This window comes from Miniopterus natalensis, chromosome 7, assembly GCF_054644295.1.
Source record: "Miniopterus natalensis isolate mMinNat1 chromosome 7, mMinNat1.hap1, whole genome shotgun sequence".
Classification (NCBI taxonomy): domain Eukaryota; kingdom Metazoa; phylum Chordata; class Mammalia; order Chiroptera; family Miniopteridae; genus Miniopterus; species Miniopterus natalensis.
This window is the reverse complement of record NC_142087.1, coordinates 82,534,754-82,670,502: the sequence shown is the minus strand read 5'-3', so window position 1 is coordinate 82,670,502 and position 135,749 is coordinate 82,534,754. Positions and strand designations below refer to the sequence as shown.

Genomic DNA, 135,749 nt, shown 5'->3' with positions numbered 1-135,749 from the left:
GTGTGCCGTACCAGCCAGTATCTGGTATATTCGCTCACTGATGGGGAAACTAAGGCTAAGAGGAGAAGGGTCCTGGGGGCTGCAACCCAGACCCCCTGACCCCAAGGAGCAGGCCAACCCCTCCTCCGGCTCTGTTCATTCTCCCTGTGCCAAACTGGGTGCCGAACTGGGTGCCAAAGACACACTGGTCATCGGGACAAGAAGGTGTCCCCACCCTTTGTGGGCTTACCTCCCAGCAGAAAATCCCTGACTTGGGTATGCAGACAAGGCTGCTCTTGAAGCATTGAGACGTTCATCCTCATGACAGCCAGAGGGTAAGCTCGGAACTCAGAGACACTGAGCAGCGTCCCTGGGCACACAGCCTGCTCTCGGCAAGCCCTGGACACAGACCAGGACCGCCCACCTCAGGGTCCCATGTGTCCCACCTCGTGCTGAGCCCCCTGCCCTGTCCTTGGTCTCCTGGCCCAAGCCCCTGGAAGATGAATTCGGGAACTGTCCTCATGCTGTGATAAAGGTTAAGTCAAACAGCTTGGCAAGGCAGTTTGGCTTTGGCCGGCTCTGTGGGCAGGCTGAGTATGGGCACTTGGCCTCTGTTTGCTGGGCTGGGGGACACAGAGTATTTAAGATGCTTAATAAGATAGAGGACCTTGCATGACTCATCTCCCCAAGGCTACAGGCTACAGAGGGTGGACAGTCTGGTCACCTGTGTCCAGGCCCACGCAGACCTGAGCATGGAACACGCCCAGTAAGTGTTTACTGAGTAGGGCAGGGGACTTCCCTGTCTCTCCCCAAGCAGAATCTTAGGGGTTCACTCTGACTTGCTTTGGGGTTCCCACCTGGCATTCAGGGAGGGCGGCCCCAATGCTTGCCCTGCAGCCAGCCCTGGCAGGACCAGGCTGGCGTGGAAGCCCCAAGACTCATAGAGGGTCCTGAGACCAGAGCTTGGGCCACATGGCTCTGGCCATGGTGGGGCTGGGCTGGTGGTCTCAGACTTGTTCCTACTCCAATGCCTCACTGTTCCTGTGTGTGGCCAGACCTGGAAGGGCCTCCTCAGGAAGAACTTGTCCTAACCTTCTTTTAAATTATTATAAACGCCCTAGAATGTTGTCACCGAGAATACAGGAATGTGACAATAACAAGCAGGTCCCCCTCCCTGCAGGCTCATATCTGTGTTGCCCTTTGCTTCCCATGTGCCTCCTTAGTCATTTGCAGGCTGGGGGTACACCTTTGACCTGAGGTCTTCGTCAGTGCAGACACACAGGGCGGATGGTTGTGGTGGTTCCCCATCCCTGTGGGCCACCCCATCCCCGTGGGCCTCCCCATCTGCCTGCTTCTAGGGCCAGGTGCTCTGCAGCCCCAACCCCCCCCCCCCAACATTGGAGCCGGCAGCCAAGGTCAGGGACTGTAGGCTCATTGGCCATAGGTGGCCAGCTCTGGGAAGTGGCCAGTGGGCGCCCAGCATCCTTCGCTAAGGAAATCAAACCCTGACTGGGGTTCTGACTGCTCACCAGACGGGTGTTCCTTCCAGCACAGCCCTGCCTCATAGACTCTCGTCCCCAGAAGTTTGCCCTGAACAACAGACACTCGCTTTATCATGTTAAATGTGCCCACGTATTTCTCTCCTTCCAAGATGTCTGGGGACCTGTTTGAAATCGAAGCCATTTTTCATGGCTGTGGCACTTGTGACCTACAGGCTTCCCTCCTTCCCAGTGTCCCCCCCTCGGAGCCCTTCCCTGTCCCTGCTCTGTCACCACCATGGGTGCCTCTCCTCTGTGCTGCCCCCTCCCTGGTTTACTTGGATGTCCCAGAGCTCAAATGGCTCTGCTGCAGCCATAGCCTTTGAAGTTTCACTTCATTTTCAAACCAAAACAGAAAATCAGCTGCATTGAAGAGGCCTGGCGGAGAGGTACCTGAAAGTGGCCACCTAGCGGCTGGGCCCGCTGTGAGGCAGGCACATGGAGGCCTGGGACGTGTCCCCGCAGCATGTCCTGCCCAAGGAGGCAGCCCCTCAAAGCCTCTGAGCCTCAGTTTCCCCTTTGTGAAACGAGTCTGGTGAAGGGAGAGGGCAAGATCAATGAGCAACCACTTTGGATTGTTTTCCCCCATTTTCTTAATTTTAATTTAATCTCCAGTTTCTTAACTTGGATTTGTGCTCACTATATAAGATTCAGATGCGGCTTCCAGGTGTCCCCTTGTACCCTTGGGATAGAGGGGCCTGGGTCTGCATGCTTTGGGGGGCTGTTTTCCACGTGTACGGATTCTGCACTCGGGGCACCCTCTGTGGGCACAGCTCCCAGCACTGAAGGGCAGATAGAAGGGAGGGGCAGGGCAGGGCGAGACCCTCGTGTCCAGTAAACCAACTGCTGTCTAGGCACGGTCAGGCTGTGGCCACAGACTTCCTGTGGAGAGTCACTTTCAGGGCCTGAGTCTTCTTGGGAACGGCTGGTGCCTGGTGCGGAGGCTTCAGACAGGTCCCAACTCCCCGTCCCAGGCCACTCACAGGGGGCAGGCCTGTGCCCTTGACTTCTGACCACAGCTTCGGAGAAGTGGGTGGTCAGCAGGCTGGCTACCCTCAGTCATTGCAAAAGGAAGGAACCTCGAGACTGCTGACAGATGGGGAAACTGAGGCTGGCCCCTGTCTGCTGACCCCTAACCCAGGTCTGGTTCCCTTCGTGGCTTGGTTTGGCAGCCTCTTAATTGCCCTTGGCCTGGGTCCTGGGCTGGACAACACCAAGGAGGGGACATACCTCCTTGGGACAATTTTGAGTGTGGGGGCCTCATGGGCTTCTGTAACTGATGTGGCCTAGGCTCACCCTGGCTGACTTGGGGAGGACAGGTTCGGCACCCTGCGTCACTGTGGTCCAGGCGAGGGGCCCGGGAACCTGGACCAGGCAGAGGCAGTGCAAACGAAGGAAAGGACAGGACTAGTTCAGAGGTTTCCGAAGGCAGGGGTTGAGATGAGGAGAGAGCAGCACCCCAAGGACAAAGTCTGGGGACAGGTAGCTGGGGAGGGGTGGTGCCACCAGCAGGCGATGTTTCTGAGATGCAGGGAAGGGCTTTGGGTCTGAGATACCTTGGGGAACCCTGGGCCTGGCACAGGGCATCTGCAGCTCCCAGGATGTGGGTGACAAGACTCCTTCCAAACACCAAAATGTGAGTCAGGCAGAATCCATGCTGAGAGAGGAGAGACTGGGCTCTGGGAGCCAGGAGATCCTGAGCTGATGGGAGGGCCCTTCAGATCTCTCTGTCCCCATTAGGTCCCCGCTCCTGAGATTCAAACAGCCTGCTCTCTCAGGATCCTGGAGTTAGTGTTGTCTGGGCCTCGCCAGGCACCCAAGTACAGGGAGAGTTGGGGTCTCCCGTCGGATGTGGACCTGCAGGATTAGGGGTCAGCTCTGCCAAGAGGCGTGAAAGGGGGGCAGGCCTCTGGAAGGTTCCAATGGGCTCCATCTTGCTCTGACCTGAGGTGCAGTGGAACCAGTGCCTTCGGCCCACTGTCCAGTAGAGAGCTATTGAGTTGCGCCCGTGCTGAGTCCCGGGTCCTGGGAGGCAGGTCCCCAACTGTCCAGCTTGGGGCCTGACCTCCAGAGGTGCCACCCCCATCATAGAAATACAGGGTCTTCATGAGATTCTAGCCCCACAACAGGCCTGTGGTGGGTCTGGTATCACCCCCATTTCACCGATGGGGAAACTGAAGCCCTAAGCTGAAGTGACCTGTGCCTGGCTCACGGGGCATGGAGTCAGGACAGCCTCACACCACCTTCGCAACCCACGTGGGCCCGGACCTGGCTGCCAGTCAGTCTGAGTCCATTTCCATGCCCCTCCTCCGGCTGTGCCCAGTCCGGCAGCCCCGAGCCTTGGGGCCCCAGCACCAGGTCACACTGGCCTCCCCACCCACAGTCCTCCACCCGCCGCGCCGGCCTCTGCTGCACCAACTGCCGCACGACCACCACCACGCTGTGGCGGCGCAATGCAGACGGCGAGCCCGTGTGCAACGCCTGTGGGCTCTACACAAAGCTGCATGGGGTGAGTGGGGTCACTTGACCAACCCTCCTGCCACTGAGGGACCAGGGGGTGAGGGAGGAACAAGGCAGGGGTGGGCTGGGGCTGACGTGTTACACGGGTGGGCCCACACGGTTGCTTTCAGGCCCATTGTGCGGGTGGGCTCACTGAGGCTCATCATGTCACTGTGGCTTGCTCACAGCCTTTCACCCGGGGGACAGAAGCTGGACACTAGCAGTGCCTCTGCACCCCCGTGGCCCCCCTGGCCCCGATAGCTCCGGAGGCTGGGGTGGGAGAGCTCCTCCATCTGGCCTGGAAGAAAGTCCCAACACGGGCAGCAGCTCACCCAGCAGGGCTGAGGACATGCCGGCCCCAGGAGTGACTGGCTGTGCAGGACTTAGATCAGGGCAGAGGGCCATACCGGGGGCCCCAGAGGTGAGCAGGGAGAGGGACCCACCACCCACCCTGCATGTCTCTGCCAGGTGCCCCGGCCCCTGGCAATGAAGAAGGAAAGCATCCAGACTCGGAAACGGAAGCCTAAGAATGTCACCAAGACCAAGGGCTCCTCAGGTGCAGGGCCAGGGCCCACCAGGATGCCGGGAGGGAGCCTGGACCCCCAGCCACTAGAATCGCCCCCAGCCCCTCCAGTGGGGCTCATGGTCTTCCTGTGGAGTCCCACTGAGCGTCTCACATTCCACCATTAGAGATTTACATGTTTGGTGGAAGCATTGTCCCCCTGAAGTATAAATCCCCACACCCATTCTGGGACGGCTCTGGTTGGGGGAAAGGCTAGGTGGCCTGAGCTCACCCAGCCGGGAGGCAGGAGGGACTGAAGAAGATACACCCCGTGTGACAGCTTCTATAAAAGTCCCACCTTTCCTCCCAGGGTGCACAGGGAATACCACAGCCTCCCAGCCATCCTCTGTCCCCAAACCTGAGAGCTCAGCTGCCACTCTGAAACCCAAGCCCAGCCTGGCATCCCCTACTTGCGCTGGGCCCAGTGTCACCTCCCAGGTAAGGCAAGCAGCTCCCAGGCACCTCCTCAGGCACCTGACTCCCTGGCTAGGTCGGAGCCCCTGCAGGCCTTTCCGGGAGCTCAGGGCCGGGCACACAGTTGGTCATCGGTGCCGAGAGCCGACCTGAGGCAGATGTGGGCTGAGAGCTCTGCATGTGTTATCACGTTGACATTCACAAGGGGCCCCCTCCCCATTCCAGGAGTGAATCCCTTAGGATGAAGTCTCCCAACCCCATGACCTTATGTGAGGTGGCCTGCGTTCCCCCATTTTCACGGAACCCTTGTCCTCCCTGCAGGCCTCCAGCCAGGCTGATGACTCCCTGGCCTCCAGCCACTTGGAGTTCAAATTTGAGCCCGAGGACTTCGCCCTCCCCTCCATGGCCCTGGGCTCCCAGGCTGGCCTCGGAGGGGCCTTGCGCCAGGAGGCCTGGTGTGCCCTGGCCTTGGCCTAGTCACCCACCCAACCCAACGCATTGCTCCAGCACGGGGGACAGCCTGCCGGGCCCACCCACCAGGAGAGACAGGAGCCAGCAGGATCCTGAAGCTCTGGGTGTCCCTCGACACACAGCTGGGAGACCTGGACAGATGGCGGTCAGGCCCCAGCGCAGGAGGAAGGCTATGGGGATGGGCTCGAGCCCCCCCAACACACAGAGCTGCATAAGGCTCTGTACCACACTGACCAGGGAGCCACCGCCGGCCTGAGTGCTGTCATGTTTATAGGTTGCAGTAATGGAAAAACTCAACCTTTTGTTGTAAAACCAGGATCACAAGTGGAATGGACAAGGCCAGGCCAAAACGGGAGACAAAGAGCCCCCAGGCTGCAGGCTATGTCCTTCATTTTTCCTAGTTGAGTGATGGCACCACAGCACAGGGGACTTTGCTCATCTGAGCGCAGCACCGCCAGGGACAGGTGTGGAGGTCATGCACAGTGCCGGACGTCACCCCAAGGGGAAGCCCCTCACCTCGCTGTCATCATGGACAGTAAAGGACCTTGTTCTGGCTGAGTCTGTGTGTGTGAGTGTCTCTGATGGGCAGAGTGAAGTACCTGTGCACCGTTCTGACTCACGGGCTGCACGTGTCCAGGCTTGTCGGTTGTCCCAGCAGGATTACCAATCATACTCCCTTTCTCCTGCAGAAGCCCCTCACGGGGTGGGTGGTAAAGTGGTTGGTCCTGCTGGCTAGACACAGCTCTGCCCAAGGGAGCTGGTGGGTAGCTACTAAGAGCTTGATGTCGGGAGGCAACAGGGAATGGAGGGGAGTGGGGCACACCGGCCAGAGGGCCACTGTCACCTGTATTTGGGTGCTACTTTCACCAACAAGACCTCCTGATTTTTCCAAGGAAGCCAGAAACTGGACTTTTTTTTTTTTTTAATGTAAAGTGTTCCAATTGAAAGCTGCTTTCCCCCAACTCCCAATTTGATTCAAAAATCTTTTAAACTTTTTAAAAAATATATATCTTTATTGATTTCAGAGAGAGGAAAAGAGAGGGAGAGGGAGAGAGAGAAACATCAATGATGAGAGTCACTGATCGAGCCCGCAACCTGGGCATGTGCCCTGACCAGGAATCGAACCCCGATCGCCTGGATCCTAGGTCGACGCTCAACTGCTGAGCCATGCCCGGCCGGGCTCAAAAATCTTTTAAATATGGTGAGCTGACTAGGAGCTCGAGCAGCCTCGGGGCCACCCTGTCTGTCCTCCCTGGAGTCAGTGTCCAGAATGTCAACTCACTTGCAGCGGTCCCTCGAGGTTCAACCAGCCCAGCTTTCACATGATGTCTTACAAAAAAACAGACACATGAGGCTATAAGAAGATATGTAAAATAAAGACCTTGATTTTGCCTTTCTGTCCCCATCACCTGTGGGACTTCCTGGACTAGTTCCAACAAATCCAACATTCAGACCATCCCTTTCAGCAATTCGTCCCAGGGGCCAGTCTGCTGTACCTCACTGGCCACTCTGAGTCCCGCCGGGGCCCTCAAGGGCTTCTGTAGGATGGATGACTCTCGTAAGCAGAACGCCTCCGAGGTTGCCCACCGCCTCGCTCCAGCTTCATGAAGTGGGGATCCCCAGCCTCCCAGAGCTGCCACAGGACCCTCCCCCAAGGAGCCAGTTAAATGCAGCACTTCAGTGAATGGGGCAAGATCAATGATGCCTGGGACCTGGGAATCTGCATGCTCACCAGCTCCCAGGGGATCCTGCAGTGGCCGCATAGGGAAGGACCCACACAGCCAGTGCCAGGCTGCAGAGGAAATTCCTCAGGGGCAGGTCTGTCCAGTGGCTTACAACCAGCACTTTCCACAGGCAGACGGGACAGGAGAGATGGGAGCAGGGCTGCGGGGCTATGGGAGTGCCTGCGGGGTGGTGCACCTGCCTGGTGACCAGGTGCGAGGCGGCTGGTGGAGAGAGCTCATGGCCATCTCGTATCCATGCCCACAGGCTTCCTGGGAGACTGTTCACAATGAGGAAACTGAGGCACAAGGAGGTTAGGGGTCACATTTCCTCATCCAACCTCCCCTCACCCACCTCAGGAGGAAGCTCTGCCCTATCCACCCCCATCGTTTGCCCTTCCCTCTCCAAGCGGGTGGACCATCTGATGAGAGAAACTGAGTCGCCAGGTGATATGAGGCACCAGGCCACAACAAGGCCCACATGAGGGCCCAGACACGGATGGGACAGCATAGCACCCTTACAGCACAGTGCTGCCACCAGGGAGCCCAGTGGCTTCTGTTGGAATCTCAGTTTCTCCATCTGTAACCCACACACACTGCAGTGGGCCCCGGCCCTGGGAGTCCCCCGTATTGGAGGCAGCACTTGGCACTGACCAACCCAAGGAGGCTTCCTGAAGGTGACCACAGCAGGGTGGGCCAATAGGGCAGGGTCCCCACAGATGGAGTGGGTGAATTTGACAAAGAGGAAAGGAAGAAGTGGTTTCTCCGGTCTCTTTTTGTAATTTTTAAGGGCGTGCCCAGGATGAGGGAGACTGAGCCCCCACCTCTGGGCATGGGCGTTACTGCTAAATTTAAGCCCCCACACACACCACCACCACCGACTGCCTCTCAGGGCCGGAAGCTGTCAGGACCTTAATATAGCCACAGGGCACCCCCTTCCTGCAGTTCTTCCTCCGGCTATGGCCCCAAGGCTCTGCCAACTGGTCATAAACCACCAATCCCTGGGAGGATAGCAAGCGTGTAGCTGGGGCTGCTTATCATAGCAACAGGGTGGAAAGAAAGGCCACCTCATGGGCCTGCCTGACTTCACCTCTTTGTCTCCCAGCCTTTCTTGAGCCAAAGCAGCCGCCTCTCAGGGAGCCGGAGGAGGGGTGCTCCGCCCTGCAAATCTCCCAGCCCATCCCAGAGTGTCCACCGAGCCCCTGCCCGACACCTGGGGAGGGAAGAAGACCCTGCTGGTGTAGCCGAAAAATGAAGCACACAGGGCATAGAAAAGGGGGAGACACCCAGGGGCCCTCAATTGGGGTTTCTTAAATCAGAATCATTTATAGGGCACCCTTCCCTTGCCCTTCCAGCCCTTAATTCATTGCTTCACTCCAGCCACAGAGCAGCTGCCGAAAGTGTCTCAGGTACAATGCTGCAGGCTCGCTCCTTGAAACAGAAGCAGCCCCCCACCACATGCACACACACATGCACACACACACGCGCACTTACACATGCACATGTGCATACACACACGCATGCACACACAGGTCCTTGACAATGGGGTCAGGGCCCGTGACGCCAGAGGCTCCCGCTCACCCTGCCTCCTGCCCACCTTGCTGCAGTTGTTCTCAGCATGTTTAACCTTACACATGGTGCTCATTTGTCCCCTGGGCCCTCAGGTGAGCACCACTCTGCACCCTGCTGTCCCAGCTTTGCCGGACCCCAGAGCCTCTGTGGGGCTGGGGCTAAGGGCTGGTTTCCCCTTTGCTTTGGCCAAAGACCACTTGTTGCAGAACGGGCTCATATCCTCCCAGGCTCCCATCGGAGCCACACACAGTGCTTATCAAGGAGAGCGGTCCTCTGGGAAGCCACGCAGCACCAGCTTTTATGTGACCAGATCAGAAGAAGAACAGTTGCCCCTGTCACCATCATTCTGTCACCAAACACAGGAGACCACAGTCTCAGGGAAGGGATAAGGTCCCCACACTCCTCACTGCTCTTCCCTTTGCCACAAGCCCAGGGACAGCTTGTGGTGACTCAGGGGCTACCTGGTGGATGGGGGCTCAGAAAGAGGCTGACGAGGCTCCCCCAGGTCCCTGCCCCCATGTAGACCCTTTTTGGCAGATGAGAGGCCAGAGGGATAGGGCTCCCTGAGGTTGGGAGGCTGGGGTGCCCTGTCTGTCACCCACATGAGTCCCAGCAGGAGCTGAACCGGCCTGGAGGAAGAGGGGGCTGGCTGAGCCTGGCAGGCCCATCGGAGCCAGGGTGGGAGTGGCTGGCCATCGACGGCCATGTGGAGGCCCTCATGGGCAGCCCCCCTGCAATGCCCTGCTAGGCCCGCCAAGATGTTGACATGGACGGCTCCAGCCGACTTATTTATTATCTGATAAAGGGCTCTCGGCACCGCTGGTGGACAGCGTCTGGCTGCACTGGGGCCTGAGGGAGGGAGGGGGGTGGGCGGGAGACAGGAGGCCAAAGCAGGCCTCCGCACTGGACTCCAGGGCAGGACACAGAGGAACCTGAACCCTTCTCCCCCAGCCAACACCCTTTCTTCTCCACTGCCCATGGAGCCAGCGGGCCCAGGAGACACCCAGCTCCTGCAGGATATGTCCTCGAGGCCTCCCTGCCTGGGTATCATCCCTGAAACCTGTTCCTCTCCCTGATCCCTGGAAAACCCCCGGCTGGGGCCCTCCTCCCTGTCCACCCCTCCCACAGAATTGCTGCCACAGCCCATCTCCCACCCCTCCACTTGCCGGAGCTCAGACTTTCCATGATGCAAATCTGGGTCTGTTTCTCCTTTGCTTCCAAATGCTCCAGCCCAGGTGCCGCCCCAGCTACTGCTCAGCTGGCCCCAGCATGGCTGCCCCGTGGCTCAGGCCTCCCCTTTCACAGCGCCTGCAGCCACTCTTCAGTACAAGGGACACCTGCCAATCTCCAAACACATCATGGCTCTGGACCTTGGTATGTGCTGTTCCCTCTGACTACAACACCCTTCCTCGTCTGTGCCTAACGGATGACGTGGTACTCGGAGGCCAAGACCCCCTGATGCCACCTCTTCCAGTCTTTCTCGGGCAGCGCTGAGGTGGTAACCCAGTCGCCTACAGACAGAGCCATCCCCTCCTTTCTGGGCTGCCCTTGCACAGTGGAAACAGCCTAGATGCCCAACAAGACCAGGGGAATGTGTCTGTGAGCCTTTAAAGACCAGCACTGCAAGAGTATTGAACAATTTCAGCTTATTCTAAAATGTTTTTCCCTAAACCTTCTCTGAATTGGCTTTTATAACCATGAAGGCGGCCTCCACGGGGTCTCCACGGCCAGCCCTGCCTACCAGCCTCACTGCCTCCTCCTGCGTGGGAAGGGTAGGTGGGGGGCTCCAGGACAGGTAGGGGCCACTGGGGCCACTAGGTGACCTGGCCACAATCTGAATAGGCCTCTTCCCACGGCAGGTTCAGCAGAGGCAGATGATGGCCACTGTCCCTCCTGCTTGGCCTTAGAGCCTGTGGGGGCAGGGCAGCCCCAGCCGGGACTGCGTGCTCAGGCGGCCTATGCCTCCCCGCCTAGGGCAGACTCCGCTCCTCCCCCTGGCCATTTCCAGCCTGTGCAGCCTTAGCTGAAAGGCCACCTCTTCAGACGGGCCCCCGCGGCCTTTGGCCCTTGTCCACTGTGACCACGGGCTTGAATGCTCCCATCCGCCTTGGTCTCGTCCACCAGAAAACTGCTTCCCTGAGGGCAGGGCCTCATCCCATGTCCCTGTGGGGAGCCCAGCACCTGCCGACACTCAGGGTGGGGAGTACAAGCGTGAACGAACCTCGTCTGATCGGCCCCTCCTGGTGCCACCCCTCCCCTGAAGCCTGTCCATTTGCCATGGGGGCAGTGGGGACAAAGTGGGTCAGGTGAGGTTCCCAGAGGAGGATTCGGGTAGGGGTGATTCATGATAACTGTGCTCCCAGAAATGGGGTTGAAAGGGCGAGGGGACCCTGCCTGGGCCATTTCCAGCAGCATCCCCACCCAGTCGGTCCTGAAGGAGTGGACCGTGCAGTGGCTCTGAGTTGTCTTGGCCTTAGGCGTGTCCGGCAGCTCTCACCCTCCACACCAGCGTGGCCCTGTGCACACAGGCAGGAAGGGGCTCCCTTGGGTGAGCCCCAGGAAGAGGAGGATCAGCTGTTACCTCCCTCACCCCAGGCCGCCTGCCGCCCCCTCGGAGCAGGGCCCAGGCCTCGGAGGCTCCATCGCTGAGGCCAGTTCAGACTGTGGAGCCCCAGGCTGCCCTGGGTCAGGGGACTAGGTGGGGCTGGACGCTTGCACAGGTGGACAGTGGTGTGCAGGGCCTGGGAAAGGAAGGGGGCCACTGGAGGGGCCTTCAGAGCCGGGCTCACTCAGGGTGGCCTCACAGCAGGCAGCAAGAGGTGGTACAGGCCTAACCCAGAAGCCCATGGACGTTGGCCAGGCTGAGTCCACTGGATTCTGGCTCCCAGAGATTTGGAAATGACTCCTGGGGGAGGGACAGGAGACCTAGCATGGTCTGAGGGCTTCGTGTCTGACCTCTGAACTCATTATTTCTGAGCCAGTCTCGTGTGTAGAACGGCCAAGTTGTTCAACATAAACATTTTAGAGATTGCCCAATGGCCACACCCTGTCCTGGCTGGTCTTTGTTTTCTAATGAGCAGAGAACCTCAGAACACGGCCATGGGCAGAGCCCCTGCTCCTGACCTCCCAGAGGCTCTGGTAGCCAGGAATGGGGCAGGATACGGTGGCCCCACAGTAGGCATGTGCCTGGGCAGGAAGGGAGGAATGAGGCCGGGAGGGCCAGGCCGGGAATGGAGAGACCTAGATGGGTGGAGGCAGAGACAGAGAGATACAGAGAGACACAGAGAGGCAGAGAGAGGCAGAGAGGCATAGAGAGACACAGAGAGACACAGAGAGACACAGAGAGACAGAGAGAGGCACAGAGAGACAGAGAGAGGCACAGAGAGACACAGAGACACAGAGAGAGGCAGAGAGGCATAGAGAGACACAGAGAGACAGAGAGACACAGAGAGAGGCAGAGAGGCATAGAGAGACACAGAGAGACAGAGAGAGACACAGAGACACAGAGAGAGGCAGAGAGGCATAGAGAGACACAGAGAGACACAGAGACACAGAGAGAGGCACAGAGAGACAGAGTCACAGAGAGACACAGAGACACAGAGAGACACAGAGACACAGAGAGACACAGAGACACAGAGAGAGGCACAGAGAGACAGAGTCACAGAGAGACACAGAGACACAGAGAGACACAGAGACACAGAGAGAGGCATAGAGAGACACAGAGAGACACAGAGACACAGAGAGAGGCAGAGAGACACAGAGAGACAGAGAGAGGCACAGAGAGACAGAGTCACAGAGAGACACAGAGACATAGAGAGACACAGAGAGAGGCCCAGAGGACAAAACGAGGCTTTGAACCCCTGACCCCACACCGCCTTAGGTTTGATAACCACAGACCCCCATTTCCTGGTGTCCTGTCCTGGGGCATGTGTCCCTTCCCGCTCTGTGATGCCTGCTGGACAAGGCTCCCAGGTGGGAAGGGGGTGATGTTGGGGCCAGCAAGGGCCGAGGAAAACTCAGCCAGGCAGGTGGACATGTGCCAGTGCTTCCCCACGGAAGATGAGGCAGGTGGCAGGGGGACAGGCAGGGTGGGCAGTGGCAGACAGCCCCAGGTGGCAGGGACACCAAGCGAGGAGTTTTTCTAAAGGCTTTGAAGAAAATTCTGAAAACACTTCGTGCCCGGACCTGCTGTGTTCTTTTCTCAGGAGCCTCCTTCGAGCAATTTCAAATAGGGGAGGGGGGTGGGAGGAGTCAGAGAGGGGCTAACACACTACCTAGCCAGCCTGGAGCCCCCCAGCATCCCCACTGAAAGAGCTCAGAGGTCACCCAAGGGCACCGGCTTGAGGCCACCAAAATGGTCTGCCCCTGAGATTAAGCATGGCCTTGACCCGCCTATAAACTGTGGGGCCTAGGCTTGGGTTGGAGGGTGGTGTCCCCGAGGAGAACAAGCCATGGTCCCCACTGGCTCATCTGCCACCCTTGTGGTCAAAGGCTGGAGCAAGGGGGACAGACAGGGTCTGGAAGCAACGGGTGGTGTGATTTCCTCAGCTGAGCAGGAAACCATGATGAATGGCTTTGGGGGCCCTTCCCTCAGGTACCACCCGCCTCAGTTCAGAGGGATCCAGCGGTGGACAATCGCCCCCACCATGAGCCCCTCTGAGTCCCACAGTGCAGAGCCTGGAGCCTCAAAGTTGCCACCAGGCACCCGGGAAGGTGTAATGAGTTGTCCTGAAGCTCAAACCAAACAGAAAACACTTAACACGGAGAGGATGTCCCATCCCCCTCCCGAGCCGACCGGCGCCTGCTCCTCCATCGGCATCCTTCCAATCTCTGCCGGGTTTTCTGGTGAAAGATTAGGACGCTGCAGCCCAGCCCCGTTAACCCTCCAAACTAAAATTCTAGGTCCATTCGCTTCCTGCCTGCACCACTGGAACTTGCACCTCCTTGGTCAAGTTCGGGGCGCTTCCTGCACTGTGGCCCGGGCTCTGCGCAGCGCCTGCAGGAGTTCACAGCCACCACATAGAAATCTCTCGTGTTTATTTTATGAATGAGAGGGGGCATTAAATACTCAAATAAAGTCCATCTAGCTCACTCTCAGGCCAAGAGACACTTAGAGCAAGCCAGCCCCTCTGTGGGGCCTTAGGGAATTCATACCCAGGCCCAGGGGGATGGCAGCCAGAGGTTCTCTGGGCAGCGGACAGAGTCCCCAAACCCACGCCTCAGGGCCACACGTGGTCTGCAGCTCTTAGGGAGAGAACATGGGCATCCAGGACAAGCGAACTCTACTGACCGGCATCAGTGGGCACTTAGGGCTCTGTGACCTGATTGGGTCCAGGCCCAAGCCCCAGCTGCCTCTGGCGATGGCCAGCGGGGTAAGCACTCAGCCATGCTGTGCCCGTATTCTATCTGCAAAGAGCCCAAGTGTCAGCTGTGAAGGCCGCTGGTGCCACCCACCTGGCCATGGGACAGCCTCGGCCACCTGTCCTCTACGCTGCCTGTGTCCTCGAAGTTTCACAAGGACCACACAGCACTTCAGCCACCAGAGAAAACACAGGCCCAACCCCACAGCCCCATCTTCGCTGCTCATCAACCAAGTGACCTACCTTGGTCAGCAGGCTAGGACATTTCAGTCCCAGCCTGGCTCTGGGACAGAGAAGGAGCCCTTTCCTGGGCCCTCCCTGCAGGGAGGAGGGAGGCTGCTCACAGATCCTGAGACCCCCTTGGCCAGTCCCATCATCCCCAGGGCTCCCACACTGCACTGACCATGGTGCCCACCACTCTCCGGGGGAACGGCTCCGCCCCCAGCCCTCACACACACACACACACACACATGCCTGCTTCCCTAATAAGATGGGGGCTCCCGACATCTCCCCCACTCCCTTACCCCACTCCCATACCCCACTCCCCGCCAGCTCCTAGCTCAGGAATTCAGTAGAGACCAGTCCTGGGTCGAACCACTGAGGGACTTTGAGGGTCTAAGCACCACCTCCGCAGAGCCCAGCCCCCTCCAGTCCCGCAGAGAGAGACTGTGCCCCCCGGGTTCCCTGGCTCCCAACTCCCTGGAGATCCAGATGGGCTCACGTTCCCTCCTCAGAGAGACATCCAGAAAAATCTCGACAGGACAGACAATGGGCACTAAAAATACCCAAGAGCAGGCAGGATTTCCCAGGAACATCTGTAAGTTCTGTCCACGGAAGTTATAAATACTAAATAATGTTAATTCAGAGCCATCAGTCATCTGGGGACAGCCACGTCCTTTGTGGGGACAAGAAATGTTTTTCCAGATTTGTAATTTATTGCTTTTTACAGTTAAATCCAGCTACAAGCAAAAAAGGAAAAATGAACAAAGTGGGGTCTCTCCTGGAGCCACAGAGAGCCACCCAGGGAAGGTCAGGAGTCCAGCCCTGCCACTACCCCCAACCTGCCCCTGGCAGCAGCCCAACTCAGGCAGCAGGACCCATGTGTGAGATCTCAGGTTCATCCCTGATGTCCCCAAACAATTCTGGTCAGTCCTGGGTCTCTCTCCCAAGCAGGGTCCCAATTCCTGCACCTGGAGCCCCCTCCAGCCACAGGTGACGGCGAAGCCTCCTCCCACCTTCCGGATCCACACTGCTGACTGCCCCCTCCCTCCCCCTAAGGGCTCTGGGGCTCCCTAGATCCACACTCTCTGCCCTCTAGGCTGCCTTACTAGGCATTGGCTGCTTGCAGACTGGTCCCCACCATACCCACTAACAACTCACTCTCACATAGAGTTATCTACAGTGTCCCCAAGTGGCTTTGGCCTTTTGAGACCCAGGCCCTGGCCCTTGCAGGCCAAGCCTCAGGGTGGGACAGTTAAGAGCAGCTGGGTGGTCAGGGAGGGATGGCACTGTCCCAGCACCCTGGGTGAGGCAGCCAGGGGTTAATGGCCTTGGAGACTTCTGCTCCATGCCAAGTGCATGGGGATCCCAGTGCAAAGGTCCCAGAAAAATGAAAAACAGCCATAAACCAAAGGGCAGTGTTTCCCTGAAAGGAGGGTTGGGGCCGCAGGTGGTACCCAGTGGTGGGAGATGTCAGGTGCAGGGAGCTTCCCACTGGGCCCAGAGCGCAGGTGCTAGGAGGGTCTTCAGGAGGTGACTGGCCCCCAGGGCTGGGGCCACCCATTTCCCAGCCATTCTGAGTGGTGGCTTCCTCAGCTCACAGCGGGCCCCCACTCCAGAGAACAGACAGAGCCCACGGGAGCCAGGACCCACCGGCCTCCCGGGGAGCCTGGAAACAGGACACCCCTTGGCAGTGGGTGGGGCTGGGCTCCTGAGAGACTAGGCTCCCTGCCCCATCCCTCGTCTGCCTCCGGGGAGCCAGGCCTAAAGGCCAGTGAGTTGGACAGAAGCCTGTGAGGACCCGGGACATACAGACCACCAGGCCTAGCAGTCCCCAGCAGAAACATCATTCTTCTTTCTCTGCTAACCCTCATCAGGGGGTTTTCTCCACTGATCTCGAGAAAGGGTGGAAGAGAGGGGGGAAGGGAGAGAAAGGTAGGGAGAAAGAAACATCAACGTGAGAGAGAAACATCAATCAGCTGCTGCCCAAACATGTCCGACTGGGTATTGAACCCAAAACCTGGGCATGTGCCCTGGCGAGGAATTAACCCTAAAAGCTTCTGGTGTGTGGAATGATGCTCCAACCAACAGTCACCTGCCCAGGGCTGCCCTGGGTCCTTTCAAGCCAAGTGCGCGATCCTCAGAACCGTGGCTCTCCTGAGCGGCACGGAGCCTGAGGGGGTGGCCAGACAGTGTCCCCATCCCCACCCCATAGGTGAGGAAACAGGAGACTGGGAGGCAAAGGTCCCACCCCCTGCCACTCTGGTCGAGTAGGTCAGTGCAGGCAGGCAGGACTCTCAGGACAGAAACAAGAGCAGCATCCCTGACCCCCACGTTGGGCGCATTACACTGCTTACCTCTGTCACGGCCATTACTGCCCCTGAAACACCCTCATCAGGTGTCTCCTTGGTGAATATCTGCCTGCCGTCCAATGGAAATAAAACACAGGCCACAGGAGTGGTTTCAATGCGGTGGTGGCCATGTTAAGAAAAAAATAAGAAACAGGTGCGATTCATTTTACTAATATATGTTAACCCCGTGTATCCAAAATGGTAGCATCCTAACATGTTGTCACCACAGAAAGTGCTCCTGTGATTCTGTCTCATATTTAAGCTGGGTCTTCAAAATGCATGTGTATTGCACACTGACCAGGGCTCGGCTAGACCGGCCAACGCTCGGCAGCCACGTGTGACTCGGGGCCACTGTGCTGGACAACGCAGGTACAGACACTTCCTTTGAACTGGGGCCCCCATCACCATAGACGCTATGTGTATTTGCTCACAACTGAGTGACCTTGTGGAGAGGTGCTGTGCCCCGAGCCGTGGTCCGTGCCCTGCGTGGTCTGCAAGAGGCAGGTTGTGGTTCCAGGGCGTGATGGTCTCACCTGACTCTAAGGAGCAGTTGGGGCAAAACCTGGGATCAGGGAGCAGGGGACTGGCCTGCTCCCCCTCCTGCCCCCCTTCCTGGAGGCATAGGACAGGAGGAAGAGAGCCTGGGCCCCTCTCAGTCCCCTCATGACGCTCACTGGGGGAGGTGAGACAGCACCTTGCTGATCCAGTCCTCAGCCAGTTGGGCCCCTGTGGTTAGCTTTCACCCTAAAGGGGAGATTGAACCGGTATTTGGGAATGAGGCCTCCATAGACAGAGCCCCAAGCTGTAGGCACAGCCCTGTCAGTGACAGATGGAGTGGGGTTTCCATGTAGTCACCCAGCGGACACCCGAGCGCCAGTGGCCACCCTGGCGGGATGGGGTCTTGCCAGGCTCTGCTGCCAGGTCAAGGTATCTGCTGATGCCCCTGGGGGCAGGATGGGGTCTGGTGGGGACCCAGCAGCCTGGAGGGGGAGACTCACGTTTTCCAATGAGAACCACAACCCGACTGCTGCAGCCTGGGCTGATAAGGGGAGGGGGCCCCTTAATCCCCTCCTGGCTCCGCCTCTTTGAGTGGTGGTCAGCCGAGGTCAGCTCTGGCCGAGGGAGGAGGGGAGGAGGAGGACATGCCCAGGGGGTCCCTGCCAGGAGCCACTTGAATATGTGTCCTACTCCCTCTGAGGAGGCAGCAGCTTCCCCAGGGCCCTGGCCGGCTCCAGAAAGTGGACCATGGGCTCCTGGCCCTGTAGTCATTGCCACACTAAGCTGAACAAAGGGGCATGCGGCATGGGGGCACCACATGAAGGAATGAGTGAGTGCAGAAACTCAGCCCGGGCCCTCCAGGGAAGCACTTGCTCTGTCCCCACATTTCATCAACGTGACCTACAGTCCAGGGCCTGGCGAGTACCTTGCCCACAGGACCAGCAACTGGACAGCAGTGAGAACATACTGCCAGCCCTGGCCCCACGGATCCCCCAAACAACCAGGGCGAGACCTGGACGGACGAACCATGCCACTAGGAGGGGCAGGACCAGACACCCAGGGACACCACTCAGGTTCAAGCCCAGCTCTGCACAATCAGCTGTGTGGCCTTGGGCAAGTCATTCAGCCCCTCTGAACCTTGGATTATCACAGCCCTGCTTGTTACTGCAGAGATCGGAAGCCCCCAAAGCTGTCAGTGGGGAACCAGCCGGGCAGGGGCAGAGGCCGGGGCCGAGCCACATGGGGAAGTCTCCTGGACGGTCCACTTTGTACCAAAACCAACTGCCGGGTGGGGCCTTCATCTACCTCTGTGTTTTGGGTCTGTGGTCCTGTTGGATTCTGCAGAGACCCCATGAAGGAGGCAGAGCCCCTCCCCCAAAGCAGTATTTGAGGCGGCAAGACAGGGAAGGGAAACATGGAGAACAGCAGACACGCCTGTGCACAGACCCCGAGGCAGGCGCTGGCCGGGGAGCAGGGAGGGCCAGGCGCCTCCGCAGACTCATCAAGGGGGGGCTGCAGAGGGTTCGAGGGTTGGAAGGACACGGTCTCCAGTTGACAGGGGCCTCTGTGGTTGTGTTGGGAACAGACCACAGGGAGACTGTAGAGGTGGCCAGGGACACCAGCAGCCAGGTAAGCACAGCCAAAGGCCTCCTTCCCTCATCCACTCATTCATTCACCTGTGCATTCAGCCCAGCCCTGGGCTACATGGGCACAAAGGGCAGTGGGTGCAGCCCCACCTCCCCGGCTCACAGGAACACAGCATCTCTGTCATGTCGCCCCAAAGCATGGGGTCTCCGGCACCCCGTGCACCTGCCCCCGCAGGCTCACCAGTCCCCTCAGACTCCCAGGCTCTGGGCTCCAGGGAGGCGCTGCCCTGTGTGGATCTCTGGGCACCACTGGCACTCCCCGACCGCTCCCAGCCCAGTGCGCAGCCAGTGATGGGTGACACAGCAGGAAAATCAGAGCAGCAGCCCAGGCCTGCTGAGCTGGTGGCTGATCGGAACTTACTCTCAGATGTCCTGACACCCAGGGCCTTGCATGAACACAGACACACAACACCTACTGAGGCACATGGCAGTGTGGCCCCCTCAGGCTCTGAGGTCATCAGCCGGCAAGGCACCCAGCAGCTCACTGGCGCTCACTGACCAGCACAGACCCTGCCCCAGACACCCTCATGAGACGGGCACAGACGTCGGCACAGTAAGTCCTAAGAAGCATCTCCAAGCCTGTCCACTGAGCCCCAGGGAGCCTGTGTGGGAAAGTGCCTGGCACCTCTGGACCCCCAGGGCCCCTCAGCCACCCCCAACCTCGGCCAACACGCAGCACTCGCTTTCCAAGGACCAGGAGGATCCTCCCCCTGAAGAGGCCCCTTTGCTCTGCCTTTGATCTCCCCTGTCGGCCATGGCATTGACAATTGTTTATTAGTTCTGAAATAGCTGAAACTCACGTCAAACATTCGCATGTTAGAAAAATGTTTATGAAGTGCTATCGCCGTTTATGTAACTGCGTGTTTGGGAGAGCAACAGAGGCTGTAGCGGACCACACAGCCTCGGCCTCGGCTCCAGACCATGCCGTCCGGGTCCAGGGAGGGTCCCAGAGCCTGGACCCCGCCTCCGGGCCCCCTACTCCCTACTCTGAAAGTCAGGGAACTGTCCCCCAGGCCACCTAGTGACTCACCAGCACTGGGTCGAGGGAGGGAGGCATACCCATGTCCACCTCTAAAGCAAAGGCCAAGGAGGCCCCTTCCCCCCTGTGGGACATTAATGAAGCTTCAGACAGTGTCTCCCAGCAGGTGGGCCCAGCCCCGGTGTAGGGGTGGATGTGCTGTTGCACCCCCAGATTTTGACCTGTCCACTTATCCCACTGGAAAGTCTTTCTCTGGGTTTGGTCACCCGGCCCCCTCCCCAGTGCTCTGGTCGGGTGCTGAGGCTAGGCGGGGTGGCCCTTGGGAGGGTGAGCTCCGACCCAGAGGGGGGAGAGTCCAGTTGGGGACACCAGAAAGGACCCTTGGCTCACTCTTGGACCCCTGCTGATGCCAGGCTGACCATGCAGATACCTGGGGTACAAGGCAGAGTGGTTTCTCCATCCCAGGTCATCCTTTCCTGCAGGACAGAAAGGTGACAATGGCCACTTGCTGCCATTTCAGAGCATTATTCATGGTGCGGATGCCAAAGGGGGCACAGGGCCAAGACAGGCTGCTCCCAGGACAAGGAGGGTCCAGCAGGCATGTCCATCCATCTGAGGGGATTCTGCTCAGCAAGAAGGAAAGGCTGCTGGGAGGGTGACGGTGTGGACGAACCCCTGGCAGAGCGGCTCCATGCAGGCAGGGTTCTCGGAGAGATGGCGGTCGCCTTTACTGGGAGTTGGAAGAGTGGTTGTGCCCCATGGCGGGAGGGAGCCTGCCAGGTGAGAGGAAAGCAATGTGCTGGCATCTGGGATCACATGGCCATACCGGTCATCAAAACCCATCAAACTGGCCTGGTCTGTGTGGCTCAGTGGTTAGAACACTGGCCCGAGCACCAAAGGGTTGCAGTTTCAATTCCCAGTCAAGGCCACGTACCTGGGTTGCAGGCTTGATCCCTGGCCCCTGTCAGGGCGCGTGCGGGACGCAGCCAATCTATGTGTCTCTCTCACATTGATGTTTCTCTCTCTCCCCCGTCTTTCCCTCCTTTCCCCTCTCTCTAAAAATCAATGAAAAAAATATCCTCGGGTGAGGATTTTTTAAAAAAGGCATGAGGCACTGCCAGGCTACAATGTGGGTGAGCCTCCGAAATCTGAATGAGAGAAGCCAGACACAGATGATCCCCTGCTGTAGGATTCTGTTTGCAGGGAACATCCAGCACAGGCAGATCCATTGGGACAGAGCAAGGTGAGGGTGGCCAGGAGCTGGGGGGGGCAGAGGAGGGAGTGCTTCATGCATATGGGTCTCCGTTCAGGTGATGAAAATGTTCTGGAACCAGAGAGAAGGGGTGGATGCACACCATTGCGAATGTGCGAAATGCTACTGATTTGTTCATTTTTTAAAGGGTTAATTTTAGATTGTAAGAATTTCACTTTAATTAAAAAACAAAATCACCCGAGCAAAGTTTTGGAAGATCTTAACCGTGGGTGTGGGGTGACCCTGGCACACACAGAGGCGGCCTTCCCATCCTGGCCGAGAGAGCTGAGAACAGAAGTCATGCCTTCTGCCTGCCGCAGACCCCCGTGTGGAGCAAAGCCATGGAGGGACGCCACAGCCAGACAAGGAAAGCCATTCGCCCAGATAAGCCCCAGCCCGGCCCTCCAGTGCTCATGAGCACCCATGGCTGGCAGCTCAAGGGGTGGACCAGGCCCTGTCTGAGGGCTGGGTACCCCAGGAGAGGCACCTGGACCCCCTGGCTCTCCATAGTGTCTCCTGGGGCCCTAACTTTGTTCCTTTGTACCTGAGCTGTAAAATACTTAAATTCTGCTCCTTTGCAGCTGAGCCGTAAAATACTTAAATCCTGCTCCGCGGTGCATCGCCATCTGACCAGAAGTGCTTGGTAGCCAGGACTTCCTTCTGGAAAGAGCTGGGTGACAGCAAGTCATCAGAGCATCTGGGCTGCAGCCGGGTGGCCCCCGGATTGTTGGAGGCCGGTTGCCGTCCACTGTGCCCCCGCCCAGGGTGCACCGTGAGTCCCGCTCTCCCGAGCCTGAGCCCGTTTGGATGCCCAATACCCTCCTTCTGAAACTGGGCCTTCCAAGCCCTCCCCAAGGAGGGGTCTCCCAGCTGGCCCGCAAGTCACAGTGGGTCGTAGTGCCTGCCATGCCCATCAAAGTCGGGCAGCCACCTCCCACCTTGTCCCTCCAGGATGCTGAGATGTGACCCATGCTCGGATCTCCCTTCCCATGTCCTCATTATGTAGCCTTCCTTTTGTTAGCCATAAAATTGACCCTTACACTTTCAACTCATGTTTCTCATAAAACAGCAATATTAGTATTTCTCTAGAGACACATGGGCCATTACTATATCTTTATGATGTGTGCGGGATCTGTGGGGTAGGCACCGTGGCTTTGACGTCACACTCCTGGCCAGGGAGCATGGTTACATCTTGCTTTGACACCATCTCCTTGTGCGTGCAGGACGATGCAGTTTTATGATCTGTGATGTGCCAACGGACAGCCTAGCTCGGGCTGGGTCACTCCCACCACGGACACCTCCTTGCCCCGCCACCACCATGGACAGAGTTGTCCTGACCCCAGCAGAGATTACAACCCCATTACTGCTCAAGGAAGCCGGAGGCTGTTCTGCACAGACACGCAAGGTCCCGGAGCACTGCCATTGTCGGTCGGGGTTGTTTCTATCTGGGGACAAGTAAGCAGAAAAGCAAGTTTTCAGCTTCCCGGAGTCAGCTGAGGAGGCCTAGAGCTGCTGGCCGGGCTCCGGCAGGGTCTTGGGGTAAGCGTCACTGCCAGTGACCAGGACACCTTCCAGGACGGCCCTGCTCCTTAAGGTCCCGTCTCCCTAAACCCACGTCCCACCTGGTTGACAGGCTTAGGGGTCTGGGCCCCCCCCAGCTGCTGACACCAAAACACGACGACAACAAAAAACAACGTAGGAGGCCCACTTGAGAGGCCTCGGCAGACCCGCACTGCCCCGCACCCAGGAGTAATTCTCTCATCGAATTCCCACACCCCTCAGGGACGGGCACCTCAGTAGCCCCCACTGTCCTCAAAAGGAAGCTGAGCTGGGAAATGCCCAGGGCACCCACTGGTTTTCCCCCAGGCCCCTCTGCCTCCTTCCCCAGGGCCCCAACCCTCGGCCATCGAAGGCTATTTCAGGAGGGTGTGAGAGATTCAACACAAGCCCCACGAGAACCCAGCATGTTATTTTGGGGATATAGACAATCTGGTTCTAAAGTTTATATGGAGGCAAAAGACCCAGAACAGCCAACTAAACAATGAAGGGGGAGAACAGTTGGAGGACTGATGCCCCCGACCTCACGACTGACTGAAAGATGCAGTCATCAAGAGTGTGGTTACTGGTGGAAGAACAGACGCACAGGCCCATGGAGCAGAACAGGAGCCCAGAAACAGGCCCCAGAAACAGGGTCAACTGATCTCTGACAAAGGAGCAAAGGACAGTCTCCTCAATAAATGGTGTTGGAACCACTGGATATCCACGTGCAAAACACTGAAGCTGCACACAGACCTACACCCTTCACAGAATTAACCTAAGATGGATCACAGACCTAAATGTAGTAACAAAACTATAAAACTCCTAGAAGATAACACAGGAGAAAACCTCGGTGACTTTTTAGATGCAACACCAAAGACTCATGAAGGAGAAAACTGATGAGTTGAACTTAATTAAAATGATAAACTTCTGCTCCAGAAAAGACAATATTGAGAGAATGAGAAGACAAGCCTCAGAGGGTAGAGATATTTGCAAAAGACACATCTGACACAGGACTGTTTTCCAAAATATATAAAGAATTCTCAAAACCGGTAAGAAAACAAACAACCCGATTAAAAGCGGGCCAAGGCCCTCGCAGACCCCTCACCAAAGATGCACAGGTGGCAAATCAGCAAATGCAAAGACGCTCCACATCCCATGTCATCAGGCAAATGCAAATTAAACGACAATGAGACTCCCCTGCGCACCTATCAGAACGGCCACAATCCAGAGCGCTGACAACACCAAGTGCTGGCGAGGCCGCGGAGCAGCGGGAAGGCTCGGTCACTGCTGGTGGGAACGCAGACGGTGCGGCCACTTTGGAAGGCAGCTTGGTGGTTTCTCACAAAAGTGAATACTCGTAGGATCCAGCTGTCATGCTCCCTGGTGTTTACCCCAAGGAGCTGTAGGCTGGTGTCCACACAGGAACCTGCACATGGATGTTACAGCAGCTTTGTTCATGATTGACAGGAATGGAAGCAACCAGACGTCCTTCAGCAGGTGGATGGATGAATCAGCCACGGTCTGTCCGGACAGGGGACTATTACTCAGCAATGAAAAGATTCCACCCTGTGCTGGCACAACCCTGAGCGTGAGTCCTTCTCTCCCCTCACCTTTGTCCTGTCTTTATTTAAAACTTTGATATTTTGTTGTTCATTGTGAGTTTTTCTATTGATTTTGATCTTTTATTTTAATCATCACCCAAGGGTATGTTTTTATTGATTTTCAATAGAGAGGATGAGAGAGAGAGAGCGAGACCAATGTGAGAGAAACATCCATTGGTTGCCTCCCATACATGCCCCAACCAGGGATCAAGCCCTTAACCTAGGTATGTGCCCTGGCAGGGAATCAAACTCACAACCTTTTGGTGTATGGGATGACTCTCCAACCAACTGAACCACCTGGTCAGGGCCGATTCTGATCTTTTAAAATATTGCATTAAAATGTTGGCAATTTGCCCTGGCCAGTGTGGCTTAGTGGTTAGAGCACTGGCCCACATACCAAAAGGTCGGGGGTGTGATTCCGGTCAAGGGCACATACCTGGGTTTTGGGTTCAATCCCAGGTCCCGGTCAGGGCAAGTGGGAGAGGCAATTAATCGATGTGTCTCTCTCACAGACACATTGATGTTTCTCTCCCTCTCTCTCCCTCCCTTCCTTCCACTGTCTAAAAATCAATGGAAAAAATAGCCTCAGGTGGCAGATCTTTACACACTAAACATGCAACTGCCATAGGCCCCAGCAACTGCACCCAGCATATATTCACAGAGATGGAAACTTCACCCACACAGCAAACCTGTACACGGCTGTCTGCCACCCTTTATGTGGACGCCCCTCAGCGGGGATGGGTAAGCATGCCATGGTCCGTCCACACCGTGAGCTCTGCTCAGGAGCCACAAGGAAGAAACTGGTGAACAGACACGTAAGGACCAGGGAGGACCTCAGGGCAGGACACAGAGCAGAAAAGCCAGTCCCAGATGGCTACATGTGGTGGGATCCCATGTGTAACATTTTTGGAATGGTAGATTTCAGAAATGGAGAGTAGAGCATGGCTGCCGGGTTTAGGGACAGGGGCTGCAGGTGTGTGGTTACAAAAGCATGTGGCAAAGGTCACAGAGGGCGTTGGGAATGTTCTGTCTCGACTCTGAGGGAGGAAATTAAGCCATGTAGAATTTCGCGCATACACACACATACAAATGTGGATAACATGCCACCACTGGGGTGCCACCTTTAGTGAAAAGAGCACACAGGACCTCCCTGTATTATCTCTTGCAGCTGCATGTGACTCCACAATGATCTCCATAAAAATTTCAATGAAATTTCTTTTCTTTTTTTCTTTTTTATTGATTTCAGAGAGAGGAAGGGAGAGGGAGAGAGAGAGAAACATCCATGATGAGAGAGTCACTGATCGGCTGCCTCCTGCACGCCCCCTGCTGGGGATCGAGCCCGCAGCCCGGGCCTGTGCCCTGACCGGGAATCGAACCTCGCTCTCCTGGATCCTCGGTCGATGCTCAGCCGCTGAGCCGTGCCGGCCGGGCTGTTATTTCTCTTGATGACTGCGTTTTTGGTGCTGCCTTCTAGTCTGTTGCCCACTGTCCTCGCCCTGACCCAGCCCAGGCAGAATTGCTCCTGACCTCTCCTGTCCTCCTGACCCAGTTCCTCACTCTCTCCCTAGAGACCCCTGAGAGCTGGGCTGGTTCCTTTGCCTCGATCCCCCCCACAGCCCAGGTTCTAGCAAGAACCCCAATGACTCCACCAGCAGCATATGCAGGACCTGCAGTCCTGAAGATTCTCCGTGGTTCTCATTAGCTGAGCAGGTAAATCACCAAAGCCTCTGGTGGCCCCTCAGACAGTTAAACAGAGAATTACCGCCCGAGAGAACTCAAAGCAGGTGTTCAAAGGCCCGTCCACACGTTCATAGCAGCCAAAATGGGAAGCAACCCAAGTGCCCATCGACAGATGACTATGAGCACAGTGCAGTCCCTCCATGCGATGGAATATTACCCAGCCTTCAAAAGGGATGAGGGACTGACTGTGCTACAAGCGGACGAACCTCGCAAGCGTGATGCTCAGGGAACAAAGCCAGACACAAAAGACCACGTGTGTGAGTTCACTCCTATGAAATGACCGGAAGAGGCAAATCCACAGAGACAAAGCAACTTAGTCACGGGCTGTGAATCAGGAGCCACGGCTGACAAGTGTGCAGTCTCTTTTGGGGTGATGACGGTGTCCTGGGGTCAGACAGCAGAGACACTTGCACACATTCGTGTGTGTACCATGTGCCCCTGGACTGTCCTCTTGATGGCGGTGGAAACGCACAGGTGGGTGGTTTCTCAGAGAAGGACCTGGCAGGGGACACAAGCAGCACAGCAGAGGTGACCTGGGAGGCGTGAGAGGTTACCATAAAAGGGGACCTTGGCCTTACCTGTGATGGTTTAGTGTTCTGAAGGTGGCTATCCTTGCACTGCTCTGTTATCAAAGTGTAATTTAAGAATAGGGTGCCATGTGGGGGTGCCTCACTAGCCCCAAAGACACCCCCAGGCTCCCTCTCCCTTCCACTGCCTGGGCCAGGCCCACATCTGCTCTCACCCCTCAGCTGCAGTCGAGCCCAGGCTGGGTGCACAGTTTCCTGCCATCAGGAGCCTGTCTGCAGGAAGGGTGGGACAGAGGCCCCAGACATCACAGAAGGCAGACTCACCCTTGCAGGCCTCCCTCTGCAAGGCCATATTAATAGGTGACCTATTTATCTGGGAGCCAGGGCTGCAGGGCTTGCCTGGCCACTGCCCACACCCCTATCTATCAATCCAGTAACACAAACAGCGGCCGGACGGCCCTGCTTTTAAAGGTGCTTTAGCCTTTGAAGGCTTATCTCCCGCCCCTCCCAGCCCAAGATAAAAGCCAGACCGCCTCACCCCTGGGCCACCTTTTGCCTCCATCTGTCCCAGGAGACAGATGCTGGGGGCACAGACCCCTCCCCAGGCTCCAAACCCTAGCCCCTCATGTGTAGGGAGAGCTGCCTAGTCCAGAGGAGCCCTGGGATGGGTTCTGGGAGCTGCTCCTAACCCCCTGCATCCCCAGCAGGTGCCACACAGCCCACTCAGGCCTTGGTCTCCAGCTGAAGATCAGGAGTGGAGCAGCCCTCTGACGCTGGGCTCTGCTGGTGCTGAAGCCAGGGTCTGTGGTGTCATTGAGGCAGTCACTGTGAGCCTGACCAGGTGATGTCTGAGAGGCGGTGCTGCCTGGTTAGTGCATCCCACTCCCCTGCACCCAGCATCCTGGGCTTCAACAAACATAGAATGCATGAATGCATGCACAAATGAATGCATGCATGAATAAATGAATGAATGCGTGAATAAATGAGTAAATGAATGCATGCATGCAAGATATAATCTCACTTAATCCCCACATCAACTCTGCAAAGTAGGAACCTCTGTCTTTGGGTTACAGATAAGTAACCTGAGGATCAGAGAGCTCCCTCTGAATGTCTGATTCTGACAGCCAGGCTGCCAAACGGGAGGTCAATGCATGTCATGGTCACCAACATGCATGTGCCCAGAGCCAAGTAGATGACAAAGAAGTGGTTCTTGGATGGCTGTGTGAACAAATAGACGAACGATCCAGTCAACAGCCTGGCAGGACTTCCGGAGCCCGCCACACCCAAGCCCTCCCCCTCGGAGGCAGCTGCCCCTCCTCCTCTCTTGTGCTTTCCCCTCCCTCTGCTCATGGCTCTCAGAGGCTGACAATGCCTGCCTGGTGTCCCTCCAGCTGCAGGCTGGCTCAGTGGTGCCACTTGTCCCTGGCCAGCCACAGGCATGATTGTGAACCTCTGGCCCCTCCCACCCCCACACTTACTCTCCAGCCAGGTGGCTTCACTCCTGTGCCCCCCTTCTCCTCCCTCCTGTCCTGCACCACATCTAAGGGCGCCCTTGTCCTGTTACAAGCCATCCTTTACTTTCTTATCCCAATAGCTCTGGCACCAGCTCACTGGACCAGGGCGGTCACTATCACCAGGGCCTGCGCACAGTGGGTGCTCAGTAAACAGGTGCCCAATGAACATATTAGGTGAGATCTAAGGTTGCTGCATCTGCCATCTCCCCTGCACCCTGGCTGGTTCCACAACAGAGGTGCAGCAGGTCCTCAGCGGTTGGTCCCGCACCTCTCTGACTCAGTGAGCACCTGATGAGTGCATGAATGCATAAATGCATGAATGAACATTGTATATTCAGTGTTTGCACATGTCTGGGGTGGAGGGTGTGACCTGTCAGAAGCCCCACATATCAGGCTGTGCCTGCACTCGCCACATCCACTCCCTTACATGGTACACACACAGACACAGGAAAACACACACAAACACGTACCCGCTGGCTCGCAGACACTTCTCACAAAGGCCCAGCCAGGAGAGGGGAGCATTGTGCAGGGGGCATTCAAGAAGCTCTAAGGCCTGGCTGAGTGCTACCCCCTCCAGAGAGTCCAGGACCAGGCCACCTGCACCAGCACTCTCACGAGCAGCTGGAAGTTCCTCTGGGACCTCACCAGGGCAGCTGGCCTGGAGCCAAGTCCTCCTCTGAGCCCTGGGAGCTTGGGTGCTGAATGGAGGTGGGGAGGTCGGGAGGGACATGGGAGGAATAGCTTGGGTGGTGATGAAGGAGGTGTGGGGCAGTTGAGCACGTAGCACAGGGTGAGGGGTGTGGGGTGGAGTGTGGCCTGGGGCCTGGGGCCTGGTGCAGAGGCAGGAGTGTGGGGAGGCAGCAGCCCTCAGAGGCCAGCTCTTTCCTGTATGAGTGGCCACAAGGTCCCCATGCAGAGCACAAACATGAAAACCACAGCGCCCGGCCCCTCCACGCCCCAGCAGCACCCCCTGGGCCCAGCCTCACTGGGAGCCCCCATCCTGCCCCAAGACCTGGAGGTGCCCACTCATAGGCCTGCCTGCTATCCTAGGAGAGGGGCAGAGGGGGGCAGCGCTGGGCAAGGCATCCCCCGGACCCAGTGGGGCCGCTTGCAATGGCAGCTCCAGATTTCCATCTACTGAGTTCCAATGGGGACAGGCCCTGAACTCCTTATCTCAGGTTGCAGACAGGGAAATCGAGGCCAGAAAGGTGAGCCCTCTCGGAGTCAGGATGTGAGGAGGAGGGGCCCATGCTGCCTGCCTGTACCCCAAGGTGACAGGAGAGCAATCAATTCCCTCTTGCCTGTCCCCACCCCCAGTGCCCTCCTGGCCACCCATGGCCACATGTCCGGGATTCTCCTCGTTACCTGGCCAGAGGCACAGGCCATGCGGTATTATGGAGAAACAATCCCATCTCTATGTGGGTTCAGACTCGACCCGTTTTGCCACTTTCTGCGCGATGGCAGAACCCGTTGGGCAGCTTTGGGCCATCTCTGCCTCCTTTCTGCTCCTGGCAAGGAGAGCCCAGAACCTGTTGAGCGGGTTTGGCCAAAATTGTGTCTTGCTGCCTGTGCAAGTTCACACATTGCTCCCTTCTGCTCGCTCGGCAGGAAGGTCCGCGGAGGTCAACACAGGCGAGGGGCCATGTGAGTACCCAGGGGACCCCAGGACCCCACAGCTCCAGCAGTCAGAGGCAAGGGAGGGTCTGAGGTCACTGTTGGGGTGCTCACCAGAGGTGCCCCAGTCCCTGCTTGCTGAGCAGTAGGGTAGGAGGTGGGCTGGCCAGGCTGGCAAGAAGGGCACAGTCACCTGCTGGGGCACCTGGTCCAGCGAGCTGTGTGGGGAAGGGGGCCCAGTGGGCTTCCTAGGCAGGGGGCAGGGTGCAGAGGCAAGGCTGGGGTGAAAGTATGGGCACAAGGAATGGCCTGTTGGCCAGGAACCCCATCCTGGACCTGCCTCACAGCTGGATCTTCACAGGGCAGAGGGTGCAGCCCTGGAGGTGAAGCAGTGCCGGGGGCACAGTCCACAGCTCAGTGCTGGCGGCTGTGGGACATGGCTGCCCTCAGCTTGGTGTCTCCAGGGAGGCGGTGACAAGGGGAACCTGAGGGATACCGGTCCTGCTCAGCCTCCCCTAGCCAGCCTCAGGGACGCAGCAGGTAACCCATCCCCTGGAAGTCGGGCTGCAAGGCCTACTGTTACCTCAGCCACACAGCAACCTCAGCCCACAGGGCGTATACCTGCCCTGCTCCTCCGTGCGTGTGTGCATGTGCATATGGGATACACACTATGTGTGCACACGTGCATGCATGCACACATGTGCAGCTCTCCCTGGGCCAGGGCAGTGCCATGTGTGTGGAAAGGGAGGTGGCTGAGGGGGACACATGTATTCATGGCGCTTGTGTGTTAGGATGTTGTCAGGACCCTGTTCGTCCATTTGTATGGGTGTGGCTATCACATGTGTGCACGAGTGTCATGGGTCCGTGTCTCTGGCAGATGTTAGAAACCTCCCTGGCAGTGACACATCTCTGGACATGGGCCTTGAACTGGCCTAGGAGGTCATTAGTAGGCCCTGTTTCTGCCCTGGTTGTGCCCCTTGTAAGCTGGTGACTATGACAAGTAACATCATTCCAAGCCTCACTTTCTCATCTATAAACAGGGTCACCCTGGCACCAGGGAGTCAGGGCATGTGAGGCGCCAGTCAGGTGACTGGCATGTGGGGGTTCCCAAGCTGGCCCTGACCGCTTGTCAGTCCGTTGGTTGCTAGAGCACCCACCATGTTTGCGGAGTCCTGGCAGCCTGAGGTGGCAGAGGCCCTCCCCCTGCCTCCAGGAGCACGGGGCAGAGCACACCTCTGTCTAGTCTGTAGACAGGGACACTGAGGTTTGGCCAGGCTAGTGACTGCCCATCAGTGCAGAGGCACCCACATAAGTGGACAGGGACACTGGAGCCTCTTCTGCTCCTAGCCTCAGGGCCTGAATCTGCGGAGTGGGCCGATGAGCCCCTCCTCAGACAGCCACGCACGTGCTGAGCCTGGGCACGCAGTCAGTGCCCCTTAAACCCCCATGCCAAGAGCGCTCAGTGGGCTCCAACAGTGTGCCTGGCCCCAGGCAGGCTGGCCAGGAGGTCAGGGGTCGGTCACTTGGGGACGGTATATCAGGTGACCTCTCCACACTCGGCTCCCTCAGAAAAGCTTTGGGGTCATCGTGCCATCCCTACAAGCATGCAGTGCCCTGGTAGCATGCTTGGCAAGGGGGCACGAGGGAAACAGCAGCCACCGCTACTGTTACTGCAGCGTTGTCTTGTGGGTAGGTGGATAGACAGACAGATGATGGCAGAGAGGGAGCAGGGTCCAGGCTCTGCGCAGCATTCCGGCACTGAGGGCCTCCTGAAGCAGGTCTGCCCCACGCAGGGGAGGTAGTGACACGGTGAGGAACCCAGACACCAGAAGAGCCTGAGGGCCCCAGCTGGCCCAGGAGAAGGGCAAGAAGCCACACCCCTGGGGCTTGGCTGCTCAATCAGACGGTGCCCAGTAGAGGCTGGGGGCTACACCTGGGGCCTCAGTGCCCTCCCCTGTGCATGGAGACCAGATGGCACCTGCCCTGGGCACAGCCACCAGGACTCAGTGGGCCCAAAGTGTCCATACAGTGTGTGCCTTCACTATAGATTTCTGAGACCTCTGCCTTGAACTGGGGGGGGGGGGGCGTCCTCCTGCAAACGGTGTTTGTGGCAATGGGACCTGAACTAGCCCAAGAGAGGAAGAGCTCCTATGAGCCCTGGAGGTCTCCTGTGAGGGAAGTGTTAGTGGGGGACTGCAGGTGGGGGACACAGGGTCTCCATCTGCAGTAAACCGAGCACTTGGCCTGCCAGGCACTGGGCTGAGTATGTCTCACCTGGACAGGTGTCACCTGGACATACAGAACCTGGACAGGCGTCACTTGGACACAAGTTACTGGGTAAGAGCCTCACAACACCCTGATATGGAGGGTGGTGTTACCCCCCAGATGAGGAAACTGAGGCTCTGAGAGGTAAACCACTTGGCCACGTTTGCACAGAAGGTAAAGTTAGGATGGGGGCCCCCACCAAGGCTGTAAGTTTGTGGCTTAGACCCCATGTCTTTAGCACTCTGGCCAGGCTGACTCTGCTCAGGGTGAGTGGCGGGCAGGCAGGGGCATCAGCGTGGCTGATCCACCTGCCTTTCTTTCCCACCCGCTCCTTCCAGGGGCCCAGCCCCAGCAGAGGCCTTCCAGCCTGGCGTCCAGAGGTGGAGGGCTGGGGAACTCCTGGGCCTGTCTGGGGGTCCTAAGGAACACAACTCAGGTCTTTGTTTCCCACCCCCACAGGCAACTCAGGTTACCCTCCCCTGTGTACAGGCTCCCAGGCCTGGGGAAGGGCCCCCAGCTCCCCTGGGCACTCCTGACAAACACAGAGCTGACCTGCTCGGGAGCCCACTGACCTCCCAGCAGGAGGCTACAATCCTGGGTCATTCTACCGACAGTGCCCCTGGAGACTGCCTATCCACTTTGCCTCAGCCAAATGCGTTTCTGTAACCTACCCTCCTGGGAAAGTCACACTGTCCCCATGGCACCGCTGCCATGAGCTGCGTGGCCCTTGGCCTCTGTGGGAAACAGGAGACTCCAGCTTTGCTGTCAGCCTGCACAGCCCTGCCCCAGGACCCTTGTCTGTGCTGCTCCCCCTGGCCAGCACGCAGGGGTGTCCCCTACTGGCCTTCAGGGACTGTGAGAGGAGCAGCCAGGAGGGCTGGCAGGGCAGTTTGGGGCACAAAGAGGAGCCTGGCGGGGTGTGGAGTGGGACCAGCAGAGGGCACCACGGTGACATCATCGGGAACAATGCTCAGACCCAAAGTCCACACAGGCCTCTCCTGGGCCCAGGGCACCATGGGCTCCCTCAGGCTCCTCCTTTATGGGCATTCGCCCAGCCCACAGTCCACGGCCACTGCAGGCGCTGGAGGGAAGAGCCGCCTGCCTGTTGGGCGGGTCTGGGTAGAATTTCAGGCGCTGTGGCTCAGCCTTTGCCCAGCCCTCCTCACCTGCCTGCCAGAGACTTGAACCCATGGAGGCCTCAGTTCAAAGTCTTCCCTTCCAGGGGCCCCACCATGAGATCAAGGTCAGCGCAGTGAGCACAGTGGGACTACCAGGACATGTCCCTGGTCCACACGGGCGAGGGTGCAGCATCCGCAGCCCTCAGAGAACGTTCAAACCCTGGCTCCCACCTCCACTGCGTAGCCAGGGAGGGTGACATTATCTTTTTGGACACCAGATGCCCCATCTGGAGAGTGGGCTCCTTACGGTGTGGTGTGGGCCGAACGAGCTGTTGTGATAGTGATGTGCAGAGCACTCAGGAAATAGGCCAGTTACGATTTACATTCTGTCCGCTCAAGCCCCGGCTTCCCCCAGCCTCTGAAACTCAGCATCTTCTCCCTCAACATGGAGACCCTCCCAAGCCCCCCTCATTCCCAGAGCCCTTATCACCTGACACAGGCTCCCCTACTTCCCCACCAGCACTCAGGGTAGGTCTGGTAAACGAGTTTGGGGAGCCCCACCTTCCTGCCACTCCACCCTCCACCACGCCCCAGTGCCCTGCCCAGCCTGCTCCTTGGACTCCGCAGGGTACAGGATCTCACCCTGTCCTCCAGCCGGGTACAGTCTTGAGTCCAGAAGTCCAGGCTCCTGGGTACTCTGACATTTGAGCCAAGTTCAAGGGCCTAGTTGAGAGCCAGACTCAGGGTCTATTTCCCAGCAGGCAGCCCCAGCCCTGGGCTCATTACCCCTGGCTTCCCTTGGGGTCACAAGGCCTGCTCCACTCAGTCAGATAGGCCCCCAGCCCCACCTCATGACACCGGCCACCCCTACTTCTGAGAGCCCAGAGCAGCTGTGCTCCCTGCACCAGTGTGCACAGCAGGTTGGCTTTAGAGTCTGCTTCCCCTTCAGTGTCACATGGCGATGGCAGTGGGGGTTGGGGGCATTCTTCCAGCCATGGACATTCGGCAGCTAGCATTAGGGGATTTCCAGCTTGGGGCTGTTTTGTAGGGTGCTGCTGCAAACTCACGCTTTGAAATACAGATGAGACAGTGCCCCCTTCTGTGGCCATGGGGAGAAGTCAGGCGCGGCCTCGTGTGACAGCAGGGGTCAGGCACGGCCTTGTGATGGGTCGAGGGAGGATTTGGAGCAGAGGTTTCAAGGGCCTGCATTGCGCTGTGCAAAGTGGCCCGGGCAATGCACCACAGTTTCATGCCCAGTCAACAGTTGCTGCTGAGGGGTCAGTGTGGGAGACCAGGAGGAGAGGATTCTGGAGTTACAAGAGCCTGGTCATCTGTTTGTGGAGTCCAATTGCCCCCTAGGGCTCCTCAGACTGAGGACCAGGAGGGGCCACCTCCCCGTGGCCTGGAGGAGCGACCCAGAAGGGAAGAGGGTGGGCTCTGGGCCAGGCAGGCAGGACCGGACCCGCTCTACTCTTTGTGAGACTCAGGGCATCAAGGAACTGGCCGCACACCCCATCCCTGGGATGCAGGGGGCTTGGCTCAGCCTCAGTAAATGTGGACCTGGGGTCAAAATTAGCATCCACAACCAGTCAGACTGGAGGTGGGCACAGGGAGCCCTGGGCCTCAGCACCCCTGGCATGCGCACACACACAGCACACGCACACACACGCCGCATGCACACACATGCACACAGCACACTGCCCAGCCAGGACAGAGCACAGCCAGACTGAGTGAGCAGGAGCCTGGCACAGAGGTCTGAGCCTCAGAGGCCATGGGCACCTCAGCAGCTGGCAGTGCCCCCAACCCCTTGTAGAAGGAACTGAGAGATTTCCCCAGAGGGATCTGCATGTTGCAACCAGCTAATGGATTCACAGAGCATGTAATGGGCACCTCAAGCAACTGCAGGCCATGCCCAGCCACAACTCCTGACCTGTGTCCCAGCCTCCCAGGCCTGAGGCCAATGTGGCACAAGGAGGAGGAAGAGGGGAGGAGGGGGACCTGCTTTGAGGTGAGGCCGGGATTAGGTTGTGGAGATTAGTGGATAGGCCCCATCCCTCCTGTCTCCTCCAAGCTCCCCTCAGGATGCACATTGAGAGCAGGACAGTGTAGACAGTGGGTCCTCAGTCTACACTGAGGGTGTAGAGGGTGGCCCACAGGCAGGACACCCTCACCAACATCCACGGGGCCAGTGCTTACCCCCTCTCCAGGCAGTGGCCCGTGACTGGACCCTGCCGCGCACAGGCCCTTCCCAAGCCAACAAGTCCCTTTCTCCACTTCCTGCTCCACAGGCTGGAAACAGAGAGGCAGTAGGGTCGAGGGGCCATCCTGTACCCTAGCACAGAGGAACCTGAGCCAGGCTGTGGGGGCCATGGAGACCTTCATGGAGTCCCTAAACAGGCTGAAGGACATCCATGAGAAAGAGGTCCTGGGTGAGTGCCGGGGGGGAGGGCAGGTGTAGGGGGGCTGGTCTCCATAGGTGGTTCTCACCTGGACAAATTGTCTAAGGGCCAAGGCCAGGCCAGGCCAGGGTGCTGCTGCATGTCACCTCCACACCTAGGACCTCACCTTGCAGGCCGAGAAGGTAGTATGACCAGAGCATCAGTGTGGCCAGGTGCCCAGCCTCAGATCAGCACCCCAAGTGTGTCCAGCAGGCATTCTCCCAAAGGGTCCACCCACATCAGAATGGAAAGAAAATGACAGGCCGACTGCAGAGAGCCAAGGACCTCCCTCACCCATGGCAGAGATCTCAGTATCCCCAGAAATGAGGCCTCCCACTTCTAGGAATGGGAGCTCATGGGTCCAGAGGCCCATCCAGAGTGTGCCAGGGCATTGATCTGAAATCCTCTGTTTCCCTCCAGGACACCAGGCTGAGCTCTGCCCCACCCAGCCACGTCCCTCCACTCCCCGAGCTCCAGTGCCTGGGCCAGATCCTCCCAAGACCAACCATTCCACAAGCACCCACGGACCTGAGGGTCCGAAGGGCATGGGTCACCTCCCCAGAGACCTAGAGAGGCAGGGTCTGCTTGGACTGGACCGCAACGAGGTAGCATGGAGGAGTCTGCCAGAGGCTCCCCCAAGAGCCCATTTTATTTCAATACTAGCTGCATCCCCCCAAAAGACCGCCCCTCCCAGTACCTGGCCAGGTGGTTTGTTACTCCCAGCTTTGAGGTCCCAACCAACCTCCAGACAGACACCAGAGCCAGGGTGCCCAGAGGAGGGGAGATGATGGGCCCAAACCAGGGGTCGCAGGCAGTCCTGAGACTGGGAGTCAGTGAGGGGGCCTGGGCAGGGGTGGAGGTACAGAGAGGGACAGGAGGTGTCCTGGGCTCTGCTGTAGGGGGTGGCCACAGGGCCAGGCCTGACCCTCCACCCCTCCTCAACCCTCCAGGCCTGCAGAACAAGCTTCTAGAACTGAACTCGGAGAGGTGCCGGTGAGTCAGGGCGGCCTGGCACAGTGGGAATGGATGTGAAGGACAGGGGCTCGCCGGTCACTCACTTCCTCCCAAATGCTGGGGGATGTACAAGGGGAAACTGAGGCTCAGTGTGGGCGGGGGAGAGGGAGTCACTGGCCCACATCATGCCTCCAGTAGCTGGTGAGCCAGCACTGGAAGCCCCAAGGCCACCACGTGAACGGGGACCCTCCACGGGGCTAGGAAGCCACATCCACTTAAGGTACCTGCGCTGTGAATAATTATCAATAGGAACATAGGTTGTGAGACATCAGGACCTGAGGGGAGGGGGCTCCCCATGTCCCCGATAGGGCTTAGCTCTGTAGCACTGTAAGTGGCACATGGACAAGACAAGTCACCAAGGTCGCCTAAGTGCTCACTTTGGGCATGCTGGGGTAAGCACAGCCCACACAAGGGAGTCCCCACAGGGGTGCACCCAGCAGGACCAGCACAGGCCATGGGAGAGGCCGGCTGGGGGCAGCTTGGGCCTCCCTGCGCAGAGCAGAAACCCTACCTCCGTTTGTTCCCCCACAGGGATGCCCAGAGGGTGGAGGAGCTCTGTGCCAAGAACCACCAGCTCCGGGAGCAGCAGAAGGCTCTGAAAGACAACGTCCGGGTGCTGGAGAACAGGTGAGCCCAGGACACCACCACCTGCCAGCCATGCTTATGATGGGAGGGGGCAGGGCAGGGGAGAGGGGACAAGGGCAAAGGGCCTGGGGAGCGAGTTTGGGAAGGCTTGCCAGTAAACTAAACCTGACACCCCCCACAGGACTTCTCAGAGCCTTAAGTAAACTGTATTTTCAAGGTTCCTTCCCAAACTCCATGGGAGGAGACAGGGCGGGGCATCTGCAGCTTAGGAAAGGCAGGGGCACATCCTGGGAGGGCCCCACTCCTCTGGGGCCTCAGTCTCCCTCCTCTAGCAGCCTCTTGCCTCCCCGGCCCTCAGGCTGCGGGCCGGCCTATGTGACCGCTGCACCGTGACCCAGGAGCTGGCCAGGAAGAAGCAGCAGGAGTTCGAGACCTCCCTCCTCCAGAACCTGCAGCAGCTCTTCATCCTCAGTGAGCCCTGAGCTGCTGTCCCTCCTGTGGGCTGTGACCCCGGGGCTGCTCAGCCTCCCATGAGGTCACAGGGAAAGGAGAGAAGGCGAGCCTTCTGTCAGACGGTCACCCCATGCCCCAATTCACAAACAAATGATACAAAGCCCCCAGCTGGCCCAAGCATGTCCCTCATTCATCAGTCCCCTGGGATGGGGCATCCCTGACCTCTCAGGGTCTCAACTCTCTCCTCCCTGCAATGAGGAGAGGTCCCTGAGTCCCCACACGAGGACAGGCCCCCTTTTCCTTAGGGGTGTCCCAGGGACAAGCTCCTGGAAGGAGGGTTCCCATCACTTTCCACAGCCTCAGTCACATCCGACCATCCCTCAGGCAGCAAGCACTTATGGGGCACCTGCTCCATGCCAGGCCCTGGCCTGGGGACAGGACAAGGAGGGAGACTTCCCGGGGCTGCGAGGCCCCCTCTGCCCTGCCCCCTCCCCCAGTCCTCCAATAATCAGTGTCTTTTGCAGCCAATGAGATGAGCCGGCTGCAGGAGGAAAATGAGACGCTGAGGGAGGAGGTCACTCGACTCCGGGGCCCAGGGTGAGCAGGGGAAGCCCCGGCCCGAACACCCAGCCCTCAGACCCCACTCAGCAGGCACCGGGGGCGGAGCTGCAGAGTCAGTTCCTGACCGCAGGGGAACGAACACAGGTGTCCTGTAAACAGGACCCCAATGGACCCCTAGGAACAGGGCTGGGTCCCCAGCACCCACAGCAGCTCTGACACTTGGGGCTCTGCCAGGGACACTATTTGAAAGGAGCAGTGAGGGCTGCTCAGCCCTGCAGTAGAAGCCTGGTGATGGCATGTCGGGTGGTGTCAAAGGCACTCTTTCCAGGTCACCTGGGTCCTCCTGCAGTGGTGGCTTGGCCCCCAGGAGGCTCCCTGGCCTTTCTGATTGGCTCTGGGGGGCACTGCCCTCCCTATACCCCTCTCCTCGGGAGACAGGCCCAAGCCCCAGTGCAGGGAGGGTGCCTCGGACCCCACCTCGCCCCCACTGCTCACCTCCCCGGGCACCCGGAAAGCCATCACCGAGAAGCTCCTGGGAGGTCACGAGGAGGCCGAGGACCATCACACAGGTGCAGGTCCACGGGGAGAAGGTGCTGTGAGGGCGGCAGATGCCAGAAGGCTGGGCATCACAGGACAGAGGAGCCCTCTGTCCAGGGGCTGAGCCACTTCCTAACCTGTCCTGCCCACTGCATTTCCTCCCACAGAACAGCTGGGGTACAGGAAGTCTCCAGTGAACAAAACCTCCCCAGGTGCCAACTTGCCCGAGCCACGGGCCCCAGACATGGTGAGGGCAAGGGACCCCAAGGCTACCCCTCCCAGCCCCAGCCCCAGCCCCATCTGCCATGTGTTGTCCTCTGGGACAGACAGGGACTCCTGAGCTCCACCTGACGTGGGTGGAGGCAAGGCTCAGAGCAGGTGGGTGACCTGCCCAAGGTCACACAGAAAGCAAGGGTAACAGCTGGCCCCACTTGGGCTGACTGACCACCCTCCACCCCGTGCAGAGCCCTCAGCGTATCTCCAACCAGCTGCATGGGACCATCGCCGTGGTGCGGCCGGGGGCCCGGGCCTGCTCGGCTGAGCGGGCCTCCACCAATGGGACGCCCCCCACCAGAAGCAGCCCACCCAGCCCACCTTGTGAGCACAGCCTCCCCCTGGACAGGTGAGGTCGTGCCCACAGCCACCACCAGGAGCGGCCTCCACTAAGCACCTGTACTAATCCAGTCCCACCTTTTGAGAAGGGGTCAACAGCCCAGGAGCCCCTTGCTGACCCTCCAGGGGCTCCTGCCCTTCCTAGGCTTTGCTTTCCGAGTACCCTGTCCTTCACAAAGTTCCCATGGGGGCACCTCTTGAACAGCCAGATGGGGCGGATGACATAGAGGGAGGAGATGAGGCCAGGTGGTCCAGGTGAGGGCAGATAACTGATGCCCAGGAGGAGGAGACCTCAGAGCCGCAGGCTCCAGGTCACATGGCTTGGCTTCCAGAGCACAGAGGGTGGGGGGTAGGAACCCACCCTCTCCCCTGCCCGCCCTCTGACCTGGGCAGCTCTCCTCACCTCTCTGGCCCTGGGTCCTCATCTGTGAAATGGGGGCTGACATGGGTTTCTCCCCACCCCCAGCCTCCTGAGGGCCCCCAAACCTTCTGCCATCGCCTACGAGTCCCTGAAGCACTCCCTCCAGGTGGACAGCCTCTGTCTCCTGAACCACCATCTGTCCCTGCACCTTCGGAGCCCCAACGGCAGCCCCAGGGCCCCTGCCACAGTCTTCAGTGGCCCCCCACCCCAGGGCTTGAAGGCCGGAGAGGCAGAGGCCTGGGAGGAGCCCTTGGGCCTGCTGGGCCTGCCAAGCACCATGGTGGACGTACGGGACCCACAGTTGGAGGGGGCGCTGAGCCTGCTCCTGGCCCAGCAGCTGCGAGCACGGGGACAGTCCAGTGGTGCCAGGTTGAGGGCCTCCCCCAGGCCGGGGAAGACGCTGCCTTCCCCTCCAGTTGGCTCCAACTCTGAGGGGCCAGAGGGTGTGGTGGCCATGGCAGCCATGCCCAGGAGGCAGCACCAATGGCCCACAGGCCCAGGCAGCCCCCGGGGGAAGGAGGCCACAGACACAAGGGACCATGTGCCAGACAAGCCCCTGGACCTCTCGGAGTGGGGCCGGGGCCGGGATGCCCCCAAGCCCATGGGCCGACCAGGGTCCCTCAGCCCCAAAACTGCCCACATTCCCAGTCCTGAGCCACCCCAGGGAGCAGAGCCACTTGCTCAGTCTGAACCTTGGGGACAAAGCAATGGCACCAAGGGGACCAGAGCACCAAAGCCAGAAGAGCTGCCCACTCCCGAGGTGAGGCCCAGCCCTGTGCTTGCCTCCTGTGCCCGCTCCCAGGCCAGCAGCCAGTTCCCAGTGAGAAAGCCTGGTGCCTGACCCCCATAGCAGGACATGGCTGACCCTCCAGCTGAGCCCCAACCAGGGTCCCGCAGGCTGTACCCAACACTGGGCTGGGGGGGGCAAAACAGTCTCCTCAAATGAACTCAAGCCACTTACTTGCTTCCCCCCAGGACCCCCCACATCCCCTCCCAGGGCCCCAGCCCAGCCTGCCGTCTCCAGGCAGGATGGGAGATGAGTCCAGAGAGAGGCCTAATGCCAATGGCCATCCAGGTAAGGGTGAGAGCCAGGGTCATGAGAACCCAGCAAGTGGAGCCACAGGAGGGGAGGTCAGCATCAGCTGGGGGTACCTGTCCCAGGGCGCAGCTCAGCCCCCTGGGCAAGATGGGCCAAACCCTGGGGTCCCCCACAGGCAGACCTAGAAAGGAGCTGGGGGTCAAGGCAGGTGTGTCTCTGATCACAGGCAGTGAAGAGAAGGGACCTAGCAATTAGGGTCTGAGGGCAGGAGGTGGGCTTCCCATTACACAGGGAACAGGCCAGGGGACACCCCAGCTGGTGGGCTCATTGCACGGGCGCTGGAGACACAGGCCCGGGCTCAACCTGGGGCAGGTTCCTCGGCCCCTCTGTGCCTCAGTTTCCTCATCTGCAGAGTTGTTGCCACTCATCCTAGTCTGGCAGGCTAGAGAGAGCCCTGCTTCCACTAGACTGCCAGGCCACCAGCCTGGCCTGACCCACGTCCTGCGTCCTGCAGAGCTCAGCAAGTCCGAGGCTCAGCGGCCAGTGTTGAACGACCTGGATGAGCCAGACACCTTGGACACTGAGGTGGGTCCCAGGTTCAGGTGCCCCTCCCCCCCCCACGAGCTAGGGCTGCCCAGGCTTGGGGAAGTGTCCTGGCCCTGACCACACCCCACATCCCTCAGGTGGGCCTGAGCCCTGAGGCGGGGGCCACGCCAAGCACCCCAGGGGAGGGGCCCAGGTGCTTCTGTACCAAGGAGCCTGGGCAGGGCCCGCCACAGAAGAGGAAGCGAGCCTCGTCCTCTGACCTGTGGGACAAAGGTAGGTGGCCAGGCGCAGTGGGGGGCAGGGAGTCACTGTGGCCCCAGCACCCCCATGCCACCTTTCTGTCCACTTGAGGAGTGGAACCCTCAAACTGACTGGAACCCTGACCCCAAAACCGGTCCTGAAAGTTCTCCCAGAGCTGACCCCTTAAAAGGAGGAACAGGGTCAGGCGATTCCTGGTCCACTTCCTCCTCACGGTCCACCCTGGTCATTCCCTCCAAATTGGGGGGATGGGGACCCCTGGGCCCTCTTGGCTATCTTCGAAGAGGAGCAGAGGGTACAGCCCCTGGGTCATGGGTGTTTGTTCCTGCTGGGGTGGGGGCTGCTCAAATGTTTGCCTAGGGTGGTGCTTGTGGCCCAACTCCTCCCAAAAGGGCAGCAGGAGCAGGGGCTCCAACCCAAGGGTATCAGGACACCCCCCACTTCCTGCTCTGGCCACAAAGGCAGCTCCAGCCAGGTGCCTGAGAGAGCCTTTGAACACCTGAGCTAATAATGGATGCGGCCCTGGTGTTTGTCCAAGCAGGTCTGCCACTTGGCAAGCCCGGCTGTGGCCTCCACAATGCGCCATTGTTGCTGGGAAGGTGAAGGAGGCCGTGTTTGCTCCAGCGAGTGGCGGAGGAGGCCCACACACCTGTCTGATTCCCAGTCACTTCCTGCTGGGCATTATGGAAAATGTCCCGGTGGGCGCAGTCCACAGGGGCGCGCAGATGTCTGCTCCACCCTGCACTCAGCAGAGCTCCCCGACCCCAGTCCTCCCACCGGGGCCAGTGCAGGGGTTCCCCAGCAGGCACCAGCATGCACCCCACAATGCCCACACTGGTGGTCAGTGAGAACAGGGCCCATGCCCAGCTTGTGGCTGGCACCACTATGTGCCAGGCAGGGTGCAACATGTCTCAGAACCAGGAGCAGCACCCTTGTAGCTTGTGCCCATGATGAGGTACCAGCAGCATCCAGGCATCACTGCCTCTGGGTCTCACAACCCTGCCCAGTTATGGATCTCACTGTCTCACAGGTGGGGAAACTGAGGCACAGAGCGGTGAGAGAACTTGCTCAAGGCCACACAGCTGGTACATGGGGTCAGGATTCCAACCTGTTTCTGACCCAGGTCTGAATCTTGTTCTGCATCAGAGACAGGCCTGGGGCCCAGCACACTATCAGGTCCTCCCCGAGAGGGTCCCAGGGCTCTCCCCTGTGGCCCCAGCCAAGGAATGCCAGCCCATGGAGGCACTGGCCAGAGTCTCAGGGATTCTGAGAGTGTTTGCTCAGCAGTACAGGTTATCCAAAATGTGCCAGGCCCTCTGCAAGGCAGCGGGAGGCGCCGGGGCCTGGCCAGCTTTAGGATCACACACCTGGGGAGACCATCCACTCTTCCACCAAATTCTCTTTGGCCACTGCGGCTCCCGGATCTGTTGCTGTCAGGACAAGACACCTCTGTCAGTGTGGGCTCTCCTGTGCCCATGCCCAGAGCCTGCACTTGAGGCCCTGGGGAGAACGCAGAGTCATCTCAAGGGAGGACACATGAGGCTACCGCCCTGCATCCCAGCCTAACCTGAGTCCACTCCCCACAGCCATCCTGAGGGAGAAGGAACCCCAGGGGAGCCCCTGACGGCAGCTGAGGGGCCTGGGAGCCAAAGACCCTGAGGATGACAGCCCATCATCACCCAGCAGCAGCAGCAGCTGGGAGGAGACCTATCGTGCTTTGCCCAGGGTACTACAGCCTGCCCACCCAAGGCCAGGACAGCCCACACCACCAGCCAAGCCCAGCTCAGAGAGGCTGGGAAAGCTGAGAGAGAGTCTATAGCTGGACTTTCGAACCCCTCCTTCTCCATCCCTCTTGAGAATGACTGGCTGGACCTGCCACCCCATCTTCTCTCCAGCACCTGCTCACTTGTGGGGAGCAGGAATTCGAAAGCACAGGAGGCAGGGATCCTTGGGCCCCAGCCTAGCCCTAACCCTACAGCACACAGACAGCCCTTGTGGGGCAGGGCCACACACACCCCAAACACCCCCAACCATCCCAGACTCAATTGACATCCCAGACTCCAAGGGCCCTACGCTCCTGGCCGCTCCTTCCCTGACAGGCAAGGAGCTGCAAGCAGTAGTCTCGGGCACCCCCTTGTGGAATCTCGCAAACAGATGCTGGTCATTGAGGGCCCAGGCAGGCCAAGGACACAGGGAGGCTGGTGGGCAGTTGTGCAGCACCTTCGTAAAGAGGGTCCCCAGGGCGCAGAGAGAATAAAGATGCAAAGAAGGATGGTGGGTGTGGCTAGCGGGGTGGGGGTCGGGGTCAGCAGAGCCAACACCTGCCTGCACAAGTGACTCAAGAGGCTCTTGAATGTGTCCAGGGTCAGGGTGGTCACTCCCTTAAAGGAGGGCAGAATCAAAACCAGCAAAGTGTTACAGGGACAGGGCACTCTCTGGGGATGGCCAGGGAACAGAACAGAGAATGTGCACAGGCCCCCACACAGCCCCTCCTGACACCCCTGAGTCCCTGGCCCTACATTTGCTACTGACTGGTCAGCCCTCTCTGCATGACCACAGGGAGCCCACCCAGCATTCCACCCTCGGCACTCAGAATTTTCTGCCCCCTCGGCCATTGTCTCTTCAAGAGGGTGTGTCTCAGAGGCCTCCAGGAAAGGAGCTTAAACAGATTCTTGGGCCCACTCAGACCCACTGGATCAGGATTTAAGATCCAAGGGTCAACTTCCCTACACATGAAATTTGAGAACTGCCCCTTCCAGATCAAAGGCAGGACACAGGGCAATGACTGGGCTGGGTGAGACCTAGGGCAAACTGTGGATGCAGGCCTGACTAATGGGGGCACTGCTCCCCACCTTGCTCTGAGAGGCCTGAGGGACTAAATTTCCAAGACAGAAGACTAGGGGTCAGTGTGCACATTGCACATGAAATCTCCCAGTTGTGGAAGGTGACTTTGATTTTCCTCAAAATCAAATAAAACAGAACCTGTGTGCTCCATTCACATCTGATTTGCAGGCCTGAGTGGTGGAGCCTCGCGGGCAATTTGGAAGGGCAGAGGGAAAGGAAGGAGGACAGGCTGGGCACTGGGGGAGCCTGCCTGTGCTGACAAATGAAGGTGACTAGGAGACGACACACTGCGGTGAGAGGTGGGTAAGGGACCCGAAGGGGAGCAGGCCATGCAGGGGGGCCTGATAGATGATGATGGTGGCAATGACTGTTCATACCCCCCCAACCAGAACAGCGCCCACCCATTAGCCTGATGCAGGTTACAGGACAGACAGGAGCCGTGCAGGCCAGGGCCACGTGGGGCAAAGGGCAGCACACACAGAAGCATTCACTAAGCTGTATAACCAAACGGCAAACGCCCGGCAGACAAGCACTAGTGACCTCCGCTGCAGGGACAGCTCCATCCTGACAATACCTGGAGTTGAAATCACGTCCCCACTGAAGGGTAAGCCCACAGGGGGAAACGGGGGCTCCAGAAGGCAGCGCCCCAGCATGAAGCCATCTGCTCTGAAGTCAGGGAAGCCCGGGCCCAGAAGAGAAAACCGAGGCCTGGGTCACGTGGCTGCGGAGGGCGGCGCAGGCCCGTCCCAGCCCGCCTGCCATCCCAGACCCTTCACTCAGACCGCGTCTCTTCACCGAGCGAGGCCGGGGGGCACCGCCAGCCATTCCGGGGAGACTTGGGGCTCCTCGAAGGGACAAAGAGATGGCAGTTTGCAAACTGAAGGGCCTCCGACACAGCAGGTGGCACAGCTTCAGCCCCCGCGCGGGCACACACCCCAAGGGGAGGTGCACTGGAGCCTACACTCGCGGCTCAACGGAGACTGACCACAAACGTCGCAGCCCAGCAAGAGCTCAGTTTCCGAGGCGGGGACTCGAGCCCGGCCGTCACCCCGCCGCTGCGCTTGGGGCCGGACCGCAGGAGCGCGGGCGAGGGGACCGCGCCTCCCGGCCCCTCCAGGGCGGCGAGCCCGCCTCTAAGACCCAGGGGAGCCGCCTCAAGCCCCGCGGCTCTCCCCAGGCTCCGCGCTGACCAATGAGCGGGCGAAGCAGCGATTTATTTGCATGAGAGAGCGTCGCGGCCAATGGGCGGGGAGCGCGGGCGCGTGCGCGCGGGCGGCGGCGGGCGGCCCGCGGGCTCAGTCAGAGGATGGCCGCGGCCGCGGCGGGAGGAGCCCCGGGCCCGTCCCCCGGCCACGGCGCCGGCCCGGGCCCCACCGCCAGGGCCCCCCCGCAGGCGCTGCGGAGGCGCGGGGACTCGCGGCGCCGCCAGGCCGCGCTCTTCTTCCTCAACAACATCTCCCTGGACGGGCGGCCCCCGAGTCTGGGCCCGGTCGGCGAGAACCTCCCGCCGCCGCCGCCGCCGCCCGCCGAGGCCCGCGAGCCGCCCGCGCCGCCGCCGCCGCCGCCGCCCCCGGGGCCCGATCCCGTGGCCCCCGCCCCGCCCGGCGGCGCGGTCAGGGCCTCGGCGCCCCAGGGCCTGCTCAGCCCGGCCCCGGCGCCCGGCGGCCTCGGCCTGGACGCGCAGCGCCAGAGGTGAGCGGGCGGGGCGGGGCGGGGCGGGGCGGGGGCGCGGCGACCCGGGGTCATCAGCGGGGGGCGGGCCCGTCTGCGCCGCACTTGGGGCCCTGTCCCGTGACACCAGGTTGGGTGACCCGTCAGCCCAGAACTTGGGGGGCAGGAGGTGCCTCCCATCCCCTGTGAGCCCCAGACGCAGGACTGGGATAGCCTGGGCCCCATTGGTCTAAGATGTCCGGGCCCAGTTATTCGGGGTTCTGTCAACTCCTGAGACATGAATGTTGGGGTTCCCTCGGGCCCTGTCAGTCCCCAGACCAGGGGTCATAGTCCCCTTAATTCTGTCAGTCCTGAACATGGAGTCATGGTCCTCTCAACCTTGTCAGTGCCCTGACCATGACATGAGGTCAGCCCTCATCAGCCCCCAGACAGGCCTGTCACCTCTGGACACACCCCTCCCAGCACAGTGTTATCAGTCCCCTGGACACAGACTGCCAGGTGCCCCTTGATGTCCCCTGTACTCTCTGCACTGGGCGACCCTTCCCTGTGGCATCTAGCCTCAGAGTCTTCTGCACCAGGCCAGACCACTGTCCCTGCGCCACGGCTGCCCGTCCCTGGTGGCCCATTACCTCTGTGCTGGCCCCTGGCCCCACGGTCCCCTCTGAGCAGTGTTCCCTGGCCCTATTACATCCCAGGTGACAGTTACTCTGCCCTGATACCATCTCTAGGAACCCCTCAGCCCATCCCAGAGCGACCACCACCCCTGAGCTCAGCCCCTGCAGTCTGTGCCTTCTTCCTTGTCCCCTACCTCAGGACCCTGGGGTGACCCTGGAGTAAACTGCGCCCGCAGCCCTCACCCTGAGGAGTGATGGGTTCCTGGGCCTGGGCACCTGGACTACCTGCTTGTCACAGCCCCTTCTCCAAGACCGCTGCTTGGCCTTTAGCCTGCAAGACAGAGCTGCCAGGCAGGTGTGCACGCTCAGCCTGGCCCTGGAGGTGTGCTGGAGAGGCGGAGTGCAGAGCCCTGCGAGGGTGCCCGCCATCCCCTGGAGTCCAAAGGTGGCCCTTCTTACCTAGAGGTCATTACTACTGAACTGGTGTCCCCGCCTCCAGCCCCTGGCCCTCAGGCAGATCATGGCGATGGGGTTCCTCCAAGGGTCTTTTGGTTGGGAGGGCTGCATCGAGTACTTTGCAAGTTTGGTTTTGCTCTCCTCTCTTGGTGTGAGTACTGGGCAGACCACATGTCGTCTTAGGTGTCCCTTGAGCAAACAGTTGGGGCACCTGTGTTGTGGGCCAGACCCTGTGAACAGACAGCAGTCTGCCCTGGACCCACGCTGGCAGGAGGGGCACTGCTGCCTGTTATTGAAGAGGGTATATGGAAGGCCCAAACTTGGGAAGACACTGAGGGTGGGATGTGGTTTGAGTCGGGTGCCCCTGGGGTTTCCCACTGCACCCACCACAGTCCTGTGTCCCTCTACTCCTTGCCTCTCCCTCCTACTTGGTCTTCAAGTCCCCACTCAGCTGTCCTTCCTGCCCTCGAGAGCTGCATCTGCCTGTGCAGAATCTCTCCCTCCTTAGGCTCTGCTGCCAAGCTCAGGGCCAAGCGGTTGTGTCTGGGGGTCCCTCCCCTCCCGTGACAGACAGGCCCCAAGGATGGGGTCGTCCATTTCTCTCTGTGCTCCCCAGGCCTCAGCAGAGAGTTGCTGCTGAGTGCATAGGGGTGACCAGCCCAACAAAGGTGGCTGCTAGCTACTGGCTTTAGACTTGTTTTTTAGGGATGGAGAGAATTCTAAGGTTCTCTTCCTGAAATCTGTGTCGTGAGTGTGGTGGTTTAACCCATTCAGTGGCTCTGTGACCTTAAGCAGGTGGCCTGGCCTCTCTGAGCCTCTGTTTACTCCTCCATGAAATGGACTTGAGTTAAGCACTACCTGCCTGAGGGGCTATTGTGAAGTCAGATGAGTGTCCAGGGCTCAGAGAGGGTGGCAGTGGCGGGGGCCAGGTGAGCGAGCAGAGATCCTGGTTACAACCAGGTTGCACAGGGAGTGCTCACGGCTCATTCCACAGCTGGGAGTTTGTGTCTCACACTGAGGGCTCAGTCTGGAACAGCTTTCTCTGCTCAGTCATTGAACAAGCCACCAGGACCCTTATTTTACTCCTAAGATTTCTAACACAGTGTTGTTTTCATTTCAACATTTAATATGCACAATATAGCCAGGTTCTGGGCTGCTAGGTGGGTCAGAACAGGCTCCCCCCGGCTCCTCCTGCAGCCCCTCCCCTACTCACCCTGCCCCTCCTTTACCCTCCCCTCCAGTGGGGCTGCCTAACAGAGCCCAGGGTCTCCTCTGCAATCTAAGAGGTCAAAAGTCAAGTCGGTGTGGGCAGGGCCACACTCCCTCCAGGGGCTCCAGGGGCTCCAGGGGCGGGTTCAAAGTCACTGGTGCTGACACCTGTCAGGTGCCTGATATATTAGGGCTCTCACTTTAAAGAGGGGCCACTTGTTCTCAGATGGTCAAATCCCACGTACAACAGCCCCTTCCCTGGACCCCTTACTCAGTCTGGGTGGTCTTCGGATCTCAGACAGGAGCCTTTCTTCAAGGCGGGGCAGAATCTGGGATGCAGAGCCATGTGCAGGGGGCGGAGTGGCCCAGCTCCACCTTCCCAGCTCTGTACCTCAGTCTCCTCACCTGTAAACTGAGAGTAGTAAAACTGCCCAGCTGATCGAGTTGTTAGGATTGAGTTTACCTATGAAACACAAGGAAGGGAATGTAGAAGAAAGTCACAGACAAAGGTCTGTGAAACCAACTGGGAACCGATTTCAGCGTGAACATGGACCATGGGTGGCACCAATCCCTGCAGTAACCCGGAGTTAACCAGAGGAGCGAGCTGGGCTAGAGGCCAGGCAGCTGGGGAGTAGGGGTGCTGCTTGCACTGCAGAGCTGGCCTCCAAGAGCCCAGGGCATCCGCCAAGCACCTCCATGGGGCCTGCTGCTGATCTGGGCTCTGCAAATGAGGTCCCAAGCATGCTGGAGCCATCAGGCACGGCTGGGAAATTGCCTGAGGAAATGAGCCTGAGAAAGTCCCCTGGGGCTGCTCTGTGGGGCCTCCGAACCCAGCCCTGCAGGGCAGGTCACAGACACCTCTCCAGGGATGGTCCCCTCTCTACCAGGCGGCTTCCTTTCTTGGCACCAGCCCTGACATCCAGCTTCAGCTGGCATCCTCTGTCTTGTCACCCTCCACAGCCCCCACCCTGGGACTCAGGACACTGGGTATCTGCCCGACAGGCTCCTCCTGCTGCCCCTTGAGCTGGCAGCACACCTGCCTGCAGAGGCCCCGGGTGCACTCCTTCCCTCAGCCCCCCCTCACCCCCTGCCCCACCATCCTGGCTGGACTGCTGCTGCAGCCTGCCCCCTGGCCTGACTCATCCTTCATCCTGCCTCCGGGTGTGTATTCTGAGCCCTGTGGTATCTTCTTTACAGAAGGCGAGTCACCTCCCAGCGCTGCTCCCTTGAGTTCCTAGAAGACACAGTGGGATGTCCTTCAGTTCAAAGGTAAAGATCCTGCTTGCTGCCTACTAGAGCTCTAAGGTCCTGCATACTCCACAGCCCCTCGTTCTGGGGGCCAGAGAAGGTCCTAGAGGGTCAAGTAACCTGTTTTTCACCTGCAGAACCAAGCACATACCCGGGTCCCCCAGACACAAGGGACTGAAGAAGACTCACTTCATCAAGAACATGCGACAGTATGACACCAAGAACAGCAGGTACTAGCCGGCATGGGCTGCCCATCATGTCCTCCCTCAAATGGGGGGAGGGGACATCCTGACCTGGAGCCACAGGGAGGGAGGTGTTTAGAGCCACAGCTCATCCATGTCCCTTTCCAAGTGGACTGGCCTCCCTCCAAATTAACCAAGCCCCGGGTCCATGGCTAGCCCACTGCCCCTCCCTCCTTGGAACCCCCGAGACACCTGACTGAGAGGAGGTACTGATTGAAGGGACGTTGGAGCAGGTGACATGGTGGGACATATCCAGGACAGAAGGCCTGGTTTCATCCAGAAGTTCAGAGGGGGAGGTTGGATTAACGCCCAAACCCAGCTGCCCCAAACCACTGCAGTGGCAGCAGGTGCAGCCTTTGGAGGCTCAGTTTCCCCTGCCTCTCATGCCCCACTCTGCCAGTTCTGAGGCATCTGAGCTCATCACCTGGACCCAAAGGGTCCCCACACTCTTCCGCCACCCACTGGATGTCACACTGCCAGGCATCTACCCTCCCAGTGGTGGCTGTAGGTTGGACAGTCCTGGACCCCCCCCAGCATGACGGGCTGGGCCTAGTGCTGAAGAGCAGGTGCTGGATAGGCCTGAGAGCCAGGCCACCCTCAGTGGGCACCAAGTGCCCAGTTATCCCAGCCAGAAAAGGGGCGAGTCTCACTGTTGTCCTCCCTGCCGACTAGGGCCTGGCTGGGCAGAGCCGTTTCCAGAGGTGAAATGCTCACTTTCCTGCCGCTAGCTCCATGTGAGGGCACCTAGTGGGCCACGTTGGCTTGGGACATTGAATAGGATGCTTTTTGACACTATTAGGCTCCCACCTCCCAGGATGGCTGAGGAGGGGCTCCCTGAACTAAACAGCCCTCTGGGCACACATCTGTCTCATGTTTCCTCCAAAGCCTGACCTCATGAACTAAGGTCCTGACCTCCAGCTGCCACCCTGCCACATGGGGCCAGTCAAGACCCTTCCTGTGTAGCACGTCATGTGGGGGACCAGTGAGAGCTGGGGCAGCCAGACCCCCAGCCCTGGCTGCTGGGCCTCCTGTCCTGAGAGTCCCCCGAATACCTGTGGCAGTTCCCGTCACTGGAGTCTAGGCAGGAAGGAATTCTCCCTGGGAAACACCTGCTGCCCATTCTGACCCCACCCTCCCTGCAGGATCGTGCTGATCTGTGCCAAGCGGTCCCTGTGTGCAGCCTTCTCAGTCCTGCCCTATGGAGAAGGCCTGCGGGTCAGGTGAGTGAGCCAGGGAGGCATGGGCTGGGCTCGATGGGCTCTCAATGGCCTCATAAGGTGGTCAGCACATCAGCTACCACCAAATTTTCTCAGAAGCTCTGCCCATTTCCTGGTTCTCTAGGAAGGGGTGTGTCCACATCTTACCTTTGTTTGAGCTGCCTAAATGTCAGTGCTGGGATGTTCCTCTTCATGAGGACACTGCCATGCATCCTTGTGACCAGTCCAGACAGCTGTGTCCTGTGTGTAACCGGGGAAGAAGGAGATGGCGCTCAGGGTGGGGATGGCACCGCCCAGTGAGACTGCAGGGTTACAGGGCCACATCACTGCCAATCGGCATTGTAACAGGAAGTGGCTGGGTCTAGGGAGGGAGCAAGACTAGACAGGCGTTCTTCATCATGTTCCTGGTGATGCTAGTGCCACTGTTCTTCCAATGAGAGTGGCTGCTGCATGTGCCCTCGAGTCTGTGTGGACAACCGGTGAGGTGAGGCTCTGCTGCCCCGCCCACTCAAGGGCAGAGGGAGACAGCAGCTCTCAGTGCTGTGTGTTGCAGTGACCTGAGGGTGGACAGCCAGAAGCAGAGACATCCGTCCGGCGGCGTGTCTGTTTCTTCTGAGATGGTCTTTGAATTGGAAGGTGTGGAGCTGGGAGCAGATGGAAAGGCAAGAGCCAATGCTGTGCACACGGTCAGGGCAGGTGGGCGAGTGGGCGGGCAGATAGGCAGGTGTGCAGAGTTCATGCTTATGGAGAAAATGAGCATGTGAAGTTGTGCTTCCGTTTTTTGTTTTTAAATATATCTTTATTAATTTCACAGAGAGGAAGGGAGAGAGAGATAGAAACATAAATGATGAAAGAGTCATCATTGATTGGCTGCCTCCTGCATGCCCCCTACTGGGGATTGAGCCCACAACCCCTGGCATGTGCCCTGGCCAGGAATCGAACCGCAATCTCCCGGATCCTAGGTCTATGCTCAACCGCTAAGCCACGCCCAGCCGGGCTTGTGCTTCCTTTTCATCTTCTAAAATGCAAGGGGCCAGTCGGAGCAAGCCACACAGTCCTATAAGAACAGGCCTTTGGCACTGGTAGTCAGAGGTCAAGGGCATCAGAGGCAGGGAGAACATTCCTGAGCTACAGCTCCAGATAAGGCTGGCAGGGGTGACATTCTGGAATGTTCTTGTTACTGAGAACACAAGTGAGCAGCATCCAGCTCCTGCCTGAGCTGAGCCAAGGAGGGGAGCTTTTGCAGGGGGGCTTCCCGCAGCAGCAAGAAGGAGCAGGATTGACCCAGATGCGCTTACCTTTCTAGGTTGTGTCTTATGCCAAGTTCCTGTACCCTACCAATGCACTGGTTGCACAAAAGACAGAGAGCCACGGCCCACCACCCCAGCCACGTCCCAGCGTCCCCCGGGCTCTGCCGGCGTCGAGATACAAACCTGCTGCTGCCAAGTCAGCGCCCACCAGCACGGAGCTAGGTACCCTAACTGGGTGCCCGGGCACAGGGCAGGTGACCATGCCCGCCAGGCCAGTGACCCTGAGGGGCAGCAGAGCAGTGAGTCACATTTGAGCCCTCATTCTCAGTCTAAACAGAGGCGGGCTTGCGTGTGGAGTCAGGCACAGCCTTTCAGGACAGAAGGGAGCAGACACCCAACCAGGCAGTGGAGAGAAGCTGTGTCCACAGATGGCTCTGGGGGTGGAGGGCAGGTCCATCCTCATCAGGATGTCCTTCCCTTCCACCCATGCCTGGAGCCCTCCCAGACTCCAGGAGGATCACTCCTGCTCCTGGACAACGCCTGCAGCCCCAGCTGCTCCCCGGGTGCTACGTAGGTTCTGCTGAGGCTTGGGTTGATGGAAACCGGGGACCAGAGCTTGTGCCTCTTGGTGGGTCAGGGCTGCCTTCTGCCTGCAGGGAGTGATGCAGGGGATCCCCTGGAGTACAACCCCAACCTGCTGGATGACCCGCAGTGGCCCTGCGGCAAGCACAAGCGAGTCCTCATCTTCGCCTCCTACATGGTACAGTGAGCACCAGGCTGCCCACCCGCACTGCTGCACCCCCAGCACCGGTGGGTGGGCTGTGGGCAAACTGCCCCAGCACGGGGAAGCCCAGCACTACCAGGGCAGGGCTGACATGCTTCCCTCTGGGACACCAGTAGCACTGTGGGGAGGGGGCGTGCAGTAGGCTAGAGAGCAATGCTAGCAGCACCACCCTGGGGTCAGCCCTGCCTTTAGCCCATGTGCTCCACACCCTGGGTCCCCGACATGCATCCTGAGCTCCACTGCCCCCCATCCCGATGCGTCATTCTTACAGGCCTGATGCAGCTCTGAAGGGTCAGTGCATTCACATTTGCAGGCCCAGCTGCGTGAAATTGCCTCACAGTGGCCTGGCCCCACCCTGCTGCCCTCTCTGTTGCAGACCACGGTGATCGAATACGTGAAGCCCTCCGATCTCAAGAAGGACATGAATGAGACATTCCGGGAGAAGTTCCCACATGTCAGGCTAACACTGAGCAAAATTAGGAGGTAGGGAGAGCCAAGGCCAACCCAGGGACATCCCCAAAACCCACTTTTTTCCTTAATTTGTGCCTTTATTATTATTTTTTAAATATATCTTTATTGATTTCAGAGAGAGGAAAGGAAAGGGAGAGAGAGAGAGTTGAAACATCAGTGATGAGAGTTGTCATTGATCAGCTGCCCCCTGCACTCCCCTGACTAGGGGTCAAGCCCGCAACTTGGGCATGTGGCCTGACCGAGAATCGAACCTCGATCTCCTGGATCCTAGGTCAATGTTCAACCACTGAGCCACGCCTGGCCAGGCCCCTAAACCTACTTTTAATGTGTGTCATCCTCTGAGGTCCTATTGATCTCTCTTCCCATTTCCCATAGATTCCTGAGCTTTATAGATCCAGATGCCCCCTCCCACCCTCTGACCAGGCCACTAATGTGCACTCAGACACACATGCACACACAGATACACATACATGCACGCCTCTGTCCGTCGGGCCACTTCGTTACTTCTCACAGCTGCTGAGCCGTCCTCACTGGTGCCCAGGACACCCCATAGGCGGGTACCACCATTGTCCCTATTTGGTAGAAGACGAACTCTCGGGCCAAGGTGGCTTGCCCACAGCCTCACAAGTGCTAGAGCTCCGGGCTGAGGCAGGGCTCCTGGTCACTGCCCTTCGCTGGGGTCCTGCCCTGTCGAATCCCACTAACACCTCCACCCCAACAGCTCCAGGGCTCCTAGGGTGGTTCAGATGCTACTTCAGTGCACCCACACCTCAACATCTATGCACTTGTGTCCTCCCCGCAGTCCCACACTGTCCACTTGCTGCCACAGGAGAACAAGGACTCTGTCATCTGTGGTGGCCCCTAGAGGATAGTGTGCCGTGGGACCCAGCCAAGGGGCAAATGGAGCCCAAGACCAGCATGCTGCTAGCCCACCAAGCTGTAGGCCCTAGTGCTGGGCTGGGCCTGCCTGGAAGGAACAGAGCTGTTCTAATGGCCCAAATGCCTGTCCCTGTGTCACAGAAAGGGTGGTGCTCTGCAGCCCCAAGAGCACCTGACTTCCATTTAAACCTGCAGTTTAAAACGCGAGATGCGGAACCTCTCTGAGGAGTGCAACCTGGAGCCTGTGACCGTGTCCATGGCCTACGTGTACTTCGAGAAGCTTGTCCTGCAAGGCAAGCTCAACAAGCAGAACCGCAAGCTGTGCGCAGGCGCCTGCGTGCTGCTCGCTGCCAAGATCAGCAGCGACCTCCGCAAGAACGAAGTGAAGCAGCTCATAGACGTGAGTGTGCTGGACCCACCCCACCCCCTAGCCCCACCTCTCAGCACCCCACCCCACCCCCACCCTGCCTCCGGGCCCCACCTCAGCCACCATTCCATCCCAACCCACCACTGCCCCCAATGAGTGTCACCCCAGCCAGCACTTGTAATGCTGGGCACCACCCCTGGGAAGAGTGGTCATTGCCCCACTAGTTAACCTGGAGTGGGACCAGTCACCCACTCCCAAACCTGTTAACTTAGATAAGAACCAGAGTAGGTGACCTCGCTTAACCCTTCTCTCTTCTTCAACACAGAAGTTAGAAGAAAGGTTTCGGTTCAACAGACGGGATCTAATTGGGTTTGAGTTCACAGTGCTTGTGGCCTTGGAACTTGCTCTTTACCTTCCTGAGAACCAGGTGTTACCTCATTACAGACGCCTCACGCAGCAGTTCTAGTCGAGGACACTGCCCAGCCTGCCTCTGGCGCCCACGCCACTCAGCGCACCCACATTTGTAGGCCAAGGGGCTATTCCCAGGCAGTGAAGTGCACCACCACCCCACTGCTGCACCCTCCCAGCTGGGACATGCCAGTCCTGCCTTCACACGCTTGCTTCCTTGGGGGACCCTGGCTTCCATTCCAAAGTGCACCACAACCCATGGTGTTTCTGAGTATTCCTGCGTTCTTACGTGAACAGAGTGTGGGCTTTGTTAGTTTCTTTTCACTTGCCTGAGACTGGTCTGGCACCAGGACCCTTGATTTATGTCGTGGATCTTGACTTCATGGCATATTTCTCATTTGCGTTGCCTTGCCCTCCACATATCATCGTAGCCACTGCACTGGCGTCACAGTGGCAGTCAGTGTTTCCACGTGCTGCTGAGCACACTGAAGTTGCTGAAGTTAACATATGGAAGCATTAAGCTTGACTACTTCAGATTTTTGGATATGGAAACAGCGCTGTAGGACACACCCCAACCCATGGCCTGGCTCCCACCCAGCCCCCCTGTCCACTCCCCTCCCCACATCCACAAGCAGAGCCAACGAGAACGGCCTCCTGGTTTGTTTTGACCAGTTTTTACTCTTGGACCTCTCTTCTTCCAAGCATCATGTCACTGTGAAGTCCTGATGCCAAAGTGTCACGCACTCCAACAGGCCTCAGCAAACAAGCTGCTCCATGTGAAGACTGCCCTTCACCTCACCAGGAAAAACCTGTTGGCCCACGACACTCTGAACCTTCAGATGACTGCATTGCTGGCTCGTGGCTCTTGATCTCACTAAGCAATATTGTGACAGAAAAACATCCTATTTATTGTCATTTGGGATTCTGCTCTGTAGGTCTTTCTCCTAAGGGAACACAAACTGGTTAAATGAGGTGTGAAGTGACTGGCAACCACACTTCATCCTCAGGCTGGAAGGAGACTGACCACAGCCCCACCCCCCACCTCACAGACCCTCCCCCCACCCTGAGGGTTGTCGGCTCAATGCCTTTTTTCCAAGGCTGTCTAGGCCAACTGGCTGGTGCATCACGCCACTCAGCAGGTCCACGCTCAGCAGCTTTCCCAAGTCTGCATCGTCCTTGCACAAATTGTGATGTCCAGTTATCCAGCTTGCTGCCCCACCAAAAACACTTTAAGAACCAAGGACTGGCAAGTTAGCTAGTCTGGGAAATGGCCATTCTGCCTGGGCCATCAAGCTGCTTCCCTGTTGTGCTACAGACTTGTCACTGGAGGGGCCCTGGGTCAGCCCCCACCCTGCATTCTCTGTGTGGGCTGGTGCTTTGGCAGAAAGGCCAGTTCTGCTCAACACAGCACCCAACCACCAGCAACTTGGCCTAGACCCCAGCAGAGGTGCACCCACCCATTTGCTGTTCCTTCTTCCATACATTCAGGCTAAGGGAGACTACAGGATGGAGAATTAAGCCTGTGTCTGTGTCCCAACCTTGTTGTGGTGTCTCCCTCTCCAAGCTGGCCCCCTAAACCAGGTGCACATCAAGTGGATCAGAGAGTGTAAGTTCCTAGGTCCAGCAACTTCTGGAAAGCAACCTGTCCTGCCACCATACATCTCAAGGACACTTCTGTTTCAGCACTGTAAGGGATTTGCAAAACATGTCCTCGTTTACAACTTCACCTCGAGGGACCTATCTCTTTGGGAATTTCTATAGTCATTAGAACAACTGATACAGTAATTTAAGATCGCACATTTACATAGTAAGATTTAGTTGTCTTCCAATTTTGTCTGTAACCTTTCCTGCTGTACGTCTTTTTTAGTAATGCTGAGAGCTACGTGTGGTACTCAAGAATCCCTGCAGCAAAGCCAGTATTTAAGCCAAACCTTGGCCTGAACCCCCATCTTCTAGAACAAGCCCAGGCATCTGAAGGGTGTCCAAGGCCTGGTACCACTCCCTCAGAGCCCAGTAGCAGTTGTGGATTTTAAATGTGCGTTAAGCAACTATCTGACCTCAATACCGAGTCCTGTCACAGGTGTTTGTATTTGTGCTTTAAAGTAAAGTTTGGTTTTGCAGCATATTTCATAGGTTGTGTCCTTTCAGCAGGCTGGCCCCTCGTCACCCATTCATAGACTTGTCAGCCCTGACCCTCCAGAGCCCAGAGCACGCCTACCAGCATACAATGAACAAACACAGGGGGTTTCCACTATTTATTTATAACAAATTTCACATCTGTGATGCTCTCCAGTCAGAAGTTCCTAAACAAAAGGAAGAACGACATTAAAGCCTTGTCTCCAGAGAAGTCCCATCCTGTGCCCAAATGTGAGCCCTCTTACTTTGAAACGATGCCGTCGGCCTTGGCCAATCGAAGAATGGAGTCATCTGACTCACCCTGGGAGAAAACACATTGGAACTATGTTCCCTGCTGCCCCTAGCTGGCAGGAGGTCCACCGGGGACCACCCAGCCCTAGCTGTGGGCACTCTTCTGGTCTCACTGGACAGGGGGAGGACTTGGGCGGGAGGCGGGCGGGGCCTGTGATAACTGGGAAGATCCAAGGTAAAAGGATGGCCCTGCTTGGGGCCTTTAAGCACCCTTCTCCCCCCTCCCCCGGAACAGAGGGACAGCTCAATCTAGTCTCAGAGGCATAAACCCATTCTGCCAACAAATGGCCTCAGGCCTGAGAAAGAGAAGACACCGTTCCCCCCTCAAAGGCCCCCAGTGAGCCAAGCCCGGGACACTCACCATCCTGCGAATAGCCCCACAGATAGCATAGGTTTTAAACTGGCCGTTGAACCTGCCTGTCACCTTGTCGACCTATTGATGGAGAAGAAGGGTCACCAGACAGGGACTCGAGCGCCTTAAGTCTAAACCTGGGGTCTGGGCTCCGTCGGTCCCGGGGCCAGCCCAGACCTCGAGCCCTCTGCTCCGGAGCCGCCTCCGCACGCCCAAGCCCTCGCGCCGCCGGCTCACCTCGGCCACGTTCATCTGGATGGACGCGTGGTCCTTGGCGCCGATGATGCGGTTGCTGGCGGAGCTGCGGGGAGAATGCAGTGAGCGGGACAGGTGGGGTGAAGGGGGTGGGAAGGTGGGCACGGGACGCGGGCGGCGCTCACCATTTCCTAGGCACGTACAGGTCCACGAACTCGCCGGCGTCGTTCTGCATGTCGAGGGTGCGCCTGCGAGACCCCGCGCGGCGCCGTGAGGACGAGCAGTGTCCCCGCGCCGTGGCCTCAACCTCACCCCGACCGCCCGGACCCCGGACCCCGGACCCCGTGCCTGGTCCCAACCTCAGCCCGGCCCCCGACGCCGGTCCCCGCACCGCGGCCTCACCCTCACCCGACCCCGCGCGCCAGGCCCCCGCCCGGAGCCTCGCGGCGCCGGCACCCGGCCACGCGGCCTACCTGCTGCCACCACCACGAGCGCGTCCGCGGAAAGAGCGAGCTGCGCGCCCCGGCAGCGCTCCAGGCGGGCGGGGCGGGGCCTCGGCGAGTGCTTCCGGGTCCCGGCGCGCCCGGAGAGCCTGCGCGGAGCTAGGCCGGCCGCCGTGGCGCACTTCCCTTTCCGGCGGGCTGACGGGAGCGAAGGTGGGGCGTGGCTCTGAGGAGCTGCCTGCGGGCTGAAGTCCCCGCGGCATCCGGCGGGCAGGCGACCCCGGCGCGCCGCGGTCCCGGTTCCCGCCCTGTCCCGACGTCGGCAAAGGCAGCTCGCGGTGCTAACGGCGGGGGGGGTGTTCGTCGGGTGCCAGAGCCCAGACGCAGTGCTGGGGACGGTCCCCACGGTACTGGCCGAGCAGGAGCCCTCCTGGGTGTCGCGGGCAGAGCCAGGCCCCAGGCGCGGGGAGAGAGCGGCAGCGCCGTGCGGCCTCCGCGGGTGGGACGCCGTCCTGGGACCTGGAGGCCAACGCTGGGAGAACCGAGGCCCGACGCCTGGAGGCAGAACCAGGTCACGCCCACGGCCCTGCGCTACCCCGACCTCCGCCGCCACCCCGCTCCGACCCTCCGGAGTCCCGGTGCCAAGATCCACCAATAAAGAACATTTTTAAATCCCAGGGTGCAGAGCTGACTTCCCAGAGCCCCTGCCCCACATCCGTGTGACACGTGTGCAGGGCAGTCAGCTGAAACATCTGCTTGGGACTTCATCTCCCGGTGACACAGAACACCCCCCCGAGGGCGGGCTTGAGACCAAGTGCATCCTGCCTGCCCCATGGGGACTGCCCTAGGCTGAGCGTGGAAACACCCCCTCACCTCCCCACCCGGGTCTCTGGTGGTAGTTAAGGGTTCTGGACCTGGTCTGCTTGCTCGTGTGGGACTGAATGTGTAAATAATCCTGGTCAGCCTGGCTTCACAGTGCCGGGTTTGAGTCACTGCCAACTTCATGACTCTGGAAGGATTTAGCATGTGGTCCTGGTTGGAGCTAGGGCTGTAAGTCCTCTCAACCTGGAAATCGGTGTTCCTGTGGCCAGTGTGTCTGCTGTTGCTTCCACTGGGCTCCAGCAGCTGGGCGTCGGGTGAGATCGCTGAACCCGGTGTCCTCCAGGAAGGTCATTCAGTGCTCCTGTAGCCCTGAGAGGCGGGTGCTATGCATCCCTAGCATGTACACCCTTAGCATGTGCACAGACAGGACATGCAGGCACATAACTTATGTTCGTGGTTGGGGATCTGCATAGCTGGCCTGCCTGTGTGTGTCTGTCTGTGGGTGAGCCCAGCTGGGCCTGGTGATAGAGGAATTTTCTCTGTAGCTGGAAGACAGGAGACAAGCAGCTCGAGTACCAGAGTGGCAGGCAGAGGTCTGCAGAGGGCCTTCCTTGAGTACTCAGCAGAATAGAGAGCCCAGAAATAAGCCGTCACATGTACAATCAAATAATTTTTGAGAAGGGTGTCAAGACCAAGGGGAAAGGACTGTTTTTTCAACACATGGTGCGGGAGAAAACTGGACATCCACATACGAAAGGAGGAAGCTGACCCTTACCTCATACCATATGCAAAACAAGGTCAACATGGATCAAGGACCTAAATGTAAGACCTTAATCTCTTTCAAGAAAACTAGGTCACAAACTTCATGACATTGGACTTGGCAATGACTTCTTAGATATGTCACTAAAGGCACAGGCAACAACAACAAAAAAGACAATTGGACTTGATGAAAATTTTTAAATTTGTTAAAAACACTAGCAGAGTAAAAAGGCAAGCCACAGGGTGAGATAACATTTGAAAATCATACATCTGATAACGGATTAATATGCAGAATACATAGAGAACTTCTAAAACTGAACAAACAACCTGATTCAAAAATGGACAAAGGACTCAAATAGATATTTCACCAAAGGTAAGTGACCAATGAGTACATTTAAAGATGCTCAACATTACTAATCATCAGGGAAATGCAAATCAAAGACACCACCTCACCTTTTATAGTATCCAGTAGAGTGGGTGCTGTGAGGAAAAAACAACTAAGTGCTGGCGAGGACGTGGAGAAATGAGCCCCGTGAGCTGCTGGTGGGAATAGCATGGTGCAGCCGCTGTGGAGAGCAGCGTGGGGGTCCTCACACATTCACCATCCACGTGACCCCATAGTTCGGCTTCTGGTTATACACCCAAGAGAACTGAAAGCAGGGGCCTGGCCACTGTGGCTCAGATGAGCATTGTCCTGGGCGCTGAAAGGTCATGGGTTCCATTTCCAGTTAGGGCACATGCCCAGGTTTTGTGTTCAGTCCCAGTTGGGGTGCGTATGGGAGGCAAACTGTCGCTGTTTCTCACATTGATGTTCCTCCCTCCCTCTCTCTAAAATCAATAAAAACATTTAAAAATAATTGAAAGCAAGGACATGAACAGATACTGTTTGCACACCCGTGTTCACTGCGGCGTTGTTCACAGTAGCTAAACAAACAAACCTCCCAAGTGCCCATCAGCAGGCTCATGGATAAGCAAAATATGTTAAGTATATAAAATAGAATATTATTCAGCATAAAAAAGAAAATTGTGACACATGCATATGGATGGACCTTGAGGACATGCTAAGTGGAATAAGTCAGTCACAAAAAGAAATACTGTATGACTCCACTTATATGCAGTGTTTAGAGTTGTCAAAATCAAAGTAGAATGGTGGGTGCCAGAGTCTGGGGGAGGGGGCAGGGGAGTGAGTGTTTAATGGGGATAGAGTTTCAAGTTTACAAGATGAAAAAGTTCTGGAGATGGATGGTGGTGGTGGTAGTATGTTATTAGTGTATTTAATACCACTGAACTGTGTACTTAAAAGTGGTTAAAACAGTGAGTTTTATGTTATATTTTACCACATTAAAAAAAATTTCTTGGCCAGCCAGGCGTGGCTCAGCGGTTGAGCATCAATCTAGGATCCAGGCAATCAGGGTTTGATTCCCAGTCAGGGCACATGCCCGGGTTGCGGGCCCGATCCCCAGTCGAGGGCATACAGGAGGCAGGGAGGCAGCCGATCAATGACTCTCATCATTGATGTTTCTATTTCCCTCTCACCCTCTCCTTTCCTCTCTCTGAAATCAATAAAGATATATATTTTTTTAAATTTCTTAAGACTATAGGAACACATACATGGACACGCAAAGGCATCACGGTCTTCTCTCCCTGGGGCGGGGTCCCAAGGCCATGTTTTCAAAGGAAAACTGCTCCCCACCCTTGAACATGAAATCTGGAGGAACCCGTCTGAGAAGCTCTGCTGTCCAACGTCCAGATCCCACAAACAGAAGGGAGGAGGGGAAGGACTTGAGCTTCAGGGCCTCCTGGTAACTGTAGGGGAGGGGCAGCAGACTTCCAGGTATCTGTAGCTTGGGGGAAATGTCCCCGTATCCTGCTCGCGCTGTCCCCAGCAGGCACTGCTGCACATGCAAGTGGCCCTGTATGCAGCCTAAGGGCAGAGGCTCACCTGTCTGCTCCCTGCCCACTTCCCTGCTAGCTGAAGGGGGCTGAGCCATCTCCCTCAGGCTCCAGGCCCCTACCCCCTTACTGGTGGGTTGGGAAAGAGCCAGAGTCCAGATGGGACGAAGGGCATGGTGGGCAGGAGGACCTGGCACAGGACGACAGTGTTGAGCTAAGCCCTTTTTGTAGATCCCAGGGCAGCCCCCAGAGGCTTGAGGAGCAGCTGCTCAGCAGGGTAGTCCCAGTCAGGTCCCTGAATGCCCCTTGTCCACTCTAGAACGTACGCCTCTTCCAGCCCACCTTCCACCCACAAAGTGCTCTGCATAACCTTGGCTGCCAATCTCATATCAGGATTACAGGTGGAGTTTCTACTCTCCCTCAGCCTTTTGGCTCTGTGACCTTGGACAAATTAATTGGCTGCCTCTACCTCTGAGCTGTGAAGTGGGGTCAATGGTAAAAGCACAATCCCACAGGGCTGGGGTTGTCTGCATTCACAGGGTTAACACATGCAGGGCTCAGAACTGGTATGGCACTCAGTAGGCCCTCAGTGTGCTAGCACTTACCATCATCATCACCGTCACACCATCACCATCATTTTCATCATCACCGCCATCACACCGTCATCATCACCATCAGCATCATCACACCATCACCATCATCACACCATCATCGCCACGATCACCATCATCACCACAATCATCACCATCGTCACCATCACCACAATCATCATCAGCACCATCACCATCATCACCACCACCACCATCATCACCATCATCATCACCACCGTCATCATCACAATCACCATCATTATTGTTATTATGTTGAGGCCCCAGGTCGCATGGGTAGATTTGAATCCTGGACTGTTAATTATAGGAGCTACACTGTAACTACCCCAATCTCATGCAGGTCCCCATTCAGGCTGCTTAGGCAGGTGACAGTGGCCAGTACTATCAGGTTGATGTGTGTGGCCCCCTGCCGGTTCTCAGCACCATCTGTGGGCTCACCTCACAGACAGAAGGCTCTCAGACGTGCCTGTGCAGACTTCCAGGGGAGGCTCCCTCCTCCTCCCACGTCAGCTGTTTCTGGGCCAGGCAGGGCCAGGCCAGCCCCAAATGCATTGTGTGTGGAAGGGAACAGCTCCAAATGAGGAAATTTCCTTCCAGGCCTAGGCGGGGGCCCAGGGTGAGCGGTGGGTCAGGGCCAAAGGACAGGCTTCCCGCCACGTGGACCTGGACAGGAGCCTTGCCTACTGGCCCCTCCAGCCTGCCCTCCTTTCTCTTGGGAGAAGGGCTGGCTCTTGACAGAGTCCACCCCAGAGGGCACCATGGAAGGTGAGAGCATGCAGGCTTCCATGAGCCATCCACCAAGAAGGTGCTGGGGCCACTGCCTCCCAGTGGTTATTCGGGACCATCCTCTGGTCTGAGGGACACAGGCAGTCACTGGCCCTCCCCAATGTGGGTAAGGCTCAAGGGAGACACACGTGGGTCAGGCCTGAGGGGAGCCTGGGGCCAGCGGCGGCGCTATTCACTGGTGTCAGAGCCCGGGGAACCAGGTGCACCGGGCCAGCATCCCGTTCCACTCTATTTTACTTTGGTTCAAATATTTTATTTTGTCATTTTCTTTTACCACCTTATTTATTGTATTTTGTTAGATGTTTTTCATTGAGATATGACCTACACATAATAAAGAGCGCAAACCCTAGGCGTCCCACCCCCTAGATTTTCACATCCGTGTCCACCAGGCCATAGCTCACTACTGACTTCACTGGCGTTGGGTCAAGGTCCAGATGGGCCAGCCTCCTTCCCCAGGAGGCTCCCAGGAGGCTCCTCCCCAGGTTATAGGTAAAGGTGCTCCGGAGCAGGCCCTTAGGGCCTGGCCTCTGCACCAAGTCCCCCTGGATGGCCAGCCGACAGAGCCCCCTGCCTGGGCCACCCCCGGCAGAGAGACACTGTGAGGTGGGGAACACCCAAGACACCCCACCTTCTAACCCCTCCCGTGGGGACTGGCTAGAGGACTGAGCCTAGTGACAGGAAAGGAGGCACTTCCGTCCCAGGAGCACACAGTGCGTCCAGCTGGCCTGTCCCAGAAGACATAACAAGGGTTCGCCTTGCTGGCCCGAGGCCAAGAGGTTTCAGCCAAACCTGGTGGAGCTTCAGGTCCAAGGGGAGGAGGCTGCACAGCACAGACCACCCCAAGGCCAGGCCTGTGGGGGGGCCCCCCAGCTGACCTCTGACCCTGTGCAGAAAGAGCCCTGGCCCCCCGCCCTTCTCTCTGAGCCTCAGTCTCCCCACCAGGAGGTCAAAGCTGTTCACTCTGCCCTCGTGGTGCCGCTGAGAGTCAAGCAGGAGAGGGGCAGCTAGGGGCCGGATCAGGGTAGACGGGCTGAGAAAGGCCACGTCAGGTCTGCACCTGGAGACCAGTGCTCAGGAGAAACTCACACCCAGCCCTTGCCCCAGTGGGATCAGGTCTGACGGCTGGTCTGTGGGCTGTTTGTCTGGGAGGTGACCTGGGACGCTCCTCAGGCCCTGGCTTTTTCTGCCTTTGGAGGAACAGGCAGCATTGCCAGTCAACAAACAGCCACTGGTACCAGGTGATGGAACCTGATTGCAGGGCTCACAGGAACAGGCGTGCCCAGCGGCCACATGGCAGTGTGCTGGGGGCCACAGAGGCCCCCGGGAGGGTCCACTGGCCTGGCACCTGGTTGAGGCCCCGTCAAGAAGGCCCTGTGGACCAGCTGGCGTGGCTCAGCCGTTGAGCATCGCCCTAGGATTCAGTAGATCACAGTTCGATTCCCGGTGCGGGCACATGCCTGGGTTGCGGGCTCGATCCCCAGTAGGGGGCGTTCAGGAGGCAGCTGATCAATGACTCATCATGGATGTTTCTGTCTCTCTCCCTTCCTCTCTCTGAAATCAATAAAGACATTTAAAAAAAAAAAAAAAAAGAAGGCCCTGTAGCAACCCAGCGAGGGGTAATTAATGAGTCTATTTTACAGAACAGAGCCGGAGGCTGAGTAAGAGGAAGTCACTCCCTGAAGTCGCAGTGTCAGGGCCAGGGGGCATTTGAACCCAGCCTCGGGCTCTGGGGGCAGAGGAGTGAGGTGCAGGAGAGGACCGTGTCCCCCCGTGCTGAGCTTCGAGGAGGGTTAACGGTGGGACTTCAGGCAGGTTTGGGGGTCCCATCTCCTCTCCCATCCCTGGTGATGCCCAGAGGGGGACTAAAGGGGAAGGTGGCCCTAGTCCTCAGGCCCCTGGGTGGTGACAGTGCCTGTTCTCTGGGCCCCATCCAAGCACCAAGCCAGCTGGGTGTCAGCAGTTGCTGAAACACGCCCAGAGGCAATGGTTTACCCACAAATTCCTGCCCCAGGTGAGTGGGCCTGGCGAGGCTTGTCTGGCTAGCCCCGCCCCACCCAGCTCTTCTGGCCCCCAGCAGCTTCTCCCCTCCCCATCAGCTCTGCGGGTGCTGAGGCTCTGAGGCCCTGGGATGTCAGCAGGGCCCAGCCAGGCAGTGCTATTGCCCCTCCACCTGCTGTGACTTCGTGCAGGTGGCTGTGGGCTGGGGGCTGTGTGGGGCCAGAGGCTGTCCTGGCCCTAGGTTGGGCACCAGCCCCTGTCCCCAGGGAGAGCCCTGGGGAAGAAGCAATACACATCTCATCTCAGGAGGGTCTAGGGCAACGGGTCTCACCTGGGGCAGTTCCCCCAGGACACATGGCAATGCTAGGCTGTTACAACTGGGGGAGGGGACAGTGCTATTGGCTACTATTGGGTGGAAGCCAGGGATGCTGCTAAACACCCCACAGTGCCCAGGACAGCCCCTCAGGGAGGCATTGGCCTAGAATGCCAACAGTGACTGGTCTGGGGCTCTGAAGGGGGATGACCCAGCTGAAAGCCTCTCTGAGGAGGGGACATTGTCATGCAGTGACGGGGCTGAGAGGGAGACTCGGAGTGCCTGGCACACTGGGGTAGGGACAGGGGGGCAGGTGGGGTCTGGTTTTGGCCTTGGGAATTCGAAAGGTGGGGCTCCACACCACCCTCTCCCCCAGGGCCCAGCTCCCAGCAACCTCTGCCACATTCCTCCCCTGGGTGGGCAGGGGGTGGGGGGCTCAGCACATTCCTGGAGGAGATAGGGGAGGCAGGAAGACAGGCTACGTCAACCTCCTGCAGTTCCTGGAACCAGGGCCTTGGGGCCTTGCTGAGGACACTCAGGGTCAGCTTTGCTGGAGAGCATGTGGGCGCAGGTCTGGCCACCAGCAGACCTTTCAGAATAGGGATGAGCACCTTGCAGATAAGCCCTGTGTGGTCAACAGCAGAGCCTCCTGATGCGGGGGGAGGGGGGGTAAGGGGGGTGAAGTGTCATGCAGGGTCATAGCCTGTCTGATCTTCAGTCTTCCCATCGGTGCCCCACTCCATGAGCATGGCATTAGGGAGTGCTCGTTAGGTGCTGGCCCAGCCCAGGCCTGAGGGCACTGGGTGTTTGGCACAGGTTTGCATGTGGCCAAAGGGCCCAAGTCAGATGGTGGAGGCGAGGCAGGAAAACAGCTCATTTGCTCATGGGCCCAGGGAGGCGAGGTCACACAGCAAGGTGGGGGGTGGGGGGGTGAGTTTTTAGGCCCTAGGCCCCACCACCACCAGTGCCTGGGAGGAGCCCTCCGAGTCTCCACATGTTTACAATCTCCCAGAAAGTATCTCCCCAGAAGAGCCCAGGACGACTGTTTTGTAAATGTTGAAACTCCAGGCAAACAGAGGCCTGGAGCTGAGCCCCACCCCCACCTCTACATAGGCAGGAGGTGGGGGAGTATCCTGGGGGGGCCCACCTGGCCTACCCCTCTGCTCCCTGCCATTCAAAAATGAGCCCGAGCCCAGCTGATCGTGGCTCAGCCGTTGAGCATTACCCTAGGATCCAGGAGATCGGGGTTCAATTCCGTCAGGGCACATGCCCGGGTTGCGGGCTGCAGCCGATCAATGACTCTCTCATCATTGATGTTTCTATCTCTCTCTCCCTCTCCCTTCCTCTCTCTGAAATCAATAAAGATATATTTAAAAAAAAAAAAAATTGAGCCCAAGCCTTCCAGATGGGCAGGGAGGATAGGAGGCCCCAGGCCAGTCCGGTCCAGCTGGACCTCCATGCCTCCCCTCTTTCTGATATTCTTTAGCCCCTCCTTTTATGAAATTGGAGTGTCCTTAGATGGGAGTGGTGGCCCCAGGGGACCCCCAGTCAGGCCTCTTGGGGGACTGTTGGCTCCAGCAGGCAGACTCACACAGTGATCGTGGCCCAGAGGATGCTCCCTGAAAACAGGGCAGTAGGGAGTGGTGACTCAGCCATCTCTGCAGATAAACTCTGTGGCAGATTGAGTCAATTCCCTGTTTAGGGTTGGCTGTCTTGGGTTCACCGTGGCCCTAAACACAGGCCCACGCCTCCCTGTTGGTCATGGGAAGCACGGACCAGCTGCTGAGCAGCGGGCTTTGTGGGTGGTCCACAGGCACCCGGAGATAACTCTGCCTCCACCGTCCCCACCTGAAGTCCTGACGGGCGGCCACTTCCACCTAAGTCACACCCCCACAGCTCCCACTCGGCCTCCACAGTCCTGTCCAAGGTGGGATTGGTCCAGCTGACACTCTCCCTCACCTGGGAGAGTGAGTGGGGTGCACTCCAAACACCTGGTCACTGGGCATCCTCCCCTAGGAGCCAGCCTCCCCACTCGCATGTGTCAGAGCAGGTACAGGAACTCTGCCTACCACTCACCCACTGATGGGCATTGGGCTGCTTCCATTGCGGCGGTTAGTAATGGTGCTGCCGTGAACAGTCATATACAGATTTTGTGTGACACTCGTTCATATCTCTCCTGTGCATGTACCCAGGAGTGGAAGTGCTGGTCCCGAGGCCAGGGCTCCCCGGGTGGGTGTGTGGGCAAGCCTGGCAGGAAATGCCCCTATGATCAGGCTGCTGCCCCACATCAGAAACAAGTCCCTTCTCCAAACACCCAGGAGACACAGGTGCTCAGAGGCCAGACATGGAGGTGGGGATGTCCAAGGCCTGCCCAAGTGTCTGAGTGTGGCTAATCTAGCGCAGTAGTGGGGAGAGATTGCGAGACAGAGACAGGGAGAGAATGAGAGATCCAGACAGGGTGAGTCAGAGACAGAGCAGTGGAGAGATGGAGGGAAGATGCTGGGCTTAGGAGGGTGAGGTGGGGGCGGGGCAGTGTGTGTAGCAGGGGGAGGGGTGCTGAGTCCCAGCCAGAGCCCTGGTGGGGAGCCTGGTGCTGCTGAGTGGGGAGCCAAGGCCAGGCTAGCCCAGGTGGGGAGGTTACTTGCTGAGGGCCAGTGGCCTGGCTGGTCATGGCATGGCCCAGCAATAGCTGGGCCCAGGCCAGTGGCTGGCAGGAAGGCCACACCTGCTGGGCATTTGTGTGGTTTGTGTGGTGCTGGAGGGGCAGGCGGCAGCCCCAGCAGGGTCAGGCCCCTGAAGTTGCAGATCCAAAGTTGGCCAGGGGTGAGGGCTAATCTGGCCCCTTGAAGGCACTGGGGCCCAGGAGGCTGGGGGCAGACAGAGGCACTCCAGGCATCGCTCACCCACAGCCCCTTCCCTGCTCTTCCTGAGAGATCAGATTCTTCCTGGGCTTGGAGGCCTCTTGGCCATATAAGGCCGTCTGTGGGCACCTCTTGGAGAAGCTGCAGAGCCCTCACCCTGCCCCCCATGGGAACCAGAGCTTGGCCAGGCCCCCAAGGACCAGGTCGGGGGAGGGGCCTGCGGGAGCCTAGGTCCTGTGAGGGAGGAGGGTGGGCATGCCAGGCCTGGGGCTGTGGCTGCAGGTCCCTCCCTCTGTGCTGAGGAGTCCCCACCCATCGCCCGTTTCCCCCAGGGCTGGGGTATGGAGCAGGGAGGCGGTGAGGATGGGGTGGTGGGTACTGGTGTGGACACACAGTGACATGTGGAGGATCTGGGCTTAGGAGACCTGGACCCCCAACTTCACACCCCAGCAAGGAGCTGGGAGGTGCCCCGATGGGTGCCCCTTGAGGGAGGTGCATGGGGCTGGGGTCCTAAGAGCAGCCTGTTGTTGGATCAGCCCCTCCTTTGCTCTGGCAGAGAAGGGCTCGAAATGGGCTCTCTGGGGAGGTGCCTGGAGGGTTCAAACGGGAGGCGGACAGGGAGGGAGGCCAAAGAGGTGTGGACCAAAAAAGGGGGCCTACAGAAAGGAGTATCACAGGGTGAGCTGACCATAAATCCTTAAATGGGCAGGTGTGGCCAGCTGTCACGCCTCAGGCACAGAAGTCTTCTCCCCACCTTAAGCCAGCCCAGTCATTGGCCATGCATCTGGATTAACACACCTTTGAAATATGCCTTTGACCTCTCCTTCTAAAGCCGGAGCACATACTCTAAACTATCCTGTACTCCCACCCCACCCCCAGATCTCTCCCACCTCCATGTAAAGTTCCTTACGTTCCTTCCTTAATTCCAGATGCTGGAAAACTGTCATTTCTGGGAAGCATTTGAGATCTTGCCTCCTGGCAGTGTCATGTTTGGCTCAAATAAATCTCATAAAAATTCTCTACAGGTTTGGACATTTCTTACGTCAATGGAGGCAGGGTCTCTATTGTGTTCAGGGTGGAGGTAACCAGGCCCAGTCCTGGTGAGAGGGGGTTGTCTGGAGGATCCTCAGGCAAGGACCTGTTGGGGGAGGGGCAGGGGCAGAGCTGGGCTGCAGCTAGGGGCCTGGCTTTCATTTTAAGCCAAGCAGGAGTCCAATTGGTTGGGGGGGGGGGGGCACTAGGCCAGCCCAGCAGGCACTCAGCCCCTGGAGCTGTTATCATAAGGGTTCCAGTCCACCAGGGACAGCCTCTCACAATGGTGACTTCTGATTCCTTCCAGCTCTTCACAAAACCACAGTCCCAATGTCAGCCAGGGGAGAGGCTCTCCTACACAGGGGGAAACACTGAGGCCATAAGAGGGGACATCCGGCCTCCGGACCCTGGCCTCTGGACTCCTAGAATCCACATTTAGTCAGGCTGATCACCCCATGGAGAGTCACAAGCCTCATATTTCTAAGCCATCCCAGGTGCATGTGCTTTTTATAGGGCCCAGTCTGCCCACCAGGATGCCTGTTGGGAAGGTGAGCCGAGTGGAGGAAGGCAGCTTTGGGGAATTTCTGTGGAGAGTCCAGAACCTGGGGCAGGGCAGCCAGCCCAGGCCTTCTAGCACCTGGGCAAGCCTAAGCCTCTGTGCCCCTCCCCCTCATCAGGATGCCCGGATGCCCGAGGGTCAGGTACACAGGGGTCAGAAGGCTCCCAGAGGAGGGGCCTTGGCCCGGCAGTGCATGAGTCAAAACTGTCTGTTCCTTGGTGACCTGATGGCCTCTAAGGTTTCCCAGGACCTTGTGCCCTGGAGGCTGAAAAAGCCCAGGGGTGGCCTAGTTGGGGCAGCAGCAGGGAAGGGAAGGCACCACTCCTTCCCGAACAAGAAGAGGCCTGTCCCTCCGGACCATCCTCATTCTAAAAACGCAGGTGGTCTCCCCTGGCCCCCTCATCTGAGGACAGCAGCCCACAGTGGTAGGGGTGCCCCTGGCCTGGGAAGGGGTCCAGCTACTGCTCTGGGCCTTCTGCTGGTCTTTAGGTCCAGGCCTCCATTCCTGGAGGCTTGTCCTCTGCCCACTGCTCCCAGTCCCTGAGCTCCTGGGTGCTGGTCTGATTCCCACAGTGAGCTGTGCCAGCTGAGGGCATGGCTGGAGCTCTCCCATTCTGCTGGGTTTTAAACCTCCTGATCAGGCTGCTTCCAGCTGTGAGTCCTCAGTGCACCCAGCTAATGGGGCCCCCCTCCCTCAGCACCGGGCTCCACTTTCAGCAGCCATAAGAATCAGCCTCACTGACACTTCCCTGCTCCAGGAGCCGTGTATAGATGTGCTCGCCCCCTGGGTTCCCCGGAAGGGCACCAGAAAGTGGATGGCTCTCACTACCTCAAACCACAGCACTAGCTCCCCTCGCCCCTCTTCCTGCTGAGACAAACCTAGACCAGGAACCTGCAGGCCCCTCCTCACGCCACACTCCCAAGGCTGCAGGGCCCAGTGACAGAGCTCAGGCCTGGGGACCCATTGTAAGCACAAGGACCTTCGGGTACAGAAGAGGTGGGCGGGCACCCCATGCAGCTGCTTCCTGGAGAGCCTCTGGCTGAGCCAGGTGTGCCTTGGTCTGGCCTGCAGGTCCCCACACCTGCCCCGCAGATGGGGCAGCAGGGGCTCCTAAGGATGTTGCAGTGGGGTAGAGGGGAGGAAGACAGGATTCCTTGGGGCACCCCCACTAGGATTGGGTGTGCCTCTCCTGGGGATTAAGGAGATAGAATCAGGGGGACAGAACACTGGGCTACCTGATTTGGGAGGGGTGCTAGTAATCTGGGGGAAGGCAGTGAATGCTGACCAATCCTTCCCCTTGCTAACTTTGTGCTCTTGACTCATCCCTGGACTTTTTGGTCTCAGTTTCCCAATTTTTAAGTAGGAAAGGTGGCTGTGTTCCTGGGAGTCTGAGGAAGGCGGGAGACACACTCGCTGGGCCACTTGGGGATGACTTGGGCAGCAGGGGTGAAAGTGGGCAGAGATGGCCCTCCCCTCCCTGCCCAGCTGACCTCCCCGCACCCCATCCCTCATTCTCCACGCTGTCCCCTCCCTGGCCAGGCACACGGTGGGAGCAGACAGTGGGCACCACATTCTCCTGTCCTCCCCCCAGCCCACCGGCCATCAGTTGCTCCCGGGCAGCTGTCTGTAATTAACCCCCTCCAGCTGGGTGCTGTGGCTGACTCAGCGCATCTCAGGCAGCTGCTTCTCCTGCCCGCCTGCTCTGTGTCCTTGGGTGAAGGAGGCCTGGCCAGGAGAGGGCTCAGAGGGAACCACCCACCACCTGTGCCGCCTGGCCCCTCCAGATATAATGGGAAGATTACCTAGATCAGGGGGAGGGTTCCCGCTCTCCAGCCCCAGACTGCCAGGGTTCCCAGCTGTCATGGGGTGATGGGGGCAGGTGGGTACTGCTGTGGTGTTTGCAATGGGGGGGACCTCAGGAGGGGCAGGAGCGCTGGGCAGGTCAAATCCCCCATCCGAGACTGCTACTGCCTGGAGGTGGCTGTCCTTTGCAAGGGATCATAAATTAGCTCCTGAGCCAGACTGTCTGGTAACTCTGGATTCCTCCACGTCTCCTGCCCACCCTCTGAGCTGGTCCTCCCCCACTCAGAGCTTCTCCTGCAAAGGGAGCTGCTTCTTCTCACCCCCCACCCCCCACCCCCACCCCCACCCCCACCCCCCGCCGAGGTGAGAAAACTAAAAGTGACTTTACAGAATTACAAAGTTGGAGAGGGAGAGGGGAGGGAGGGTCATTCTCACTGCCTATTTCCCAACTCTGAAAGGAGAGAAGGGGCTACCCAGCCCCTAGATATTCAGGATTTGCAGAAGGCGGAGGGAGGGGAGCAGCAGTAGTGCAAGCTCCTGGGAGCAGCTGCCAGTGCAGGAGCCCCACCAGGACCAGCTGGATGTGGCCCCACAAACTCCCCGCCCCCAGGACTGTCCAGGGGGTCCCATGTGGGACAGACACCCGCTGGCCTGGCTCAGAGAATGGTGAGAGCTGCCAGCCCAGCAGCTGCGGCCCCATTCCCACCTCCTCGGGCTTCCCTTGAGGCCGTTTTGGGCCAGGAGCCTCCCAAAGGCAGAAAGAGCTGAGACAAAACGGGAGAAGCTTTGTCCCATTTCCCGGAGGTCCTCCAGTGCCTGCCCTGTGCAGGGCAGTGGCCCTGAGCAAGAGAGTTCAGCCTGGCCCAAGAAGTTGGGGTCCACATTGCCCCCAAGCACAGGCACTGCCTGGCACAAGGGCAGGTCCACCCCCCCCACCCGGAAGCAGGTGCTCAATACTTGTCCTCCACATTTTTCCTGGCACCCACCAGGCCATGAACACCCTTCATTTGCTGCATGGGTGGGCATTTGGGCCTGTCCCTCCTGATTCATTTTCCTGTTTTAGAATAGTTTTAATCCAAACCACAGGGGGTATGTATGAATCTGACCTGGCCCCCAGGGAAGCATGGGGTCCGCAGTGGGCGTTTCCCGGTCCCTCTGCGGATGGGTTCCCTCCAGGGGCCCCAAACAGGCCACTGACGTGGTTCAGAGTGCACCTCGCACACCTGCAGGACGGAGCAGCCGTGGGCGCAGTATGGGAACCGGCCTGGCGGCTCCAGACGCTGTGCGAATCTAGGGGTGCGGGTGGAGACCCGCTGGGTAGCTGAGGGAGATGCCCGAGTTGGACGCGGGGCGACGCGACCGTGCCACTCCGGGCAGCCGTGCCTGCGCGCGGGCCGCCGGGGGCGCTCGGCCCGAGAGGTGCCCGAAGTTATGGAAACAAAGAGCGGAGCCTCCAGGCTGGGACACGCCGGGCGGGCGGGCCGGGGACCGGGAGCGCCACCGGGCGCGGCGGTGTCGCCCGGGAACCAAGCCACGCCCTGGGGGGCCCGGCGGCCCCGAGTTCCCACGGCCTGGCGCGGGGCCAGCAGGTGCCCCTTCCGGAGGCCGGCCGGCCGGGTCGGAGGGTTCAGGCGCCGCCCCGCTCCTCCCCCTCCCAGTCCCCGGGGCCCGGGGCTCGGGCGCGCTGGGGCGGGGGCCTGACGTCGGGGGCGGAGCGAGCGGCCGGGCCCCGCGCTCACACCCCACGGGGCTCCCGCGGCGAGCAGTCCAGGAGCGCGGAGAGCTCGGCCGGGACCTGCGAGATGGGGGGGTGGCGCCCCGAGCCCCCGCGGCTGCTGCTGGGCGCGCTGGCCCTGCTGGGCGCGGCGCGGGCGGCGGCGGGCGGCGGCTTCAGCCTGCACCCACCCTACTTCAATCTGGCCGAGGGAGCCCGCATCGCCGCCTCGGCCACCTGCGGCGAGGAGGCCCCGGCCCGCGGCGCGCCGCGCCCCACCGAGGACCTCTACTGCAAGCTGGTGGGGGGCCCCGTGGCCGGCGGGGACCCCAACCAGACCATCCAGGTGAGCGCGGGCCGGAGACCGGGTCGCCGCGGGCGAGGGGGACGCGGGCCGGGACCCCGCGCCCGGCAGACCGACCCGGTGGGGAGCGCCGCGGCCGGGGAGAGCGCAGACGCGGACGGAAGCCCCGCGTCCCGCCCCGACTCTCCGGTTCTACATTTCGGAGAACCGAAGGGACCCAACTCGGCCGTTCAGGCTCCGCCAGAGACGGCGCGACCCACCCCACTCAGCCCCGGGACGGCGGGACGCCGCGTTCCCGCGCGGACTGCGGGGCGCAGGGGGGCTGGTGCCCAGTCCCTGGAGGCCCCAAGTCCCGGGATGCGGGCGAGGTGGGACTTGGCAGCAACAGCCTGCCGCCTGCGGGGGGGCGGGGGCGGACCCGCTCCGCCTTCCCCGGGACGAGCTGGAACCTGCCGCCGGCGTCCGGATGGGACGGGACGGGACGGGACGGGACGGGAGGGGCCAGACCCGGGAGGCGCTCTCCCAGCCGCGAAGGGGGAAGCCGTTCTCACTGGGGGGCGGGGGGGTCTGTGGACTTGGTGGGGCCCTGGAGGTGGGGAAACAGCCACCCTGGCAGGAGAGGCTGGGGGAGGGGAGGAAGGTAGTTGGACAGTTGATTAGCTGGGGCGGGTGAAGAAGGACCCTCAGCTGGGCCCCTTCCCTGCCTGTCTTCTGCCCGCCCTTGCCCCCCCATGGAGGGAGGAACGCAGAGGGGGGTCCCGGTGTAGCCTAGCCATCCCGGCAGAGTGCTGCCTCCATCAGGCTCCTCATTCACCTGCAGCGCTCCTCTAAACCCTGCACAGCAGAGATTGGAGGTCTCGAGCCCACATTTCAGATGCAGAAACTGAGGCCTGAAAAGGTGCAGACACCTGTGGAAGTTTCACAGCAAGATCCTGATTTAGCTGGAATGAGCAGTGAAAACCAGGGCCACTGCGGGCCCTTGGCACATCTGGCTGATGTCAAAGGGGCCAGGTCCAGGGAAGAAGCTTGTGTGGGGATTTCCAAAGCTGCCATGACTATGCACGAGCAGGGTGTGGGGTGGGGTGGGGGTGCCTGCCACCCCCCCTCACTGCTCAGCTGAGATTCTGCCACTCAGGTACTGGCAGCTCCAGACCACCTCTGAACCCCAGACCTCTCTTCCCCTCTGCCCACCTGTGCTGCCTGGCCCCAGGTGGCGGGCCCTGCAGGAAGGGGCCCTTCATTGCCCCTTTGTAGTGCTTAAAGGAGCAGCCCGGAGCCGGTGGCCAGGGCTCAAAGCCCTTCTTGTCTGCTGCTCCTTAGCTGTGTGGTTTCCTCCCAGAGCCTTAAGTCTCCTCGTCTGTAAAATGGGCATGGTGTGAAGGGCCTGTCTCACCTGGATTTGGAGACTGGGAAGCCGTCTGTCACATAGTGACTGCTTGGCAACCAGTGGTGTTATGTGCCACAGAGCTGGCCCTGAATGAGAAGCATCAACCTGCTCACCCAGCCCATGGTCTAGCAAGAAAGACCAAAGCTTTCCCTGAAAGCCTGTGGCACTCAGCGATTAGCACCCCTGCTCTGAGGCTGCTGGGGTGAGGCATGGTAGAAAGACTGGTGGCCAGATGGACCTGAGCTAAACAGCCATGTGACCTTGGACAAGTCCCTGGAGTGGCCAGCACCTCTGCTCTCTTCTCTGAGGGCAATGGGTCAGCTCAGTGCCCTAGCCTCTGAATGAGTTGGTGATAGAGCCTTGCCCATCGAGTGGCCAGGTACAGGAGGTGCCAGGGAGGTGAAGCCACCTTCTCTCCATGGGTGAGCCCAGTCTTGTGCCAGCATGGGGGGTGGGTCATGGAGAATGTGGGGACCAAGGCTGCAGGCTCCTGGCTCCCAGAGGATCCCCTGGAGGAGAGGGGCAAGGGGGGGTGTCTCAGCTGAAGTATGGGTGAGCCCTGCTGGGTGAGGTAGTCCTGTGCAAGCGGCCCTCTCAGCCCAAGGTGGGCATGGGAGGAGTTCAAGACTGGCCCTCAGCCCTGCAGGGGAAGTTGGGGGCTAGGCTGCTGGTCTGGTGACTCACTGGGAGGGGAAGTGCTTATCGCCGCTCCCTGTTTCCTCACTCTGTTCCCAATAGGACCCTCTACAGTCATGGCGCAGAGGGAGCCTGGATTCCCCTGCCCACTGTGAGCCCAAGCCAGGCACAATGAGGACTGCTAGTAGGGTTGCCTCTCCCTGACTCTCTGCATGGTCCCAAGTGGAATCTTCCCTCAACCCAGCCCCCAAGTGGTGCTCACAGGCTGGGAGGGTTCTTTACCATAGGCAGCCTCTCTGGAAGGCCACCACCCCAGCCAGATGTCTTGCCCACCTCTCTGTGAAACCTCCCCGCCAGCCAGGCAGGGACAGCCTGCACTCATGTGTGCAGTACTTCTGCTGACACCCTTGAACCCCTCCTCTGCTTGCCCTAGAGCTCCCACAGGCCCGGGAGCTAGAGGCCCAGGTTCCAGTTTAGGGGTCACCATTTGAGCCCGGCAGTATGACCCACATGGCTCATGCTACTTCTCTGGTGTCCTCCATGGTTCTGTCTCCAAGGTGTGGCAGCTCTGGGTGGTGGGCTCAGAAACACAGATAAGAACAAGACAGGTGCCCCCCACTCCACTTCTCAGTCCCTGGGGAGGCAGTAAACACAGAATTACTAATAGCCAGTCAATTCCAGGTCTAGAGACAGAATAAATAAAGCAAGGTGATGCCTGGGGGGGGGGGAGGTCAGGTCAGCGTCCTGGGTGGTCTACTAGAGCTGGGTGGGGGAGCTGCTGAGGAGGTAACATTTGAGCTGAGCCAAGGACAGGAGGTCAGAGTACAAAGGCCCCAGGCAGGAGCCAGGTCTGGGATGGGAGAACTCAGCACCCAGCACCAGAGTCCAGGAGCCCACTCTGCTGCCTGTTGGTCTCACCCAGCCAGGTGCATGGTATGGTAGAAGCCTGGGGCAGACCCATCCAGGGGAGGCACCGCTGTGCACATGTGGGGCCTGGGAGTTGGGGTGGAGCATCCCACACCCCCACCTCCAGCTCCTCGCATAAGGTCTGGTCCCCTGGGAGGCTGGGGGGCGGTGTGTGGCTGCCTTTTACCAGACTCGGTCTCTTGGGCCTCAATCACTGCCAAGTCCTGGAGAGCCTCCTTTGTGTACAGAGGGATGGCAGGTCTGGTTTCCTCGGGTGGGGGTTTGGTCTCCACTGGGCCAGTGCCCAGGGCCCAGCCCTGCCCCCACCCCACCCCAGGCTTCCAGTATCTGCTCCTCCCGATAGGGACAGCAGGCCAGGATGCTGCTGGAAGCACTCTGTCCTCCTAGAAGACAGGCCCCTGGCAGGTGTCTGGACCATGACAGAAGCAGCTGCCAGGCCTGGGGTGGGATGGTTAATCCTGGGACGGCTGAAACAGGTGCCAGCATTACCCCCACTCTTTGGATGGGGACACTGAGGCTTAGCAGCTACCATGACTTGGCCGGGTCCCAGGGCTCAGAAGCAGCAGAACCAGAAGGTCCAGACCTTGCCTGCTGGCTGCCCCCATGCCTCCACTCTGGGGGCCTGTCCCCATAGGCCACTGCAATGTCTTAGTTCAGTCTCTCTGGAGAGCCTAATCCAAATGGCTCTGGGTGAGAGCCTGGCAGGGGTATTGTGGAACACAGGCCGCTGGGAGGTGGGTCAAGGGAATCTCCTCTCCTGATGTTCCTGGTTCCCTGGACCCCTCGCCCCCAAGGTGATCCCAGCCTTCTGTTTGTAGGGAGCATATGAGTTGCCCCTTGACTGGCCCCTTTCCCCTCAGCTCCAGCTACATTGACCTTCTCTCTCTTTACTCAGTGGCTCTTCCTGCCCCAGGGCCTTTGCACAAGCAGCCCCTCTAGAGCACACATCTCCTTACAGTGCATGCCACCTCCTCAGAGAGGCCTACTTTGATTTTCCCACTTAAAATGGGTGTCCCTGCCTTGGCGGGTGTGGCTCAGTTGGTGGAGCATCATCCCAAGCGCCAAAAGGTTGCTGGTTTGATTCTTGGTCAGGGCACATGCCCAGGTTGGGGGTTCAGTACCCTGTCAGGGTGCATACGGAAGTATACCAATCGATGCTTCTCTCTCATCAATGTTTTTTTCTCTCTCTCCCTCTCCTTTCTTCTCTCTCTAAACAAATCAATAAAAATATATTTTACAAATAAGTAAATGCATAAATAAATAAATAAATACAATGGGTGTCCCTCTCCTTTCCCACTCTTAGTTCCTCCACAATGGGTGTGAGCACCTCTCACATGAGCGACATTCCCGGAGTCAAGAATGCAGAAGAGCGCTGGCCGGTTTGGCTCCGTGGTTGGAGCATCGGCCTGTGGACTGAAGGGTCCCAGGTTCGATTCCAGTCAAGGGCACATACCCATGTCCCTCAGTTGCTGGGTAGAGCTCAGCCCCGGTCAGGGTGCATGCGGGAGGCTGCCATTCAATGTTTCTCTCACGTAGATGTCTCTCTCTCTCTCTCTCTCTCTCTCTCTCTCTCCCTCCCTCTCCCTCTCCCTCTCCCTCTCCCTCTCCCTCTCCCTCTCCCTCTCCCTCTCCCTCTCCCTCTCCCTCTCCCTCTCCCTCTCCCTCTCCCTCTCCCTCTCCCTCTCCCTCTCCCTCTCCCTCTCCCTCTCCCTCTCCCTCTCCCTCTCCCTCTCCCTCTCCCTCTCCCTCTCTCCCCCTTCCACTCTCAGAAAAAGCAATGAAAAAATATCCTCCAGTGAGGGTTAAAAAAAAAAGAATGCAGTAGACACAGCAAATGAGTGAATAGTGAATAAGGGTCCCCAGACTGAGGTGGACAGTGTGATGGGTGGGAGGAGGACTGGCAGGAACAAGAAGCCCCAGCCGTTCTCTACCATCTGACCGCTCCCTCCCCACAGGGCCAGTACTGTGACATCTGCACAGCTGCGAACAGCAACAAGGCACACCCCGTGAGCAATGCCATCGACGGCACAGAGCGCTGGTGGCAGAGCCCACCGCTGTCCCGTGGCCTGGAGTACAATGAGGTCAACGTCACCCTGGACCTGGGCCAGGTAGAGTCCCTTTTTTGCCTGCTGCAGCCCCCACGTCTGCATTTCTGACCCTACGGCTCCCCTTGGGGCACAGACTGGAAGGTGAGGTGCCCACCCAAGCAAGCCCTTGGGCCGGCTGTCCAGGCACAGACTGTCTGCTGGTGTGGCAATGGGCAGCTCTGTGTTCTTTGCACATCCCTGTGGCGAACAGGCAAAGTGGGTGCTGACCAATGGTTCGGTGGGGAGTTAGGGTGGGGGTGCTGAGGGTCCCACATGGAGGTGGCCAAATGCTGAGCCCTGGTGTTTGCTCTGAGGATTCCTCTGCAGGAAGCCGGGCTCTGGCTTGCTGGTGTGGGAGGGGCCCCAGGAATGTGGAGGAGGCTGGGGGAAGTGGACATTCCTGGGATACCTGTGCTGCAGAGGCCACCGCGGGGTCAGGTGTGCCCTCAGGGTCAGGTGTGCCTTCTCCAGGCCCTGTGCAGGCGGGAGGTGAGGCCCTGCATATCCCAGTGACAGAAGAGTCCCCCTGAGTGGACCCTGCTGGTCAGACTCAGGTCCAGGGTGTGTCCCTCTCTCCCTCTCGCTGTGTGACTTTGCCCAACCTGGCCTTGGTATCCTGGCTTGTGAAATGGGCCAGCAATCCCATTGCCTCCTGGGATGGGGTGGGGAGGGGTGAATGAAGCTGGGCCTGCCTGGATTTGGGGCTACAAGGCTGATCCTGCCAGATTCCACCCTGTGGGGGGAGCGGGAAAGCAATCAGGTCCAGAGGCTAGAGTCCAGGATGGCTTTGCTGTTGTCATATCGTGTGACCTGCTGTGTCTGCCCCTTGCTGAGCCTCTTCCCTCTGAGGGTGTCAGAGGAGAGGTGGCGAAGTGTCTCCCATGAGCTGACTGGAAGGGCAGGCCCCATGGGCAGGTTTGGGGTGCAGTGTTGAGTAGCTCCTGCCTGGGCCTGGAGGCCTGGCCCAGTGGTCGGGTGGGCAGTGAGGGTAGTGGGTAGTGGGTTCAAATTCTAACAAGTGGCCTGAAATTTGGGGGCCCTGGATTGGCTGTGATGTCCAAGAGAGGAAAGGGGCTGGGTGGGAACTAGGGAGAGGGCCTTCCCTCATGGCTCCCTGCCTGCAGGCCCTGGGGCTGGGACTGGTACCTGGCCCAGGTCTGGCTGGGGCTTGGCCCATTTCCCCTCTGCTCACGGGGTTTTCACCATGTCTATCTGTGTTCTCCTGTCTCTGGGAACCTGGGAGGGACCTCAAAGCCCTGTGTGACTCAGGGTCCCCTTCTCTGGTACTGCCGGTGGGGAGGGGAGCTGTGCCCCCCCCCCTCGTTGGTCAGAGGAAACTTATGCTGAGCTGGTGGGTTCTTCTTGCTGCTCCTCCCGGTCTTCCTTCTCGCCTCCCTGTGGGACAGGCCTGGCCAGGCTGGGGGAGGGGCAAGGGCCCTAGCTGGGGGTGCAATGGCCCAGTCTCCATGGCAACCCCAGAGCGGCCTCAGAGCAGGTGAGCACAGTGCCTGCAGCCAGAAGTGCAGTGGTGGTGCTTAGGAGGAGCTGGCACAGTCCCTGCCCCTCCCGGCTCTATGACCTTTGAGCCACTGTCTCCACATTTGTGAACCTGGGTGACAGGCAGCTCATTTGTTTTGTAGACCAGGCCTAGGCCAGGGAGAGGGGTCACCATGTGTCCATCCTGCCTATTCAAGCCTCAGTTTCCCCAACTATAAAATGACCCGAAGGTGAAAGGGGCCATTTCCAGGTCTGCTTGGGGAGAAGGACCCACCCATCTACCTCCCCTGACATCAATTCACCAACCCCCCCTCAACCTTCCCTTCCTCTCTCCATCTACCTATTTCTCCCTGCTGTCTTTCCCACATACACCCCATCCCTGATTGCCCATGAACCCACCAAAGCTCCTGTCTTGGTTTGGGCTGAGGGGAGGGGCACCCTTGGTCGGGGTGGGGCAAGAGGTGCAGGGACTGGCCCACTAGTGTGTCTTGGAGTTGGGTGGGGCAATGGACCCAGGTTCCAGCTCCACGGGCAAGAGAATCTCTAAGCCACGGGGGAATTCCAGTGGGAATATAGGAAACGGAGCTCATTGCTCTCCTCCCTGAGGCACTGAGCAGTGACTGGCTCTTGGTGACGCCACTTGCTGAGGTTGGGGATGGAGACCAGGTCCTACCCTCAGCACCCAGTCTGGGGCGGAGGAGCTTACGAAGGGTAGGAAGTGAGGGCTCTGGGGGCCGGAGCACTGGGGAGGCATTTGCAGGTTTAGGCCTGGAGTGTGTCCACCTGGGCCCTCATAGTGACCCTGGGGTCTGTGCCCTCAAGTCTACACAGGTCTGATGAGAGGAGTGGCTGGTGCCCATAGTCAGATTGAGGAGGTCCCCAGGGCAGGACTCTGGAGCATACTCCCTGGTGCAAATGAGAGACAGACCAAGCTGGAGGGGCCTGGCTAAGTTAACCCAGCCCAGTGGTCCCAACCCACGACTGGGGCTTTCTCGCTTTGAGCAATCCTTGGAGGCAAGGGTCCAGGTAGGGTTTGGCTTGGGCTTCCGTCAGGAAGTGGGACTGAGTGGGCAGCAGGGCTGGGCACTGCCGGTGGCGAGCTGCCAGCTGCCTTTGTTCTGGGATCTCAAGTGGACGGCCTGGAAAGGGGGTGGGGGCAGCCAGCACTGGGCATCAGGAGGCCTTCCTGCCCCTGGGAGGACTGAGAAAGGGGTCATGGGCTGTATCACAGCTCATCATATGCCTAGTGGGTGGCCCGGGGCTGGCTAGGGGCAGTGGACCTGCCCCCTCTTTGCATTGTCATGTTGAGCCCTGGTCTGCTCTTTCCCATGGAGCAGGTATTAGACCCCTTTCTTTCCCAAGTTGCAGATGGAGAAACTGACACTCCAGGAGCCAAGTCCTGGCTGGGAGGGTATGGATGGGCCCAGGCCTTGGCACTCCATTCTGCCCACTGCATGGATCTGGGCCAGGAACCCTCAGGCCCGAGACAACCATCACTGGTCTGAACCTGGTTAGATGCCAGCCTCATAAGGGGTTTTCCTCCGTGTGGGTCCAGGAAGGCTCCACGCTGGTGCCAGAGGGGCAGTATTCTGAGTCCCATTGGTAACCTGCCAGGGTTCTCCCCGGGGCAACAGGTTCTTGCTTATCTCTTGTCTCTTCCCTGCGACCTCCTACTGCCTCAGGCTCTCCCTTCCCAGGACCCAGGGCAGGGCAAGTGCTGTGTCTCATCTCCTGGGCTCAGGCCACCCAGCGAGGCATGTCCCAACCCAAGTGCCCCACCCCACCAGGGGTTCTGCCATGGGGTCTCAAGCCCTCTGCCTCCTCTGCCCAGTGGTTTTGAGGACCTGGGCAGGTGAGTTGAGGCCCATCGGGCATCCTCCTCCCTCTCCAGACATCTCCCTGGTGGCCCTTACCTGTGGCTGCAGCCCACACTCCCCAGGTCTGGCTTCCAGTGAGGGGTGCTGAAGCCCTGTGCTGAGGCAGGTCTGCACAGGGCTGCAGGGGTGCAGACTGGAGGGCCAGGTGGAGGGGTACAGCAGGGTGAAGGTGCAGAGGGGAACAATGCCAACCTTGGGGTGTAGGCTGGGTGGTTGGCTGTGAGTCTAAAAGTGTGGGTTGGAGGCTAGAAATGCCAGGTGAGGGGCCTGTTCCCTCCCTGGGGGACAGTACACCAGGTGGGGTTGTGAAGCAGAGCTCCAGTGAGGCTGCAAACATTGGAGGGTGAGAGTGCTCCCTGGGCACCTGGGGACACTGAGGTCCCAAGACCACATGCTGGTGTCTGGAGGAGACTCAGGGCTTGGCCTCGGCTGGGCCATCTGGCCTCCTTGCCTCAGTTTCCTCCTCTGTACATGGGAGGTGAGGGCACCTGGGCACCTGCTTGAGGAGCTTTAGACTCCTTTGGCTGGAGCTCCAATTCCAGGCAGCATGCCCTCAGAGGCTCGATGGCTCAGGGCTCCCTGGTCAGGCCTCCTGGTCCCCAAGTGCCTGCTGGCCTGGCTCCCCGGGCCCAGCTGGGCACTCGGCCATGTGGCCAGTCCCCTAGAAGGGTCAGCGGGGTTATTCGAGGGGAGCAGCAGGAAGTTTGGCCAAGGCTGGCTAGGCTCTGGTTACAGAGCCCAGCAGCCAGGACAGGTGTGGGGGCCGGACCGGACACAGCCCCTTGAGCTGGGCTCACTGGGGAGGACAGTGGGGTGGGGGCGTCCTGGGTGGCCAGCCGGAGGCACCACCTTTTCTGGCGCAGTCCCATCTCGTCTCACAAGAATCGACGAAACCCTGCCTCTGCTTGGTCCTTTGCTCAGAGGACACAGGCCTTTGTCCCTGGCCCGTGCTTCTTGCCCTTGCCGCACTCACCCTCAGCGCCACACACCACCAGCCTGGCTGCCCGCCTCTACTCACTCTGGGTGCACACAGATTCCCCTGCCACCTCCCATCAAGCCCCCCCAGGCCTCGAGTCCCCCAAAGGCTCCTGTTTGCCATCTGTTTTTAAACAAACCCCACAGTGTTGACCTCTAGCAGTACTCCTCACCAGAGACTAAACTGTTTGGGTTTGGGGTCCCCTTGGGATAAACTCCATTTCCTGTGGCCTGGGGCTGACCATCTGGCCCGACCTGGGCCACTGCAGGGGGTGGGGGCAGGGAGCTCCGCTGAGCTGCTGGCCACTTGGGCATTTAGACTCCACTCCCCTTTGAGCTCCTGGATACCCACAGAGGCCCTCCCACTCCATCCATCCCCTGAAATTCCACCACCCTGCTCTGCACACCTGTTTGCTGGGTACCCACCCAGCAGAGTCAGGTCCCTGGGGCCTCTGCCTGTCCTCGCTGCATTTCCATGTTTTACTTTTCCATTCTCTGTCTCTCCTGGAGCCGGCTCCTCCCTGTTCCTGGTGTGTGGACAGTCCTTTCTTATTTACCCAGTTGGGGGCCTGCGTAGACACACCTGCCCTGCTCTGCCCCGGCCCCTGCAGGCCTGACCAGCCCTTGCTGTGGCATTTATCTTCGTCAAGGTTTCCAGAGGGGTCTTTGCTGAGAGGGTGGGCACACTGGGGAGAAGCAGACCTAGGGGGCTGGCCAGGTACTTTCATCACACAGGGGTGGGGCCCAGAAGGCTGGCCCAGCAGTCTGGGCAGGGGATCTAGGAGGTCTGGGTGCCCTGCTGTTCACTCCTAGGGGAATGGCAAGCGAGCTAGCCCGGACGCTGGGTCTAGGAGGGGCTTCCTGCCTCCACCCGGCCATAGCCTGGGACCCTGGCCCAGCCCCAGGAATCAGCACCGGGCCCTGCTTCCGGCAGGGCCAGGGCTGAGTCACAGACTGCCAAGTGATTCATGCGGCCTGGCGGTAGGTGGGGGCTGGGCCCTCTACCCCCCAGGACAGGGACACGAGGGCGGTCTTGGTCTCCCTAGCCTGGAGATGGGCCAGGGCAGAGGTAGGGTGTGCTGGCCTGAACACCTTGCAGTCTGGGGGTCCCAGCCATGGCCTTGCCCGTGGTGACATGGGTGCCTGAGCTCAGAAGGCGGCTGGTCAACTGTTACCCTCTGCACCCCCCAGGGTCTCAGAGACCCTGCTGAGGTCTTCAGCACCACTTCCTCTCTAGCCCTCCCCATGTTGTCCAGACCCCAGCCCCGCCTCAAGCCCTCCCCTCCCCCACCGGGGGCCCTGCGTACCAGAGTGTGGTGTGGCATCAGGTCCAGAGTCTGAACAGGTGGCTATTAGCTTCTGCTTGTTCACCTCAGGGACAGGTGGTGTCTTCCATGCAGGCCTCTGGCAACCGTCACACCAGACCCCTGACCTCTGTGTTTGTCTTTTCACTGCCCCTGTGCCCAGGATGGGATGACTGGCCAGGGCCACATGGCCAATGGTGCCTGGAGCCCACCCAGGCCTCCTGTTCTGGCCCTGGCCCCGGTCAGACATGGGTCACAGGGTGAGGGAGGCAGATGCCCTCCTGCGGAGGCCTGGCCCTCTGAGGTCAGGCTGGGCGTGGAGGCCGGGGTGCGGTGACCAAGAAGCAGTCCGGCTGCTGTCCTGGAGATGTGCCTGCCCCAAAATAGCCAGATTGTTAAAAATAACTCAGGAGGCTTTTGTTTGGCTTTTACTTAAAAAACGTTTTTTCCTTCTGCAGAGAACTCTGCGGGAAAGGTCAGCCTGTGCTGGCAGCAGAGCCCAGCGGGTGGGTGGGGGCAGGGCTGTGGACAGTGAGGCCAGGGCTCTGCACCCCTCCCGGGTCATACCCAGTGTGGTCCTGGGAATGGCACCAGGTCATGGACAGATGGGGAGCACTGGGCTCATGCCTTTCCTCCCCTCCAGCCTGCGCCAGGGCCTTGGGGACAGATGTCTAGGGCCCCTGTGTGACAGATGACCAGGTGGACAGCCAGCAGGAGGCGGGGTCTTTCTTTAAGTGTGTCCCAGCATCATGGGGCGTGGGGGGAAGTTCCCATGACACCCTGTCCTGCCCGATCAGTGTCTTTGAATCAATATTTGTGCAAGTGCCCTCAGCTGGGAAAAATGCAGTGGCCTGCAGAGGGGGAGGGACAGAGCTGGCCAGCAGAGGGTACAGCCCGGTGGCCTCACTCAGGGAAAGGCGGGGGTGGGCCCCAGAGGCTTGGGGGAGGGGGGAGAGCCTTCAGTCTCCTGGGGGGCCTTCGGTGACTCATGCACACCCAGGTCCCCCAGGGCTCCCTGGAATGCCTGAAAGTTGGCCAAGGTGCAGGGCTGGGTGCAGGATCTGTCCCCCAGGAACTTGTTGCCCCTCCCCCAACCAAGCAGGGCGGGAAGATGACCTCAGAGCCTGGACATGGGTGAATAGGCTACATCCCCCACCCCAGGGAAAGGCCACTTGGCTTAACTTGGGCCCATCCCTGAGAACTCAGGCCTTCGGGGAAGGGCTGGGACTCAGCATAGGCATGCCTCTGGATCTTGCGACCCCGCCTCCCTGGCATTCTTAGCAGTCTGTGCTTCCTAAGGCTGGGTCTTGAGGGGTCCACACACCGTCCCTCCATGGGGTCACCATGGCGACCTCAAGAAGCCCTGGAAGAGACCCCTGCTTCACCTCAGCTGGTCTGGCGAGGATCCAGACCAGTGGATGCCCAAAGGGGACCTACTCCCCTGGGTTGGGCAGGGCCCTCCTGAGGGTGTGGGTGGTGGCCTGGTGTCATCCTCAAGGTCTATGGACAGTTCAGAGCCCACCTGGGGGTGCCCCTGTGAGCAGACCTAGGATGGGATGGGGGCTGGGCCCCTCATACCAGGCCCTGAGTGGGGGGTTGGCACCCCCCACATGTGGCATGTTTACCAGCATGCCTTTGCCCTGCATCTGGACCTCCCACTTATGGGTGCAGACTGGGGGTGTCTGTGTCCCCCTGCTCCCCTGCTCGGATCTCCTTGGAGCCCACACACCATGCACAGAACCCAGCCTGGACAGTAGCCACTGGCTTTGTTATTCTCTTGGCTTTGGGGCCGAGGGGAGGGGCTCAGAGCTTCCCGGGAGCCATTGTCCTTCCCAATGGGAGGCTGAGCCTGGAATGGGTGCTCCCAGGGTTGTGGGGGGCACAGAAGACCCACATGCTGGGGTGTAAGGGTGAAGCCTGCTCACATGCTGGCCCTCTGAGATCTGGGTGGCCCAGCCTCACCATTGAGGCCTTGGGCTAAGCAGGTGCTCTAAGCCCTTGCTCTGCCCAGTAGCCCCAGAGCCCTTTCCTGGGTGCCGTGGCCAGGGGTCAAGGGTTCCAGTGCCTACATGGGGATACTCACCTTGTACTTCATCTCTGGGGAGCTGGATGAGGGACGCCTTTGGTAGCAAGAGCCCGGCTCTCTATTTTCTAGTCTGTCTCCCCCACTGGAACCTTGTGACAATGGAGAGACTGGGCCCCAGCTGCTCTAGGCCCCCTGCCCCTGGGGCCTCGGTGCCTGGGGGTGGTCAGAGAGTGGAGGGGCAGGTTCGGAGTTGGTTCTGAGAATGATGAAGAGTGACCAGGTGAGACTGGGCCAGGGGCCCTGTCCCAGGAGTGGGTGTCACCTGCCAGCTGTGTGAGGAGGCCAGGCTTGATTGGGGCCAGTGTCTGACCTCTGCACAGGTTTGCCACTGGAGCTGTGGTGATGGGTGTGGGGAGAGTGAGTTCCTGTCTTCTCCTTCCCCAGCCCCACTGCCTGAGATCTGTAGACAGGCTGCCCCTCAAGTCTCAGCCTCAGAGCCCTAGGACCAGTGTGGCTGTTGGGCTCCTGGGGCAGGGATGGGGGTGGCAGGCAGGTCTGGCCCTGGGCCAACGCACCCCCAGACCCAGGCGGGGAGCCCTCAGAAATGGCGATGTCCCTGGTGTAGGCCTCAGTGGCCACAGGCCAGCCATCGAGCCCAGTGGCTGCGCCCTGAGCGGGCTGGCCATCTCCCCTGGGTTCGCACTTCTGGCCTTCACAGGAAAACCCACAGATGTCCACTGTGGGAGAAGGGAGGCCTGCACCACAGGGTGGAGGTGGCCCCCAGGTGAGAAGAGGGGGCCTCAGGGGCATCAACCCCTCACCACTGCAGGTATTCCACGTGGCCTATGTGCTCATCAAGTTTGCCAACTCCCCTCGGCCGGACCTCTGGGTGCTGGAGCGGTCCATGGACTTCGGCCACACCTATCAGCCATGGCAGTTCTTCGCCTGTGAGTCTCCCAGAGCCAGGGGCTGGCAGGCATGTCCCCAGGGTGGCTGTTACTGCCCTGCTCTGTCACACCCGGCTTCTGTGTGTGTCAGAACTGCTGGAGGTGCATCCCAAAGGCAGGTGGGTGTGAGTGGCCTGATGTGGGGCCAGTTCCACCGCACAGACCAGGCCAGGAGGCTCCGTGAAGTCCATGCACGCAGGGCAGTGCCATGCGGCCCGGGCTCCATGGGTTTTCCTGGGCCCTGCACCCTCACCTTTCACCCATTCCCTGCAGCCTCCAGGAGGGACTGCCTAGAGCGATTCGGGGTGCCAAGGCTGGAGCGCATCACGCAGGACGATGAGGTCCTCTGCACCACTGAGTACTCCCGGATTGTGCCCCTGGAGAATGGCGAGGTGGGCCGTCAGTGCATGGCAGGGTCCAGCCTGAGTGATGGTGGTAGTCAGGTGCTGGCCTAACTCTCTGTCCTGTCTCCAGGTCGTGGTGTCCCTGGTGAACGGACGCCCAGGGGCCAGGAACTTCTCCTACTCGCCCTTGCTGCGTGACTTCACCAAAGCCACCAACATCCGCCTGCGCTTCCTGCGCACAAACACACTGCTGGGTCACCTCATGGGCAAGGCACTGCGGGACCCCACTGTCACCCGCCGGGTGAGCATGCCAGCCCATGCCAGCTAGGGCGAGCCATGGAGGGAGTCTGGGTCACATGGGTGGGTCTGGACCACGTGGGGGTCCTGGTGGGTGGGTGGGGCTGGTGTGGGCAGCCACAGTGCTCACAGCCCGTGTGCAGTACTATTACAGCATCAAGGACATCAGCATTGGTGGCCGCTGTGTCTGCCACGGCCACGCGGATGTCTGTGACGCCAAAGACCCCTCAGATCCCTTCAGGTGAGACCTGCGGCTCTCTGCCCATTCCCTCCATTCCCTGCCCAACTCGGGGAGAACACCTGGTTCCACTGCCTGCCGTGTCCTGGCCTCTGTGACCTGCACTGGCCTGTTTCCCCATGTGTATGGTGAGGTAGAGGGGCCGTGCCCTGGGCCCTTTTGCCAGTAGAGGTGGGGCTCTCATTCAGACCCTGAGCACAGGGCCCTATGGAGGGGAGTCATTGAGGGAGGCCATTGGCCTGAGGCTGCCCTCTGGGCTGGACGGTGTGCCCACCCCACCTTCTTCCAGGACACAAACGACACACTCCCTGCTGCCCCCACCCCTGACCTTCACCTCCCATCACAGGTGGGCCAAACCCCCCACAGGTGCTCCACAGTGCAGGCAGCAGCCCCAGGCCCACTGAGTCAGCCAGCAAGGCAGAGCCCTGGCGTCTGCACCGTGTGCCTTGTACCTTCCTTGCCTCAAAATAACTCAGCCCCCAGGCCACTCTTGGATTTGGGGCCTGTTCTGTGCCTTCTGCTGTGGTTCTGTTGCTTTGTCTATACCTCAACCTATAGTGGGGCAAGTGCAACCCAAACAGCACAGAGGCTCACCCCATCTCATGGTCAAAGCCCCACTGAGAGGCAAACCGCAGACCTGTCCATTGCGGTTGATGGGCCTGAAGGAGGGGAGGGAGAACTGTGGTCTCCCTGGCTGGAGGGCTCGGGCAGGCCACAGGCAGTCCCTTGGGACCCACTTGGCTGTCCAGGCTCAGCACCGCCCCAAGCGGGGGTTCCTGCATGCCAAACTCAGGCACAGTAATTGCTCTGGGAAATTTAGTGCCAAGTAGGAACTCGTGAAGGCTGGGAGGGGAGCCCACTAAGCAGCCAAGTTGGTCTTGGAGAAGGGGCAGGTCTGTCTTTGCCCACTGGGGTGACGTTGGCATCTACCCTGACTCACCGGCACCTGGGTGTGGATGCGCTCAGCTCACCCTGCAGGGCACAGGGCTGCACATAGTCCCCAGGACCAGAGACTCCAGCACCCTGCACACATGTGTCCCCACACATCAGCCTGCCCTGTCCTCCCTGAACCCATCTACTGCCACCTCTGCCTTTCCTCCGGGGAGTCCTCTGCCCTCCCGCTGGCTCGTCTTCACACCTTTACCCCCGTCACCTCCTGCTTTAGCCCCACCTGCACCCTCTGTCCCGCCTCAGGCACCGCCACCTGCACCGCTGGGAGCTGGCTGCTGCCTGGCTCTGTGCAGACCTCCCCCTCCTTCCCGCCCTGGGCTGGGAAGGGCTGCCGCGGCTGCTGTAACAGACACCACGGACAGTGCGTCACCCCTCAGCCTAGGCGTTGCCGGGGGCCACTTCCTGGGCCACAGAGGCATCTTATCACCGAGTGGGGACATGGTGGGCCGAAGGGGCGGGGACCTCTCCGGGGTTCTTTTCTTTTTTCATTTCTTAAATATATCCTTATTGATTTCAGGGGGAAGGATAGAGAGAGAAATATCGATGAGAGAGAGAGAGACATTGATCAGCTGCCTCCTGCATGCTCCCTACTGGGGATCGAGCCCACAACCAGGGCTTGTGCCCTGACCGGGAATCAAACCTCAGTCTCCTGGATCCTAGATTGATGCTCAAATGTTGAGCTGGCCGGGCTCTGGGGTTCTTTTATAAGGACACTAATCCCATGAATGAGGGCTCTACCCTCATGACCCAATCATCCCCCATAGATCCCAATGGCTGTCACCAGGGGTTAGATTCCACATGTGAATTTGGGGGGGACACAGTCTGTGGCAACTGGTGAGTCCCCTACATGTCTTTCCCAGTTCTGTTTGTCATCGTCTGAAATGGCTGTTTTGCTCTGACTCTTGGACGGAGTTTTAGCTGACTGTAGAATCCTGGTTGAAGCCACACCTCTCAGCACTTCAGAGATGTTAGCTCACAGTCTCTTGCGTCTATGGATGCTCGGGAGAGTCCTTCACCATGCACACTGTTGCCTGGGCATCTTCTGGAAGTTTCTGTGATCTTCTTGGTGCTCTGCAGTCCATTCTGCTGTGTCAAGGGGTGGACATGTTTTCTCTGGCTCAGGACTCACGCTTTTTAAAAAAGTGTCTTACAGTTTTTATTGTTTATTTATTTATTTTTTTTGGAGAGAGAGAGAAAAACATCAATCAGCTGCCTCCGCACATGCCCTGACAGGATCAAACCCGCAACCTGGGTATGTGCCCTGACTAGGAATAAAACCCACCACCTTTTGGTGCACGGGCGACTCTCCAACCAACCGAGCCACAGTGGCCGGCCTGGACACGTGCTTTTGAATCTGAGAAGAAGACTCTTCATTAATGCAAGACCACCCTTGGCTGTCAGCGCTCTGCCTGTTGGGTCCCTTGTATGTTCCTTTCTCTTTCTGGAATTTGGGTTGTGGTTTCCTTTTGTCTCATGACATCTGAATTCTCACCTCTGTTTTCTGAGCTGTCTTCCAAATGCTTCTTCCACTCAGAGTCTCTCTTCAGCTGTGTCTGACCTGCTGCGCAACCCAGCCATTGAGTGTTAAGTGCAGTAATTTTATTTTTCATTTATAGAAGTTCTGACTGGTTCTTTTGTCACATCCATTTTTCATGGCATTTTGTTTTTCATGAAGTTTTCGCTTCCTTAGGTTATAACCTTTAACACCTTTCTTTTATGGTTTTTGCCCGCTTGCTCCATGGAGTTCTGGGGTTGAGTCCCATGTCTGCTGTGATGGCCGACCCCTCTCCCCTGACACCAGCGTGCCCTGGATTGGGAAGAAGCCTCCAGAGTGACTTTGCAAGGGTTTTTGCCAAACACGCCAGGGTATCACCAGCCTGGCTCCCTTTTGTGTGAATTCCTTAGCCTAGAGTGCCCTGACCGTGTCAATTATTGAAAAAGCTGTCTAACAGCAGCTGTAGCCTGTCGTTCCAGATCCAACACAGACGGGACCCCTGTGTTTGCCTATGTGTGGCAGGTTATCCTGATCTTGTCCACGGAGGCCCTCCCGGTGTCCCTGAACTCTGAGGGACAGCAGTGTTGGCTCCCCAGGCCTTGCGACCCTTGTGGGGACCGGGCTGTGGGATTGGAGCTCTTGGCCATGCACAGCGCCAGCCCAGGACCTGGGAACACAGCCCAGCATGGGGCCCATCCCGGCCCCCACCTTGGTGGATATGTAGCCTGGGCTGGGTGGGGCTTTGGCATGGGCACCTGTGCAGTAGGTGGCCACAACCTCAGTTCCCAGCTGCAGTCAGCTGTCCCCGCTGAGCCACCAGGAGCTGCTCTCCAGGACAGCAGGCAGGGTTCCAGCCATCCGACTGCTGTCCTCTCCCAGCTAGAAGAGGAAGCAGGCCTTGGCCACCTGCCTCTGGGGAGGTGCCCTGGACACATAAGGGCATCTGGCTGAGCTCAGGGCTGCCTGCTGAGCAAGACCTAGGCCTCGGGTCTTGCCCTGGTGGGGATGGCATAGACCCAGAACTCAGTCTTCCAGGCTGACCACTCATTGCCCTGCCCCTGGCCCACACACCAAAACTGTCCTTGCACCTCTGCTTCCACCCGTCCCTTTGCGTCCGTGGGGGGTCTGAGCCCCGCTGTGCCCATTGTACTACAGGCTGCAGTGCGCCTGCCAGCACAACACATGCGGGGGCTCCTGTGAGCGCTGCTGCCCTGGCTTCAACCAGCAGCCATGGAAGCCGGCCACACCTGAGAACGCCAACGAGTGTCAGTGTGAGTGCCCCCACGTACACACATGCTTTTGCACAAGTTCATACATGCACATGTGCTCACATACGATTACACACTGGCAGCGCTCACTCTTACACGCACACACAATGTTCATGGATATATTTGCGCGCACACACTTACATGTGGTGCGTGCATGGGTACACGTTTACACGCATGTACAGCACATGCACACACTTGTGCACACATTTGTACAACACTTGCACTGCACACAGGTGCTCACACATTTGTGTGCAGGCACATACAACATTCACATGCATGCTCACAGCTGCACTCATAGCTTACACAGTGCACATGCACACACATGCACATGTGTGTTATTGGCCACACCTGGGGTCATCCATGGTTTTGGGGATGACCCCAGGTGGGGTCATGGGGGGCCTGTTGACAGCTGGGAACCTGCCCTTCCTTCCAGTTTGCAACTGCCATGGCCATGCAGACGACTGCTACTATGACCCTGAGGTTGACCGGCACAATGCCAGCCAGAACCAGGACAGCATCTACCAGGGTGGGGGCGTGTGCATCGACTGCCAGGTGGGTGGAGCTCAGACCTGTGTGGGGCTGCGAGGACACCTCAGCACTCGGGGTGGGCAGGACTGGGGTGCTGTTGGGTGACTCGGCTGGGTGGACGTCCTGGACTCAGTGGCCCTGCACCGTCCCCAGCATCACACCACTGGCATCAACTGTGAGCGCTGCCTGCCTGGCTTCTACCGTGCCCCAGACCAGCCCCTGGACTCACCCCACACCTGCCTTCGTGAGTGGGGCGTCCTGGGGACAGGCGGCCAGGAGCAGGGTCTGCCCGGGTGGGGTGTCCCAGAGTCTCCACCTCCCTATATCCCCAGCACCCTCCACTGCTCTGGGAGGCCTGGCTCTCCTCCCACTGCCCAGACTGGGGAGGCGGAGACTGCTCGTCCTGGGCCTGATAGCCCTGGACTTGGGGTCTCATAACTCCCCGGCCCCCACCCAGGCTGCAACTGTGAGTCCAACTTCACAGACGGGACGTGTGAAGACCTGACTGGCCGCTGCTACTGCCGACTCAACTTCACAGGGGAGCAGTGCGAGGCCTGTGCAGCAGGCTTCACTGGCTTCCCAAGCTGCCACCGTGAGGCACTGGCCTGGGGGCGGGGACCCTGGGGGATCCCTCTTATCCTGCGTGCCCCATCCCCCCTCCCCCATATGCTGAGCCAACCTGGCTGACATGCGTATCTCCTCCCCCAGCCATTTCCTTCCCCCACAACAACTCCGTGGCCCAGGTACAGCAGGCTGGAGAGATTGTGAGTAAGTGTCCCAAGGTTCCCCTGGGTCCTGCCCTGGGTCCCCCTGGCACAGTGCGGCAGGAGAGAGAGGATATTCATTTTAGTCACCTTAATTTTGGTTCTTTTCATTTTATGAGAATAATACATATTCACGCTAGAAAGCTGTCAAAAACCTAAGTAAGCATAACATTGAAGCAGTTACCCAGCGTTGCAGCCCCACAAATAACCCCTCTCTTGCTGCGGGACCTCGCATGGCACACACACTGGCTTTTACGCACACGGATGTGTGCTCTGCACTCCATTTCATATTTGTGTTTCCCACCCACCACAGTCCTGTAAACATGTCTCTTCTTGTTCTACGTTACACAAAAAGATGAAGCATTTATTTATTTTTAAATGTTTTTATTGATTTTTAGAGAGGAAGAGAGAGAGATAAATAGGAACATTGATCGGCTGCCTCCTGCACGCCCCCTACTGGGGATCGAGCCCGAAAGCTGGGCATGTGCCCTGACTGGGCATGTGTCCTGCCCGCGATCTCCTGGCCCATGGGTTGACACTCAACCACTGAGCCACACTGGCCAGGTGAGGTGTAGCATTTATTGAACCAACTCCCAATTGCTGAAAATTTAGGTTCTTTCCAATTTTCTTTTTTTTTCTTTTTTTAATTTTTTTTTAATCCTCACCTGAGGATATTTTTCCATAGCTTTTCAGAGAGAGTGGGAGAGAGAGAGAAACATCGATGTGAGAGAGACATCGATGAGCTGCCTCCATACTCACCCCAACTGGGGCCAGGGATTGAGCCTGCAACTGAGGTATGTGCCCTCGGCTGGAATCGAACCCGAGACCCTTCAGTTCATGGGCCGACACTATCCACTCTGCCAAGCAGGGTAGGGCCCAATTTTCTTTTTTAAAATAATGCTCCAGTAAAACACCTTTGCAGCTCAAGTTTCCCATAAAGTCTTAGTTCTTCCCTAGAAAGATGTCCCAGAGGAGGCTCTGCCCAGGCTTGGCGGGCACATGCTGGCACTCGCGGGCCCGTGGGCTGCCAACCCGCTCTCAGGATAAAAGTCTACCAGTGTCAGTTGCCACACATTAAATCAAGTCACCGTTTTCAGGACACAGCAAGGTTTATTATGGTCAGCCTGGTTCTTACCCACGGGGAGACATACTTCTCGGACCTGTCTTCTGGTTGATAACATGTCACAGTCTAATCGGCAGGTGCCTTCCTTTCATAACAGGACATGTCTTAGCCATTGCAAATAATGCTGTAGCGAACACAGGGATTCAGATATCTTTTTTAGTTAGTGTTTTTGCTTTTTTTGGATAAATACCCAGAAATGGGATTGCTGGATCATAAAGCAGCTCCATATTTAATGTTTTGAGGAACCTCCATGCCATTTTCCACAGCGGCTGCCCCAGCAGTGTGCTAGGGCTCCCCTTTCTCCACACCCTCACCAGCACTTGTCATTTGTGGGTTTGTCGATGGAGCCTTTCTGGCAGGTGTGAGGTGATATCTCATTGTGGCTTTTTTTTTTTTTTTTAAATATATCTTCATTGATTTCAGAGAGAGGAAAGGAGAGGGAGAGAGAGAGAGAAACGTCAATGATGACTCACTGGTCGAGCCCACAACCCGGGCATGTGCCCTGACCGGGGATCGAACCCCGATCACCTGGATCCCAGGTCAATGCTCGACTGCTGAGCCACGCCTGCCGGGCTCATGTGGCTTTAATTTGCATCTCTGATGATTAGTGACGTTGAGCATCTTTTCATGCCTCTTGGCCACCTATATGTCCTCTTTGGGGAAGTGTCTATTCAGGTCCTCTGCCCTTTTTTTAATTGGATTGTTTGGGGGGGTTTTTTATGTTAAGTTGTATGAGTTCTTTATATATTTTGGATATTAGCCCCTTATTGAATATATCAGTTGCAAATATCTTCTCCAATTCAGTAGGTTCCCACGCAAGCAGCATTACACTTTAATCTGTGAATTACACAGCAAATCCTCTAACGCCTTTCCCAGCATGCACCCTCCACTGACTGTAAACGCTTCATTAGTGAGACTGGTTGAAAGATTTCTCGTTTGTGCCATTTGCTTTGGTTTGTAATTCACCTTGGAAAATGATTCACACTTCGTCACGCTCCATATCAGCTTTACCATTGCAGGAATTTTCGGGAAGTTTGATGGGACTTTACACACCACCTGGTCCCAAGCCCTGCCTTTCAGCGGCGACCTTAGCTTACGGCCCCCACCTCTCCTGTGCCCTCGCGTCTGTTCCCACCTCGCCTTAGCTCCGTGCTGGTTATTCACGTGCTCCCAGCAAGTGTTTATGTCATATGGATTTTGTTGTTGGTAAACCTCACCCAAGGATATTTTTCCATTGCTTTTCAGAGAGAGTAGAAGGGAGGGAAGGAGGGAGGGAGAGAAACATCAACGAGAGAGACACATTGATCGGTTGCCTCCTGCAGGCGCCCCAACTTGGGCCAGGGATTGAGCCTGCGACCCAGGTATGTGCCCGTGACTGGGAATCAAACCCTCAACCCTTTGGTGCTCGGGCCAATGCTCTAACCACTGAGCCACACTGGCCAGGTCTGTCATTTGGATTTTTAAATGTATTTGCACAAAGTTATACACAGCATTCTGTCCTGATTTTTAAATTGCCTTTCATTCCTATTGTCCATTTTCATTTTTTTAAAATTTATCTTTATTGTTGAGAGTATTACAGATGTCCCCTTCCCCCCCACCATTGATCCCCTCTACTTTGCATCCGCCCCACCCCCAGGCCCTCCCCATACTATTGTCTGTGTCCGTGGGTTATGCATTTATCCATATAATTTCTTTGCTTTATCCCTCCCCACCCACTCTCCCCTCCCCGCCTTCCCTCTGACAGCCCTCAGTCTGTTCCATGCTTCTCTGTCTCTGGATCTATTTTGTTCATCAGTTTATTTTGTTTATTAGATTCCACATATGAGTGAGGTCATGTGGTTGTTTTTCTCTGCCTGGCTTATTTTGCTCAGTATAACACTCTCCAGGTCCCTCCAGGCTGTCCCAAAGGATACGAGATCCTTCTTCTTTACAGCCGCGTAGTATCCCTGGTGTGAATGTCCCACAGCTTTTTATCCATCACCTACTGATGGGCACCTGGGCTGTTCCCAGATCTTAGCTGTTGTAAACTGCGCTGCTATGAACATAGGGGAACATAAGTTCTTTCTGACTGGCATTTTGGGTTCGTTAGGATATATTCCTAGAAGTGGGATCACTGGGTCAAATGGCAGGTCAATTTTTAATTCTTCGAGGAAACTCCATACAGTTTCCCACAGTGGCTGCCCCAGTCCACTCCCACCAGCAGTGCACCAGGTTCCCCTTCCCCACACCCTCGCCAGCACATGTTCTTCGCTGATTTGTTGATGGAGCCATTCTGACAGGTGTGAGGTGACACCTCATTGTGGTTTTAATTTGCATCTCTGATTATTAGCGACCTTGAGCATTTTTTCATGTGTCTCTTGGCATCTGTGTGTCCTCTTTGGAGAAGTGTCTATTCAGGTCCTTTGCCCATTTCTTAATTGGATTGTTTGATTTCCTTTTGTTAAGTTGTATGAGTTCCTTATATATTTTGGATATTAACCCCTCATCAGATGGATCATTGGCAAATATGTTCTCCCACACAGTGGGCTCCCTTTTTGTTTAGTTGATGGTTTCCTTTGCTGTGCAGAAGCTTTTAATTTTGATGCAGTCCCATTGGTTTGCTTTCTCTTTAGTTTCTTTTGCCCTAGGAGATGTATCAGCAAACATATTGCTACCAGAGGTGTCTGAGATTTTACTGCCTGCATTTTCCTCTAGGATTTTTATGGTTTTGCGACTTACATTTAAGTCTTTTGTCCATTTTGAGTTTATTCTTGTGTATGGTGTAAGTTGGTGGTCTAGTTTTATTTCTTGCATGTACCTGTCCAGTTTTCCCAGCACCATTTATTGAAGAGACTGTCTTTACTCCATTGTATGCTCCTGCTTCCTTTGTCAAATATTAATTGAGCATAATTCCTTGGGTCGATTTCTGGGGTTCTCTGTTCTGTTCCACTGATCTATGTGTCTGTTCTTGTGCCAGGACCAGGCTGTTTTGATTTCAGTGGCTTTGTAGTATCACTGGGTATCTGGTATTGTGATCCCTCCAACTTTGTTCTTCTTTCTCAAGATTGTCGTGGTGTTTGGGGTCTTTTTTGGTTCCATGTACATTTTTGAAGTGTTTGTTCTAGACCTGTGAGATATACTGTTGGTATTTTAATAGGGATTGCGTTGAATCTATAGATTGCTTTGGGGAGTAGGGACATTTTAATGATGTTAATTCTTCCAATCTGTGAACATAGTATATTTTCTTTTCTTCCTTCATTTGACCTAGCAGAAGTGCGTTGAATTTATTGGTGTTTTCAAAGGACAGCCCTAGGTTATTGTACAAGATTGTTGGTTTTTTTCTCTGCTTGTGGGGCAGGGATTTTGCTTCCTTATATAGAAATTTTGGAACTAAATTCTTTAATTCCTTCTATCTCCTTTCTTGTGGTTTATTATTGTTTTTGATAGCTTCTTGAATTATTTAGTATTTTCAGCCTCTCTAGTTGTCAACACAAAGATTTAAAGCAGTGGTTCTCAAGCAGGGGTGATTTTTGATCCATAGGAAAACATCTTAAATGTCTTTTTAGTTGATGTAACTGGGGATTCTATTGGGTAGAGGGAGGTCAGGGGTATGCAAAATATCCTACAGTGCACAGGATGGCCCCACCCCTATGATAGTTGTCTAGCCCAGAATATCAGTGGTACAAGGTTTAGAAATCTGGGCTAAAGCTATGAGTTTGCCTCAGAGTGTAGCTTTGGCTAGGTATGTCCCACGGGGTTGATTGTTGTGTTCTCGCTACTGCTTTTTTCTACATAGCCGGTTGTTTCCATTTTTATTTTCTTTTGACCCGAGTTCTTTAGAAGCATGTTTGTCATTCTTGGTGGTTTGATTTCCTTTCTGCCCTTTTTGTTGGTTCAGTCTTCATTTTACTGCATCGTTGTCAGATTCGGTAGCCTGACAATTTCTGCTTTTTGTCTTTGGGATTTGATGTTTTGTTTCTCACCCTTTTAGGTTGTTCCATGAATGTGTCACAGAAATGTGTGTTCTCTATTGAGTACAGATTTCTGTATGTGCATCTGTCCAAGCACATGTGTTAATTATACTATTTAAAACCACTCTGTCCTTGCTTGGTTTTTGTCACATTCTGAGAACACCATATTCAGTCATTCTCTCTAGGACTCTGGTTTTGCCAAACTCTCGCAATTTTAATAGTTTAGCTTTCCGTACCTCAAGACCACATTATCCTGCTCTTAGAGACTTGGGTTTGCTGCCTCTCTTGGTGGGGGTTGGTGGGGAACAAGTCCATTTTTCTCAACACACATCCCCTTTGTCTCCATTAATGCTCGTGGCTTGGGTGGCATCCCTCATCTCCATGCTCACCTTCTCTCTACCTGCCTTGAACACATTCCCTTCATGTGACTTTGTTTCCTGTCTGAGTAGTTCAAGGTGCTTCCCTTCAAGAGGACGTGACCGGATTTTCCTTCTAGAGTCAAACTGACACCTTTGGGTTTTTATCTCAGGAAAGGAGACTTGGCCTAGTATGGGGATGATGGCTGCCATCGGTTGGGGCTCTTGCCCTGAGTTGTTTCTCCCTTTCTGCTTAATTTTTCCTTTCTTGCCTTTTGCTGGGTTGAGCAACCAAGTGTGTTTTGGTTTTGGTTGATTGGTTGGTTTCCTTCTCTGAGGGTTTGTATGTTCTGGTCTGTGGTGACCCTATACTTTGGACAAATATTGAAGCATCATTTTCTCTCAGTAGCAAAAACTAAATAGTACTTATGGCCCTCATTTTATGCACAAATTAAGACTTTAGCACATTTTTTCTCCCTTCTTCCCACCCCTGGAATTATCTATAAAGACTAGAATTTTTTTTTGCTGTTATGATTCTGAGTTAGAATTTTTTGTGGTTGTGTGAATGCTCATGGTTGACTTGGTATCTGTGTCATGAATGACTAGGAGCACGTATGCAGAGTCATCCTCATTTCGTCACGTACCACTGCTTTCCCTAAACATTGACCTCCCCTTCTTGGGGTTTTTATCGTCACTTATTTGTTTAATTTTAAATTAAAAAAATATTTTTTCATTTACAGTTGACGCACAGTATTGTGTTAGTTTTGGGTATAACATAGTAGTTAGACATTTATACACCTTACGAGGTGATCTCCCCATAAGTCCAGTGCCCACCCGAATTTTGTCGTTTAGTTTACATGTGTACAGAGTAAAAGTGTAAGGAAATGAGTTTGTGGAGAAGGCGGCGTTCGGCGGCGGGCCAGGCCTGCAGGGCCCCTGAGACCCCCCCCCCAACCCCCAGGCTGCGACTGCAACGCGGGCGGCACGGAAGACAACGCCTGCCAGAAGGACCCGCAGCTGGGGCGCTGCCTGTGCAGGCCCAACTTCCAGGGCATCTACTGTGAGTTCTGTGCCCCAGGGTTCTACGGCCAGGACTGCCACCACCGTGAGTCCAGCCCTGTTCCCATCCCCGTCCCCGCGCAGACGCCGGGAGGTCGGCCCCTCTCCGACTGAGTGTGGCCTCCCCTCCCACAGCCTGCCAGTGTTCCAGCCCCGGCGTGCTGAATGGCGGCTGTGACCGGGACTCGGGCCAGTGCGCGTGCCGGGCAGGCTTTGAGGGAGCCACGTGTGACCGCTGTGCGCCTGGCTACTTCCACTTCCCGCTCTGTCAGCGTGAGCAAGGCCTCCCCGGTGGGCAGGGGTGGCCCGGGCCCGGGGTCCTGCCTGCCCGCTCAGCACTCCCGTGCGCCTCTCCGCTGCAGTGTGTGGCTGCAGCACGGCAGGGACCCTGCCCGAGGGCTGCAGCGAGGCTGGCCACTGCCCGTGCCGGCCCGAGTTTGAAGGCCCTCACTGTGACCGCTGTCGCCCTGGCTACCATGGCTACCCTGACTGCCAAGGTGAGCAGCGGGCCAGGGCGGGGCAGAAGCTGGGGGTGGGTAGGAGGGCCACCACCAACGCCCACAGCCTGACCCCGTGTCCCTTGCAGCCTGTAACTGTGACCCCCAGGGGTCCGTAGACCAGCTCTGCAGTGCAGGCGGGATGTGCCGCTGCCTCCCTGGCTACACAGGTGCCACCTGCCAGGAGTGCAGCCCTGGTTTCCATGGCTTCCCCGCCTGTGCCCGTGAGTGTCCTTGCAGGAGGCAGGGAGGGTTGGTGGGTACCACCATATGTCCATGCCCACACCCTCCCTCCTCCCTCAGCCTGCCACTGCTCTGCGGATGGCTCCCTGCATGCAGCCTGTGACCCCCGCAGCGGGCAGTGCAGCTGCCGGCCCCAAGTGACAGGGCTGCGGTGTGACACATGTGTGCCTGGAACATACAACTTCCCCTACTGCGAAGGTGAGGCTGGCGCCGTATGCATGTCCTGTGCTCTGTGTGTGTTGCTCTCACACTGCACATGTCACGTGCCAGGTGTTCCTGCCACTGTCCGTGTGCTCTGTGCCCATGTGTGTGTCCATGTGGTTGTTCTCACATGCATTCACTGAGGCCTGTGTGCTGCGTGTGTCCTTGTGCCTCATTAATGTCCACGCACATCTCCATGTGGATGTGTGTTCTCATGCTATGCATGTGTCCATGAGTGTTCATGTGCTATGCACACAGTATGTATTCACACATGTGTTCATGTGCTGTGTATGCTTATTGCATGTTCATAACCATGTGCTGGGGAGGGGGGAGGGCACATGCCCTCAGGATGTGGAATCAGAGCATGGAGGTGCAAGTCTTCATGCCTATTTACACACATGGGGGCCCTGGGTCCTGCCAGGCTGGGGAAGTTCTTTGCCATCAGGGTCAATGCCCAAGTAATGACTGTGCGGGGGTCTCTCCACAGCTGGCTCCTGCCACCCTGCTGGCCTGGCCCCAGCTGATCGGGTCCTTCCTGAGGTGAGCTCAGGTCAGCCCTTGGTGGGGTTGAGACCATTGCTTCCCCAGCTTATCGGTCATTATGGAAACCTCAGGACTCATTTGTTCCCGTGGCTGGTCCTCTGTCTTCACTCTAGGGACATGCCAAAGATGGCGCAGGGTCAGGGCTCCAGGGCTAAGGGTTTGTGGATAGGAGGGTAGGGGTCCACTCTGACCCTCAGTCTCATCTTCTCCCAGACGCAGGCCCCCTGTACATGTCGGGCTAATGTGGAGGGGCCAAGCTGTGATCGCTGTAAACCTGGGTTCTGGGGACTGAGTTCCAGCAACCCCAAGGGCTGCACCCGTGAGTCTGCCCAGAGTGGATGTTGGGGGGCTGAGGGAGAATCCTGGGGAGACATGCCCTGCTGCCCCCTTCCACACTCTCAGGCCTGCTCTGCCCCTCCCCCAGGCTGTAGCTGTGACCCCAGGGGCACACTGGGTGGAGCCACTGAGTGCCAGCTGGTGAGTCTGAGGGCCAGGGTGCTGGGGGATCTGGGGACAGGTGCATTAGGACCCCTCTTCCCCCCACTAGTCCCACCTTCTCCCTCGACCCCCAGGGCAATGGCCAGTGCTTCTGCAAGCCCCATGTATGTGGCCAGACCTGCGCAGCATGCAAGGATGGCTTCTTCGGGCTGGACCAAGCCAACTACTTCGGCTGCCACAGTGAGTGCCCTTTTACTGGCGCTCAGACCACGTTGTGGGGAGGGGTGAGTCCCAGGGAGGGACAGATGAATCAAGGGCCCCAGGTGGGGCCTGGGAATGGGAGGCCCAAATGTTGGACTGGCACTCACTGAGCTGCTCCTGAATGCCTGGCCAGGCCCAAGCTGGGTGTGAGGGTTCCACCCTCAGGCCTCCTCCCCTCAGTCCTGCCCCTGGCAGACATCACCAATCAATCCCAGTTCCCTTGACCCTGAACCTGGACTCAGAACTTCCCTTGTCCAGAGTCCCAGTTGGCTTCTCAGCCCCTGTTTCTCCTAACAAGGTGGACAGAGCCCCAGGGGCCTGTGTATGAAACCAGAGCAGGTTCCTGCACAGGGGCTGTGGGAGGAGCACCAAGGCAGGGGCAGGGCAGGAAGCACTGACTTCTCTCTCTCCCTCCCTCCCTCCCTCCCTCCCTTCCTCCCAGGCTGCCGGTGTGATGTTGGTGGTGCGCTAGGCCAGGGCTGTGAACCAAGAACGGGCGCCTGCCGGTGCCGCCCCAACACTCATGGCCCCACCTGCAGCGAGTGGGTGCCCCATTCCCACTGGGCTGGGGGCAGCAGCCTAGGGGAGGAAGTTGGTCCTCTGGGTTTGTCCCTGGGGACTGGGGGTGGGGTCTGGGCAGGGCCAGTACCTGCCCAGCCCAGACAGCATGGGGACTGCCCTGACACCCCTGCTGTGGCCAGGCCGGCGCGGGACCACTACCTCCCTGACCTGCACCACCTGCGCCTAGAGCTGGAGGAGGCGGCCACGCCCGAGGGCCACACTGTGCGCTTTGGTTTCAACCCCCTTGAGTTTGAGAACTTCAGTTGGAGGGGCTATGCGCAGATGGCGCCCATCCAGGTGGGCGTGGGGACTGCCCATTCCCAGGGCTCAGCCTGAAGTGCCCAGTGGGGAGGGCAGGCCTCTGAGGCCACAGGACCAGGCTGGGAATGGCCAGGGAGGGGTGACCCCAATTTATTACATCCCCCCAGCCCAGGATTGTGGCCAGCCTGAATGTGACCTCCCCTGACCTCTTCTGGCTGGTATTCCGATATGTCAACCGAGGGCCCACAAGCGTGAGTGGTCGGGTCTCTGTGCGGGAGGAGAGCAAGTTTGCCACTTGTGCCAACTGTGAGTGCATCTGGGGGCCACTTCCATGCCCCCTCTGCTCCCCTCCCCACCTCTATTCAAACCCCTGCACCCTCTCATACTCCCATCCCACCCAGCCCTGCCCCAGCCCTGTCTCGGCCCCATGTGTGGGTGGGGAAGCCAGCCTATCCTGCTGGCTCTGGGGAGTGTGGCCTGGGGTGGCCTGTCTTAGGCTGTGTCCAGTCTTATCACCCAACACCCCCCAGGCACGGAGCAGAGCCAGCCTGTGGCCTTCCCGCCCAGCACTGAGCCCACCTTCATCACTGTGCCCCAGAGGGGCTTTGGGGAGCCCTTTGTGCTTAACCCTGGCACCTGGGCCCTGCTCGTGGAAGCTGAAGGGGTGCTCCTGGTGAGGTGGGGACTGAGCAGGGTGGGGTGGGGCTTAGCCAGGTGAGGGGGCTTTTGGCAGGGGCTGAGCCAGATGGGCAGGCCCCACAGAGCCACAGCACCGACCTCCCACCCTCCCACCTGCAGGACTACGTGGTTCTGCTGCCCAGCGCCTACTACGAGGCAGCCCTACTGCAGCTGCGGGTGACGGAGGCCTGCACATTCCGGCCGGCCGCCCAGCATTCTGGCAAGAAGTGAGGGCTGGCCCGGCGGGGCGGGGAGCTGACTCTCACTACTCAGGCTGCCAGCCCCATGCTGACTGTACACTGTGTCCCCCCACAGCTGCCTCCTGTATACCCACCTGCCCCTGGATGGCTTCCCCTCAGCTCCTGGGCTCGAGGCCCTGTGTCTCCGTGACAACAGCCTCCCCCGGCCCTGCCCCAGGGAGCAGCTCAGCCCCTCGCACCCACTGTTGGTCGTCTGCCAGGGCAATGACGTGCGTGTCCCTGGAACCTCGCAGAGTGGCAGGCGGGGTCAAGACCTAAGGGGGCGTACCCTTGGCCCAGGGGCTGGGGTCCATGTTGTAGTAACAGGACACAGGTACAGGGCAAGAGTGACTTGGGCAAGGGTGAGGTTGGACCTCAGGAGTCAGGACACCCTAGGGGCCTTATCTCTGTTGGGGCCTCATCGTAGCCCCAGCCCTTTGGCTCCTTGTGAAGATTTGGTGGGTTGTTCATTCACTCCAAAGGCTCAGGCTCGACCTCTGGGCACTGTGCTCAGCAGTGATGACCAAGTGGACAGGAGGCTCGGATTGGGCAGAGGGCAGAAGGCCAAGTGGCTGCAGTGTCCTGAGAGGAGGGCTCCAGGCAGCAAGGGGTAGGAAAGGCCATGTCCAGAAGTGTCCGGGGAGCACGTGGGGTCCTTTTGTCCAGGTGGGGGCTGAGGCAGGCCTCTGATTGCCCTCTCCCCCCAGGTGGATGTCCAGCTGCAGGTGGCGGTACCGAGGCCAGGCCGCTATACCCTGGTGGTGGAGTATGCCAACGAGGAGGCCCGCCAGGAGGTGGGTGTGGCCGTACACACCCCCCAACATCTTCCCCAGCAGGGAACTCTCACTCTGCACCCCTGCCTGTACAGGTACGTGGAGAGAGGGTGGGAAGACTCAAGTCGGGAGGCCCTGGTGGGAGGGTTTGGGCCCCAGTGGTGCCCGCCTGCTGACTGCCCTGCCCCATCCCCCAGCACCCTCTGCCGAGGCACCGCTCTGGATGACCAGCACCACCTGGCGGTCTTCCACCTGGGCACAGAGGCCAGCGTCCGGCTTACTGCCCAACAGGCACACTTCTTCCTGGTAAGGCTCTGACCCCTCACCTGCATGGGCCCAGGACCTCCCATGGGATCAGATATTTCAGAAAATCTTAAACCCACATAAAAAGTAGAGAGAAGAGCCCTGGCCGGTGTTGCCAAGTGGTTAGAGCATAGGCCCATGTACCTAAGGGTCTCGGTTTGATTCCGGGGCAAGGGCACATACCTGGGTTGCAGGTTCAATCCCTGGCCCTAGTTGGGGTGCATGCAGGAGGCAACCAATCAGTGTGTCTCTCTCATATTGACATTTCTCTCCCTCCCTCCCTCTCTCCCTCCCTCCCTTCCACTCTTTCTAAAAAAATCAATGAAAAAAAATATCCTTGGGTGAGAATTAACAACAGAAGTAGAGAGAGGGGTGTAATGAGCCCAGGTGCCCGTCACCAGTGCCACCATTAGCTCATGCCCTGTCTTGGTCCTTCCAGACCCCCTCCACCTGCAGGGTGTTTTTTTTTTCCTATGGGCATAAAATGTCTATTTACGAAAAAGCCATGGTCACATGAGAGAAGGTATGATGTACTGAAGTAGGAGTGGAAACGGTGATCTTAACAAAAGCCCATTTTTTGGTATAATTTATCAAAGCAGATCACCGTGTGGACAGGGCCCCTTCCTGGCATTGGGAAGGGTCCATACTCTGGGGTCCTGAAGCTTAAGATTCAGCTGCACCGTGGCAGTTGCTCCAGTCTCAGCCTTGCGGGGTTAACACTCTTTGTGATTCGCCTGTGATCGCAGACGGCTGCGCAATCTCAGTCACTGCTTTGGGGCCAAGCATCAGGGTTTACTCAACACAAGACAAAACAGACGGTGCTCACTCTCTGCGAAGGACAATATAGCCTGTTGCATCGCTTCCCTCAGCCTTGAAGAATCTTATCAGCGATATATACAGTTTTTATAAACGTGTCCAATACTGATGAGAGCTTGGCCACACGGAAGAGTGGCCGTGCCCGTGTCAAGGTTGCTGGTCCCACTTTGCAGAGTCTTGTGCCTTTCCGTGTTGCTAACGCACATGGCTGCTCCTGGTCTGTGTTGGGACCCTGTGAGTTTCCCAGCCCTATGATCATGGACTAGATTGTGTCTAACTTTCCATGGAGCTTTTCCATGTACACAGGAGAGCACCCATGGCACACAAGACACCCTGTGGGCCCCCCAGGGCAGCCACCCCTAACGCTGACAGCACCCTTACTCTGCCTGTTCAGGAACTTTCTGTAACGAATCACACAGAGCACTCTTTTGCCGACCCCATGTGGGAGACAGATGTGTGTTACCGCGGTCACACAGAGTTCCTTGTCAATGCTACAATGTTTTGATTTGGTCGCATTTGTGTGTGTGCACTTCCAGTCGTGGTGGATGGCACAGGGCAGAAATGCCCACCCGTGACCCATCCTGGGAGCGGGGGAAGGGAGGCAGGCAGTCAACCTGAAGATGGCAATGGGGTGGCTGGAGGAGAGACCAGCCTTGGGGATAGCTGGGAGGTGCCCCAAGGCCCAGAAACTGCACTCGAGGGCGGGGGTTGTACAGCCAGAGGAGAGGCCGGCAGAACCAGGCAGGGACTTGATGCCAAGAGCAGGACTTGGGTTGAACAACAGTGTGGACAGACTCCACCTGCTCTTCCACATCCACACCTGGCCCTCTGCCCACAGCACAGTGTCACCCTGGTGCCCGTGGAGACGTTCAGCTTGGAGTTCATGGAGCCCCGGGTCCACTGTATTAGCAGCCACGGGGCCTTTAGCCCCAGCAGGTAGTAGAGCCGGGGGGAGGGGCTGAGCAGCAGGGAGGGCTGAGCGACCAACAGGGCACACTGGCCAGGCCGGGGACTCACGCCTGTGCTCCTCCCAGTGCCGCCTGCCTGCCCTCCCGCTTTCCGAAGCCGCCCCAGCCTACCATCCTCAGGGACTGCCAGATGCTGCCACTGCCGCCCGGCCTCCCGCTGACCCGTTCGCAGGAGCTCATGCCGGGTGCACCCCCCTCCGGGCCCCAGCCACGGCCTCCCACTGCCGTGGACCCCGATGCTGAGCCCACCTTGCTTCGACATCCCCAGGTGAAGGCCCAGGGCTGCTGGCAGGGGTGTGGGCAAGGCAGACTTGCAGGGGGCCCCCCAGTGTCCACATGCCCCTGCCCGCTCATGGAACCTCTCCCTGCAGGGAACGGTGGTCTTCACCACCCACGTGCCCTCCCTGGGCCGCTATGCCTTCCTGCTGCATGGCTACCAGCCAGCCCACCCCACCTTCGCCGTGGAAGTCCTCATCAACGGGGGCCGCATCTGGCAGGGTGAGTGGCTGCATCAGGTGGCAGGGGGACAGACTCCCGGACCAGGAGCCTGTTGGGAGTCTCTTAACCACACGACCCCATTGTATGGTCACCACATGATGTGAACAGATGGTGTGCTGTTTCCATGGCTCCCATGCCCATGGCACGGTGCCCATTACCTGACAGGTCCACACACCCTCTCCTGTCATCAGTTCTCAAACAAGATGCTCTAGGGCCACCCAGTGTCCAGTGCTGGCAGCCCTGCCTCCCAGCCTCCTTCCCAGACACTGCTCCTCATGTCTATTTTATCAGTTAGGGGTCACCTGTCACCCATGGGCAACTGAGGGTTTGCTATGGACACTGGTCCAGGGCACATGTGTTCCTATGTGTTTGTCTATTTTGTTCCAACTCGGCCAAGCCCAGGGGCCACTGCTGGTTCACATAGTGTGAGGGCCTAGTCCCTCCCCGGTGACTCCAGGACTGCCCCAGCCGGGAGGAGGCCTAGGGGCCGGGGTGGTCTGTGCGTGTTAGGGGCTGACCTGCCATTTCTTCCCCTCCAGGCCATGCGAATGCCACCTTCTGCCCGCATGGCTATGGCTGCCGCATCCCAGTGGTGTGTGAGGGCCAGGCCATCCTGGACGTGACCGACAGTGAGCTCACTATGACTGTGCGTGTGCCGGAGGGCCGGTGGCTCTGGCTGGTGAGTACTGAGGCTGGTGTCCCTGATGTAGACGTCCTGAACTTGCACAGGGACCAGCCATCCTCACACCTGTCATACCACCATCAGTCACTCAGCCAGGGTGTGTCCCCTGCCTGCCATGGCCCAGCCCCATGCTGGGTGCCAGGGGCCAGCAGCCTCAGGGACCTCCTGGTTTGCCCCATAAGACTCCAGAGGGGTCCAAGAGCTAAGATGATGCCCCAGGGCCCTGCTGGTGAGAGTGGTCTTCCTGGAGGAGGTGGGGCCTGAAGAGATGGAGAGGGAGGGTACCCGGAGGCTGGGTGCGTCTTCATCGGTGCTACCTCCTCACACTTCCCAAGCTTCCATTGGGCCACGGAAGCCGGCCTCTCCCGGAGCAGCCCAGGTTGGGGCACAGCACTGGCCAGCTTTGCTGGGGCCCAGGGCCGGGATGTGATGCCCCCACCGTCTTAGTTGCCTGGCCAGACCATAGCCAGTGTAGAGACCCCCGTGGAGATGAGTTCCAGCTGGCAGGCTCTGGCACATGCTCCTGATCTGGGCCCTCTGCTGGACCCCTGGGAGGTAACCGGACCCTGGTGTCCTAGGAATATGTGTTGGTGGTACCTGAGGATGCCTACAGTTCCAGCTACCTCCGGGAGGAACCCCTGGACAAGTCCTATGACTTCATCAGCCAGTGCGCCACCCACGGCTACCACATTAGGTGGGCTGGGTTCAGGGTAGGGTGGGGGTGGAGTTGGGGCAGAGGGTTCAGGCAGGGAGATGGCCTCACTACCTGCTCCTCGCCTCAGCCCCACCAGCTCATCCCAGTTCTGCCGAGATGCGGCCATCTCCCTCTCTCTCTTCTATAACAATGGGGCTCGGCCTTGCGGCTGCCATGAAGCAGGTGCCACCAGCCCCACATGTGAGCCCTTTGGGGGCCAGTGTCCCTGCCGTGCCCATGTCATTGGCCGAGACTGCTCCCGCTGTTCCACAGGCTACTGGGGCTTCCCCAACTGTCAGCGTAAGTACCTCAGTCCACAGGTTTGCCAGCAAGGGGTGTGGCACCTGAACTCAGAGGGGCTTCCTGGTAAAGGAGGGCCCACTGGGAAGTATAGACATTAGTCAGGAGAAGATTCTAGAGCCTGGCAGACCAATCCAGCCACCTCCTGTCTGTGGGACCTCAGGCAGCTTCTGGCCCAGGCCCTGCAGGGCTGTCTAGAAGGTTCTAGGGCCTAGACGGTGATTCTGGGCAGCTGACCCCATGTCAGAGCAGCTGCCTGAGGCTCGGGCCCAGAGTTGGGTGGAGCTGGACCGGGAGGTGGGGTGGGATGGCCCTGGCATCGCCACCCAGGGCTGGCCCCTGAGTGGGGCAGAGGGGCCCACCAGCCCTGTGCACACTCCTTGTAGCCTGCGACTGTAATGGCCGCCTGTGTGACGAGCTCACAGGCCACTGCATCTGCCCGCCACGCACTGTCCTGCCCGACTGCGTCACCTGCCAGCCCCAGACCTTTGGCTGCCACCCCCTGGTCGGCTGCGAGGAGTGTAACTGCTCAGGGCCAGGCGTGCAGGAGCTCGAGGGCCACACCTGTGACAAGGACAGCGGCCAGTGCAAGTGAGAACCAGGGTCGGGGTCATGTGACCGCAAGTTGGTGCTGGGGTCCAGGGTGGCATTTCGGGGTCCAGAGTGCACACTCCCTCCATGATTGCTCCTGGGGTTCAGCAGTGCCTTCTCTTTCAGTTTTGGGGGTAGGGGACCACCTACTGTCTCTCACTTCAGGGTCAGGGGCCCGAGTGGAGGGGAGGCTCAGTCCACTTCTGCACCCCCTCTGGCAGGTGCAGACCCAATGTGGCTGGGCGCCGCTGTGACACCTGTGCCCCTGGCTTCTACGGTTATCCTGGCTGCCGCCCCTGTGACTGCCACCAGGCCGGCTCTGAGCCCAGCATGTGCGACCCCCTCACAGGCCAGTGTCACTGCAAGGTGAGGGACAGGGCCGGGGGATCCAGGGCCTGCACCCCACCTGCCCCTTGTCCTGCCTCATCCACTGCAGGTCAGCCTCTGGGACTGGGAGGGGGGGCACTTCCTGGAAGCTTTTGGGAGGGTGACCATTGGCAAGGGGATGACAAGGAGCCAAGGTGGTTGAGGGCCTGCACATAGCTGTTCAACTGCCTCGCCCTGACCTCCTGCCCCCAGGAAAACGTTCAGGGCCCCAGATGTGACCAGTGCCGCCTTGGGACCTTCTCCCTGGACGCTGCCAACCCCAAAGGCTGCACCCGCTGCTTCTGCTTCGGGGCCACAGAGCGCTGTGGGAGCTCCCTCCACGCCCGAGAGGAGGTGCAAAGGCTGGGACGCGAGAGGACTGCCCCACCTCAGGGAGGGCGCCCATTGCTCCCCCACTAGCAGGGTCTGCAGTGCGGGGTGGGCCCTGTGGCATGCGGGGGTGCTCACTGAGTGTCCCACCCATGTGCTGCAGTTCGTGGACATGGAGGGCTGGACGCTGCTCAGCAGTGACCGGCAGGTCGTGCCCCACAAGCTGCGGGTGGAGGCGGAGCTGCTCCACGCAGACCTGCGGCAGGTCCCCGAGGCCTTCTCCGAGCTGTACTGGCAGGCACCACCCTCCTACCTGGGGGACCGGGTGAGAGGGCAGCTTGGGCTTCGGGAGGGTGCCGGCGGTGTCCTGGGAGGCATGGAGGCTCCATGAGCGCAGCCAGGCTCAACCCCAGCAGTGCTCAAGACCACCGAGGAGACTCATATGGACAGGGTCTGGCCGGGTCATACTTCTCTGTCTGGTTTCTAGGTGTCATCCTACGGTGGGACCCTCCGCTATGAGCTGCACTCGGAGAGTCAGCGGGGAGATGTGTTCCTCCCCACAGAGAGCAGGCCGGATGTGCTGCTGCAGGTGCCCAATGGAGTGGTTGCAGCAGGGTGGGCAGGCAGGCAGGCCCGGCTGAGCCAGGGCAGTGGACAGCCCTAACCACGCACGTGCCTGCCTCCCCAGGGCAACCAGATGAGCATCATGTTCCTGGAGCCAGTATACCTGGAACTGGGCCATATGCACCGCGGGCAGCTGCAGCTGGTGGAGGTGAGTGGAGGCCCATGTCCTGGCTGGCTGGGGGTCCATGTCCCTTTGGACCCCAGCATGACCCAGGAAAGGCCAAAAGGGGCCCAGAACTGCTGTGTCCATGCATTGTGCCCACTCATGTTGGAAAATAGCCCAGGAGCAGGACAGGGCTCACCCCACCACACTTTTCTGGTTACCCATGGGGCAACGCTCCTGGCCCATGCTGGCTTCCGATCCCTGCCCCTGGCTGGGCCCTGTGGCTCCCGCTGTGACCTGCCTGTGTGTATCTTTGCCCCATTTCTCTCTTGGCTTGTTGTCTTTACCTTTTTTTTGTTTGTAATATATTTTTATTGATTTTAGAGGGGAAGCGAGAGATAGAAACATTGATGAGAGAGACCAATTGGCTGCTTCCTCCTTGCCCCCTACTGGGGATCGAGCCCACAACCTGGGCTTGTGCCCCACCCTGGAATCAAACCAGCAACCTCTTGGTGCATGGTCCTTGCTCAACCACTGAGCCATACCGGCTGGCTTGTCTTTATCTTTTTAGAGTTCTGTGTCATTCCTTACTTTGGAGTCCTGGCTGTCTCCACCCAGTTGATAGCTCATCTGTCTTTCCCTAAGATGTCTTTTTTTTTTTTTTTTTTTAAATATGTCTTTATTGATTTCAGAGAGGAAGGGAGAGGAAGAGAGACAGAAACAGCAATGATGATGAGAGAGTTGTCATTGATTGGCTGCCCCGACTGGGGATCGAGCCCGCAACCCGGGCATGTGCCCTGCCCAGGAATCAAACCGCAATCTCCTTGATCCTAGGTCGATGCTCAACCGCTGAGCCACGCCCGGCTGGGCCCTAAGATGTCTTTTGATGGACAGAAGTTCTTACGTTTTATGTGCTTAAATTTACGAATTTTTTATTTGAAGTTAGTGTTTTTGTGTCTGCTTTAAGAAAGTATTTGTCTCTCTGAGATCAGAAAGTACTCACATTTTCCTCTAAAAGCTTAACCTATCTTTTGTGCACGGTGTGAAGTAGGGATCCAGGTGCTGCTTCACCCCATGACGGGTTGTCCCAGCTCTGAGTTGTCCCCCTTCCTGCGCCATGTGACTTCAGTGTCCCCTCCTCCACTGGAGGGTCTGTCCTGGGCTCCTGTTCTGCCCCACTGATGACCTGTGGTGGCCCCACAGGGTAATTTCCGGCACACGGAGACCCACAGTGCCGTGTCCCGAGAGGAGCTCATGATGGTGCTGGCTGGCCTGCAGCAGCTGCAGATTCGTGCCCTCTTCTCCAAGTTCTCCACGGCCGTCTCCCTGGGCAGGGTGGCACTAGAAGTCGCCAGCACGATGGGCAGGGGGCCTCCGGCCAGCAACGTGGAACTGTGCATGTGCCCTGCCAATTATCTCGGGGACTCATGCCAGGTGAGGCGGGTGGTGGCAGGTACCAGGGCAAGACTGCCGCCACTGTCAGCCTGGCCCTCCGGCACACAGCCACCCTCCCCCAGAGCTCTCTTGCTTTCCATCCCTTGGTGTCACCCCATTCTCTTCTCCCACCCGCTGGGTGTCACCCTCCCAGCAGCCTGACCTTCCTACTCAGTCCAAGCCAGCCGTTTGTTCATCTGTCTGCTAATCTATTGTCACCATGTGTCCCTGCCAGCCCTCGATCCATTCACCCGCTGGTCTCTGACTTGTGAGCATGGCCCCTGGTCTGCCCCTGAATCAGGCCTGCCTGCATCCCTTCCTGATCATTGATGCCCCCCCAGGAATGTGCCCCTGGCTATTACCGGGACATCAAAGGTCTCTTTTTGGGTCGCTGTGTCCCCTGTCAATGCCACGGCCACTCAGACCTCTGCGTCCCTGGCTTGGGCACCTGCATGGTGAGTGGAGCCTGGTGGAGGGAGGGCAGCCACTAGGGACCTGTGGGACAGTAGTTATGGACATACAGGTCTGGGGAGGCACCCTGGGCAGGGCTCCAGCTCCCTTGGGCAGGATCCTCAGCAAGGTTGGGATGGAAAGTGGGGCCTCCACTGTCAGTGCTTACCTGTCTCCTCCACCCCAGGACTGCCAGCACAACACTGAGGGTGACCACTGCGAGCGCTGCCAGGCTGGCTTCGTGCGTATCAGGACAGAGGACCCTGCAGCTCCCTGCGTCAGCTGCCCCTGCCCGGTTTCTGTGCCTTCCAACAAGTAAGCCAGTTGAATCAGCACTGGCCTCTGGGAAGGTTAGGGCAACTGGGGTGGGCCCATGAGGTGGGGACCTTCGACTCCTGAAGCCTGGCCCAGTATACAGGGTGCTCATGCAGGGCTTGCGAGTGCCTAACAACCGCTCCTATGTTTGCAGCTTTGCAGTGGGCTGCACCTTTCCAGGTGGCCGAACCCAGTGTCTCTGCAAACCAGGCTACGCAGGGACCTCCTGTGAAAGGTGAGCCTGGCGGGTGGGTGTGCCAGCACGCATGTGTGGGCTGGTGAGGGGCACTTGAGCACAGCCACACAGGCCACTGACCTGTCCTTGTGCCAGGTGCGCCCCCGGCTTCTTCGGGAACCCACTGGTGCTGGGCAGCTCATGCCAGCCCTGCAACTGCAGTGGCAACGGGGACCCCAACATGATCTTCAAGGACTGCGACCCTCTGACAGGCGCCTGCCGCAGCTGCCTGCGCCACACCACCGGGCCTCACTGCGAGACCTGTGCCCCTGGCTTCTATGGCAATGCCCTGCTACCTGGCAACTGCACCCGTAGGCCCCCCGGGAAGGGGTGGTCCAGTATGGGGGGGAGTGCTGGGTGTCCCCTGGGAGCAGGCTGTGTCCCATGCCGGCCCAGCAAGAAGAGGGTGGACCCAGCCAGTTCTCCCCGTCAGATGGAGGGCAGCTTTGGGACTGGCCTCTTCTAAGGGCGTCCTGGAAGGACTCTGGCCAGTTCCTCTGGCTGAGCCTGGACTTCAGGGGAGCAGGGCGAGGCAAGGCAGTGGAGCAGGAGGTGCTGGCAGTCTAGGATGGCCTAAAGCAGGGGGAGGGGGTAAAAAGTGAGGGGCGGGGCTTTCCTTGGGGGCAGGGAGAGATGGAGGTAGCCGGAGTTCACTAAGCATTTGGTGGGGGAGGGAAGAAGCTGAGATGGAAGAGGGCAACTGTCACACCCCTACCTTCTGCAGGGTGCGACTGCTCCCCGTGTGGGACAGAGGCCTGTGACCCCCACAGTGGGCATTGCCTGTGCAAGGCAGGTGTGACTGGACCCCGCTGTGACCGCTGTCAGGTAGGGCTGCCTGGGAGGGGCGGGCCTTGATGTGCAGGGGTGGGGCCTCAGGGTTAGAGGGGTGGGGCCTTGGTGTACCGGGGTGGGAACTTGTAATTGAAAGAGTAGAGGGGGCTAGGTCTTGAGGACTGGGTGGAGCTGTGACCACACCTGTGCCCACAGGAAGGACACTTCGGCTTCGAGGACTGCAGGGGTTGCCGCCAGTGCGCCTGTGGACCAGCCTCCAAGAGCTCTGAGTGCCACCCCCAGAGTGGACAGTGCCACTGCCAGCCAGGGGCTGGGGGGCCCCAGTGCCGAGAGTGTGCCGCTGGCCACTGGGGGCTCCCCGAGCAGGGCTGCAGGCGTGAGTATGGTGGCAGGGCACCATGGGGTGGGGCACCTCAGGGTGGCAAGTACCCAGAGGCCTTCTGCCACTCACCCCATTTTACCCTTCCGCCCGCCCCAGGCTGCCAGTGCCAGGGGGGCCACTGTGACGTGCACACAGGCCACTGCACGTGTCCTCCTGGGCTCAGTGGGGAGCGCTGTGACACCTGTAGCCACCAGCACCAGGTGCTGGTGCCTGGCGGTCCTGGGAGCAGTGGTGTGCACTGCGAAGGTACATCCCTACACTCACCCCCACCCCTCTGACCACACCCATCTCACCCCAGCTTTGCACTGCCCTGGTGTCCTCAACTAGCCAAGGAGCCCTGTGGCCCCAACTCTCCCTCTCAGTTTTCTGAGGGACCTCACACCTGTCCTTACATTGACCCTTGGACCCCCACATACTGACCTCTGACCCTTACCAACTTGTCACCTTAGCCCAGCTCAGTAGCCCCATGCCAACTCCACAACCCCTGGCTGAACTGTCCTCAGCCTGTAGACCCTGTGACTCCAGCCCTGGCCTCATGGCCATGCCACACCCTGCACTGACCCGCCCACCCTGCCCACAGTGTGTGACCACTGTGTGGTCCTGCTCCTGGACGACCTTGAGCGGGTGGGCACCCTCCTCCCCGCCATCCGGGAGCAGCTACACAGCATCAACACCAGCTCCCTGGCCTGGGCCCGGCTACACAGGCTGAATGCTTCCATCGTGGACCTGCAGGTACTGAGTGGCAGCCCTCGGAGCTCCCCATCCCAGGTTGCAGGTCCTCACTGTCCCCTCTCCACAGAGCCAGCTCCGGGGCCCTGCAGGCCCCCGCCACGAGACCGTGCAGCAGCTGGGGGCACTGGAGAGACAGAGTGAGAGTCTCTGGCAGGACACGCAGCGGATGGACAGCCAGGCAGGACCCCAATACCCCCAAGGACCCCCTCCCTCTTGGCAGACTCCTCTCATAGGCCCCTCTCCCTGGGCCCCAAACCATCCATTGTCACTCCTGACCCTCAGCTCAGGCCCAAGGCCACTCCCCAGGCCCCCAGCCTTTCCCCACACCCTCCATCCAACAGAGGCTGGGGCTGATGGGGTACTGTGTCCACAGGCCACAAGGGCCCAAGTCCAGGCTCGCCAGCTGCTGGGCAGCACGGAGGCCACACTGGGCCGGGCACAGACGCTGCTGAAGGCCATCCAGGCTCTGGACCTGACCCTGAGTGGTAGGGCTGGCCCGGGAGAATGGGGGCAGGGCAGGGGGTGGGCAGAATGATACTCCATAGGGCTTGGCCTTGAGGAACTGGCAGGGTTTGGATGCTTCAATGGGGAGATGGTGCCTCAGCAGGGCAAAGTTGGGAGGTGGGAGAGGTGTGGACAGGGCAAGATGGCAGGTGGACCCTGCAGGATGGACCAGGGCACCCCTCACAGGCACCTTAATTACAAACTGAAATGTGTCACCGAGAAGAGATCAGAGAGGACCCAATCCAGTCCCAGAGACCGGGAAAAATGAAAGTTCAGCCGAGTGCTAGACAGAGGAGGGGCTGGCCAAGCGAGAAGGCCAAGGGAGCAGGCTGAGCAGAGGGCCGGAGACTGGGGGGGGCTGTGGAGGTGAAAGGGTGTGTGGGAAAGAGGGCCAGGCTGGCCGGGAGCCGCCCAGGATGTGCTGAAGATGTCCGGGGGGGTCCTAGGCCTAGAAGCCAGTGGGTGGTCTGTCCTGGGCTTAAGGGCCCCTCCTCAAACCCACAGAGCTCATGATAGACCACCTGTCACCGGGCAATGCCTCAGCCCCATCGGGCGAGCAGCTGCGCCAGACGCTGGCCAAAGTGGACAGACTGCTCCGGGAAATGCGGGCCCGCGACCTGGGGGCCCCACGGGCAGTGGCTGAGGCCGAGCTGGACAAGGCCCGGAGACGTGAGTGGTGTCCGAGAGTTGGCCTGCTGGGTAGGGGGGGAAGGGTGAGAACTTGGCCAGGAGTCCCAGGGCTGAGGAGAGCGTGGAGTGGGGTGGCCACTAGGAGCCACTGCCCAAGTGACCATCCCCGTATTGGATCTCTGCCAGTGCTGACCCGTGTCCAAGAGCAGCTGACCAGCCACTGGGAGAGGAATCAAGCACTGGCCTCCCACATCCGAGACCAGCTGGCCCAGCATGAGGCTGGCCTCATGGACCTGCGAGAGGCCCTGAACCGGGCAGTGGGCACCACACGGGAGGCTGAGGAGCTCAACAGCCGTAACCAGGAGCGCCTGGAGGAGGCCCTGGTATAGGTCCTCCCCTCGCCTCTCCCCTCCCTACCCTGCAGCCCACCTCACCCTGCGCCCCCCTTCACCCCTCACCCAAACTACCCACCCCTCACTTCATCATGCCTGTTTCTGTCACCTGCTCACTCTTCCCTCCAGCATGGGAAGCAGGAGCTGTCCCGTGACAATGCCACTCTGAGGGATACTCTTCAGGCTGCCAGTGATACCCTGGCCCGGGTCTCTGAGCTTCTGCACGGCATGGACCTGGCTAAGGAGGTGAGCACTGCCCCTCCCAGGGCTGCACCCCAAGTGGGGTTGGATGCTCATTTGCATGCAGAGTGTGGCCCCTGGGGTCCCAGATCAGGGCAGGGAGTAGGGGATGGAGATGAGGGTCCCAGCAAGCCCCTCCTCCCCCAGGAGTATGAGCACCTGGCTGCCAGCCTGGATGGGGCCTGGACTCCACTGCTGGAGAAGATACAAGCCTTCTCCCCCGCTAGTGGCAAGGTGGACCTGGTGGAGGCCGCTGAGGCCCACGCGTGGCAGTTGGACCAGCTAGCACACAACCTCTCCAGGTGCGGGGCCCAACGAGGGGTTCCCTAAGGACACAGCCAGGTCCCTGCCAGGGAATCAAGGCCTCAAGGGGGCACAGTTGGTTTGGCGGATCCTAGAGGACAAAGCCATTGTCCTCACGGGAGGCTGGGCCCCACAGGCAGGCTGACCTAGCAGGTGTGATGGTGGGAGGCCCATGTGCCAGCCTGAGGATATCTGGGTCCCCTACCTACATACCCTGAACCCTCCCCTGCCTCCCTCCACAGCATCATCCGTGGAGTGAACCAGGACCGCTTCATCCAGCGGGCCATTGAGGCCGCCAATGCCTACAGCAGCATCCTGAGGGCTGTGCAGGCTGCGGAGGGTGCTGCCAGCCGGGCGCTGCAGCAAGCGGGTCACACATGGGCGGTGAGGCCCTGCCCCTGCCCTCAGTCCCTGCCCTCCAGCTCCCGTTGGGTGGGTATGAAGTGTGTCCTGTCTCCATGTCTGCAGATGGTGGTGCAGCAGGGCCTGGCGCCCCGCGCCCGGGAGCTACGGGCCAACAGCAGTGCCCTGGAGGAGGCGGTTCTCAGGGAGCAGCAGAGGCTGGGCCGCGGTGAGTGCCTGGCAGTGTCCAGGCTCTGCAGGGACCCTCAGCCTCTGAGCACAGGTGTGGGCGTTTGTGCATTGTTACAGTGGCAGCTGCCCTGTATGGGGACCCTGCTCCCCACGGGCTCGGCGTGTCCACCCTGGGAGCCCTGCAAAGGTCCACTGCCCAGCCTGGCTTTGTGAGGGGCCCTGGGACTATGGAGTGCCCAGATCAGTGAGCATAGGACCAGCTAACGGTTCCTCCCGCTGCCCTGGCTGAAGGGCTGTGTGGGTGGCAGGCTGTCAGTTGAGAAAGAGCAGGTAGGGAGTGGGGAGGCTCCCCCTGTTGCTAGAATCATGGGCAAACAGCTTGGCTTTTCTGAGCCTCTGTGGTTTCATCCATAAAATGGGGAGAATTGCATTTTGCTGTGGGACTGGGAGGTGGCCCCAAGACTCGGTGCTCTAGCGCCTCCCTGAGCCAAGGGCCCTCCTGTCTGGATGTCTCCATCTGTCAGTGGGTATGTCAGCCTTGGTCTTCCCTGGTCAGGAGGGCCAAAGTGGGTTGCACCCATACACTGGGGGTGGGGGCTCCTTGGTGCTGAGGCTGCCTCCCCCGCAGTTTGGGCCACCCTGCAGGGTACCAGCACCCAGCTTCGCGACACCCGGGCCAAGAAGGAGCAGCTGGCAGCCCAGGTCCAGGAGGTGCAGGCCATGCTGGCTATGGACACAGGTAGGTTGAGCCTCCTCCCTCTTTGTCCCCAGAGGTGACCAGATACCTGCCCCACACAAGTGTCACTCCAGCCGGCACTGTCCTGTAGGCCTCTGTGACTGGGGACATGTCCACCCCTGCACCTCCCAAAATGGTGACCAGGGCAGCTGAAGGGAGTCCCACAGTGGGCAGCCCCGGGCCTGGGGACCTGCCTCTGGTCGGAAGACAAACACCAACAAAAAATAGACCCAAGTAGCAAATGAAAACTGGAAGGGACAGAAAGTGCTTTGGAGAGAAATAATACAGGGAGTATGGGGTGTGCGGCTGGGACACTGGGGCATCGGGGAAGGTACAGCCCATAGGCAAGCATGGAGGTAGATTTGGGCGCAAGGGGACCAGTGTGGCAGGAGCCGAGAGCCAGGTGGAGGCCTCTGGGTGGCAGAGAGAGCCCAGGCAGGCTCAGCAGAGGAGCAGTGTGCCTGACCCAGGTTTGGAGGAATCCCTTTGGTTGCCTGCTCCAGGGTAGAACATAAATGCCAGCAGGGCCACGCGGGCCACAGGGGCTCTGGCAGGGCCACAGCAGAGATGATTGTGGCCCATGGTGACAGTGGTGGCTATGGGGCGACAGGGCTGAGTTGAGGCATCAGGGTGACCTGCTGTGGCCCAAGCAGCTGGCAGGGGAGATGCCATCTGGTGGGGGATGGAGGGTGGGTTTCCATCCTCTCAGCATCCCCCTTGCTAGTCAGAGTGGAGGAGACTTGGCGGTCTTCCTGATGGGAGGCGGAGCCAGGATGGTCTTCGCTTGACCCCAATAAACCTGCCCACTGCCCACCACAGACGAGACAAGCAAGAAGATTGCTCACGCCAAGGCCGTGGCTACCGAAGCACAGGACACGGCTGCGCGTGTGCAGTCCCGGCTTCGGGACATGCAGAGAAACCTGGAGCAGTGGCAGCGCCAGTATGGGGGCCTACACAGCCAGGACCTAGGCCAGGTGGTGCTTGACGCAGGCCGCTCAGGTGGGTCCCCACACGTAGCACTCCTGAGAGCAGGTGGGCCAGGGGCAGAGAGGCAAGGCTCTCAGGGCCACCTCTCCTCCCCGCTCCCCTCCACTGCAGTGTCGACTCTGGAGAAGACACTGCCACAGCTGCTGGCCAAGCTGAACCTTCTGGAGAACCGTGGGGTGCACAACACCAGCCTGGCTCTGTCCGCCAGCATCGGCCGTGTGCGGGAACTCATTGCCCAGGCCCGGGGAGCCGCCAGCAAGGTGGGCGGGAGTGCAAGGCGGAGGGGGGCATCTGGGAGACAGAGTGGTGGATGCTGATAGGCCGTGTACTCTCCACACAGGTCAAGGTGTCCATGAAGTTCAGCGGGCACTCAGGGGTGCAGCTGCGTGCCCCTCGGGACCTCACTGACCTTGCTGCCTACACCGCCCTCAAGTTCTACCTCCAGAGCCCAGAGCCAGCTTCCGACCAGGTCCCCGAGGATCAATTTGTGCTCTACATGGGCAGCCGCCAGGTACTGGGCCAGCTTGGGTTAGGTAGAGACGGGCATCGGGTTGGAGCTGGAGTGGGTGGGCCATGCTGGGTCCCTGTCCCACTGAATCTCCCACTACCAGGCCGCTGGTGACTACATGGGTGTGGCTCTGCGCAACCAGAAGGTGCACTGGGTGTACCGCCTAGGGGGCGCTGGCCCCACGACCCTCAGCATCGATGAGAACATTGGGGAGGAATTTGCAGCCATCAGCCTTGACAGGTAGGAGTCCCCCCTCATACTTCCCCTCCCTGGCAGGGCTGCAGGTCCACTCCAACCCCTGCTCTGCCCTCAGGACCCTCCAGTTTGGCCACATGTCTGTCACTGTGGAGAAACAGATGAGCCACGAGACCAAGGGTGACACAGTGGCCCCTGGGGCTGAGGGGCTGCTCAACCTGCAGCCCGATGACTTTGTCTTCTACGTGGGGGGCTACCCCAGCAACTTCATGGTGAGCCTGGCAGGGCCTGGCACGAGGCCACCCCCCCTACACTCTGGTCCCTGCAAGTCGTGCTGGTGTCTGGCTTCAGTCCATCCTGCTGCACTCTGAGCTCCTCCTCTTGGATCTGTCTTGGGTGGGGAGGCACCCTGACCATGTGTTGTGCCCACAGCCCCCAGAACCCCTCCGCTTCCCCCGCTACCGGGGCTGCATTGAGATGGGCACCCTCAACGAGGAGGTGATCAGTCTCTACAACTTCGAGAAGACCTTCCAGCTCAACACGGCCGTGGATAAGCCTTGTGCCCGGTATGTGCGGCCTGGGGCCCGCCCCTCACCACGGCTGGGCCCACCCTGCACTGACTCTGTGACCTCTGCCTGCAGAACCAAGTCGACTGGAGACCCTTGGCTCACCGATGGCTCCTACCTGGAGGGCTCTGGCTTTGCTCGCATCAGGGTGGAGAGTCAGATCAGCACCACCAAGCGCTTCGATCAGGAGCTGCGGCTGGTGTCCTACAGCGGGATCATCTTCTTCCTGCAGCACGAGGCAGGCCTGCCACCCCACCCCACCCCATGCCCACAGCAAGCCCCGCCCCATGCTGTGGGCCCTGCCCCATGCTGTGGGCCCTGCCCCGTGCCGACCCCCCTGACCCACAGGGCCAGTTCCTGTGCCTGGCTGTGTTGAAAGGCCGCCTGGTGCTGCTCTATGACTTCGGCGCGGGCCTGCAGGAGGCCAACCGGACGCACCCCCCTCCGTCCCTGACCACGGCCAGCAAGGCAGTAAGGCTGAAGCCAGGAGGGTCGGCGGGAAGTCCGTGGGGCAAGGCTGGGTGGGGCTGGCCGGTGGGAACACCACAGGCCCTGAAGACCCTGCATGCTGCCATCCAGATCCAGGTTTTCCTGTTGGGGAACCCCCGCAAGCGTGTGCTGGTGCGTGTGGAGAGGGTCACCGTGTTCAGCGTGGAGCAGGAAAACATGCTGGAGCTGGCCAACGCCTACTACTTGGGGGGCGCGCCTCCAGACAAGCTGCCCCCGAGGTGAGCACGTGTAGGGCAGGCAGGGTCCCCCCCACTGTCAACCACTCCCATCCCTCCCTCCCCAATGCCAGCCCCCAGCATTCACTTGCCCACAGCCTGCGGCGGCTCTTCCCATCTGGAGGCTCAGTGCGAGGCTGCATCAAGGGCATCAAAGCTCTGGGCAAGTACGTGGATCTCAAGCGTCTGAACACCACGGGCATCAGCGCTGGCTGCACCACAGACCTGCTGGTGAGCCCCTGCCCCGCCCCGCCCGGCCAGCAGCCCCCTCTCCAGCAGGTTCGCTGGGGCCCTCACAGTCCGCTCCCTGTAGGTGGGACGGACCATGACTTTTCACGGCCATGGCTTCCTGCCCCTGGAGCTACCGGACGTTGCACCCCTTACCAGCAGCGTCTACTCTGGCTTTGGCTTCCACAGCACCCAGGACAGCGGTCTGCTGTACCACAGAGCATCCCCGGTGCGTCCAACCCAGCCTTGTTCTGACAGCCTGCCTGGTCCCCAAGCCTGACTGTCCAACCCTCTGTCTCACCTCTGTCCAGCCCTCCCCAAGTCACCTCTGCCCAGCCCTCCCCAAGTCTCACCTGCCACAACAGTGTGAGGGCCTATGTGGCTGGAGGGAGTAAGTCTGGGCTCCCGACTTGGTCTGCTGACCTGACTACTGTCCCCAGGATGGGCCATTCGAGGTGTCCCTGCAGCAGGGCCATGTGACACTCCAGTTTCAGAGGACTGAGGTGAAAACACCAGGGGGCTTTGCTGATGGTGTCCCCCATTATGTCACTTTCTACAGCAATGCCACAGGGTAAGCCAGGAGCAGGGTGAGGCAGCAACAGAGCTGGGTCTTGGGGGGGCAACCTGCTGCAGGTGGGTGGGGACAGGGTGGGGAAACACTGCTCTCCTCACAGGGTCTGGCTCTATGTGGACGACCAGCTTCAGCAGATGAAGCCCCACCGGGGCAGGCCCCCCAGGCCCCAGCCCAAGGAGCCCCATCATCTGCTCCTCCTGGGAGGCTTGCCTAAGTCCAACACCTTCCGTAACTTCAGTGGCTGTATCACCAATGTGTTTGTGCAGCGGTGAGCTGAGCTGGTGTCGGGGAGGGCTGGTGCTGACCCTGCCTGCCCAGGTGCCGCTAGCTGCTGACTGCCCTAGCTGCCTTCCACAGGCTCCTGGGGCCCCAGCGTGTGCTGGACCTGCAGCAGAATGTGGGTGGCATCAATGTGAGCTCAGGGTGCACCCCAGCAGCCCCTGGCACCCAGACACCAGCTCAGGCACCTCGAGGACTACAGGTCACAGTGGCTCAGAAGGTGGGCGCTGCCAGAGGGGGGTGGCAGGGAGGGGTTGGGAGTGGGCAGAGCTGCAAGTGGGCAGAAGACAACTCCCAAGCACCCCTGCACCCCCATATGACCACACAGGCCTCCCGGCGCACCCGGCAGCCCACCCAGGACTCTGCCTGCACACCGCCCCAGCCCCTCAGGACCATCCATGGAGCCTACCAGTTTGGGGGTCCCCTGTCCAGTTACCTCGAGTTTATAGCCGTCCCGGCACCCCTTGAGAACTGGTAAGGCCAGGCCAGGTTGGGGGTGTTGTGTGGAAGGCTGCCCAGGCTGATGCCCTCCTGGCTTCCAGGTCCCACTTCTCAATGGTAGTCCGCCCTCGTACCCGAAGAGGACTCCTGCTCCTTGCTGTGCCCCTGGCAGCTGGCAGCCCCTCCCTGGCGCTCTTTCTGAGCCACAGGTACTTTGTGGCTCAGACAGAAGGCCCTGGGCCTGAGCTCCGTGTTCTGAGCCACCAGCGTTCTAAGGCTGACCAGTGGCACAAGGTAAGGGACTGAAAAGAAGGGACATGGGCGGGGCCCTGGGGGCTCCTGCCCTGACATGTCTCTTCTCACACCCAGGTGTCCGTGAGATGGGAGAGGACTCGTATCCAGCTGGAGGTGGATGGGGTCTGGACCCAGAGTCAGGAGCACCCTGACCAGGAGCCTGGTCGGCAGTACCAGGGGGCAGAAGGCCCCCAGCCCTACACTCTTTTTGTAGGAGGTCTTCCTGTTGACGGCCCCAAGCTCCCAGTGAGAACTCCCTCTCCCCCGGCTCCCCTACCTTGTCCCAGCCCATCCAGCCCAGCCCACCCTCCTCCACAACCCTGGGACCTGATCCCACGTCCACCCATCTGGACCCCCACAGGTGTTTATCAGCAACTCCTGGTTCAGCGGTTGTGTGAGGAGACTGATGGTGGATGGGCAGCCCCTGAGTACCCCCAGCCGAATGGTGGGGGTCACGCCCTGTTTGTCAGAGCCCCTGGAGATGGGCCTGTTCTTTGCTGGCAGTAGGGGAGCTGTCACTCTAGGTCTGTCTGCTGTCCCCCACTCCCTGCATGTGCCTTGGGCTGGGTGAGGTGGAAGCCATGGCCAGGGAGCAGGGGCCTGGGGCTAGGGCCCTCTTCCCCTCACGACCCCTCCCCACAGACACCCTGGGGACCACCCTTCCTGACGTGAGCCTGAAGCTGGAGGTACGGTCCCGGACAGCCACGGGCCTCATCTTCCATCTGGGCCAGTTCCAGGTGCCGCCCTACCTAGAGCTGCAGGTGCTAGAGAAGCAGGTAAGCCGGGTGGGGGCTGTGACAAAGGGCAGAACTGGGGTTGGCAGGGCCTTCCTGATGCCACCCCCACCCCAGGTCCTGCTGAGGGCAGATGATGGTGCAGGCAAGTTCTCCACGTTGGTAACGCTCTCCAAGGCGCTGTGTGATGGGCAGTGGCACCAACTGGCAGGTGAGCTGGGCCCCTCTCCCATGACCAGAGACACTCCTGACACCCTCACCCCTGCTCTAGAGCAGAGCGCCTGGGAGGGTTTTGGGAGGATGAGACTGCAGAGGCCAATGTGGCGTGGGGGCCCCTCCACAGTGACCAAGAGCGGGAACGCCCTCAGGCTGGAGGTGGACTCCCAGAGCAACCAGACCCTGGGTCCCGTGCTGCGAGCCTCAGACAACACCCCGGTGCCTCTGTACTTAGGGGGCCTGCCCGGTGAGTGTGGCCTCAGCCCCTATAGGGGTGGGAGGAGCTGCCCCTCAGGAGCCAGGCCCTGGGGTCACCCTGCTCTCATCCCATCCTCCTGTGGTGGGATGCCAGTTGGAAGCCAGTCTCTGCTCCAACCCATCTCCCTTCATCTTCCCCTGCACCCCAGAACCCACGGACACACAGGCTGGGCCCCCCACCCCAACACGCCTTTGGCTTCCATTTTACCACGGCTGCATGAGGAATCTGGTGGTGAACCGGGCCTTTGTCACCTTGCCTCGCTCCGCGGGTGTCCAGGGTGCAGTGGGGGCCAGTGGCTGCCCAGCCACATAGCACAGCTGTCCTTCTGGGACCCTAGCTATGCAGGAAGGCCTCGAGGGCCTCCACACTGAGCCCATGGGCAGGCTACTCCAGGCAGGCAGGGTCCTGCCTCTCAGAGCGCCTGCCCCCCGAACAGCTTGCTGACAACGCCCTCGGCCAGTTTCATAGATGTTTGTGTAGATTTATCTGGACTCTAGAGTCTACGGGTGACCTTACTTCTGGAAATGGTTTAAGTTATGTCTTTTTAAATGAAAGCATAAAACACAATAAAATGGGGTTTTTATACCTTTTATCTTTCATGATTGTGAGATTTTCCTTTCACCCATTTTTAATAGTCCTAGAAGTCTGTAATCACTGGTCCCTTCTCTTGAAACAAAGATTAAACAGGCGCTTATTTAACTGAGTGTTGACTGTGAGTGTAGGAAGAGGAAAGGCCATGATGGCAGGCAGGGCCTGGGCGTGGGGCCGTGTGGGGCCGCCCTCTGCCCCATGGCCTTCACCTCGGCCCCAGCACCTGGCACACCGCAGGCCCAGGGCCCCTGCCACCAGCTGCATCAAAGTTCCTCCTGGGCACAGAAACACGAGAGCTAGCAGGTAAAAGACAAGACTTTTATTTCTTAGCGAGCTGGGACGGGCAGGGTGTGCGGGACCCTCTGCCCGCTGACAGCTGAGGCCCCGCGGGAGGCCGCCGGCCACTCAGTCCAGGCTCATGTCCTCCTCTTCGTCCTTCTTGTCCTTCCCGCCCTCCTGCTCCGGCCGGGCACTGCTCTGCATCGCTTTGGCAAATGCTTCCACATCTACAATGCAGCGAGGACCATGAGGCCACCTTCCTGGGCCCCAGGAACAGCCAGCCCCATGCTGTGCCAACAGGGAGAGGGTACTTACCACCCTTGTTGGCAGCCTCCACGGCCTCTGCAGGGAGCCCAAACTGGCACATGAGGGGGCCCAGCTGCCCCGAGGCCAAGGCTGCGCTGAACATGCCCAGAGCCTGCAAAGAAGAGCCAGGCATCTCTGAGCAAGCACAGGGCAGGGCCCAGACACACACTCAGCAGAGGCACCAAGGGCTAGCAGCAGGCACAGGGATGCTTGGTGACGGTGCACCAAGCTGAAGACGCGCAGCTGGGCCACAGCATTACCTGCTGGAACTGGGGGGAGGTCAGCGTGTTCTGGATCTCCTCTGCGGTCTGTGGCAGCGACTCCCCAGAGGGCAGGTAGGGCAGCAGGCGCTCCTGGACGTCTGCGTTGGCGAGGATAGGTGCCATGATCTCAGGCGTCAGGACGCTGGCCAGGTCAACTAGGGCGCAAGCACACGGCCATTAGGGCTTGAGGCTGGATCAGGCAGCCATTCAGTGTGGTGTAGCGTGGCAAGACGAGGGGGCAGGGGCAACGCACGTGTAGGGTGGCAGCTCAGCCAGGGACATGCTCGGCCATGCCTTGGGAAGCCAGCGGGTGGGGGGCAGCAGGCACCTTCACCCCCTGGAGCCGAGGAGCACGTGTTACCTTGCTGGCCACCTCCTGGCCCGGCCGGCACGTTCATAGTGGCTAGAATGCTCTGGAGGTCGCTCAGCTGGATGGGCTGGGTTGGGCTGGCTGCCGTGCTGGTTCCATTACCTGAACTGGGCGCGGGGCTCGGGCTGGTTGCCGAGGCAGCTGCTGGAGCAGAAGGGGCTGGGGTGGCACGGGCAGAAGAGGCCGTGGAGGATGGGGTGACCGCTGCCGACTGGCTCCGGGAGCTGGGAAGAGCAGGGCAGGTGGAGCCACCAGGCACCCACACAGGTACCCACACCATGCTGGTCCTGCCCCAAAAGTCCCTGTACCGGGAAGAACCTGGACCATTAAAGGACCCTCCCGGGAACCTATTTTGTCCTGCATCTCCTACATCCAGTTCCCTTGAAGGGGGGAACTCCTGGTGGCACTCAAGGGTGCAGTGGGGGCAGGGTTTGAGGCTCACCTGGATGAAGAGCTGCTCGCTGGAGGCCCTCCACTCCCCAATAAGCTGGCCAGGCCTGGCCCAGTCAGGGCCCCCAGCCCACCTACAAGGAACAAGGAGACACGCTCAGATGTCATGCTCACCTGGAGAGCATACCTCCCCTGCCAAAGGAGCAGAAACTAAAGCCAAGGGACAAGCAAGGGAAGGTGGTAACCACAGGGAGCCTGGCGGGCAGTGGCTGCTCAGATCGCGTTTTGGAAGCAAACTTCATTAAGTCAAATGGCCTCTGTTCCTTTCATTACACTTGGGGTCAAGGTAACAGCAGTGCAAATCCCATAACGTAGTACGTGCTTCCTAGCTGTCCAAGAGACATAACCACCCAAACCCCACAGGTGGCAGCAGGCCACAACTGAGGGAGTGTGCCTCAGCCAGCTGTGCTCCCCTGAGCCACACAGCTGGGTCCTTCCTGGGGGCCCTCCTCCTCCCAGCTCCCCCTCAAACCAGAAGGCACACAGAGCCCCCCAAACCCCTCCCCAGGGAAGGCAGTGCAGGGAACACACAGATACCACTCAGCCAATTAGGAGCTTAAAGGAAACAGACTCGAACGCAAAAGCAACCACAGCTGAAGGTTGTGGAATTAAAATAAAGGCTCCGAGGGCCAGCAGGCATTACCCAGTCCTCCGAGGCCAGCAGGTCCAATGAGCTGCATGAGCTGGCTGTGGCTCATGTTCCCCAGCAGGCTCTGCAGACCACCCTCGCCTGCAAGACAGAAGGTGCTCAGGCTCCGGCCCACCTGTGCCCGCCCCACAGTGCTGTGGGAAGGTGCTCTCAGAAGCAGTGCACACGAGGAGCTATAGCCGACAACCCTATGGCCACCCCTCCATGAGTGTCATCTGAAATGAGCCAATGGGTGAGGCTCTGACACTATCCTTGCCCGTGAAGACGGGAGTGGGGACTGACTCGGGACCTGGTGAGAGGGCTCCTAACTTGGACTCCTCACTTCCACTTAAAACAACTGGTCTGGACCCTGGCAAGGGATCTCCGTGGTTAGAGCGCTATCCCGATAAACCAAGGTTTCAAGTTCAATATCTGGTCAGGATCAACCAATGAATGCATCAATAAGTGGAACAACAAATCGATGTTTCTCTCTGTCTCACTGTCTGTCTCTCTCCCCATTCCTCTCTCTAAAAATCAATTAAAACACAAATGATCTACACCATCAGGGGTCCACACCATCTGACACCTACTGAGACCTCAAAGCACACCGGAGGGAGGGGGCAGTGAGCATTACCGCCCAGTGCAGACAGCTCATGGCCTCCACTCCCACTCGCCCCCAGCGCTCCAGGCATCGGCGGGTTGTTCAGATACTCATTGACTTTCCGGCAATGCTCCTCATCCTGGTCTGTCTTGGGTTCCTGTGGGGAGGACAGGAAAACAGCCACAGCTGAGCAGCCTGTTCACCACGGACCTGAGAATCAGGCAGATAGTCACCTGTCCACGTTCACATGGCACCAGAGAAGAGACCCAGCAGTCACACATGACAGATGTGCCTTTTATAAACGAAAGCACTAAGATCACCCGACAGGCCTGAGGCTTCCCTCAGCTGTCAATAACCACAGGCCCTTCCTTCAAACGCATGCATGTGATGAAATGACTTCTACCACAGCACTGCCCACAGGCCAGCCCACCCCCGGTCCTTTGGGGTGAGCGGGGCATGACAACGAGCCCCTGGATGTGTTGGGGGTCATCAGGTAGTGTCACCCTGTCAGTGCCCAGAACTGTGAGACAAAGCGCCTAACACTCACTCATCTGCCCACAGTCGCTGAACATGTGCTGGGGAGACAGGGACTTGAAGACACAACAGACACGCAGAGGGAGAAGAGCCATCAAATGGGCAAAACTGGTAAGAACAGCTAGTGTGTGGCAAACGTCTGACAAGATTTTTTTGGCAAAACTGGAGAAACAAGCTCTGCCCAGTGGCTGCAAAGCTCAGACCCCACCTGAGTCTGCATATAAAGTCTGATTGGAACACAGCTATGCCCAGGCATGTTCTTCCTGTCCACGGCCGCTTTCCCACTACTTCGGCACGGGTGGCTGGGCCCCCCAAGAGGAAACCCTTTCCTGCCGGCTCTCAAAAGTGCTGGAGGGCGCCCGGCCAGCGTGGGTCAGTGGTTGAGCCTCGACCTATGATCCAGAAGATGGAGGTTCCATTCCCAGTCAGGGCACATGCCTGGGTTGCAGGCTTGATCCCCAGTAGGGGGCGTGCAGGAGGCAGCCAACCAATGACTCATCATTGATGTTTCTCTCTCTCCCGTCCTCTCTCTGAAATCAATAAAGACATACTAAAAAAAAAAAAAAAAAAGTGCTGGGGCGGGGAGGGTGGCAGGTTCAGCCTCTGGGAAGGATCGTGGTGACACCTGTCAAAACTGCCCACACGGGTATCCACTGCACCAGCAAGCCACCCCTACGTTTTAGCAGAGATCATCCTCACACATGGAGTAACCCTGGCAGGAGGTGATTCTTTACAGCACTGCCTGGAACAGAAGGAACTAAGACAAACCAATGGCCTGCTGCTGGCAGAAGAAACAGCAGCAGCTCGACTTGATGGAAGCTGCCTACAGCTGTGGGCACAAGGAAGCCCTGTGCACTGACCCCAGAGACTCCAGGGCACACCACTGGGGAAAGGCAGGCTCAGAAGAGCTTGAAGAAGACTGCACTTAAGATTAGACACGGTCACCCTTGCTTCTGCCCTGGGGTCCTCATGACCCTTGAGGGGACACTGGGGGACAAGCAAGCCAGAGGCCATATGCTGTCAATGCACCGAGACAGGGCCTAGCCTGGAAGTCACTTGTCTGCCTGCCAGGGAATTCCATACCTTGAAAGGCACTCGGAGTCAGCCACAGTCTGGACTCTGGAAGCAGCCCCCCCACACCCCACCGCAGGCCACACAGGGAACCCAGGTTCCATGGCAAGATGTTCGGTCAGCACCAGCTGGTTGTGGAAGCCAATTCTACCACCTGGTGGGCAGGTTTCCAACCTAACTTTATAATGAGGAGAAACGACAATGCCAACAAAACCTTCCCCATACCTGCATCCAGAAAAAGAGCCGTTTGGACCCCGCCTTGAACTTGAGCACGTAGACCCTCCCGCTGGGGCACTGTGGCACACGCTTGAACTCACAGTCATCGGGGAAGATGATCAAATCCTACAGGGAGCCAGGGGGCGGGGTCAGAGTCGGGAGGGGCGAGGTGAGCGTCGGGAGGGGCGGGGTGAGCGTCCCGCGAACACAGCACCTAGCCCCAGCCGCTCTCAGGGAAACACGCTGGGCCCTGTGTCTGAGTTTGGGGTGGGGACGAGGGCACAGGGCAGAGACCATGCTCCTCACCAGCAGGGTCTCTGCAGGGCGGACAAGCCAGGGTCAGAGGCACCACAGGAGGGGCATGAGGGCCAGGCCAGCCGGTGAAAGTTGGATTTCAACTCTTGAAGGATTTTTTAATAGAGACACTTTGGAAACAATGTTCCAAGGTGAGTCAAAAAGTCAACTCTGACCTGCTCTTGAACCTAACAGAACAATTTAGTCTCGACAAAGAACAGTAAGTAGGACCACTGGAGAGAGCTGTCTCGTGGGCTGGAGTAAAGGCCAGGGTCTTTATACAGCTTCTCCAATTCTAAGCACCTAACCTTCAAAGTTTAAAGTATATACAGTGAAGGAAGGAATCCATATAATCGGTGGGACTGGGAACACCCAAAAGCAAAGCAAAGCAAAGGAGCTCCTGCCGGCAGCCAAGCCGCAACCCCAGACACCCACCCACGCCCTCGGAGGACCCCCACCCAGGGGACAGAGGCATCAGTTCCCGCCCTGGCAGACACTCACGTCTTCCACGTTCCCAGATGTCCTGTCTTTCCAGCAGAAGTGAATGAGGGAGTCATCCGTCTGCTGAATGTACACGAGCCCTTTCCTTTTGTCTGGGGTGACGGTAGTTCCTTTTAATGACATTTTTCCTGCCCGAAACTCCACCAAATACTTGTTGGAGGACCCACGGGAGCCTGGTACCAGGCTTGGAAACAGAGCGCCTGAAGTCGTCATCCTGAAACAGGGACCAGCAGGCAGACGCTCTCAGGAAACCCTAACTCGCTACTCGAATGTTGCGTTGGCACCGACCGCGGGAAAGCGGCCCCGCTGAACCCCCGAGCTGCCAACACCGCTCAGAACAGCTGGGGGGTCGGGCCTGCGGGTACCTGAGCACTGGAGCCAACACCCGGAGTCTCACGTTTCCCAAAGAACGAAATGAACCTCGGCGGCCACACGGCCTCGCCGACGGCGGCCACTTTCTGTACTTGACCACTTGTTCCTTGGTCTGGTGCCCCCAAGAATTTAAAAACTTGGGCCGGGAGGGGACACCGCTAACATCAGATGGGATGCGAGACGTGGGCCTGCCGTCTCCGTCGGACGCGGGCCGCGAGGCTGCAGGCGTGCTCCCTCCAAACGCAGAGTCCGCGGGGGGCACGGCCGCCCCTCCCCGCACACCTGACAGCCCGACGCCCTTCGCTCCGCACTGGCCGCGGGGGCGGCTCGCAGCGGGGCGGCGCCCCGGGCTGGCCCGAGAGTCCCGTCCCCGGCCCCCGGCCCCAAAAGTCCTCGCCCCGCTCACAGACCCCGGTTCCCAGGCGCCCCCCGGCTCCCCCGCCTCTGGGCCCCTCTGCCTTGAGCCCCCAGCCCCTCGGGCCTCCGCGGACCGAGCGCCCCGCTCGGGGGCTCCCGGCGGCGCAGGCCCCGCCCCCAGCCTCCCCCGCAGCCGTCTCCGCCCCCGGCCGCTTACCCACCTGGCCCGCGCGGAGACTTAGCCGAAAGAGTCGCCGTCCGAGATCGCTCTTCCTCCTCGGCGCCTGCCGGGCCCCGCCGGAAGCCTCCGCTTGCCCCGCCCTGCTCGCCGCTCTCACTGCCGATTGGGCCCAGTCGGACGCTGAGCCCGCACTGGCCCGCGAGCGATTGGTGAGGGCGGCCGTCCATCGCCCCACCCGGCCCGCCCCCACTCCGGCGGCTCCCTTCCGGCGGAAGCGCGAGCCGGCGGCGCAAGGGGCCAGAGCGGCCCCTATTGTTGCTGTGTCATAGGGGCGCGGCGGCGGCCCCTGGCGGCGGCGCCGGGAACGACGGGCCGGGCGCGGGCCGGACTGGGGGCGGTGGACCCCGGGACCACCCCAGGCGGCTGGGCACCTGCGCGGCGGGACGCCGGGTCTCTCAGGTCCCTGTCGGTGCAGAGTGCGGGTTCCAGAGACGTAGGGGAGGTAGTAATGGGGTCAGGGGAGCGGGCATCTTAGGACGCCGCGCTGGCTTTGCGCCCTCCGGGGAATGACAGCCCACGGTGCCCGTCGGACCAGCGGGACCTGGTGGGGGCGCGTGGTCCCGCCTGGGGTACCCCAACCCCACCCGACACCAGTGCTGACAGGCTGTCTCCCCCTTTCTCCCAGGCTCCCCAGACCCACCCTGTAGGGGAGCCGACAGGCTGTCCCCGCCCCGTTCCCAGCCGGCCGCTGGAGGGCCCGAGGCCGCGGGCCGAGCTGGCTTTGGGCAGCTGTCCCCAGGCGGCCGCCACTGCGGGAATGGGGTGCACCCCGCGCCCCGCCGGCCCCCACGCTTGGGGCCCTGCGCCCTCCCACCCCGAGCTGGCCCCGGCCCACGGGCCAGGCCCCCCGAGTGGGGCCACCCCCCTGCGCCCTGACTTACTGTGACCTGCCCGTCAGGTGTGCTGGTAGCCTTTTTATAAAAAGCGCAGGTGAAAGTGTTTAAGATGCCCATTCACTGGACGCCTGCAGCACCTCAGCCTAGGAGATGCCACCGCCTCTGTGCCACTGCCGGGATCCAGAGTTACAAGCTGTTATTGTATTAATCACCCAAGGATATTTTTTCCATCGCTTTCCAGAGAGGAAGGGAGAGTCATGGACGTGAGACACGTTGATCGGTTGCTTCCCGTATGCGCCCGACCAGAGTCGGGACGAACCTGCGACAGAGGAGCGTCCTTGACCCGAATCAAACGCAGGACCTTCCGCCGCGGCGGGCGCTCTAACCACTGAGAAACCAGCCGGGGCCTAAGTTGTTATTTTCAAAAATATAGCTGCTTTTCATTGAAAATGTCATTAACGTTCATGAGTAATGGGTTTGTTGTTTTTAATGAGTTAATATCTTTGTATTTCATTTAAATTTCTAATGTGGTAAATAATGATGAAACACACATGCTGTGCTTGTCCTTTAGAGACTGGTTTATATGACACTGAGGACAATGTCCTTGCTGTCAGGGTTTCCTTCTCCTGGCCGGGTAATTTTGGGTATCCATTCGTCCATCAGCGGGCACTTGGGTGGTTTCCGGGGTCAGCTGCTGTGAATGCTGCTGCTGTGGACACGGGTGTGCAGACATCTCTCCGAAACCCTACCTGTTTTCAACTCTTTTGGGTGTAAACTTAGAAGTGGAATTGCTGGATCATAAGGCAGTTCCATTCTTAATTTCGGGAGGACTCTCCATACTGTTCCCCACAGCGGCTGCACCATCTTCCTTCCCATCAGCAGTGCCCCCGGGTTCCTGTTTCACCACACTCGCCAGCACTTACTGCCCCTTTCCTCATAGCAGCCATCCTCGTGGGTGTGAGGTGGCATCTGCTGGCTTTTACATTTCCCTGATAGCGATGCTGAGCATCTTTTCATGGGTTTATTGGCCATTTGTGTATCTTCTTCGATGAAATGAAATGTCTATGCAAGCCCTTTGCCCATTTTTAAATCAGGGTTTTTTTGTTGTCTTGGAGTTCTCTATATATTCTGCATAACAACCCTTTATCAGATGTATGAGTTGCAAATATTTCCCCCATTCTGTTGGTTGCATTTTTACTCTGATAGTGTCTGATACACAAAAAATTTTAAATTTTCATGAAATCCAATTGGTCCATTTTTTCTTCTCTTTCCTGGGCCTTTGGTGGCACATCCAAGAAGTCACTGCCCAGTCATGTCATGAAGTCTGTGCCCTAGTTTTCTTCTGAGAGTTTTATACTCTTTGCTCTTACATTTAGGTCCTGGATCCATTTCCAGTTAACTTTTGGGTATCTTGTATATTTTTGTGTGAGCTAAGGTCAACTCCACCCCTTTGCATGTGGATGTCCAGTTTTCCTAGCACCGTTTGTTGAAGACTGTCCTTTTCCCTTGAATGGTTTTGACACCTGTCATTTGACTATATATGTTGATATGCTAGTGGTTAGAAGACAGTATGAATTTGTCAACTGCACACATGATTTCACTGCGTGTAGGGCTTGAACCCACTTCCTTCACTTACCTGCTATAAAACCTAGGGCATGCCCACCTTCCTGCACCTCCTTTCCCTGCGGCCTGGGTTGGAATGAGTAGTAATTGTGGGGAGTTAGCACCCCTGACACCAGGCTTAGGCGTGGTAGGGCTGGGTGCTCACAGTGGCAGCCCCATACCTGTGAACCTGAGCATTCTGAGAGCACTGAAACCTTGGGACTGTCCCTCTGTCCAGAGCTACCTTGGCTGTTGGGACGAGTGCCCCCACTCAGCTCACCCTCCTGGAGAGCTCACGGTTGCTGGGCACCTGGGGCAGCGGTTTGACAGTGGGGACCCTTGAGTCAAACCAACAGTGTTCTGGGTATTTTGCTAATCCATCTCACACAGCACTTCCCTGCTGAGAGCATGTGTCCACAGGCTCCGATCCCTGGAGAGAAGACGGGTGTTAACCGTTACAGCTGTAAGATGAGCCCATCGTCGGGGTGTTGTCGTGCCTGGCATTTTTGTGCTGCAGCAATGGGGTGAGCAGTGGAAACCAGCCCAGCACACGCACCATGACCGAGGAAGAACCCGTGTCTGTGTATTGTCACCACTGCAGGGACCAAGCAGCCCCCTCCTGACCCTCTGACCTAGGACAGTTTGGTTCTCAAACAGGCGAAGGAGCTGTGCGTCCAGGGAGGGACTGACCGTCCAGCAAACCCATCCCGAGAGACACCTGAAATGCTGTCTTCATTTTGCAGGCCCCTCACCCGAGGAGGCGGGAGACTGAGGCTGAGGTTACACATAGGGGAACCACCACACAACGTGCCCAGGGCCTGGTTCCATGCTCTCAACAGGGACCCAACCTTTGCATGCCCTGTGGACACAGCACCGTCCCTTGAAGATGTCTGAAAGTCCAAGCACTGGGGCAGGAGAAACCAGAACTAGCAGGAACTGCTGATTCACGCTCCATGGGGTCTAGTCATCCCTCCAGGACAGTCTCTGACGTCCTGTCCTCCCGGCGGAATGGAAGTGGCCCAGGCAGGGCCCCATGGTTGTCCTGGCCCATCTCCCTCTCAGGTTGTCCCCAAGGCTCCTGCTGCGGTGCTCAAGGAAGGGTCAGCCTGCAGATCGGCCGCACAATCTGATCTGAAGCTAAGGTTACACATAGGATATCAAAGGATAAAGCTGCCAGTGCTTCTGAGTTTTGGATCTTATTAGGATTTTTAATGATGTCTTCATCTCCTTATTCCTCAGGCACGTGTTGCGGCCTGTGAGACTGTGAGCCACCACCTCCCTAGGTTAGGAGCACTCTCCCAGGGCAGGTATCCTGAGAGGAAGCGTCTTGGCTGGCTGCCTGGAGGGATGGCAGGTTCGTGGGAGCCTCCCAGTGGTGTTTCTCTTGTCCTGCTATGATTTCCTGACCTTGTGACCCAATGAGGACCCAGCAGGCAGATGGCCTGTCCTCTGCATCCTCAGGAAATGCCTGCTCACTAGACAGCTCCGAGGCCATCAGGCTGCACTTAGCCTGTCTCCAGAGCCTGCAGGGTCAGACCAGATTGTGAGGCTGATTTGCAGGCTGATTCTTCAA

At 58.8% G+C, this 135,749-nt stretch overlaps 6 protein-coding genes across 10 annotated transcripts in view; 4 read left to right on the top strand and 2 right to left on the bottom strand.

The window, feature by feature from the left end:
• Positions 1–5,469, top strand: part of GATA5 (GATA binding protein 5) — an 8,546-nt gene extending 3,077 nt beyond the window's left edge. Inside the window, exons 3-6 of the mRNA XM_016203016.2 lie at positions 3,901–4,026; positions 4,485–4,572; positions 4,889–5,016; positions 5,314–5,469. Coding sequence (XP_016058502.2) covers positions 3,901–4,026; positions 4,485–4,572; positions 4,889–5,016; positions 5,314–5,469 — 498 coding nt within the window. The remainder of the gene's footprint in view (positions 1–3,900; positions 4,027–4,484; positions 4,573–4,888; positions 5,017–5,313) is intronic.
• Positions 5,470–35,311: 29,842 nt separating this feature from the next.
• Positions 35,312–43,067, top strand: RBBP8NL (RBBP8 N-terminal like). Its single transcript, XM_087819328.1, has 13 exons — positions 35,312–35,408; positions 36,368–36,410; positions 36,963–37,058; positions 37,375–37,487; positions 37,994–38,066; positions 38,469–38,599; positions 38,735–38,814; positions 39,032–39,189; positions 39,646–40,360; positions 40,576–40,675; positions 41,154–41,224; positions 41,323–41,458; positions 43,030–43,067. Exons 1-13 carry the CDS (start codon positions 35,348–35,350, stop codon positions 43,065–43,067), a joined length of 1,815 nt encoding a protein of 604 aa, XP_087675454.1. The 5' UTR covers positions 35,312–35,347.
• Positions 43,068–45,593: 2,526 nt separating this feature from the next.
• On the top strand, positions 45,594–55,256 carry CABLES2 (Cdk5 and Abl enzyme substrate 2). The gene is made up of 10 exons (XM_087819218.1): positions 45,594–45,979; positions 49,435–49,506; positions 49,623–49,715; positions 50,870–50,947; positions 51,498–51,606; positions 52,251–52,416; positions 52,851–52,954; positions 53,355–53,461; positions 54,524–54,728; positions 55,021–55,256. Exons 1-10 carry the CDS (start codon positions 45,594–45,596, stop codon positions 55,159–55,161), a joined length of 1,461 nt encoding a protein of 486 aa, XP_087675344.1. The 3' UTR covers positions 55,162–55,256.
• A 2,087-nt stretch (positions 55,257–57,343) lies between these two features.
• Positions 57,344–58,626, bottom strand: RPS21 (ribosomal protein S21). Of its 2 annotated transcripts, XM_087819220.1 has the most exons (6): positions 58,551–58,624; positions 58,263–58,325; positions 58,120–58,183; positions 57,892–57,963; positions 57,485–57,540; positions 57,344–57,406 (listed from the first exon to the last, which is right to left on the bottom strand). In XM_087819220.1, the coding sequence occupies exons 2-6, from the start codon at positions 58,310–58,312 to the stop codon at positions 57,397–57,399; spliced, it is 252 nt and encodes an 83-aa protein (XP_087675346.1). In that variant the 5' UTR covers positions 58,313–58,325; positions 58,551–58,624; the 3' UTR covers positions 57,344–57,396. The 2 variants fall into 2 exon arrangements, with proteins under 2 accessions (XP_087675346.1, XP_087675347.1); XM_087819221.1 differs by lacking the exon at positions 57,344–57,406 and having other exon boundaries at positions 57,481–57,540; positions 58,551–58,626.
• A 363-nt stretch (positions 58,627–58,989) lies between these two features.
• On the top strand, positions 58,990–125,263 carry LAMA5 (laminin subunit alpha 5). Of its 3 annotated transcripts, none has more exons than XM_087819215.1 (80): positions 58,990–60,474; positions 78,879–79,031; positions 87,519–87,636; positions 87,910–88,028; positions 88,111–88,281; positions 88,421–88,518; positions 92,117–92,232; positions 92,663–92,781; positions 92,911–93,001; positions 93,215–93,349; positions 93,466–93,525; positions 99,912–100,055; positions 100,145–100,282; positions 100,372–100,506; positions 100,596–100,730; positions 100,810–100,947; positions 101,438–101,490; positions 101,707–101,812; positions 101,918–101,970; positions 102,066–102,171; positions 102,635–102,734; positions 102,894–103,050; positions 103,182–103,320; positions 103,545–103,687; positions 103,813–103,919; positions 104,008–104,161; positions 104,639–104,799; positions 104,902–105,010; positions 106,662–106,759; positions 106,858–107,059; positions 107,163–107,289; positions 107,829–107,968; positions 108,550–108,665; positions 108,754–108,965; positions 109,352–109,556; positions 109,778–109,922; positions 110,136–110,276; positions 110,416–110,577; positions 110,740–110,841; positions 110,941–111,024; positions 112,183–112,413; positions 112,755–112,868; positions 113,051–113,178; positions 113,333–113,413; positions 113,510–113,724; positions 114,138–114,238; positions 114,401–114,581; positions 114,684–114,833; positions 115,168–115,319; positions 115,387–115,497; positions 115,693–115,804; positions 116,328–116,492; positions 116,640–116,836; positions 116,975–117,091; positions 117,233–117,387; positions 117,631–117,772; positions 117,857–117,959; positions 118,551–118,661; positions 119,478–119,657; positions 119,757–119,905; positions 119,986–120,156; positions 120,257–120,393; positions 120,467–120,620; positions 120,781–120,914; positions 120,990–121,152; positions 121,263–121,385; positions 121,494–121,642; positions 121,738–121,870; positions 121,953–122,096; positions 122,308–122,438; positions 122,542–122,709; positions 122,799–122,940; positions 123,049–123,194; positions 123,263–123,455; positions 123,531–123,701; positions 123,817–123,979; positions 124,098–124,231; positions 124,307–124,400; positions 124,533–124,652; positions 124,813–125,263. In XM_087819215.1, exons 3-80 carry the CDS (start codon positions 87,594–87,596, stop codon positions 124,974–124,976), a joined length of 10,593 nt encoding a protein of 3,530 aa, XP_087675341.1. In that variant the 5' UTR covers positions 58,990–60,474; positions 78,879–79,031; positions 87,519–87,593; the 3' UTR covers positions 124,977–125,263. The 3 variants fall into 3 exon arrangements, with proteins under 3 accessions (XP_087675341.1, XP_087675342.1, XP_087675340.1); XM_087819214.1 differs by lacking the exon at positions 58,990–60,474 and adding an exon at positions 73,758–74,015; XM_087819216.1 differs by lacking the exons at positions 123,817–123,979; positions 124,307–124,400; positions 124,533–124,652; positions 124,813–125,263 and having other exon boundaries at positions 124,098–124,220.
• Positions 125,264–125,559: 296 nt separating this feature from the next.
• On the bottom strand, positions 125,560–131,801 carry ADRM1 (ADRM1 26S proteasome ubiquitin receptor). Of its 2 annotated transcripts, none has more exons than XM_087819219.1 (10): positions 131,719–131,801; positions 130,769–130,982; positions 129,983–130,099; positions 128,186–128,309; positions 127,567–127,653; positions 126,916–126,997; positions 126,465–126,697; positions 126,101–126,258; positions 125,850–125,952; positions 125,560–125,761 (listed from the first exon to the last, which is right to left on the bottom strand). In XM_087819219.1, the coding sequence occupies exons 2-10, from the start codon at positions 130,979–130,981 to the stop codon at positions 125,661–125,663; spliced, it is 1,218 nt and encodes a 405-aa protein (XP_087675345.1). In that variant the 5' UTR covers position 130,982; positions 131,719–131,801; the 3' UTR covers positions 125,560–125,660. The 2 variants fall into 2 exon arrangements, with proteins under 2 accessions (XP_087675345.1, XP_016058013.1); XM_016202527.2 differs by lacking the exon at positions 131,719–131,801 and adding an exon at positions 131,134–131,487.
• Between the last annotated feature and the right edge of the window lie 3,948 nt (positions 131,802–135,749).

What these genes read in the sequence shown, in the direction of transcription:
- LAMA5 (XM_087819214.1), top strand. Translation starts at nt 73,758, where the DNA reads ATGGGGGGGTGGCGCCCCGAGCCCCCGCGGCTGCTGCTGGGCGCGCTG. An exon ending in GGGCTTCCCCAACTGTCAGC is followed by an intron (nt 108,966 to 109,351) that starts GTAAGTACCTCA and finishes CACTCCTTGTAG; the next exon opens with CCTGCGACTGTAATGGCCGC. An exon ending in TGTACCACAGAGCATCCCCG is followed by an intron (nt 122,097 to 122,307) that starts GTGCGTCCAACC and finishes TACTGTCCCCAG; the next exon opens with GATGGGCCATTCGAGGTGTC.
- CABLES2 (XM_087819218.1), top strand. Translation starts at nt 45,594, where the DNA reads ATGGCCGCGGCCGCGGCGGGAGGAGCCCCGGGCCCGTCCCCCGGCCAC. An exon ending in GCCCACCAGCACGGAGCTAG is followed by an intron (nt 52,417 to 52,850) that starts GTACCCTAACTG and finishes TTCTGCCTGCAG; the next exon opens with GGAGTGATGCAGGGGATCCC. An exon ending in ACACTGAGCAAAATTAGGAG is followed by an intron (nt 53,462 to 54,523) that starts GTAGGGAGAGCC and finishes TTAAACCTGCAG; the next exon opens with TTTAAAACGCGAGATGCGGA.
- ADRM1 (XM_087819219.1), bottom strand. Translation starts at nt 130,981, where the DNA reads ATGACGACTTCAGGCGCTCTGTTTCCAAGCCTGGTACCAGGCTCCCGT. An exon ending in GCCAGGAGGTGGCCAGCAAG is followed by an intron (nt 126,259 to 126,464) that starts GTAACACGTGCT and finishes CTTGCGCCCTAG; the next exon opens with TTGACCTGGCCAGCGTCCTG. An exon ending in CCTCCCCCCAGTTCCAGCAG is followed by an intron (nt 125,953 to 126,100) that starts GTAATGCTGTGG and finishes TCTTCTTTGCAG; the next exon opens with GCTCTGGGCATGTTCAGCGC.
- RPS21 (XM_087819220.1), bottom strand. Translation starts at nt 58,312, where the DNA reads ATGCAGAACGACGCCGGCGAGTTCGTGGACCTGTACGTGCCTAGGAAA. An exon ending in CTGTACGTGCCTAGGAAATG is followed by an intron (nt 58,184 to 58,262) that starts GTGAGCGCCGCC and finishes TTCTCCCCGCAG; the next exon opens with CTCCGCCAGCAACCGCATCA. An exon ending in TCCAGATGAACGTGGCCGAG is followed by an intron (nt 57,964 to 58,119) that starts GTGAGCCGGCGG and finishes CTCCATCAATAG; the next exon opens with GTCGACAAGGTGACAGGCAG.
- RBBP8NL (XM_087819328.1), top strand. Translation starts at nt 35,348, where the DNA reads ATGGAGACCTTCATGGAGTCCCTAAACAGGCTGAAGGACATCCATGAG. An exon ending in CCATGAGAAAGAGGTCCTGG is followed by an intron (nt 35,409 to 36,367) that starts GTGAGTGCCGGG and finishes TCAACCCTCCAG; the next exon opens with GCCTGCAGAACAAGCTTCTA. An exon ending in GGCCGAGGACCATCACACAG is followed by an intron (nt 38,600 to 38,734) that starts GTGCAGGTCCAC and finishes TTCCTCCCACAG; the next exon opens with AACAGCTGGGGTACAGGAAG.